We start from the raw sequence: 138,691 nt of genomic DNA, 5'->3' as shown, positions 1-138,691 counted from the left end.
TTTATTTTTATTTACAATAAAATGTGCAACAGGTACTAGTACTAGTACTTTCTCTAGATGGTCACTTGATGGCACACTTGGTCACCTAAAAGCTCAGGCATGACGGCCTCTGGGCTTTTATTTTGAAAGAATGCTGCACACGGACTATGTGAACTTCCGTCACTCTTGTCAGCAGCAGTGAAACTGATGTTCTGGAGCTGACTGTCCGGGCTTTTCGGTAAAATAACTTTTACATGTAATTGGCAGTTGCAGTGAAGCGTCCATGCCAGGGTGAAGGATGTGTGGCTTCGTCGCTATTTCGATTAAAGGCAATGAAGTTTGAGCTAGCATACAGCTAACGTTAGCTTCCTTAGCAAAACAAAGGGTGCAACAGAGGTATACTAGCCAAGTTGTCTTTTAAACCTTTAATTTAACTGATGCTTCAGCCACTAACAATTTTATATTTGGCACATTGACTTGTGATATTACACAAATAGTAATTGGTAAGTCTACAGTGAATGCAAGCAGCCATCCAAACGTGTCAGATATTTCTTAAGAGGCTACTTTTTGTCGCTAGGTGACAAAGGTGTGTACACGTAGCACTAATGCCATGTTTAGACATTTTACTGAAGGATTTCCCGTCTGATCAACAATTATATAACAAACATGTCATAACAAACAAAGAAAAAAAATAGCCCCTTTCCTGGAAAGAGTGCCGCCATCTTTAATGTTAAAACCAAAGTTATGTTATGTTTTTGAATTTATATCATCCTCTTTCACACAGATACACAGTATCTAAAGGAGGTTAACTTTCTCACCCCTCAAAATAAGCCCACAGCATCATCAGCAAACATGGAGTCACAAGGTAAGTGACGCTTTGTACAGTATAATTGTGATTTCAATAATTACATTGTTTCCAGTTACACTGTTACAAAAGCATGGGTGTGCATGTGCTGTCTATCCTTATCAATGACATGTCATTAGTCATCATCACTGTGATGGGAGCTCAAACATAGTGTCAGAGTGGATGGGATTCTTAAAGAGATTTTGTCATTATTGCTTTTAACAAAATAGAACCCGAGTCTGGCCTTTTTTTGTACTCAATTTAATGTATTATATCCAATGTACCATATGCATTCAGTTGGGTATAACACTTCAGTGGGGAATAAACCACTCCTCCAGATGTGAACGATCCACATTAAACAGATTTTCTTTGATAATGTTGTTGTGTAAATGTAGAACTGGTATTGGATTGGAAGTTGGGGTTTGTATCTGGATACACAGTTGGATTGGTCCATCCCCACTTATTTTTGTTCATTGTTCAATATCACATAAATGATCAAATCTTATTGAAGTATTGGAGCAAATGGCAAGATCTCAGTTAGTATATTGATGTTTGTTTGTTTGTTTATTATAAAAAATAGGTTTGAGACCTGTTCTTCTTCTTGGCTATAGACAGTGTCTAAAGTTCCCCCACTCAATTTGTAACGTAAACTCCCATTTGAACCTCCCAGCAGCAACCCCACAGCCAGTCATGTGTGAGGTCTGTGGAACATACTTTGAGACACGCAGAGGACTCTCCAGCCATGCCCGCCTACACCTACGACAGCTCGGCGTGACGGTGTCCGAAAGCAGTGGAGCCCCCATTGACCTCCTCTACCAGCTCATCCGGGAGAGAGATGGCAGCCTCCCCAATTTTAAAGCAGACTCTTCTGCAGCTGGGCCGACAGCCCTCAAAAAAACATCCCAGCAGGAGTCCGAGACGCCTTCAGAACCAGAGGACAAGAGTGCCTCGTACAAAGCAGGGAGTAGAGTTGTGACGACTCCGCCCAAGATGGATCACGGATCTCCAGCTAGACTGAAAGAGTCAGCAGCGTCTCTCCTTCCCTCGTCCCCCTCCGGATCGAGGCTGGTTGAGTCTAGAGTGAGTGAAGACAGCAGTTCATCCGGCTTAGAGCAAACGCCAACAAAGCCACTGTGGGCGCCGCTTGAGACTGATCGCCCCATCACCTTAGGTATGGCTGAATACTGAATAGATATATAAAGGAAATGTTGAAAGTAGCAGTTTGTGCACCACAGAGATTTAACACAGATTCCTCGTGATTATGTTCAGGCCTGAAATCAGTTAATGTAACACTGTTGTTTTTGTCAAGTTACATGATGGTATTGTCTTGGTGTAACCATGCACCTTTTACTCATTATCTTTAGACACCAGTGATGAGGTCCATGTCTGCCAACTCTGTGGCTGCTGGTATGAGACACGTAAAGGCCTGTCCAGTCATGCTCGTGCCCATCTGCGCCACATTGGGGTAGCTGACAGTGAGATCAAGGGCAGCCCTATTGATCTTCTATACCGGATCATGGAGGAGGAGGACCTTAAGCCAATCAACAGTGAGCGATCGGAGGAGCCAACCTCAAACAATCCTCCTAAAACCTCCTCCAAGCGAACCTCCAGTCTGTCCTCTCCGCCCAGCAAAAGACCTAAAACATCAGAGAACTCTACCTGTATTCTGTGCGGGGAGAAGTTTGAGAATCGTAAAGGCCTGGCATGCCACGCACGGTCTCACCTGAATCATCTCGGGGTGGTTGACCTGCCCGGGAAAAGCTCTGCAATCGATACCTTGCAGGAACTGGTCAGCAGCGGCGTGCTAGAAGCTGTACGCTCCCCCAAAGCTAAGAGTGCAACCAGCTCATCTGCAGCACGGGCTCCGTCTCCTACTCCAGGCCAGTCGCAAACCTCCTACCTCTCTCCAAGCCCTGCAAAGTCCACTTCTCATTCTCCATTTAAGAGAGCCCCAAAGGCTAAGAAAGGCTTTCGACTGGCTGTGGACCCACTTCATAGGAAGCCCAAGCCAGAGCCTTTGGAGATTGAGGTGTTTGTTCACCCGCAGGGATCAAGCAATGAAAGCAACTCTCTTGCACAGAAGTCGCCTGCCGCTGCTGTGGGTTCGAAGGATCCTAATGCAGGTAGGGCTGCAATTTACAATATTATTTTATTATCTATTAATCTATGGGATTAGTTTTCCAATTAATTTAGTCTGTAAAATATCCCCAAAATTTGCTCCAGTCCAAAAACCATAGACTCTTCATTTACTTTCATAAATGACAGAGAAAAGCAGCAAATTCTCACATTTAAGAAGCTGGAACCAGCAAATGTTTGTCATTTTTGCCTGAATATGAATAATCGATTATCAAATTAGTTGCTATTAATTTAATATTTATCGACTAATCATTGCAATTCTAAATGCTGGTAAAGCAGAGAGCCTAACTAATCTAGATTAGTTGTTTGGTTCCATGTCCTTCTATTACTCGCTCGCCTTGAGTTGATTTTGGACTCATACTCTCAGCAGTTGCTTTACACCCCTTATGTTTTGCATTTATTCATTACATTGTTTGTGTATGAACACGAAAGTTTGGATATAACCTCTTAATTCTACCTCCACCATTTCTCAGAGTCCTCCACAGATGTACAGTCCCCACCAACAGTCCTCTGTGATTTCTGCGGCCAGCTGTTTGACACCCGCAAAGCCCTGTCATGCCACGCCCGTGCCCATCTGCGCCAGCTCGGCCTCACCTGGTCCATCAAAACATCCCCAATCGATCTCCTTAAAGAGGTCATGATGCATGGCTCAGAGGACAGGAAAGAGTCTGTGGCTGGTGGGTCATCGGGCAAAGCCTCGTGGACCCCGCAAAGCTCCAAAAGGTCCCTGGACAGCCTCCAGTCAGGGGAATCAGCCAACAAACCCTGCAGCTCTCCTCTCGACTATTCCATGAAAGAGAAATCCCCGTCTGGCAAAGGTGGGGCCTCACACACAGGTAAGACATTACTACCACTATAAAGTAATAATCAAACAATTTATGATGTTTGACACTCATGTTGTTATATAATGGTGAGTCACACCACTGAACATTGAACATGTCTTAAATCTCTCTCACAAACACTGTCCTGGTGTCATAAATTACTAGGAGAGCACAGTAAAGCATTCATTTTACTTTTACCTTATCAGCAAAACGAAGCTCCTCCTCTTCTGTTAGATGAGATGAGATCACTCACTGAGGTAGTCAGGATTAAACAGGTTAAACTCATTGGAATATACGACAAATCACATTTTTTTCCACAAGTTACAGCAATGCCAAACCCGTTCCCAGATCTCTCTGTCATCTGTCATTGGAAATCTGTTCTTGTCTTTTTGTCTTAGACACATCCTGCGAGCTTTGCGGGTTTGATTTTGAAAACCGTAAGGCCCTGGCTAGTCACGCGCGGGCCCACCTCCGACAGCTGGGAATCATTGAGTGGAAGGCAGACGGAGCGACATCACCAATCGAACTCCTCAGTGAGTTGATCCGCAGGGACCCAACCAAGGTAGCAGCAATAACCCGACGCTATCGTATGGGAGACCTCTACATCAAGAAGGTGGGCTGCGTTTTAAAAGTATGCTTCCAATTATTCAGATTTGGACATAAACAAACATGTTATAAACAATATTAATTCTGAGTTGTTGTACATGAATTTTTCCTCAGTCTCAGAGAACCACTGCTTCACCCTCTATGTCCACCGACTCCGACTCTGTGTCGGGCAGCAGTCTGAAGCACCCTGGTGCCGGCTCCTCCAGACATTCACAAGGCCACGTACGGTCTGCCCATGGCGACCCCGGCGTGCACTCCCCAAGAGGTGAGAAATGATAGATAGCTGCATACAGATGCACTGTAACTCATAAAAGAAAATTTATTTCATTTTTTTACTTCCTCCAATACCTGTCTGTGTGGTTTCAGGGGTCCATCCACCGAAATATGTAGTGCCTGCACGGGAAGAAAATTCCCAGCAACCATCACGGTCAGGCAGCATTCCTGCTCTGCTGCCAAAGCCCCCACTAACACCGCTGGTCAAACTGGTGGGCAAAATCTACTCCCTCAAGTGCAGGTCAGTCTATACAGTATCATCATATTCCCATTCAATTCACTTAATAGTATACCAGTAGGGCTTGTGTCTGTGTACAAGAAAAGCAGCGGCATGCATTATCAGGTAATGAAGATAATGTATTTTTTTCTATTACGCGTTAATTTGGTAGAGGTGACAGGGACTGAGGTGATGACGTGCAACACGTCACCTGCTGGACTCTAACCAGAGATGTGGGCTCTGAATGGCTACATGCACAGAATATTACCTCCCCTACAAATAGATAAACAAATCAACAATTTTCCTACAAAGCTGTTAACATGAAAACAATAGTCTATTAATATTCCTGTTTACATGTAGACTCCCTCTTTTATTTACTTAACCACCTTCTTGATAAGGACGGCACTTCGATAATTGCCCATGTCGATATCCAAGGCCCAGTCCCATTTCCACTTTTCAGCCCCACACCAACACTTGAAACAGAGTTCAATAGCTGCCGTCGACATTTCTGATATGCTGTTCTCCTCCATCACTGTGGCAAACCAATATTCTCACAGTGCCAGTTGTCATTTATCTGATGGAGATGGATAAACATTGAAGCTAACAGTTCACAGTCGTTCACAGCAGCTCGCTGTCAATGAAGTGATCAAATAATTAAAAATAAAACCACTGCATTACCCGGATGCATATTCTGAATGTACAATGCCTAAAACTTGAAATGTCCCACATTTCAAATGAACTCAGATTCAGAAACTACTGTCACATTGAGGGGAGAAAAAGTGGAATATTTTTTGCACATGTCAACATAGTCAGTGTCGGCGTCACAGACCGCGAGGCCACACACACGCCCTCGAGAAATCATTCTTGACTTAGTAAAATGCTTAATGATCTCAGCCACATGACAAGCAGCAGCTTTCCACCGGCTCGTCCTTTACAATTTCATGCTGTGCAACCAAAACCAAAACCACAGAACTTTATTTTAATTTTAGTGGAGATCCCAAACTTTCCAAAGATACAAGATTTACCGAGTATAAAAGTGAAAAATTATACACTAGATCTTGAATATTTTCAATAAAAACCATAAAGTTTAAATTTGTCACAGATAGCTTCAAAGAAGAGTATGAACAAGAAGATACAGAATCTTCATCTTGTGACACGGTCAGACAGTGTAGGATAACATGACTGACACGACTGTTATGTTTATTGATTGGAAGTAAGAGGGACTAACTGAATGTTTGATGGGATCATTTGACAACAAACCAATAATAAAGGTTTGCTCCCTTCACTGTGCTGCTGTTCAGGTTCTGTGAAGAGGTGTTTCATGGACCTCTGTCAGTTCAGGAGCAGTGGATCACACACCTGCAGAAACACATCCTGTCACTGGGCTACAAAGGCAAAGCATCCCCTCCTGCTGCACCGGTGGCAGCTCCAGCCCTCGTCCATCCAGTAGCCGTGTAGTTCATGAAGTCTTTCTGTCATCAAACAATGTCTTCTTTTTCTAATATCATGTCAGAGTCGAGAACTAGTGTCATTATGTTCATGTGGACGTCACAAATTGTCAGAGCAGTACAAATTAGATGTCCCCTTTTCTTCCTGGAGAGGGCAACCATGAGCCATATGAGGAAAGCAGCAGAATGTAATCCACTCAGGTAAAATCCACCAGATTCAATAGATCACCACACTGATTTTGATATGAAACAGAAGATGCTTCATCACTCATTTTGATAAGTAGTGCTTTTCTCATTAGATGTGTAGGCGTTCAGTATGTTTGAGTGTGACTTAATGTTGGTGTGTCCCACACTGAGAGGACGATCTCAGGCCGTATTTTCTGTTTCTGTTTTTGTCCTACAGAGTAGACTGGTGTGGTTGTCATATCACTGTGATATTTGTGTCTTCTTAACATGCCTTTATATTTAATGGAACTTTGTTTTAAAGTAATTCTTTTTCAAGTGTCACTATAAATCAGGAAGGACGCATTTTTTTTACCAATTAAAATATTATTGAATAACACAACGGTGATGCCAAAAGGTCAGACACAGATTTGTGTCTTACTGGTGGCAGCTCAGGACTGTAATGTCCTACAGATCAGAGCCTCAACCACTGTGGCTCCCCTCGTCATTTTCTTCAGGTCTGACTGCTAATAATCATGTAGTGTATTTCTGGTCTTTTTACATTTCTTTTTTAACACTTATGTAAATAAATTCTGTCTTGTATTTAACCATATAGTGTATGGAACTTGTTTTTTCCCCTAATGCAAACCAGTGAACCATTTATTAACACCTGCACTTCACCAGAACTTCTTCCACAACTGCTGTTTTATTCTTCTTCTCTCCAATCTTGTCAGTTGTCATATTTTATTCCATATTTTGATTTTGTTTGTGGCATTTTTTTAGTGTCAAGTAGAGAAAATTATGTTTAACAAGGGGAGGGACAGAGAGAGAAAGACATACAACAAAGGTACATGTACAAGGTACAAGATGCATGTTGCATGTTGCAGTTCACAGTGGCCGCCTCAGGCCACAAGTCTTATTGTTCAGCTTTGGGATCCTGAGAGCCATTGCAGTTGTGTCATGCACCACTTGGTGTGTACACTAATTATTTAAAGTTGTAATATGTAAGAATTTAAGTTGAGAACAAAAAAAATCAACTGAAATCATCGACAGAATGTGAAGAAATGACCGTTTTAACACAATAACGTCAATTATTACTGCAATGTCTCCTGAAGTTAACATGCATTTTAAAACAAACCCTCATCTGCTTAAGTTGTTCAGGAGAATGCTGCTACACAGTTAAAGATAAAGAAATGTGTTGTCGACTACGAAACCTCTCAGTGTGGCAGTGATCAGTTTATGACTGAACTTTCATTTTAGGGTGAACTTATCCTTTAAAAATTTGGTTGGCCGTGTCGGCCATCAACACGGTGAATACGAATCGAGCTGTTGCGAAAGGATTTTGAGGAAAACATTTACTCCCGAGTGTGAGTGTGTCTGCGATGTTACATAACCGGCCGTTAACGATGAAACAGTGTTGTCCGTAACGCCGTTTGCACTTCTCATCTGAAACCTCGTCATTGTTGTCTCAGGCTCGTTTAACATTTCGAGCTGTTGTACTTCAGCCCACCAAATTGTGATTCATTCCCCTGAACGGACACGTGAGCGGCACAGTGTTGAATAACTGTACATGAGTGTGTATCGTGTCCACTGGCTGTATTTCTCCACAGTCTTTTCTTGCAGCTTTCAGATGGCGTTCTTTTTTTTTTTTTGTTTATACATTCCTTAAAACATTGAGCCCTAATGTTCCCTCCCTGCCATTTTGTATTGTAACAGTATCTCTCCTTTGTTTAAACATGCCATCACATGGTCACAGTAATAGATAAGTTACACGGAGCGCTGTGGTTTTCAAAATGTGGAAATTGTGAGTAGAAAAGCTGCACGTTCAGCAATTTTGCATCAGAGGTATGATTGTGCAGCTTCTCCCGTCGTGCTCCCCGTATTGTTCCTCCAAACCAGGACCTCCCCAACACGAGTGTTTCCGTACTCGTCAGTCCCGGCAATGTTTCCATCTCGTAGACATCGTATTGTTGATAAGTTAGTCTTGATGCCAGGAGTGACTTTTGAGGTCCGTCTGTTTGTTTCTGTTGGTAAATATCTGACCTTGTAGCAAAAGCAAATCCCTTGGGTCCAAATCTGTTCACAGCGTGGCTTGAGATTTGATTTCCTGCACTTTCCAGGCCTTGGATGGAAGGGGGAGGGTTTTTATGGCAAATGTGCACAAAGCCATAAGGAATAATCAGCCTCTTGTGTCTTAGATTCTCCTAAAAGGTGATAGAGTTTGGACAATCTCAAAAGCTGGGAAATCTATTGGAAAAAGATGAAAGCGATGACTAAAGTGTCCCCCCCCCCATTAATCAGATGAGAAAAAGTTTTTTTTTATTTAAAAATAATGAAAATCTGCACACTTCTTCAGTTCTCAGCATATTGCACAGTTAATGACAACTCGCTGGGAGGATGATGCATGAAAGCTTTCCATGCAGCGCACCATTTCATTTTTCCTGTGCCTTCACCATAGACAGCGTATGGTCTCAACTCTCCTCTGTCTATGCTTTAGATTCACCTTACAGTGCTGATTCCTGCGGTCTCATTCGTTGTAATTTACTACCAGAGGGAGACAGGCAGCCCTCTGCCCTCAGGCACTGATGGATAAATCTGATGTCTGCTCCTCTGCAGGTACGCCAACCCTCAGGCATTTAAGGAGCCAACGAGTTACTCCAAGACCTCAGCCGGCCATTGCTCACAGCCATCAACACCTGATGGTTTAGAGACACGGGGGACTCGTAACAGCAATTTCAAAGCACTCACTGAAGTAAAGAGCCCAAATTTGGAGCACAGCTGTCCTCCAGGGCTGTGGGATTAGGAGGATCTGGTATAATAGGTGTGGGTTCCTGACTGTGGCACATGGGTTCTGAACTGGAAGCTGGACAGTCGCATAGCCTACAACCATTTAATTCTTTGAGTCAAGTATGATCCCTGACAGGCTACTCAAGACAAGACTGCAGGCATGAATGCTGAACAGGAGTTAGCATTTTTTATAGTCTGAAAATGATCGTTTTATTTTCCCATCAATGATTTAATCATTTGTGCGACTGACCAACAACCATTCAGAACACGTTTAATCCTGCACTTTGATCACAGCTTGCTGCAGTCTGCTTTGATCAAATCTTAATGACAGGCGGCTGAAGGGTGACTTTGCATTAAGCAGATGATCTGTGGTCACACCAGCACCAAGTCTGCCGAGGATACAGCAGTCTGGAAACACCAGACAAGTCTCGGCTATTTTAAGCGAACATATCAAGCAGTAATTCCCTCGCAATATCCAGTCATCAAGTGTAGTGACTATGTCCTTTTGATCCTTTTAGTTTTTTTTTCCCCCATGAAAGTGAGTTAAAGCAGAAGTTTAGGACTGTTGTTGTGTTGTTGGTTTGTTACTTGGGCAAGGGGATTGAGAGAGAATACGAGAGAATAAGGCTTTCTTTCCTTCCTCAAGTTTATCTATGACTCAGTGTCTGGAAGTAAATTCTTCCAGCATCTCAGTATGATTTATGGTATGCTCTGAGGGCTTGGCAGAAGATGGAGTTTTATCACACAACTTGTGGCTTCGCAATCATGCCTCAGAGAAAACTCTTTCCCCCAGTGCAACTCTGGCAGCGCATCTGTACTTTTCTGTTTTCTGTTTTCTGGCTCTTCCTGAGTTCACCGTTTTGAAATTTCCTTGACCGAACAGCTGGTGTTGGTACTGCACATGTACTGCACTGCTGCACTATGTTTTGACTGAAGAAGTGTTAGTTTTCTGCACAGATATATGCAAACATCTCCATATGCAAGTCATTAGGCCCTTGGATCACATGGCCTGATACAGCATTTCACCGCGCTGCCATTTCCAGGTGGTGAGGTTAGGATTTGGTCATCAGACTGCACTTGGCTGATCAGGTTGCTACTTCTGTAGCGCTCAGACTTCCCTGCCACTGGACACCAGAGACGAGCGCAGGGTCCCTGCTGCGCGGTGTCCTCACGCCGGTGTTCTTGAGTCTGCTCAGATGACCTCACATAACTCCTGCGTTGAGGTCAACAGAATCTGAAACCTATTTGTCAAAAGCAACTAATCGCCCCAGCGATTTACAGTGGAACAAATAGAGGACTTGCTGCCAAGATGCTGTTTGGAAATCCATCCCAGACTCATATTTGTGTATCACAACTCAGTTATATGAGAAGTTAACAAGCAAAGGCTGTGCAAGGCTGGGGAACAAAACAAGAAACAAGCTCACGCACTGATTAATCAGATGCAACGGGACCAGATGTGCGACAGAGAGGCTGCAGCTCTGACCCTCAGTGAAGACCTTCTGCAGACACAACATATTCAGACCCACTGAAGCTGTGACAAATTAATTTCCCAGTCTGGGATCATTAAAGTAATTCTATTCTATTCTATTCAATTCTGTATTCATCACTCATAGCTATTTTCATAACTCAAAGATATAACTATCAATCTTTTAAATTTATTCTAAAATGTAAATAATATTTTCATCCTCTGTGATGACCTTTGGTCATCACATTATGTTCATCATTACATGTTTTTGTCACAGTGTCACCAAGAGTCTTCATATTCCAAAGTCACAAATCAGATACAGAGCTTTTTTTTATTTCACTCCTGCTTTTGATTTTCGAGAGGCTAATGTGCAATTACGGCTGTAGATTCAGAGCAGGCAGCCGTCGCCCTGCATGATGATTACTAACAGCAGCCCTGTGTTTGACTGGGGGGATACAGAGTGAAGCGCCCATCTGGTTTGTGTACATACTGCTGTTTGTGTGTGTAACAGTAGCCTATATCTCTGTGGATGTGTATGTGTACGTTCTGGGTGCCTGCGGGTCAGACACAGTGTAACCCCCTGAGCCCGGTGAATGCTTATTGTGTCTGATCATATGACAACAGCGTGCGTGGATGACGACACGCATAACTGCCGAGTCAGCAAGCTAAATAAACACATCGTGATGAAGTGTCGGGGGGAAGCATCAACATAAACATGCAACATTCAGCAGCCAGCTGCAGTGAGAGGAGGACTGTGCAACTGTAAACACCTTGATCAGAGTGTTCTTCAGTGTGACTTGTTAATTGAACATGCACAATAAATGAGCTCATGTTTGGATAGTAAGACATTTGGAAAATAGTGGGATGAAAACATGTGGGACGACCAGACAGAGATGTAATACCTTTCAGTCTGTTAGAAGAGCGGTTGTAGCTCAGTGGGTCGTCTAGTGATAGGAAGGTAGCTGGTTCGAATCCCGGCTCCCCCGTGCTGAGCTGAGCTGCATGTCAAAGTGTCCTTGAACAAGATACTGAAGATACTGTGCAGTTAGCACCTTGCATGGCAGCCTCTGCCATCAGTGTGTGAATGGGTCAATGTGGCAAGTACAACAAGTCATTACACTGGAAAAGTGCTATAGAAATGCAAGTCCATTTACTATTTCATAATTATTTATTACTAACTTATTTATCAATAAATGATAGCAATCAAGATAAGGAAGCTTAAATATGCCATTATTATTTTTATATGTACTGTTTTTGTTTGGGGGGTTACGGGGCATCTTAGAGCAGCAGAAACTACATCATTAAAGCTAATGTTGGTAAGTTATTCCAAAATCATTCGTTGTTATGTTTGTATATATCAGTTATATTTGTAAGTGCTGAATTACCAGGACCTGGATGACTACGAACCTTCATCAGCATATTACACTGACATGCTCCAACAAATTAAAGATATAAATCCAGCAGCCTGTCTGTGACTGTTAGTAAATGGACTTGCATGTCTATAGCACTTTTCCAGCCAACTGACCACTCAAAGCACTTTACAACACTTGTCACATTCACCCATTCACACACACACATACACATTCGTACACTGATGACAGCGTCTGCCATGCAAGGCTCCAAGCGATCATCGGGAGCCATTTGGGGTTCAGGATCTTGCTCAAGGACGCTTTGACATGTAGCTGGGGGAGCCAGTGACTGTCTAAATAAAAGACAACCCGCTCTACCTCCTGAGCGACAGATGACTTTTACAAGTCTCTTAAAAGCGGATCTAACTACCTGTCTGCCTACATACCTGCAGTAAGGCAAACACATTGCTAAAGCTACCAGCAAGTTGGCCCCGGAGCAGACAAAGTGCAGTCAAAATGTCCCAATGCTAACATAGCTCGAGATGTGGTGAGTGCTAACAATAATAATAATGCTAATACATTTATTTTATATAGTGCTTTCTAGGGTACACTAAGACACTTTACAGGTTAAAAATCAGAACAATAATATGGGCATGTTCATTGTTTTACATTCATTATGATTATATTATATTACATGTGAGTGAGTCATGAGGCTAGCCCAGCTAGCCCAGTCAGCACAAAGCACACAGCCCCTGAGACAAGCTAACCGCTACCTGCAGCAGTGAGGAGTCATTTTTCCAGCCTGATAGCTTTTTCAGACTGAGGTATAGCTTCCCTTGTGTTTGTATGACTGTGCCTTTAACTTAGTTATTTATCTATGCATTTCTTCAGACAAAAAAACCAATGAGAGCTTGTTGAACGTAGCTAATTAGCCGCTAACACATCTCCCTGCTGATCAGGTAGGGCTGTGTGGCAGTCGCCGTAGTCAGTAGCAGTGGGAGGTTTTTGGGTTTTTTTGTCTTCTAACAGTAGCTTTGTAAAGAAGCCTGAAGGGAATGGCTTTTTTTTTTTTTTTCAGGTTGAAGTCTACTACTTACAATGTAGCTTATTCTTCCTGGGTTCTCCAATCTCTACCAACTCCTGGCTTTAAAACATCTGCGGTCAATATACTTTGATTTTACCTATTCTGTCTGCCTTCAGTTTTTATAGCCTTCTCTCTGAAATGGCTGTCAACTGAAAACTGCAACTGAAAACAATGGAGGAGTTGCAGGCTAGAAAAGTAAAACAAATGGTTGAAAGATGCTAAACTGTTCAGCAGAGCTCAGGGGAAATGCAAATTTGTGGAGTGGAGTTTGTGGAGCACAAGCATCATCTTTTCACTAGCACATAACACATTTGATCTCGTGGTTATGTCAAAATATCAATTGCAGCCAGTTTAAAGCTGCTGTTTGCAAGAGAAGTTGATTTTTTGACTCATTCCCAACTCGTCAGATAATGACGCACTGGCTTTCCCAACTCAGGAGCAAAAATGAAAGAATCAGTTTCCCTCACAATTAGGACGTTTAGGAATAAAAAGCAGAATGTCCTCTTTAGTAAGAATGATACAGGACACGGGGTTGACCATCTCAAAAACATCATTTTCTCCAACAAAGCCTTTTATCTGAATTTTAGCCTTTCGTACACACGTAAACAGAGTTTCAGTTCGCTGAAAACAGACCTTTTGGAAAAACTCCTTTCAAGGTGAAAATATTCAGCAGCTCTGTTTTTGTGCTTACGTCTGAAACAGAGATTCTTGGAAACAACAACACAGGCACATTCATTTGTTTTTGTGGCTTAATTAGCAAATGTGAAATCTATTTGAGTTTATACAGTGATGATATCGTGTGTACGTGTGGACTCAGTCCAGCAACATTTCAGTAAATCTCCTCACTTCATCGTTTAACTCCAAACCTCAGGGATTGGCCCAAATCCAAAGTAATCGGTGTCCTCAAAGGTAATATTGATTAACAAAAAACAAAACAAAAAATCACTGCAGTTCCCTGCTGTTCTATCGGTAATTAGAAAAATGAGCGCTGATAAATGAGGCTAAATAAGGATGGAGAGTCACTTAAAAAGATTAAATTGAATGTCCGCGTAATGTTTAGATATTTCACTGTAACTAGAAATGGATAGGAGACTGTGATTTTCATTATCTTGTCAGATAGTCTTCCTTATAACACTGCATGCTATTTATAAAAACTATTTGGCATCGCCATAGCAGGCCATTTTCATCACTGGGCCGTTGTAATCGATGCATATTTCTTTTAGGGAGTGGTTTTGTTTCCACAGATGAATTGGCTCAAAAGTGCAGCTCAAGCTTCTTCTTCTTTTTTTTTCTTCTTTTTTTTTGATTTGTGTTGACTGTAGTCCAATAACTGTTAACTGCAGAGAGGAATTCAACAAACAAAATCAATCACTCTGCCCGTTTTCATTTAAGAGGACACCGTGTAAGCGGTTGCACCCGTGAGTTATTTTTCAGGAGCACATGCTGAGGTTTTGGTTCGCTCGCTGGCTGCCGGACGTACCAAAACAGAATTTCTTAAACTAGCTACCGCGGATGAATAGCCCGTGGGTTGCTTTTCTGCTTTGAGCTTATAGTACATGAACTTCGTGCCAGCATGTAGAGGTGCCAGTGAAATGATTTGGCCTACAGAATGTTTCCTCTCTGTCAAGACTGGCTGGGGTTGTTGTTGACATTTTTATTGTGCAAAGCCAATAAAACACTTGGTGGCATTAAAATGGAGTCATGAGACAGAGCCAGGGTAAATTGCCAGTCCATGACAGCGCTGACACAGATGGGCAGATATGACTCATCTATATTCATACTCACGGGAAATATAGAGAAAAGTGGTATATTGCTTCTTTCAAGAAATTGAAGAAAAAGAAAACATTAAATATAGGAAAATACTGATGGATTAAGCTACTTCGTGCCATTTTTTCATATAAGGGAATAGATATATACCCTAATCCACCTGTGTTGTGGATTGAGAGTTCTGTCTATTTGTCACTCAGGTTAATAACTGTTCTGCATGTCAAGTTGAGCATGTATACAATCTTGGGCCCCCTGACAGCAGGTCCCAGCAGCTTGGACGCAATAAATATCTTCTGCATAGTCCCTGACATTTTCCAGGATCCCGCTCCAGCCCTTATTAATCATGGACCCCTGATTTATTCATGGTTTCCCTCCTCTAACAGCTTCTTAACCACACAATGGGCCCGGGGAGAATTCTGCATTTCAGATGAATGAATTGAGAAATCTTTGAAATTCAAAGCCAATCATCAAAGTCGCTGGACTTCCACCCAGCGCCAGTAGTTCAATGAAGAGCTTTATGTCCCCTTCCAACACTGTATAACCTTACATGAACCATTTTTAACTTGGTAAGAGACACCTTAGCTCGGCTCATTACAGAGGAGCGCCACGGCCAAAGAAAGTACGCTCCAAACCAGTGTGGCTCCTGTAATGTGGGAAACAGTGTGCTGTTACCCCAGCAAAATGGATATATTGCTTCAAGTCCCCCCAAATCTGTAAGTCACCAGATCGAGCAGAAGTTTTCATTGAACTGTCGGAGGAGATTAATTTCAATTTCACTTTGACCTTTCCCTTTTGTTTCCCCAAAAGTCATTCACAGATAAGGATATGCACATCATGTACCCTCACAGAGTGATGTTGGTGTGTTCGGTCACTTTAATTAACTTAGGTCTCAGCCTGTTATACGATTAAGATAAGTCATGAAGTATCAATGTGATACATACAATGTTGAGAATTTAATTGATATAATAAAGTAAAAAAGAAGAAATGACAGTGGAGTTTTCTTAGGAAGAGGTGAGATCACTGATATCAACATACCAGAAATAATATGTGTATCCCAAAGTTTCTACAAAGAGAGGGAGACATCATTAAGAGTTTTTTTTTTTTCAAGGCCTACGCAGTTGTGACAAATCGTTAGTAAGATAAGATGAGGTTTATTGTTATTTTTTTGGCATCATCATTTGAATATGCCTGACTTTTTCCATCAAGATCCGTGCAAAATACTAAAAGTGAATGGGGTCTATTCTGGGCTAAGACCCGCCCTCCATCCAAGTGTCATGGAAATCCATTCAGCAGTTTTTGTGTAATTCTGTCGATCAACCAACCAACCAAACTAGGGGGTGATGGATCAAGTTTGTTGTGTCTGCAGCAGTATCAGCAGCTTAAACAGAAGTGTGTAAAGCACAGGTGCCCAAGCCTCTTCCCTCAGAGGGCCACAATTACAACTAAATGGTGGGACATTGGCCAAAAGTAAGCACCTACTGTGTTGTTTTGTAAAATTGCCCACCATGCTTAAAATATTTTTAAAAAATAGTAATAAAAATATAATTAGAGATAGTGCATATTTAAGGAGGAGTTTTACCTAACAATAAAGAAAACAACATAAACAGCCATTCAGTTATATAAATATATATATTTTTTTATTTGTATGTAATTTTTGCAAGAAACATCTGCCGGGCTAAACCAAACCTTTCACTGGGCCAACTTTGAAGTCTTATCATGCAAGACAATCCTTCTTTACTAAAATCAAACACGTCAGATGTTACATAAAGATTAAGACAGCAGTTCAAACTGAATGCTGTAGATGTGTCTATCCAGATGTATTTCATGCATGGCCCTGCCTCTTTACCAGTATTTATAACTAGGTTAACGTATACAGATGACAAGCAGTTATTTATACTTTGTAGATTAAGATCCACTGGGCTGTGAAGTCTCTGCCTGTAACTGATGCAAACTGAGCTTGTTTTACTCCACAGAAGCTCTGGCCTCCACACGCTGACTCAACCAAGTGACACAATCAAATTCCAGGAAAGTCGTACAGTGCAGTACATTTGGGGGTTATGACTGTGTAAACTGGGATGTTTTGTTTTGTTTTTTTTTCCCCCCCCGTTTCCCCCCATCAACGCCTTGGTATGGTTCATCTGAGAGTCAGCAGGGGGACATACAGCCAGTGGAGAGGGTCCAGACTCAGTGGATGAACAGTGAGTCAGACAGTGAACAAGAAACACACACACACATGTGCGGGGTGTACTGAGGTAAAGCCAGACTGTAGATCAAATTGGTAACTGAATGTTAAACTTACATAAACACAGTATTAATTGGGCATTAAAAATGCAACACCTGATTTATTCAAGAAGTGAATTATAATAAACTCAGTGTAATCCCATATTCTATACACAGCACATACACAAAAAAAATTCATGCAGGACTATTTATAATAGATAACAATAAGATGTCTTCTGCAGAATCAATCATCGCTTGTACGTTCCTGAATAATTACAACCTTGTGTCACATATCTGTAAGTCTCACATCATTTGCAGCGCAGAACAGTGAAAGTATACATTTTACACAACTCCCAGTGACACTACATTGTGTCACATAAACAAATGACTCCACCATGCTGCCCTGACGCTCAGCGCGGCAGCGCAAGCTCCAAATATGGAACCAAATATATTGGGGAGCGACCAAAAATCTCTAAAAGCTCGCTGTAGGATTTTATTTCTGTGGTGTTTACACTGATGCCTTGTCCAGGCTAATGTAGCTGTCTCCTGATCCTGCAGAGGGAACAAGCAGATCTGGCTCCTGAGCAGCCGTTGACTCATGTTGTTTCGTAACGTATTGTTCCTTCCCCTCTTGGATTTTGGATCACCTTGTTCCTCAGCCTCAGTCGGGGATACTTAAAGAAATCAAAGCATGTTAATGAAAATAAAATGAAAAATAAAAACACTTTTATGTGAGATTAAAGTTTTCTAAAAAGCTCTGAATATGATGAACGTATGCTATTAATTGCTTAATTCTACACGAGTAAACAAACAATCCATATATAAGTAGAAACCAACACACTGACGCCGATATCACACATAACAAACCAACTACAAGACAGATCGTTTTTGAGGCCCCCTGAGGTTGCAGACAGACACTAATGACCTTTTCATGATAAATCTTGTTTACTCTCTGATGTCAGAGCTATATTGGCAGACATGCTGGTGGAGGGTAATTTATGACCGGCCTTATGTGGCGGATGGTGGGACACAGATCAATCTGGTCCGACTCAAGTCAGGACTTTGTATTAATCGCGTCAAAGGGAGTGACTGAATTCACGAACAAACGGGGTGGCTAACTTGTCAGTCTGTCTCGTTTTCTGTCAGTGTCACTGCTGTCACACACACACTCCCCTCCCTGTATCTCTGCATGATGCATCTTTAGCTGCTACCCTTCAAATTGCTCACGAGCTGTTTATAGACGGTCATGGAAGTCAGCCAGCAGACTTCGCCTGCTCCCTTTGAGGCTGGATGACACCAGTGTCCTCTCCACCTACAGTACAATCAGATCAGTCGACACATCAACACCGAGGGAGTTTTATGTCCTCTAGCTGGAAAGTACGCCCACCATTTCTTACCCACATATACACCATGTACTGGACTGGTGTATCTGAACTTGTGACTTTCCAAAAATCCAAACAGTGAAGACTAAAAATATAGATGTGTAATGATTTATAAAAACTGACCCGCCCAGAATAATTCCAGCATGTACCCACAGAAAAATAGGGAGAAAACATGATCTGAAATCTCATGTGCGTGGTTAAGTAACAGTGTGAAATGTGCAGCCAACATGATGGACAAACTGCCAAAATGAATGTAATATACTTACACCCATGAAAAGTTGTATTTTGTGCTTCACACCCATTGGAACAACCTTCCATGGAGTTTTTCACCCCTCTCACCTCTCTGCTTCCTTTCCCCTCCTCATCTCTCTCCACTGGGATCTGTGATTCATGGGTTCAGGCCCATGGAGGGCCGAGGTCGGTTGAGAAATTCACCTCAGTGCTGCTGCCTCGGGGTTGAAATATTCGTGTTATGATTACAAAGGACTGAAAATTCCCAGTTAGACAGAGCAAAAAGAGCCAAACCAAGCGTTCCACCCCTGTTGCACCTGCTGCACACTTTCACGTCAGTTTAACTGAGTTTGAAATGTTTTCTGTCAGAGTTTGAGATCTGTACACCAAGTCCCGCTCCCTATAGCGCTGCACCCATCAAGCTGTTTGTGCAGTTTACAATGAAAATGGTGGACGGTTTTAACATTGAAATTCATAGTGATTTGCAAGACAAAGGTTAAATAATTTTTAGACAGCAGGAGACAAAAGTGAGCTTTCCTTGTTCTTAATGACAGCAGTAAAACTATCAGATGTAGCTAACTAGCTTATCAAGCTAGCGCTAACTCCACATGTCTGACCTGTTTTTAAACAAACTAAACTTACAAACTTGCGTACAAAGGCTCTTATACATATATATGCATTTAATGACACGTGATATCATGCTGAAGCTGCAAGACAAAAAGTTAGCATCCTTACGTAAATAAACATGGAAATAAAGAAAAGTTCTTGTGCTGCAGCGTGATGTGAGAGTGTGTTAGACTTTCAGCATTATAAGCAGAAATGTGATTTTGTTCTAGTATAATCTTGTTTTGCTCCTGACATACTTATTTGTATTTTCAAACAGTAGGTTAATGTAATTGTGTAGCTGTTAATGCTAGCCTAAACTTTTCCAGGATCGGCCTCTTCACGGCCGGGGAAATACTGAAGGGTGGTTGTGCTAGTCGTGAATGGAGCTTTTTCAATTTAACCTTAACATCCCAAACTGATGCTGAGGCTATGTGTGGCCTTGGAGGTAATGCTGAGTTACTGCTAAAGGTAGTAAGCTAGTTGGTCAAACATGCAATAAACTAGATAAATTCAAATCTGTCTGTCAGAAAGACTGCCGTGCCTTGGTAGTGGCGAAAAAATAATTTTGCTGTTGTTGCTTTGCTGTTATACCTTCTTTGCATGATTTGGTGTCTGCCCTGCAACATGACAGTGAGCGTGTTTCATTGATTAACAGACAACACAGATCTCTGTGAGTGATTAAGAGAAATTGCTTAAAAGAAACCTTTTGTATGCGCCCAGTGGAGCCCTGTGAGAGTCACAGCACAAGCCTCAGTCAGTTTTCCTCAAGTGTGATGTTTTACCCTGGAAGCCCCCCCTCCTTTGGACCTGAAGGATTATTTTCACTTCTACTGTAGGCTACAGCTTCTAAATTAGGATAGGACAAAGGCGAGGGGTGAATGGTCAGTTGTGCAACAACGATGGCTGAGATATAGAAGGACAGGACACATCTGTTATGATCTTTATCTCCCAGTTCAGTTTCAGAGGTTGTCAACACAGTCGCAATGTGACAATTATCAGCAGGGATTATGCATCTGACAGACTCATCATGTAGATATTTAATAGGTTTCCAAGGGGTGTTGCAACAGTGTGGATATCCAGTAAATGTGGGCTAGAACACAACTCCATTTCCTGACTTGTTGTAACTGCAAATTCCAACAGTGGGTTCATTCATCTCTCGTTATTAGCTTAATTTAGATTCCAGATTTTTTATTTTTTATTTTTTTTTAAATAAAACCAGCCAGGCACAAGGATATATAGAACTAGCCAGCATTAACTGTACGGGTCATTTCCTCCCTTAATAGCTGATCACTAGGAAGGTGCTCGGTTAGCCATCCAAGGTATCTTTTTTCGTCTTCTTTTTGTTTTGAACTCCACATTTACAAGACTGAATGCCAGAGTAACGAGTCAGACCTGAATTCACAGGAAATATACTCTGTGCGGTGGGAAAGTGCTTTTATAGTATGCAAAAAGTATGCAAAATGTCAATGTAAAGATTGAGCACTTCGGGTTCCAGTTGAGAGCTGTATATTGGGTTTGCTCAGAATTTATGTCACCACTGCCCCGACTGCAACTGTTATCAAAGGAAAGCCATGTGTTGTTCATTTTAAAAGAAACTGCTGGAAAACGACAGATGCGAGTGCAGTTCAGGAAAGTGTCGCCTTCAGCTGTAACCAGCAGTTAATCGGCTACAGCGAAGGCAGGAAGGAAGAAGGAACTCAGACTGGTTTGTTTGACCTGTGTCGAAGGGAGTACAAGTCAGTGCTTGACTGACTTCGGACTGGCTTGAACATCACAGAGAACTGCAGACTGACAGCTGGCACAAAGAAACTATGCAACCTTGCACCACCAACATTCACCTCAGTGCTTTGAGGGGAAACGTTAGTATTTATATGTTATCATGCTGATGGTGAAAACAAGCACACAGTTGGAATGCACCATATTAATCTTTCTTATGAAGTTATTAATAGACATCTGGGTGCTCCTCCTCTTTCTTTTGGATTGGAGGCTTGATGTGAGCTTCCAGGGGGATTTGATAATGGTCATGATACTTAACTGCGGTGAAACATCATTTCTGATCATGTTTCTCATTAACTTTGCCCCCAAGGTTAATGACTGTCTCTGAATGTGGGGAAAAGTTTGAGCCCAAATCTCTTTGGCTGCATCCTTTTTCAATTACATGTTTGCTATTGCAAATATTTTCCTTCCATTTGGCCTTCAGCATGAATATATTTCGGCAAGGCCAGATTCATTACAAGTGCTAATTCGATAGTAGGGATGATAACAGGGCCATTTATTATCATATTCTGGCAGAAAGCTGGCGCCTGTCAGGTCACTGGCCGTATCTGGTTTGGACTACAACAGTCACACCCATCAGCACATCTGTACTGCTGACTGCTTCCTTTGTTTGCATTCCTTTGGACTTTAAGCTTGCTTATATCCAAGTATTTATATCCAAATTTTATCATTATTATTTGTGATAAACCATCAGATTGCACAGCTACATTTAAATCTACAATATATATTTGTTAGAGGACAATCTTTAGATAGGCATGAGGCATCCAAAAATATAGGATTTCTTTGGGGCAATATCTAGTCACATGATAACAAACTTCAACAACAGGAATGCAATCTACTGCTGACTGTATGCCAACGTCACTGACCACCCTTAAAGCAAAACTCGCGCCAAAATACAACCTAGGGTCTTTTTGTGAATGTACCCATGTCAAACTTTCATTTAAAAGCATAATTACGATGAAAGCAGCACATTTAAGATGACCATATTTTCATTGTTCGGGACAAAATCATTTTCAGTGGGAGCGCTGAGTGCTCAAAATCGCTATGTTTAAAACACTAAGAAGGCTCGACACAACGTGAAACTTTGCTCGTAGTATCACCAGGGTCTCTACACATGAACTCGAGCATTGAGAACATTGTTTGTGTACACAGAGTTTACTAAAAAGAGAGTCTCTTTTTAGACTCTTTTTACCAGATGTTTTTTTCCCCTCGCCGCCATCTTGCCAGTGGAGAAGTGTTGATCTCCGAATGCGACATAACTTGGAGGACAGTTGAGGTGGACCGCTCCTAAAGCTTAGTTCCATATAAATGCATGAGTAATTTGTTGTTTTGTTGTTAAAAACAATATTGACCTTGAAGTTGAAAAAGTAGCCTCATATAGAGTCCATTCATTCGCATTCGGAGAAAATAGTGATTTTGATGCGATCATATTAGTGCACTCAGCACTCCCATTCACAATGATTTTGACCTGAAAATGAAAATACGCTCAATCTTAAAAGTGGAGCTCTGGTCGTTGTTATGCTTTTAAGTGAAAGTTTGACATTGGGTACATTCACAAAAAGACCCTAGGTTGCATTTTGGCAAGAGTTTTGCTTTAAACTTTTCCCCCCAAAATGCAGAGGACACACATGGATATAACTCTAGCTAAGGTATGAGATGAGCAGAGCTCTGCTTATGGAACTGGTGCAGTAAAATCCCTGTAGGTGTAATAATTTGGAGTTAAAACATTCAAACCAAACTAAAATGATCAAAGATTGTAAACTTTGATTTCCTTGATGACCACATCTTCCTTCCCATGATCTAAAGCTCCTGTGGTGTAAACGCCAACACTCTACCAGTGCTTCAAGCCTGCAGACACTGGTACACTGGTGCACTGCTAACCGAGCTAACTGAGCTAACAGCAGCTACATTTATTAACAGTTAGCGGTGATACGCTGCCCCCATTTGTTTGGATTATGAATTTTGTGAAGGCGTCCAATTCTTACATATTATGCCTTTAAACACCATTTATAACATTCTGTTACTAAAAAAGATCCCAGCCTCCCATCAAAACAACCAGAGTTAAAAAAGAATGTTGTCTCACAGTTGAGTTAAGATACATCAGTGTGTTTTCCTCTGAAATGCTGCCAAATGATATACTATACACAAAGCACAGTGAGGGAAATCTGATCGCATGCAGGCTAAAATGACAAATGAAGGTCAATCTCTGGTGGAGCGACACTCAGACAGTCATCTGATACATCATTTATCTTCATCAGCGTTGCTTATTCAAGAAAAGCCAAAATTCATATCTTTCTTACAGTTTTTGATCTTGTAACTATTTGAATATAAATGTATTACTGGCACCTGCTCACAGCATGTTTGAAATGTGAAACATCTCATATCTTGCTCAGATCTTGTAGGAACACAAAGGCATTATTTGTTCCAGATGTTTTCAAGTCTGGACCACCACTTTGTTCTTTGAACAACCTGGATCTGGACCTTTGAGTGTTTGAACAACACATGCCGTTCACTCAAAAACTGTATTTATTCTGAGTTGTGGTTAAAGGCATTTGGCTCACATAAGACTTATTTCTTTATTTGTTGCTTATCATATTACTACCTTCTTATGACTAACAGCACAGAGGGAAGCTTAGCTAAAACAATTTCTTAGCCACATAAAATGAGTCTTAGTCTACCCTCACATGGATGAAGTGGCTCAGGGTTGTGTTGTGGTAAGGAGCAGCCTGTGTTGAACATGGTTTAGATCTAGTGTGTGCGGATGCCAGGGCACACAGATTACTTTGTGGTAACACAAACAACCATACAACCAGTAGTTATGGAGGACTAAAAGGCCCAACTGAAGAACATCCTTGCTTACAGTTTTTACTGTGGTACTGAATTGAATTCAAGTTTTGAGTTTACAATATAAGAAACAATGAAATCAAATTACTGCTCATCCCTTCTTTACATCACGGTCACAGCTGTTGAGGTTGTGATGCAAAAGGAGGGGGGAAAGTCTTTTTATTAAGTTATATTAAGTTTATTGAGTATAATTAACTTGCTGAAAGTTAGATGAGAAGGTTGATACCACTCTCATGCCTCTAAGTTAAATAGGAAGCTACCACCAGCAGACACTTAGCATATCTTAGCTCTGTCAAAAAGTCCACATAGCTGCACATCTAAAGCTCAGTAATAGATACTTTGCCTCTTTTAAATAATCCTTACACAAAACATGCTTTAAAAACAAGATTTTGCAGTGTAATGGGTCGTTTTGCTGTGTCTTCAGTGAGCTGCAGTGACTTCCTGTTGTCCTGTCATCATAATGATGGCAGGCAACCATCAGACTCTGCAAGATGTAACATGTTGATGAGTGAGCTTTAGAGGTGCTGCTAGCTGGATTTTGTTACCTTTGGACAGAGTCATGCTAATTATTTTTCTATGCTAAGCTAAGCTAACTAGCTGCTGACAATACTTTCATATTTAATGGTCACATATGAAAGTGGTATCAATCTTCTCATTTAACTCTCACCAAGAAAGTAAGTGCATTTTCCCAAATGTCAAAGTGCTGCTTTATAAACTGTAGGTACAAAAATAGTTACAAAATTTACAGAATCAGGAGTGAATATTGTCTTGAATCATGCAAGATATGAGATGTCATGCATACACTCACACACACGTGCACACTCTCACACACTTCATAGTAACTTGTTTTCCCAGGAAGCTCGTGCCCTTCACAGTCGGTATGGTAGTAATTTGGCAGAAGCTGCTTCAGGCCATGCCAAAGATCAGTTAAAGAGTGTGTGAATGCTTGGCGTTGTGTGCTTTTGTGAATTAATATATTGGTGTGTGTGTGTGTGTGTGTGTGTGTGTGTGTGTGTGTGTGTGTGTGTGTGTGTGTGTGTGTGCATGTGTGCCATTGTATTTGCTAATGAGAGCTTTCCTGCATAAAAACATGTTTAAGTCTTTAAAATGAAGGAGTTGCTGAGTGATATTTGCCCTTTTAATGTTTATACAGAACACAGGACTATAAAATGGGATTATGTGAGAACAGCAAGATGTACAGTATATTCACATTTAGAGTCAACAGATTTTATGACCACATCTATCTACAGGTAAGATATTAGTATTGTGTCTCATCACTAATTCCCTGCATGACCTAATGTTCCTGCTGTAAACCCTTTTATAAAAGAGTCTAACCACATTGTTTATCATTAGCTCATCTGTCTCCTCATGATTCATAAAACATGTTTTCCTCGAGCGCCTGGATTTTTTTTTTATCCTTTTGTTCTTCAACCCTGTAGAAACTCAACTTGGAAAAAGAGAGGGGTTGAATAGTGTGTCTCACTGTAAACCAAGGGTTGTTAATGTAAATGTTTCTTTCATATGTATGATGTCAATATGTGTCTTATCATGTTCAGATTACATCTATAATAACTCATGTCAGGATTAGAAAGGGATGGTGGGGGGGCCGGGAACCATTGTTTGAGTTTGCTGGTACCGTTTTATTTGTAAGCGTGAAATCACCGGATATTTTTTCAAAATTGAATGAAAACGTAACGTTGCAACATAAACTGAGTAATTGAGACCAGAGGACACTAGTCAAAGCAATGACAGCATCAACAAACAGAGTTAAATCAAATTACTTTAAATGCTCCAAGGTTGAATTTCAGAAGATTTTGTATCTTTTCTGTTGTACATAAAATACAGGAAACACGGTGCTCTCAGTAGCCCTGTAACTGAGAGCTGGTGTTAGTTTTTACAAACATGATTAGAGGTAAGAAAGCAATGTGGAAAATGCTTGTGGTGTCTGGAAACAATGTTGCTCAGCTGTGTTCCTCATATCACCCTTCAGACCATGTTTATCTACCTGCCACCAGTGAACCCGAGATGCCATCACATCAATTTGAGCCCATGCTGAAGAGACACAGTGGGAACACGGCTCAGTGATGATCCCCTGATCCTTTCATGAAGCCTCAACAGGTCCCCGAAATGAGGGCAGCACAATGACTGATTCTGTCCCTGTCACTGCTGTGGCCCTGCTCTGCCCCAGCTGCCTGTGATCATCTGCAACAAGAGACAGAAACAGAGAAACAAACAAGACTCTCAGGGAACCTGTAGTATTGACAAAACAGTATCACTACCCATTACGTTAATTCAAGACTTTCATTTCACTATACATTCCGTACAAATTCCCTGTCTGTGTTTGTTGTTGATCCAGTTTTTGGGATGTTATGACCTGCATCTACCCTCCAGATGATTTGGATTAACTGTACCACGACCTTCACAAATTCAAATCGGCGTACAGTGTGTACTAGTGTAGGTGAGATCTCCTGGTGAGTCAGGGGGATGTGAAGTTATTTGGGTTTTACTCAGGATGGATTAGGAAAAAGGGCAAAACCGGAATCTCCCTCTGGGGCCTAGGGAGCTCCAAAATCACTGTTTGTCAAGGGCTTTGTTGCCAGTTCAATTTCATTTATACTTCATTTCAGATCCACAAGAGCTGCAGCCCAGCTCCATATGGACTAAATACTATCAGGCTCTCAGCGTACATAAGATGATTGATGAAGAGTTTTCAACAGGACGGCCTGCTACACACATTGATTTGATTGGACGTTCATATACACATTGAACTAAATAGGAAGAAGAAAACCTCATTGCTTACATGAAACAACAACATTGTCCCATTTAACTTGCATTGTCTGACGGGCATACCAGAAAATATGTATTTTACTTGGAACACCTCTAGCAACAATTTCAGGAATCATTTTTCATTCTGTCGAAGGCCTTGGATGCCCCAATAAAACACATACACACAGTAGAATTTTGGCTGCCACTGTTTAGCAACTATCTCCTTTAGAGCTTTTAAAACTAAACTGATTATCAGTAGTGGGAACAAACATTTTGTTACCAGGATTCTTTCCAGCACTTTAGAGAGAATACTTGCAGGGGTAAGTGGTCTATAATTATCCATGCTATTTCATTTACCAGCGTTGTCCTTAAACAGGCACTTTGTCCATTTTCAACCACCTTTGTCATCAGTGCAACTTTGGCAATGTATGCAAATGAGCAATGTTAAACTTTGCTTCACCCAGAGCCCAAATTAAAAGCCAAAAGTCTGCCAAAATGGGTCATCTGGGGGATTTCTGACTGCTGTGCTAACTACAGATTGTTGTTTTGCGCCTGCTATGTTCTGCTCTGACATAAATAGCAATTGAATGATTTTATACAGGGCGGCTGTAGCTCAGAATGTCCCACTTTTAGGGTTAATTTAACTGATTATTTGTCTCAACAAATTTTAAAAAATGCCACAACTTAGAGAACTAATTTACTTTCTAAATGATATGTAGTTTGCACTTTTACACAAGTACAGTACATCATGACCCTGGTAAAAGCTAAATTATCATCAACTTTTACAGAGAAGCAATAGAAAGCATCCTGACTGGAGACGTCACCAACTACCATGGTTTGTACATGGCCCAGGACAGGAAGGCTCTACAGCGGGTGATTGAAACTGCCCAGAACATCGCTGGTACCAGTATCAGTGATATCGGTGAAGTGGAGTGTTTGAACAGACCCAAAAGGGACGTCACCCGCCACAGTCTGTTCACTCTGCTGCAATCTGGAAAAAGATACAGTAAGTGACGTATCCGCTGCCGTACCACCAGACCACGAAGCAGCTTCGTCCCTCAGGCTGCGACACTACCTGATTCATCCTCTGCACTCCAGCATAAAATAAGTTTTGTTTTTTTCTAATGTAACACAAAGGGACTTTAACTCACATTTAGTCTTTCAACCCTGGTGTTTTAAAATGACTATCAAATAAAATTATGAACCGTTAAACATCTACATTGTCAAATGTAAACCTAATCACACTACATACTGTATATTGACATATATAATGTACATCACTGACATATATATATATATATATATATATATATATATATATATATATATATATATATACATATATATATATATATATATATATATATATATATATATATATATATATATATATATATATATATATATATATGTAACAAATATCACACACTAACAAACCCTACCTCATGTATAAACTGTTACAGTGATCATTCAACATTTTTTTCCGGCGGTCTTTGCACTCTGCAGTATTACACTGGTGTATTCATGTTTTATAACTTACAGAAACAGTCTGACTTAACACTGTTTTTCGTTCGGTAGTGATTTCTACTGTTTATATCATAATATATTTTGTAACATACTTGTACAGTATGTACATAGTAGTCAAAGTATCAGTAGTTTGTTTACTTTCTGTTAAGCTCTGTTATTATTATTTGAAGGTGTATGTCTATTTCTGACCGAACACATGGGGCTCAAAGGAAAACTGGTTTCAGTTTCCTTGCTTGTGTACCCATACTCGTGTTACTTATATACATCAAATAAAGCTGAATCAGACTCGCACTCTCATGGGAGTTTCAAGTCCATCTGACAAATTAGAAAAAAAAAACCAACAACATCTACATCAGTCTGTGAGCAGAGTAGGGAAGGTCAGGCTGGAGGTAAACACCGCGTGATTTACTATCAGCGGTGTTACCAAGATGAGTGAGCTGGCACGTTGTATTCACTGTGTCACCACAGTACAGTGTGTACCTGGGGGAGAACTGTGCTGAGCAAGTTCAGCATCGTGGCGCAGCAGAAGTGTTAAGGTCAAGAGTGTGAGTTATCTGTCCATCTGCCTGCGCTGTCTCCTGTAGCGTCACACAGCTGCACAAAGCGGCCGGCACTAAATCTGTCATAGAGCACTGTACACTCATCCCTGCTTCACGGCTCAGACTGAAGACACATGCAGGGCTCTCCACAAACCTTTCCTAATCAGGTAAACCCCACCGGACCATTTATTATTAAATACGAACACTGTCAGATGTTCCAGTTAGTCTTTGAGTTCAGTATTTTGTGTAAGGAAGCACATTTTGATCTGTGAAAACACTGTAAATCAGATGAATCCCATTGATTTCAACCCCCTCTAGCTGCAGCGTGCTACCACTGGCATTTCATCATGGCGGAGAGACTGATGATGAAATGCAAATGATGAAGGGAAGGAGCAGTAGTGAAGAGATGGATGGCCTCAGCATCCTCAATCCAGATCAGTTTAAAGGGGTTGCAGCGACATATAATTGATGCTCCCGCAGTCTCATAGGTCAATCGCTACCCAATCAATAACCATCTGCCTGTTTCCAAACTGGTCACTGTTATCTATTCTTAAATGGTGACCTGCCGTTAAAAAATCGATCTGACCTGTGATGGACAGGTTTCACTAAAGGAGGTGAAGTAAATTCTTAAATGTTAACCTCAGTTTGCTGGCTGTATAAGCAGAAACAATTTCCATCACAAAGTCAAAGCAAGCACACAAAGAATGCCGAACAGCTGGATTTAAATTTAGAAACAAGGAGAAATGAAAAAAAAAGACAAAAACAAAACAAATGTGGTGCAAATGGCCACAGTATTGCTTTGGATTAAATGAGGGTGGTCAAAAAGGATTTCTTCATCAGTCTGGTCATGTGTTTTCCATGGTTTGGTTCTGACAGATGAAACATATGATGTGGGAAATGGAGGAATTGCCGGTTAGCCAGGCAGGGAAGTAAATGTGACAACATTTGTGCTCTATTTAATGCCAACTAGCATTTAATTACAAGGTGGGCGGGAGTCTAAGTGTGTCTTACTTGCTATGGTGGCACGAGTCAGAAATAGAAAAAAATAAGAAGAAAATAATGACAGTCATGGTCCTCGCTTCATTCCCCTGCCCACCACCATGTGGCTCTTTGAATCAAATAATGGTTTCCCCATGTCAGACTGGATTGAATTTGTCTTCATTAGATCAGTTTTTTTCAGACTCTCAGCATCTCTTATTGAATTGATTTGATTTGATTCTGTGTTGATAGAGTACCTTGCAGCCCACCTGTCTGTTATCAATAACATGTTTCACTGAGCAAAATCCTCAAGGGGAACTTGAATTTAGAGGACTAGACGACATTTTCTGAGATACACATTCACTTTTGCACTGAGATATGTGTGGAAAGACTGATGCCAATCTTATGTTTGCGTGTTAAATGTTAAGCAGTTTTAAAGCTGTTAAAACTACACCGCCACTGCCTCCAAAGCTTGATTAACTCATTAATCTTGTTCCTGTGAAACGTTCAAAATCCAAACGTCAAAATGACAATCCGCAATCTCTTGACTGAGTAGTTGCCAGGCAACAGATGATGGAAAGTGAATTTTGTTACCATTAATACAAAAATGTGGGTGTCATCAATCTTCTCACCTAACTCAAGCAAAGAAGTCAAATGAGTGCATTTCTACAAGTGTCTAACTTAAACAAGGACACGCAGCACATTACTCTCTCGGCCATCTGGATTATGACCTGCAGAACAGAGCAGTTCAAATGAATCTAAATCAATTAAACTGACAGCATTCACCTCCCTTAACAAACAGCGCAGAGTAAATATTGCCATAGGAAACAGTATTGAATGGGAATCAAGCCTAGCAAAAGATTAGCACATTGTTTCTGGGCACATTTGAAACACTCGTTGGTGTTTCCAGGGAAGAGGTTAGCGGTGCGACTTGATTGGTGGGTTGGGCGCTTGTGTCACAATCAGCTATTAATAACATCCCTGCTGATTTGATTAGCGGGCTGTGGTTCTTAAATCTTGCTCCGCTGCCGATTCACTTTAATTACCACTTCCTCTCTTCCATTCACACTGACAGGACCTCGCATTAATCACGACACAGAGGCGAGCCCTTCACTTTTATTACCGCAGACATCAGCAAAGCAACTAAGCGCACAGCCCACGTGGTTTGGTTGTGGGCACTGTCGTGAATCAGACCGCTCCTTGTGCTACGCCTTCCAACATATTTCCTCACTAAACAGGCTGAATGGCTTCGAAAATGTGCATGTCTTTCATTTTCTTTGCTTTAAAGGTCCTGGAATAGGAATATGGAAGTCGTATTAATCAAGTAGCGCATAAAGAAATATGTCCTACACAAAGAATTTATGTTTTCCATTGCCATTCAGGCATACATTTTATGTCAAGGCAAATGGCCATCCAATTTAAACCACACCACAAGTGAAGCACATTAGCCAACACAGCTGGAGACAGCCAGAGTCCCCTCTCAGATTTACCGTATAAAGGACTGTGTTATTGACTAAACATGGGTTTAGTTTGGCCAATGCAGTCTAGGGGAGATGTAGACCATTAAACACTGATATGGAAAACTGTCACTGGCTTTCTCTGTGACAGAAATGTTTTATGGGTAAAGCAGCCACAGAAATGTTCCAGTTTTACCGTTTGCTAAGACAACAAGAAGAAAGAAGAGGAAGAAATTCCAGTTCTCAGAAATCTCAGGAATACATTTGATTGAGTAACTGTCCAGTACTGGATGTGTTTCCTGGCACCTGTAGACTTCCAAGCTGCTGAATTACATCATGACATTGGACTGAAGGTTAACTGCGAGGAGAAATATGTTAACGCCTCTGCTGTCACGGTGTTCTTACTCTGATCTTGGGGAATATAGGGCAAGATCGTTTACCGAAAAGAGTCCAGAGAGCTCAGATTGTTCTGTGCTTAAAGTTTTTTAAAAAGCCTGATGTGCTCATTTTTGATTAAGCTTTAGCACTCAGTCAAATGTGCGCTGCTGTGCTTCACATACCGAAATCCAGTCTCGCAAATCTTTTGTCGGATTTATTGCAAACGGAGCTGTTGTGCACATTTGAGAAGATGGTCTGTGACAGGACGAGTGAATGAATGAAGGACAAAATGAATGTCTAAAACAAGCCAAGCAGCAGGCAGGGAGCCTGTGCTTGTACTTGTGCTAAAACAGCATGCATGTCTGTGTTTGGACGGCCACAGAGGCTGGCGTCCCAATCACTGTAATTTCTTGCATCCTTTTTACTTAAGATTTCATGGAGCGCTCGTCTCCCTCCAACTTCCTAAACCCCAACAATTAAATCCTGACAGAGATCATAAATTTCCACATAACAGCCTCATTGTGTTGGCTCTGCTAGTGCTAGTCTCCAGTTACTGTGACATACTGATCCATTTCAGAGGGCCTGTTATCAGTGTCATCCACTCTGGTGGCAGATAATACCGATGCCGTGTTGGGACATTGTCTTTGTTGTCCTGTTTTACTTTACTGGCCCGGAGGTCAAGCAATTTATGAGGCTGAAGAGACAAAGATAGAGAAAGGAATTCATAATGTTGCATTCAGGCCTGGGAGCATTTCACAGAAACATTTGTTTCACTGTGTCAGATCCTCGACCAGCCACTGACCTCGGTTTGAAAATCTTCAAGGACATGGAAGCAGCGGAAACAGCAGGGTGATCACGTGTAGCAGAGGAAGAGACGTCCTTTGAGTTTTAACCATTCTCCATTTTCCTAATGTTTGAATGTAATCATATCTTTCTATTTTTAGACATATCTATGTTGTGCTATTACATTGCGCTAATCAATAGAAAGAGGTATGGGGCAGCAAAAGTGGAAAATCACTCCCTTGTGTGCGCCTCTGATAGAGTGACAGTTCAGACTGGAGCCCACTGACAGACTGCTGATGAGAAGAGAAAAACGACAACAACTCTACAGAATGCTGGAAGCTCTGTGACGTAATGTTCACCATCTATAGTTACTATTTACTTTACATATTAAGGTTTTTACATACTGTACATTTGAGTTAATGTTGTACATGATGTTCACCAGTGCTGCTGAAACAGTTAGCTAAACTATCAGAAAGTCGATTGAAAGAAAATGTATTGTTCATTTTGATATGTTTTAATTTTGTATTGTGGAGGTTTCACTCTGGGCGTTGGGTGGTTGCAACAGCATTTCTCGCTATCATGATAAATTGTACAATTTAAGCAATTAATCAGTCCATCAAGGAAAAAAATCAGCCTATTGATCCATAATGAAAATAAACAGTAGTCGCAATGCAATGCTTACAAAACATTTCTAGAGCTTAACAGCTGCAAAAAAGAAAAAAAAAGAAAAAAGAAAGCCGAAATTTATACAGCTCCATCCAACTCTTCTGGTGTAATTTTACACCCTCGATTCTGCTTGGAATCAGGCTGTGCGCTAACTCTTTTAGCTTTGCAGCTACAGTGAAGATTTTGGCTTAAGAATTGGTTTAAATAACATATTTTCAGATCAATTTGAGGGCCTGTGGAGCACTTTGATGGCACCACAGTAAGTGGTTGTTTTTTTTTTCTAGTTTAAAACAAGTCCCCATCTACTTCAGTTGTTCAGGAGAATACCACAACAGTTGTGGTATTCAGAGTTTAGTTTCCATCTGCATAAGGTACGGTATTGTACTGAGTTACTGAGTTGAGTTACATCCTAAATGCAGGACTTTAGTATTCTACGGTGTGTTATAAGTCTTTTCCGTAAGTAGGATCTGTGGGATCGGAATACTACTTCTGACACCGAATATGATATAAGTCTGTTTGAATCTGTTCTGCTATGGGATCGTACCGTATCATGTTGGTTAGCTCGTAGGACTTTTCCATCAAACAACTCTGTGTTTAGCGTGAATGATAATTCTTTAATATCCCATTTAAAACTTTTACGAAGAACACCACAATCATTGTAAACCTAGTTTTACTGAGAATAATGGCTCTGAACATCCTGCTAAATGTAGTCGTTTGGAAAAAAAAAAAACAACAAATCAAGGCCAAACTTGAGCAAAGACATTTGTTCTAGCACGTAATGAGAAAATGTTTGGAATTAAAGTGATGTGCTCCAGGACCTTGAGCTTGACACATCCATTTGAAACTTTGAAGCCTTTGCTTTCTTTCACAACATGTCACATTGGACGACCGAATGGGCCAAATCCACTGTAGCGCTTCTGTCTAAACACCTTTGTTCTGTCTGCCCGATTGCTCCAGCATATATAACAGGTCAGGAAATCTTTAGGCACATTTTGTTTCTGTGCAGATATTTCTATTCTTATTATAGGCATAACATAAGTTAGATTACTGTCAAAACACAGACAAACCACCATCCTGAGCAACCAAATTTTCCTCCATGTTGTTGGATACGGTTGACAAATATTTGCTGTGTCACGTTATCTCTGTCATTGCTGTTGCACACTGCTGACTGTTGCGAGGCAGGCCCTGCTAATGCCTCTTCTTAGTAACCCCAGTTCTGCAACAAAACAGCATGATTGCACCGTTTCTGCCAAAATGTTAACCTTGACCTTTAACTTGAAATCTGCGTTGCCTCTCCGAATAAACTTCATCTCACTACTGTCCCCGAAGAACACAGGTTTTTTTCATGCGTTTTTTTAATGTTGACAGTATTGAGCATTATTGGATTTCACCGTATTTTGCTTTGCAGACTTTGCAGTCTGTCTTGCCGCAGTTAGCCCTCCTCCCGGAGACGAACAGTAGGCAAAACAGTAACTGAATATTAGAAATGACCTCTGGGGTCCAGCCAGACAGTCAGACAGCAGTTTTTTAACAATTTGCACTACAAGGAGCGTGTGTTTCAGAGTAGTTGAACTTGTTTCTCTCCTTGACAGCTGGTTTGCCTCCCTTGGCCGAATATTCTCACGCAAACATTCCACTGTCTTTTTTCTCTGGCCGGCTGTTTCTCAGGCGCCCAGACAGATAGCATGTGGCTTTCCACTCATAACAGCCAGCATCTCCTTAAAATGATAATGAGGAATGCACATGCACGTGGCCCCCTGGTCGCACTGACTTCATTTACATGATGTTGCGTTGTTCAGCTTAAACCAGCACAATGGATTTGTGAAAATAACTGTCATATCTGAATACCCTTGCTGTAATACGATCAAAACCATTTTCAAATATTTGATAGAGTTTTTGAGAGTTAGCCTACTGGCAAACCAAAGTCCTGTCAGCTTCAAAGCTTCTGAAATGGTAAGAAATCTAACTGACATAAAAGCATGTGCTCTGCAGAATGTTTTGGCAAAACCGGACATGTAAGGAACGGTTAAACATTTGTGGTGGGAGAGTTTCGAGTCTTGGAGCCAAGATGAAATAGTTGTGTGCACATGCAACAAGAAAACTTGCTCCTCCATCGCAGAGCGCTTCAAAGGTCATCAGGTATGCAGTCGGAGGGTTTTTGTCTCTTTGTGGTCAGTGGAAAGGGTGTAGAAGGAGCCTCAGACCCATAAACCCCAGACTTAGTATTGGAAGAGCCAGTGGGCTGTAGAGGCCAAATGGCACCATTTGTGGGAGCAACTGATGAGGAAAATGGGGGCAACAGGGTCTCCTGTCAGAACGGCAGGAAAAACACACATGGCAGCCAAACGCTTGATTGTTGCACTTAGTCTAAATGGGTACTGGGAAAGGAAGACAATCAGACATGGATTTTTGGCTCTTTGGTCCAAGATCAACACACGCTGAAACCTGCCGATGTGTTAATAAAATAAATGCATCATTCCAGTGTACTAATAGAAAACAATTTAATTCAACACGGACTCCCCAATTTGCCATGACTGTTCTGTCTGAATTCCTTCCATGGGCTTTGAAATAAACAGCGGTTTAGTCGGAACTGCTTCTGTTTTGACTGTCTTTTAACTGTTATGTTAATAATAGTCAATGCTCTGTCCAAATGACGGACGTCCGACTAAAAGTATTTCAACAACTACTGAATGGGTTGCTCTGAAACATAGTAAAGACATTCATGGACCCCAAAGGACGACTCCTAACAACTTTGAAAACCCCCTGACTTTTTGTAATGCCAATATCTTGAGGTATTTGTTGCCTTCATTATGGAGACGACAGCAGAAAATTCTTCTACCACTGGTCAGAGAGCTATACAGATTTGCTCATGGTGCCCACAGGATCAATCCTAACAACTTCGTTGTTTGATTGATTTGCTGATTGGTTTTCAACCTTGATTTTTTTTTTTTCTCTGGCGCCTCTGAAATATTGGCATTGTTAAGTAACTGCTGTACCTAAGTAAAGCTTCACAGAGCTGTCAGCATGACTGTAAGCTTCAAAGTAAAGATCAGGAAAGTGGTTCTGTATACAAACTAATTGTGAAAGCACCGTGACATTACCCAGCGGTTTGTGGACCATTTTTGGATGGAAGGGTGGAGCTGGGGAGGAGATCATGAGTGGATCTGACTAAGAACCCAAGGACAGGTGAGGCTCATCTCCATTTGCTCTAATGGAACATTTATTCAAAGCAATGGTTGTTAGTTGCAAACACTGGCAGCTCAATACCGCAAATCAATAAATCATGTATTAACTACAAAGTGCCAGACATCGTACTTCTGTCTCTGTATTCATACATTTAAATCGCTTGCTTAGAACATCCTGGAAGTCTCTCTGAATCACATGACGATCGGCATTTTGAACTTCCGTTGCTGCAACTCTCTCTATTCAAGGGCTCTGGTGCTTGCGACTTGTCGGTCACAAGGTAGCCACGCCCTAAAGCGTACCTTGCTTTAACATCTATTTAAATATGGAACATCATGTTGTATCGAGGCAGACTTGACAGAAGTGTGGAGACTATAAATGCATTAGTAAAATGTTCACTGAGGCAGTAGATCAAATGAGAACTGAGGTCATTTTCTCATACACTTACATGCAATCAGATTTTTTTTTTTTAAACTGGTTAAGTAGCCCCCTGCTGTCCATTAGCAAGAATGCAGGTTTGCGGCACTTCTCTGCTGGTTTTGCTGTTCAACCCCTGAAGAGCCATCCCTGTTTTATACAGTCAACTGTAAACTTTAGTTTAGGAAGGTGGTTCCATGTCCAGACCAAACATGTATTTTATTTAGTGTTGGGAAACTCCCAGCTCACTGTCTACTGGTGTCAGATGTGTTTGCCTTCTTCACTACTTACACACCTCTTTCTACAGATATGCTCTCACAAATGAACCATGTTTCCCTGTCCAATCACACTCTGTCTTCAAAAACAGTTGTCAGTTCACATACTTACTACTTTTCCTCCAAGTGCAAGGCTTTCTAAATGAATAAATAAAGAAACTATAAAAATAAACAAAAAACCATCAATGTGTCAGTGCTGACCTCCTCTCTCCGGCCTGTGAACCGGCAGCCGATTTTGAGATGTTGCATTTACTCTGTTTCCAAACCACAACTTGTGCAACTATGTGTCCAGCTGGGCTGCCAGCTCCCCCGTAAGATTAAAACAAACATGACCACCTGTCAGGCACATGCAGCCAGGACCCAAAACCAGACATACGTGGAGGTTTTCCCCACTCAGAATGTCAAACGAACAGAAGAAAAAACTGACATGTTTTTCCTTAATGCAGCTGCAAAAACCTTCAGGACTAACATCTAAGTCCTTGAGGAACATCTGGATCTCTCCTGTTTGTGAATCACTTTTCCACAGTTTTCCTACTAGCTTAACATAACATTCAGGTATTTGGGTCCAAAATAAAAACACAGAAAAATATCTCATAATCTAACTTAAAGGTATACTACGTAGTTTTGGGGAAAATCTTCATCTACTGATTTTCTTTTTTTTACACTATTTCGTACTGTTGTACCTTTCCTAGCTTCAAACCGTGTTCTGGTGACCTTATTCTAGGAACAGCTTCTTTATTCAGTTATGGAAAATAAAATAAAATCTGCATTACTACTGTTGCAAATATTAAGTTTGAATTTCTTCACCAAAACTGCTTAATTTACCCGTAACGTAACCTTGCTTTCCTTCCTTCTGTCTCCTTTGTGATGGAGACATTTATTCTGAGAAAAGAAACAAAATATCTCTGCTAACATGCTGATAAACAGCATATCTATCATGTACTGCATCTTTATGGATAGATGATACCCCAGAGTTTATTTTGAGCACAGCAGAAAAAAAGGGGGGTAGAAGTAGAAGAAACTGAATCTGTTCACATCGACCCAGTCTTCAGAAAAAAACAAGAAGCTGAACAATGTCTTAACCCCTCCAAGAAGTCAAATCCAACGTTAATCTTGTTAGCAGAGTCATGATGTGAAGTCTGAACATTATGGTGACGTTACAAAGGTGACAAATGTAAATATAAGCAGGGCACAGTGTGCTGCCTAAAGATTAAAAATGACAGTTTTGAGATAGTTTCTAAGAAATGTAGGTGACACACATGAAGTGAGTAAGGAAATGAAAGAGTGCTGCAGAGTGACTTAACTTTTAACATAAACACAGACAGCTTCAGAAGGCGCAGCAGAGGGCTGAGACGTGAACTTGACTCAGGAGGCGCGCAGCACAGCACAGCAGCAGAGACGCCCACACACACACACACACAGACACACACACTGAAGGCAGAGACACAGACGCAGGGTTATAAAACCTCAGCTCGGTATGTGAGCGTCAGAGGGGACACTTCACTGCCATGAAACACACCGGCACGTTGGGACATGGGAAATACTCTGCAGAGGACGTTAATATCTCGGAGTTTACCGGAAGGAAAGATGCTCTCTGCTCTTAAGAAAAAGACATGTTTTCATCTGTCTGTGGACTTTGCTGGGATCATTTCATAGATCTGAGTGTCTGTCTGTGGATTTCTGCTTCTACCCATCAGCTGGACTGAGAAAGACATCTGAACTGAGCAGTGGTGAGTCATTTTTTCTTGACTTGAAATCTGATGATAAATAAGAATAAAGTCTACGAAGGAGATTGCCTGAATGTATAGCATCTGACAGTGATTTGATAAATCTGACTTAAAGGCTTTTGTTTTTATCATAGTTGTCCTGTTCATACTTTCTTACATGTTGCAAAAGTTACATTTTACATAACATTTTGCAAACAGGTAGCCTCCACTATCTAATGGCATTTTGTCCAAACTTGTGAAGTGAGAGTTGGTAACCTGTAGGGATGAACAGTAGGGCTATAGTGTTTCTAAAATCAATGAATATGAATAATAAATAATTAATGAATAAATCAAACAATTAACAGACACTATCTGATCACATATCACAGTAGACCCCGTGATAATCAGATCTGAGACACTGTCAGCAGTTGGTAGGCTTTTCACAAAGGCTCATTCTGGGGGAGAAACCCTCGTAACTGCCTTGTAGGGTTGCCGCAGTAAACTGGTTTCATGGTCTGCTGTGGTATGAAAATTGGCGGTTATCACACAATTTGCTTATCTAGGGATTGGAGCGCTACCATACTAGTGCTTTTAAAACAAATGTCTCGCGCTTGTATCATGTTTCCTGTCTATCAGGTCAAAATATTGTGTAAATTATGATTAAGTGTCTGTGGAACAAAAAGAACTAATTGTAAAACACAGTCATATCGTGATACCTTTCTGAGGCGGTTGTCATGCTGTGAAAATGACACTTTTGCAGCCTTGAAAAAGTCAGTTCATATAAACATATATATATGCCTGCCTGCTATTGAAAAAAAACAATAATATACAATATACACAATATGCCATACTGTGTGTTATGACCGTGTTATGTTAGTGTGTTGATGTGTGTGTGACCTCAAGTCAAAGTAAACCTAAGTGATCACAGTCCATTTAGTTGTAAATCTTAAAAGGAAATATATGCGCTGTGTGGGTTGTAAATTAAATGAAAAGACAACACAAAAATCTTTAAAGTGCTGCCAGAAAAGCCTTGGAGCTCTTCCATGCATTCTCCAAGTGTGTGGAGGTATTTCACACCATTCTTATCATATAATTTAGCCTGCAAGGAAACATCTGCATTCCTGATGTTCCTTCCCCGATTTATTCCCTATTTCCTTTTAATTTCCACTTCTATGCATGTGCAGATGTGCAAATCATCAAATCAGCAGTTCTGTTGATCCACAGCTCATTTGCTTAATACAAATTTCATCCTCTTTCTCTTGCAGCCTCCCTTAGCTATGGACCTCGTGACTTTCAGTGCTCAGTGATGTTAGCGTTGAGCCACTACAACTCCTCAGCCTCCCCGCTCCTCTCTCGGCTCTCCAATGACAGCGCAGGGAAGGCGGAGGCCCGGGTGGCTGTCGAAGATCTGTCGCAGCCCGGAAACGTCACCTTGCCTCAGCCCACCACCAGTGGTGTCATAGTGGTCATACTGTCCATGACGCTGGGCATCATCTCCAACATTGTGGCCCTCTTCATCCTGGTCAGTGCCTACTACCGCCAGCGCCGGCGCACCAAAGCCACCTTCCTTCTGTTTGCCACTTCACTGGTGGTCACAGACTTCATTGGCCACCTGATCCCTGGTGCCCTGGTTCTCAGACTCTACCTCTCTGGAGGTGTGGACCCCGCAGACTTCCACTCCTCTGATAGGATGTGCCAGTTCCTAGGCGGCAGTATGGTGTTCTTCGGCCTGTGCCCACTCTTCATGGGCTGTGCCATGGCTGCTGAGCGCTGCCTGGGTGTCACCAGGCCGCTGCTTCACTCCTCCCTGGTCACCAAAACCCGCACGAAGATCTGCCTGTCCGTCATCTGGCTGGCAGCTCTGTGTGTGGCCCTGCTGCCCTGCTTCCAGCTGGGCTCTTACACCTACCAGGAGCCGGGGACCTGGTGCTTCATCAACGTGCTCAGTGACACTGGGGAGGTGGATGTGGCGTTTGTGGTGCTGTTCTCCGGACTGGGTCTGACCTCGCTAGCTGTGGCGTTTGTGTGTAACACCATCAGTGGACTGACGCTGGTGCTCGCTCGGCTCAGGAGGAAGCCCAGCTCCCATCACTCAGCCAAGTCCCACGACATCGAGATGGTGGTGCAGCTGGTCGGCATCATGGTCACCTCGTGTATTTGCTGGAGTCCTCTGCTGGTGAGTATCAGAAAGCGCAACGAGGGGGAACCATACAGGTCGTCGGGTCACTTTGAGATGGCTTACACATCAATAGGTCACCCACACAAGTTAGGGATTAGGGCTGGGTTCACAGTGTTTGATTGACAGCCCCCTTGCTGTCTGTTGGGGCAATTTTCACTTTTCTTATTTGTGCATATAGTTTGGTGACAGCATAATGTCCTAATCAACCAGGGTGACTGAAAACACCTGTGTGGATGTGCAAGGGTGCTTTTTACTCCCCGTATTCAGCTTGTGTCACGCAACAGACCCTTTTCAGAGCAGATATTTTAACTTGTCAAAGCAGAAACAGCACAGGGTGGATAATGTTAACAATAGCTCAAAGTGGACCTGTCAGTGGGTGAGCATGCACAATATCATCGCCTTGGAACAAGTTCACCAAAATGCAGTGCACCCATCATTAATGATATTAATTCCACCTGTGCGTGTCCTGCTTTGAAATGTCAAACAGTCTGCCGTGAAAAATTCTACATCTGTTTCAGATCACCTCAAAATTAAACATGTTGTTGAGCTTTTTGGGAAAAAACATACAAACCTTGTGTGTGTGTGTGTGTGTGTGTGTGTGTGTGTGGTTTGTAGCGGTTACATCTCATAGGTATGCAATAGCACGCTGGTAAGGACCAGAGAGACAGTCGGCGTCTTTATTTCATTTGTCAAAGATTTTCACTTTCCACGTTACTTTGTTGTGGAAACAATAGCTGTCAAAGAAAGGGACTCAAATAGACCTGAAATAAATAAGTGATCAGGTCTAATCAGTGTCAGTTCAATAGGATCCTAATGAAAACCAGGGACGGAACATAGCTAAGTAAATGTTATTATTAGATACTTTGAGAATTTTACCCTAACACTATCCGTATGACTGACTCTCACTTTTACCAAAGTCAAAAAAGATAAGTTGATATCTTTACTTATTGATAGCTTTGATGAGTGATGCATCCTGTGTGCAATCAGCAGGAAGATAGGGTCTGCTGACAAACACTGATTTCAGATTCTGCTGCAGTTTATTACTGAGCAGATCAATACCTGCAGCATTCATTCTCCATCTTCTTTGCCCCTGTTGTCACAACACCTGCCCCTCCAGCTGTTGCGTGTGTGTTTGTGTGTGTCCTCATTTGTTCGGACAAGTTGCATTATAAACATTTGTTATTATTACCGCACAATATTGCCTTTTTGCCAATATCTAATATGCAATATGCCAATGCTTCCCAATTGATTTAGGCTGATGCTCATACTTTTTTCTATCCATTTTGTCACCTAATTGCAGAGAGCATTAGGTCTCTACTGTAGTGGAAATGATGTATTGGTAAGCCTACTCTTATTGTGATGGCCCACTAGCAGATCCAGACATTCAATATACACATTCACTGGGCAGAATAAGCCGATTGGTCAATGGCTCACGTCTCATGTGCATAATTTACTTCTCATGTTATCATGTTGGAAGAAATGTAGATTTCAGCCGGTGTCCTTATTTCATTTCCAAGCCTTTGTGGGCCGATATAGATGACATGTTGATATCTTTGAGGATCCGTACATGATTTTTAACATGCATGTGATAAAGTAATCATATGGCACATTTCTCCCCCTCACATGAAAGTATGTTACAGCTCTTAAGAATAAAAAATACTGGTATCAACGGTGATTTTTCAGACCTGCATCCGTGCTCTCACTACAAAAATCAACATCGGTCCTGCCTGATTATATTTTATGAGTGCTTATACAGAACATCCATTTGTTGTTTTTAAAAAAAGTGCTTTAAGAAGCTGTTTGCTGTTGTTACAATGCAACACTGATATTTTTTGAGTAGCTGTAGCTTCAGTGCAGTGTTTTTGCTCTGTCATCATGTAATCATCCGAACCCCGTGTCTTGCCTGCAGATCTTGGGCCTGATGTCAGTGATCCGCTCCTACACAGGCTCTATCGGAGAGGACCTGTCCAGCTATACAACCCTGATGGTGATGGGTGTGAGGCTGGCCACGTGGAACCAGATCCTCGACCCCTGGGTCTACATCCTGCTGCGCCGCACCGTCCTACGCAAGATCTACCTCATCGCCAAGTGCCAGGCAGGCCTTAGGGGGAATATGTTAGGCCGCTGGGAGCCCTCCTCCTTCCCCAGCTCCGAGAAGAACGAAGTCAACCACGTTTGAGCTGAGGGAAAGACTGATGGTGCATTTTGTGGATGTACCAATAAGCATACCAAGAACTTGGCGTACAAAGGCATGTAGCATCTGGAAGGAACCTACTTAGTGGCTGTGATGATGGAGCCAATCACATCAGACATCACCCTGACATTTCTTGGCTGGCCCACTTTGGAAATGTTGAATGAATTAAATCAAAATATCTTCTTCACACACGGTATGAGTTTGCCAGTGTGTTTATGGCCTGACCTTACAAATGGAAGCTAGCTAATGCTGTGATTTTGCACAAAACATCATAAACTTTCTCCTGTTTACTTATAATAAGTGACCATTCCTTCCTGTTATATTCTCATCTGGAAACTCGTGGCCACAGTATATGAATGCAGTACTAACACGTTCTGTCCCGAGAGACTCGAAGGTGTTGTGCTTTTGTTTTTACCAGCTTTGAAAGTAAAATGAATGAATTGCACAGTCAGACTGCAGACAAATGCAGAGTTGAAGTGTATTGGTGTGACCATCAGAGGGCGCTCCAGAGTAACACCAGAAGTATTTAGTGTGTATTTTTTCTGCTGAATGTATTTCATAGAGGAATGTTAATATTCAAATACTGTGGATTTTATGTATATTTCAATTTAAATGTGCTTTCCTTGTGTTTATGCATTGCTTTATGTGAAATATTGTAAGATTGTATAAGTTATTACTTGAATTGTGCCCTCAATTTACTGAGGATATGTAAAGAACTTTAAACTGAATGCAAATAAAACAGAGCAATGTGACCTTATTCTGACTTTTTGCATTTATTTTGGATTAATATTTTTCTGCTGAATAAATGTGATCCTGAGTGTAGTGTGTATGTTTTATATGTCAGTCACATTTTGAATTACTTTGATCAGTGGCAGAGTGAAATACAACAAGAGGTTATATTGCGGTACTTCAGTATCCTCTGAGAGCGGCCTCCTTACTCAAGTATTAATGATTAAAATCTGTACTTTGGGTTTTGCATGCGTACACTGTAAAGAATTCAGTGTGATGACAGTTTGATCTGCAGCAGGGATTTCCTGCAGTCATTCTGGACTTCAATTAGATGACGGTGATGGCAAACAGAAAAGGATTATCCACAAAGGTCATGCAGATTAATAACATATCAAGCCAAGAAGATTACTCCAGCAAATGATTTGGTGCATTCTTGATTCAGCCGCCTCTTCAACTGATTCCTTAGTAAAGCAAGTGTGTAGGCAGGTGGCCTGGCCCTGCTGTGAGTAAACTTTAGGTAAGGTGACGCGCATTAATGAAATACTTTTATTATGAGTTTCCTATTTCATCTGTTTCCTCCCCTGCACAATCTCCTTCCAATAACATTCACATGATTTGCAGCTGCAACATTTTTTCCTTCTTATTCCACAACCCTATCTGCCAAACTTCAACTGTTGGAAACAGTCAGTAATATCTATAGCCCGCTCCGATGTGTTTTCACCATGAGAAGTGCTCACGTAGCACTGTGCTGGTCTGTAAATGGCACAACAGATGGTGTATTCTATATAACAACTATAATAATAATACATCTGAAGTGCTGAAAGAAGCATGCATGCTTTTACTTTTACTTAAGGTTAAGTACCAATACAGTACATCATTCTAAAGATAAAAGTAAACATCCTGCATCAGAAGTCCTACATAAGTAGAAGAACAAATATATTAGCAGCAAAATGTTCTTAAAATATTCAAGTACTCATACTCATTTTGTCATCCCTGCAACAGACATATTATTGTATATGCTATGGTTCAGTTGTTGATACTGAAGCATCAGTGTGCACTTTAATTACCAAATGTACTGTTGTAATTAATTACCAAATGTACTACCATAGCTAGTTTGCATCATTAAGACTACAGATGGTTTGGGTGGTATAGTCCAGTGGATTAAAAAACAAAAAAAATATAATTTTAAAAATAAAAATATAAAGAGATTTTTGCTTTAGTTTGGTATGTAATGGACAATAAAATACATGAAATCAGGGAAATGTGTCTTTGGTGGAACTGCTAGAGACGTGCTAGAATCTGAGATGTGGCAAGAGGCCCCAACGCTGCTCTGTTGTGTGAGGTCACATGGTTTTTGTGTTCAATAAATATGTAAAATCTTAATCTGAGAATTGACTTTAGCTGTCCAACAGATGCGGAGAAAAAGTTGGTATATTTCTTTCTGAAATATAATAAAACTGTAAAGTTTACTGTAAATAAGACTATTTCTATTCAATGTAAACGAGCGCCTGTGTTACATCCTCCGGTACGCCAGGTGGCGGTGTGAACCTAAAGGCACCGCGCGGAAACACGCCAAGAAAGACGAAGAAGAAATCAAGCGACCCTCTGCAGGTTGACGGCAACAAAAAGGTGGCATCGTTATCGCGAAAAGGTGTACACCTGTTTATTCACTTGTTAACAAAGGTGAGCGCTAAATGAACGACCAAACTCGGTCAGGAGTCAGTGGCAATGTGCGAAAAGGACAAAAATGTGGCATGCTGTCAAATGTAAGCTAACCTGCTAGCATAAAGTGGGCGGTCAATGCTGTAAACATTAGTTCGCTAGCCAACTGACTGTCCACAGTGCTTCAGTTCAACATGACCTGAAGATAAACTGTGTGATTATTGCACAGCCATACAAGATCACGATCGTTTAGTTTGAGCCGAAAACAATGATAAATGCACACCCTGCACATTACAATAAGACGAAGCGCCTCAGTCCGCTGTGCAAGTCACCTGCGTAACGTTAGCAAACAGCTGCCTGCACGAACGCGCATGCGGACAGCTTGATGTCATTCATGACATTTGGTTGGAGTGGTCTCATACCGCAAGTGATCCAGCAGTTCAATAACTAATAAAGGGGTTTCCATCTAAAACAGGCGCGGTCTGGCTTGGGTCTGGACGTCGTGACAACATGGCCGCTGCTTCAGCGTGGGATGAGCATCAGGCGTACGAGGAGCTGCTGTACTGGGACAGTCTCATTCAACAGGGCCACCGGCTCCTCCCGCATGACTTTGACAGGTACGCACACAGTATGCTCTGTATGGTTAACTAAAGGGTGCTAGATGGAATCAGAGGCTAAAGTGACACTCACATGAAGGCCATTGAATCTGTATGGCACACTTGATCGCAAGTGAACTTTTCATTTCAAGGAAAATGTAGCTTATTTAGTCATTTTAAAAGACCAATAATAACAAAATAATGTTAAAAGATGCACAGTAAAAGACAGATAAAGAAGTGTTGAACATCACAAACGTAGAGACACACATGCAAGAACATAAAAGGTTTCTGTTTGTCTTTGAACGTGGGGCACACTTGTGACAGATCGGATGATAAATGAGCCAATGACTAAGGTTGATTGTTGTGTTGCTTGGCACTCTGCTTCACATGCCTGCTATTGACATGAGCTTGAGCCTGACTTCTGAGCTGTCCTCATTGTGTCATTTGGCCCGTGCAGGTATGAGGAGCTGCGTTACTGGTATGACTGCCTGTGCTACGAGGAGGAGCTGAGACAATACCATGACTACATCGCTGCTATTGAGGAGATTGAGGACACGCGGCATCTTGAGGTGCTTGTTTCAGCTTCTTACCTGAGTCATTTAATCCGCTTCTTGAAAACGCCGCATGAAGACTGAACATCTAATGCTTTCCATCACCACTTTGTTTCCTTTGTACCCTAAAAATATAGCTCTTCCTCTTGCATGAAAGCTGTATCTGATGCATGGTGATGTTTCTTTTTCCAAAGGTTTTTTTTTAAATCATGCACTTCCGAACTGTTGCCACTAATAGTTTACTTCCCTGTATTATTTTTTATTTTGTATATATTGCGTGAGATTGCTTTTTCACTGGAGTACATTAAAGTAGCACAAGATTGATTACGGAATTCAGTCTGTTTGTTCCAAAAATCAATTATTAGCATATGACCACAATATTAATGTAAGAAACATTTGTTCACATCTACACTAAATTGTTCTTTTTTTTGACATAAATTATGTTACTTTTAATTAAGGAACCTGTGGCTCCCCCGGTGCACATTCGATCGCAATATGATCGGCACGTGATGGCTAAACACTCTGAAGTGTACCCCTCACCGGAGGAGCTGGAGGCGGTGCAGACAATCGTATCCCATGTAGAGTGTGCTCTTAAGACGGTGTCTGACCAGATAGATGTTCCAAAAGATGACAAAGAAGATACAGAGGCAGAGAGGTGAGCGATGCATCCACATAGTTTGTTGCAGTTGTCCCAGTGATTAAAAAGTATATCAGAATCCATTACCTAAACAGTTTGTCCTTTTTCCTAAATATAATGACTGTATTCTTTTTTTCCTCCTCACAGTTCAAGTAGTGATTCAAAGGAGCGTCTCCTGCGTGGAGTTATGAGGGTCGGTTTGGTGGCTAATGGACTGCTACTGAAGGGAGACAAGGAGCTGGAGCTGGTGTTGCTCTGCTCAGACAAGCCTACTATCACGCTGCTTAAGCAAGTGGCTGAAAAGTTGACTGCACAGTTGGAGGTAAACGTGAGTACCTTGAGGGGTTTTATATCATCATCCAAATGATTTTTGTTTCTTGGACTTTCAGATTCCTAACTTTTTGTTCCTCTTCAATAGGAGATTTCAGCGGGGACATATACAGTAAGCCAGTGTCCAGGGGATGCAGCCATCGCTGTGACGAGCACCAAGTCGATCCTGACTCTCACTATCCACATGACATCACCTCTTGTCAGAGTGGTGCCAGAGAGCACAACTGAAGAAGAAACTGAAGGTACATATGTTGGTCCAGACTCCGACTGGACTTCAGTTACCACAGGCCTGATCTGTGTGTTCTCAGTATGCAGACACTGTACTGCTCCACTGATCTCCAACACTGCACTGCCAATCAAAACGCCACTCGTCCATCCTCATCTCATTGAACCTCAGTGGAGCTTGTACAGTGACTGTCTCAGACCGATGCCAGTGAACAACCAATGAATGTTGGCTCTTCACTCGCTCGAAAGTCCTGTCGTCGTCTTGTGATAAACTGGCGTTTGCCAGCACTACACCTCCTTAAGTCGCTGATACCCTCTGCACTTGTTGTTGATAACAATGCCAGTCATAAAAACAACTTTGTTTATTCTTGCTGAATTGTTTTCATGTTTTAAGTGAAGGCTTTTCAAGAATAACAAGTCAAAGCGCGCAATGCATGTACCTGATGCTCAACATGTACATTTGGCACCAACTGCAGCAAAACTGATCAACAATGAGAAGAAGCTGAGAAAATAAAAAATTGACCAGACAGGGAAAAAAGAACACAAAAAATGTTATCATCATTCAAAAGTTATGTGTTGGTTAGTGGAGTGTTTGTGAAGCCTGAACTGTATTCACGTGGGAGTCTAAAGCTTTAGTGAGCTATTAAAAGGTCAGGGGGAGTTTGCCAAAGCCCCATTTACAGAACCATACCGGTCTGAGTGCAGTTTTAGTCCATTTACTACACTGCACACTGGGGCTGCACATTGAAAATAATGACACAATTTTAATTGTGATGGCAAAGTATTACTGACATTTCATGTTTGAAGGGCTTACTCTGTTGCTTCAAATCAAGCACTCCCTGTTAGTCGGTGTTTGTCACGACTAATGATAAACCTTTCATAAAACAAATACATCTCAAAGAAAATGATAATGCATTCCATCTTTATTTAAAAAAGAGCGTGAGGCTCAGGGAACTACTATGACTGAGCATATGGTTAGCTCACCAGCTACAGCAGTTCACATCTGGTCCTGTTAGCAGTCATGTAAAAGTGTCAATACTTAAATCTGAAAATACTCCATTTCAATTAAACATCATGGATTTGCAGCCTGAAATGCAACATGAAAAACGAACAGGCTTAACAGCACTGTATCAATGAGAAAGCGTAATATTGAGGCCAGCAAATAAAAACAATACAAAGAATACCGTCATCCTCCAAAATATCTTTGACCACCATAATATTATGAATTAACACTGCAAAAATATAATAATAATAATAATAATAATCAATAACTCATCCAGTGACAGCATAATAATCAGTCAGCATGAACATATGACTATCATCGCCTTACAGTCAAAGTACAGTCAATTTTTAAGAAAACACTAATTTCATGTAAAGTCTTACTTTTAAAGGTTTGAGCTTAGTTTTTTCTAAATAGTTACTCATATTTCCAATATATAATTTCAGTAAAATTTTATTGCGATTATAACTTTGGCTATTATTGTGCAGCCCTCTTTGAAGCATATTTTTACGACTGGACATCTGTTTTTAAATGTTTAATCTGTTGTACTGACAGAGACCTAAAATTAGCTGGGGATAGATCAGAACAAATGTGTTGGTAGTGTAGAAAATGAGCTTAAACTCGCGCTATGCTGGTATGGCCCTTTGTTTTTCTGATCTTTCATAAAGCCTGTTTAAGCTACAATTGGATCAGGGACCACATCAGTTTTGCTGCAGTGTGGGGCAGACGTGAAAAACTCTAAATGCTTGTGGTTTACAACTGATTGCCTTTTAGTTTGTCAAGTTTTTTAGGAACGCTGGACCTTTGACCAACTGGACACACTGTCTCAGGACGGGGGTAAAGCAGCAAACCCAAGCCGAGGGGCTGAGGGAACGGGGTATTTATCGTTTACCCAGTGCAAACATTAACAACATGCAATGTTGTAAGTTCTACCATGTCTTTACGACAGTCTTAACATCCACTTTCACAGTAGAACAGTGAGCTGGGATCTGTGACAGGTGATTATTTTACTTGCTGGCACCAAAGATTTACACATTATGTACTTGGGCCCCCCTTTCCCTACTGCTGCTGGTTTGGGGAAAGCTGCTACTCCCTGAGCTGTGAGACAGAGCCGACCCCCTTGGTCAAACTGTACCTTTTCTTCTTACCCCACCTCGTCAATAGAAACGCGAACAGTCAACGATCCGCCGGACGTACTGGACAGGCAGAAATGCCTATCTGCCTTGGCGTCTCTCCGCCACGCCAAGTGGTTCCAGGTTTGCATTCACGTCCTTATTTGTACGTAAGGTTGTTTCTTTGAATTGTCTATATTATTTTCTCTTCATTTAAAGAGAGTACCACTGTTAAGCTGTTCTCTCAGTTGTTGTTGATTGCGACCATAATCTTAAAGGGGACCTATTATTCTCATTTCCAGTTCTATATTTTATTCTGGGACTCCACTAGCCTAGCTTCGCTCAATTTACAGTGCCCCTGAGTTCATCCTTAAGCTCCTGTCTCTTTAAGGCGTCCCTCCCTTAAAGGCAACGTTCCTCTGATTGGACAAAGTTTTAGAAGACCACACAGGGCATCACCCACTGATCTGATGGCGACTTGAGCACTGCGTCATCCAGTGGAGAGAGTACAGATAATACACACCACTAAGCATGGGTAACTGAGCTAATGACAGCTAACGATCTGTTAGCAGCAATTAGTTGCTAATTTAAGCAGCAAGTAAAGCATCTATCCATCATGAAACTTCGTAATCACTGAGTGCAGTCAGAGCAACATCAGAGTCAGGTTGTCATAAAAAAAAGAATTGAAAACTTAGTATTAAGAGCCGTCCTTAGCTAAACCTTAGTGTTTAGCTCACAAGAAAACATTAACCTTATTTGAAACTTCACCTGTTTTAATTAACATTGTAACTTTATATTTGACAGAAAATAAGGAAATACATAATAATTCCCCTTTAAAATGTCAGAAGTTTGAGTTATTTAGTCATGAAGAGTGAATTACTGATCCATACCGATGACTGATTTGGAGAAATCATTGGTATCGACTACAACATATAATTTGATTCATTAAAATGTCCTCTGTCAGACTGAGCTCTCTCAGTATCAACTCCACTCCTGTTTGAAAAGTTGTCTCTGTTGACAAACAGACAGCCTGTGGAGAAAAGTGTGCAATCATTTGTATTAGACTTGTTCTGACCTTTCCATGCTTTGTTTTCGGGGTCAGAAACAGAAGCTCCTCTGACTTAACTGGCTTTTGTTTGTGTCTCCAGGCCAAAGTCAACGACCTGAATTCTGCCGTCGTTGTGATCCGGCTCATGAGAGACTTGTGTAACCGTGTTCCTACCTGGGCACCACTCACAGGATGGGTGAGTACATGATTGTTGTAGTTGTAATTGTATAAACCAGCACAATTTTTAGCAGCTTTGTGATAAAAAATATTGTTTTTCTTTTAATGGTGCAGCATCATGGATAAATATTGTCTCTCTTTTCTGCTTTCATCTCCATGTAGCCTCTTGACCTGCTGGTAGAGAAGGCGATTGCTACATCTGAAAGGCCAATGGGTGCGGGCGAGTCATTGCGTAGGGTTTTGGAGTGTGTAGCATCTGGAATCCTTTTGGAAGGTGAACTTTGTATTCAGTTGTCAAACCAGCATGGATGTTGATACACTGGCGTTAATATGAATGTACTAATCAAACTGCATGTGTGCTAAGACGGCCCCGGTATTAGAGATCCATGTGAGAAGGACGCGGTCGACGCCACAGCAAATCTGACTCCACAGCAGCGTGAAGACATCACACAGAGTGCTCAGGTAAGACAAGGCTACAAAAAATATGCAAACACGCTCATATTTTAGAGCCCTCAAAAAAGTACCTAACTTCTATATTCTCCTCAGTTTGCCTTGAGGCTCTGTGCGTTTGGACAGATGCACAAGGTGTTGGGGATGGACTACAAACCTATAAAGCCACGTAGATCGATGGGAGCCAGCAAAGATGGCACATGTACGTAGTGATGCGTCCTTTCCACTTGCTGTGCAGTTCACCTTAATGAAAGGATCTGTTCTCATATTTGTTTCTGTTGTCTTGCGCAGGCCAGATACCATCTGCCGGCCTGCCAGCTAAGAGACCTTTCTCAGAGGTGGAGAAGGAGGAGGACGAGCCCCATCTCAACAGCAAACAGAGGAAGTATCTCAAGTTCCAGAAGCGCTTTCAAAGGAAATCATGTTAGTAATGAATATCAATTGTCTTATGAGCCTTTTTACTGTAACAATACTTCTTTCACTATGTACATTAATCCAAATGCTTTGGTGCCAGTTCATTATGAACACTTAGCTAAATGTTAAGCAATCTAATACCTCTACAAATGATCATCAATAATGTGAATGACTACTAGGCAAGTTAGCGCAGAGCAGCATGTTTTTATATTTCGGTACTTTTCCACATAAGTTGTTCAAGAGCCATCATGCAATGATCAGTCAACTGTGATTTGTTGAAAATTGGTTTAGCCTTTAAGTATTAACAGATGGATTTGCGTTTTCCTAGCGACCAGAGTGCAGAGTCATGGGGTCAACAGTGCTAATGGTTCTTAAGGTTGATATTACAGTCCCTGAGACATTGACTCATAAGTGTTGTTTTTATTACACTTAATCAGGAATTGTGTGATAATAGAAACTGTATTAATAGGAAAAATTATGTTTTGCAAATGTTCTTACCATTATTATTATTATTATTATTATTATTATTATTATTATTATTATTATTATTATTATTATTATTCATGTGATGAATAAACATTTTTGTTTGTTAAATCTCCAGAATTTTTGAATTTATTCTGCTCAGATTTTTTTTTCTCTTAGCCTTTTTTCCACGTTTCTTTTTCCCGTAGTCACAGATGATTTTAGTATGAATGCTGTGATGCGCCTGAACCAGTACAGACCTGGTCTGGAGTACCGACTTACATCTCAGACTGGTCCGGTCCACGAGCCAGTCTTCACAATGGCTGTAGATTTAAATGGGAAGACCTACGAGGCAACAGGGCCCTCCAAACGAGCAGCCAAGCTTAATGTAGCCACCAAGGCAAGACTCTTGTATTTCTATAATGTATATCTATATTGGTTGGCTTTAAGTTGCATAATTATATGAAAATAGTCTCCTAATTTACCTGCATGGCAACTCACTTATAGGTTACATTGATTAATCCATTTGTCTTTGTGCCAGCTTTAGCCATGGCCGAAGGCTTTATGTCATCAGGTTTATGTCATCAGTCCCAGCCATGTGAATGTAACATGTGAGGAACACCTTGAGCGAATTTCTTAAAATTCAGCACAATTTTCCAATTGTTCAAGGATGAGCTTATACAATTTTGCCGGTCAAAATCATCGTGACCTCAGATAAACAAGTCTTTTGCCATAACTGAACAACTCATATGCTGATTATGACATAATTTCACACAAACGTCTTAATGGATAGAATAAATTGATGATTTTTTAAAAGACTGGTCTCTTCTGCTGTGGAAACACAGTTCAGATCTTACATGGAAGACATGGATTATGACAGTAGCCTGAATTGATAATGGAGAAAAAACTTGACCGTCAGTCATATGTCAAGTGATGAAGTAGGGAAGTACTTTGTAATATACTAACATTACTGTACTAGAGTTAGGTAGAAAGTAAAGTTAAAGAAGAAAATCATTTACTTATTATTAGGACAACTTGCATTGAAACCAACTGAAACGTGGATATTTTTGGGAGAAACCACTGCAGTAATGGCAACTTTTCTTTCTCTCGTCCCTCGGGTTCATGTACTTTCAAAAGGTTAACTTCACTGTGCCATCATAAAGTTCTGCAAAACCATATGACCTAATTTCACTCTCTGAACGTACAATGAACACATTAATAGACATACAGCAGTAGTGCACTACAAGTTTGTGATATTGAGCTTTAAGTGATTGTTGTTTGCACCAAGTAACAAAGCTGTCAGTCCTCTGCTCTGAGTGATTCTCACTGGAAATTATTCACTGGAATCACTTAGTTTTGTACAGTATAGTGGTGACTTCTTCTTTGCGAAAACAGACATTTGATGGCTTTTATTAAATTAAATCTTCAGCTTTATTTTGAGTCTGTTTAGAAATGGATGCAAATTGCAACTTGACCACTGTCCAGAGGTATACAACTGCTGTTTAGCTAGTTAGGGTATTGTTAGTCTAAATTCCTGTTCCCTGAAGTGAAGCAATTTGCTCTCAGACTGGTCACTTACATAAACCCCAGGTTTTAGGCCATTCGTTTTTAACTTCATAATTAGATATTTGTTCTCTCCCGCTTATCTTTGCTACAGCCGTGACAGTAAACTTCTCAAACTTCTACCCAACTGTATTTTAAATGTTCTTGTTGTGAACACTTTGTGTTTTTAGCAATGACAGCCCCTACTGGAGATGCGAATGAGGAAAGAGTTGTTACTGTCATTTAAGCTTTTGATTTTTCTCATTTACAGGTCCTACAGGATCTTGGCCTTCCAACGGGTTCAGAATCTAAATCAGAGTCCAGTGGTAGCACTGAAGGCACCGTGGAATCAGTGAAAGCTGCTTCAACGGCCTCAACTTCATCAGAAGATGTATGTACCTCAGTTTTTCCCTCTGGATTTAAAAACTTATACTTATACCATATGACCTAACATTTTGTTTCCTCAGAAAGAAAAAAAAGTGAAGCATGAATGTGAACTTAAGAGCCATTTGTCCTCTTGCTGTGAACAGAGTGGTCAGGGTCCTATCTTGACCAAAAATGGCAAGAACCCTGTGATGGAGCTGAATGAGAAGCGCCGCAGCCTGAAGTACGAGCTGTCTGCAGAGACGGGTGGCTCCCATGAAAAATGCTTTGTCATGGAGGTGAGTCAGCAGTATGGTGATGTTAGTAGGTCTTGGGTCTGTCCTGCATCACAGCTTTGATATCTGATGGGAATCAAAGTTAACTATGGGAGGTCTGAATGCTGCAGAGTCCAGTAAGGCTTTACACATTAGTGAATTTGGGCAAGGGAATGAAAGACATTAATAGAGATGGGTTGACGTTGACTGTCAATTTTTAAAGGTAAGGTAATTAAAACTTTGATCTGCTGTCTTTTTCCTGGTCAGGTGGAGGTTGATGGGCAGAAGTTCAAAGGGAGAGGCTCCAATAAGAAGGAAGCAAAGGCCTTCGCTGCCCTCGCTGCTCTAGAGAAGCTTTTCCCAAATGATAACGAAGTGACGAATGTCATCAGGAACCCCGTAAAGAAAAAGGTCACCTACACAGACATGGTAGGTTATTTACTCAAAGATAAATTCTCTAATGTCTCCTGTTTAAACCCTAAAAGCTCCAATCCAGTTGGTGTACATTTACATTAGAGTAAACTGAATACACACATGGTGGTCCACATTTTAAATGGATAAAACTTGAATAAAACACAAAGTTCATCAGTTACATACAAAGATTGTTACATCCCTAAAGAAAACCTGCTCACTAATTCAAACAAAAGAATTTATACATAAAGGTAAAATTCCCCAACATGTTACCTACTGCATGCACATCTCCACAAGAGCACATTCTGTCACCTAAAAGTCTTTGTCTTTACATAAAATCTACTGCTGTTTCCTCTGTTATAGCACATCCCAGGCTTTGGCACCATCCGTGGTATTCCTTCAGACTCCGGGTCTCGTGGCTGGGGTCCCAACAGAGGTCGAGGAAGGGGCCGGGGCAAACCGTTTCCTCCAGGACCCAGCTACAACAAGAGTAAAGATTTTTTCTCTTAAATTGTTGACTTGGACTTCAAACATCTGCAAGGAAATGAACTAAATACTCTTTTCCTTCATTTTAAAAGCCAACTACAGTTACGAGAGCAGCACTGGCTCAGGCTATCGTAAGTATTCCCTGTGTGCAGACTGACTTCAGGTTGTTGTAGTGTATTGTTCTTGTTTTACAACTCAACAAAACAGAAAGGAATGATTGCTCTCCAAATACGTCATTCCTATTTTATTTAAAAGTTAACTGAGGCTACATAAAGTAAGTTCCAGTGCACTGTATTTGGGGAAAACAGCATGCTGTAAAGTCACGGAGAAACATTGCTTATTTGACATAATACACCTATTCCCTTAAACGATTACAACATGATTCCCCTCTAGTCAACCTTATTTAAGCATTAAAAGTGGATATTTTTATAGTGCACGTAGCTTTATTATATTCTGTGTACCGTATATTGTCCTTTTCATGTTGATGTGTACATTTTCGATTGTACATGTGTTGTGTTTGCTTGTTTTCACCACTGAAGGAAATTGCTATAAACAAATAATTTCACATAAATTGCTCAGCTTAATCTTGCTCTTGTTTGCACTGCCTTGTAGATAGACTTTATGGTAACAACGCAGCCAGCAACGCTGCCAGAGGCGCTGGAGCCACTGGGTCAGGCGGCACCACGGGCTATGGCACATTTTACCCAGAGAGCAACACATTCTCCTCCCCACCCATCTCCAGCACCGACTCCAGTACCACAAAGGCAGGAAACTACCAGTCAATGCCTCCTCCCGCTGACCAGGAGAGCCCCTACAGCTACGGGTATGGAGATGAGAAAAAGAAGATGCTGACCCAAAGTCAGAATGAAGGCCAGGGAGGAGGAGAGTACACTATGTACAGCACAGCTTACCCTAGCTCAGTGACGGGTGGACAGGTTTATAATAATTATGGTGAGTAATGATGTAGAAAGTTGAAATCCACTGTTGCAGTCAAATGAAAACTTCCTGTCTCTTCCCACTGTTTTGATATTGATATACAATGTATCCCTTGCTACATTTATGCCCTGCTGCAATATCCTGTTTTAAAAGAAAGTACATTAGATAGATAAGATAAGGGAAATAACAACATCTTTTGGGTTGATTTCACTCTACAGGATGGGGGAGCCAGTCGTCCTGGGGGAATCAGCAGGGGTATGGCATGTACCAGGGGTTCGGAGGACAAAGCCAGGGCTCATACTCTGGATATGGCGACACAAATTATTAATTGTCACCTTGTGTGCAGCCTCTCTCACCTCACTATGCCGTTTGTTGGCTCTGACTTTGTCCACCCTTGACGATGACCTGGGATAACCACCCCTGAAAAGGAACAAAAAAGTGTTTGTGTTGTCTCTGAAACTGGAATTCTGCTGTTTTTGTTTTCACCTCACTTATTAGTTCTTGGACATCTGGTAAAAACAACCATAGGTGACTGAAGACGTTTTATCTGGTGGAGGTCAACCTGTTTTAAATGCAGCATCCATCATCATCTGTGTTGACGTGTGTTAAAAAAAAAATAAGAAAAAGAAAAAAACATACCTGTTTTATCATTATGTTTTTTGTTTCTGAGGTTGTTGGTTTTTTTATCCTAGTGTACTGGTTCTGTATCAGTATGTTATTGTTTTTATTGAAAGCTGCTTGTAGTTTTGAACTAAAGATTTATTAATTTCTGTGTCACATAAAATGCTTTTTATGACCATAATTTTGCAGAATTGCTTTAAACAAGTATAAAGTACACAGATTTAGAATTTAGAGCCAGACTCCCCAAACTGTCCCATCATAAGGGTCAGATTGAAAAAAAGGATTTCAGAATTATATTCCAAATAAATGTGTTTATTCTGCTAAGAATATTGTTAGTTAAAATGTGCTCTCATAAATTGGATTCTGTTTCTCATAATCTGAGCATGGCATGCAGAGTGACACTTCACTTGTGCAAGAGGTCCATTAATTAAGGTTACTTGAGATCACAGTACCATTGTGCCTTTTAAAAATAATCTAAAATGGACGTTTGTGGCCTATGGCCCGCCATTGAGTTTTGGTTTTGGCTACCAAAGGGAAATAGTTTGGGCTGTCCTGTTTTAGAGCTTATGTTTTCAGTCATCATAAATTATGTCTTTAAAGCTGTGTATAACCGGGTGCTGCTCTGAAATATACTAAAGATTTTCCTCACACCAGTGTTGCTGGGGACGAGTGGCTTCTGCATGAACATGCAGGTGCTTCACAGTATTAGCCAGTGTAGCATGCATTGTCTGTCTGTAGAACTATGTGGCTAGCAAAGATGGGGTGAAGCCTGCCTGACCACTAGGAGGATATTGGGTCGTTATAGATGCAAAGGCTCTCTGATTCCCAAGGGACAAATTGTAAAAGACACAAGCACAAAAATACAAGGTAAAGTAGTGAACGCAGTGCTAGGTGAAAGAACTGTAACTGCATAGTGCTACTGTTTACAGCAGTCTCATAGTTTGCTTTGTATTTTTAGACATGGAAGATAAACTATATACAAAAGGGAATGCACCTCCACTGTAGCATTTAAGCCTTGATACCAAACTATATCCTGCTGTTGGCTAATCATCCTGAAGACGTACAGTAACAGCCATTATTGGAAGCTTTAGCTCAACAAAATTACAGAGCCACCATATTTGTTGGATCACATGTTGCATAGGTGAATGAATGGCGCTAAAACAAAGATTACATTACCTCATCAGTATGCATCCTGCAGCAAAAGGCTGTAGAAAATAAAAAATGGTGTGTCACTTGAGCCCTGTCAAGATCTTGACGACGGGAGTCAGTGTGACACTGCTGCTGTTGTCAACAAAAAATGAAAATTACTTTTAGCTGCTTTATTATTGCACTGATAAAGAATAAATATAGATATATCCTCACCTTTGAGACTTTGAAAGCTTCCTCCACTGTCCTGGAAGACATTCAGGTGCTTTTATAGCATCTTTACTTTGGGAAGGTTAACTGAGCTATATGTGTACAAAAGGTGACATGCCCCTTTAATCAGGCCTGCTTGTTTGTATGAGCAGAAGGAATAATGTGTGAACTTTGCACTGAACACTGCCTTCACTAGTGCTAGTTGCTCTTCATCCGGCCATGTAAGCGTTTTGTCTTTTGTTAACAGCCACAAAGAGTAAATTCACAGTTCATAGTGCACTGACGACGACAGCTCAATATGCTCAACGGACAACAGTGAGTTTGCGTCAAAGTGAGAACAGGACAGAGAGTCCTATCTTAAGTTAAGATTGCAGAAGAGAGGTGAAAATAGACTAAATGAGGATTGAAACACTTAAGTTTAATGAGACAGTAAACACAAGACAACATACCAGGCTGACTTGTGTGAGACTAAACAAGTCGGCTACACCTTCAGCAATCAGTATTCCCAAAGCATCCAAAAAAGATGGAAGCACGGAGTTATAAAAATGAAGAAGGGAAACGGTGATTAACACTTGAAGTGGAAAGAATGGACACCAGCTATAATAACCATAGTGGATCACATGCGTCCACAGTCCCAAGACTGAGTCAGGGTGTGAGCAATGATCATGCCCCTGCGCCGTGCCCCGTGCCCCGGGGCTGGCCCTCCTGATGCCTCTGCTCTGGGAGTGCTGATAAAAGGCGAGCAGGAGGAGCGCTGCGAGGACGGAGAGTGTCCCATCAGGTCATCCTGAGTATACCTCACCAGTTATCAGCTGTGAGTGTTTTTTCTTTTCCTTGTTATCTGTGAGCTCTGGCATTATCATCTCTGCGCTCCTGACAAGCTGTTCTTCCTGTTTGTTTTCTTTTGATAGGAGAGGACTGAGTCATTAGATCCAGTTTCACTCCAAGGTGTGTTTGTGCTGGGGCTGAAAGAGGTTGTTCGCTCTGTGTGTTTCATACAAAGCAGAGTTTCTCTTGGAAACAGAAAGCAGAGATGCAGCGTTATGCTTCGACAGACATGAAATTGTGACCTCTGACCCTCTCAGCCTCATGGACATGGCTACTATGATTAGCTTCCATTAGCTCCAGCTGGGGCATGTCAGCGTCAGGCTTCAGCCAATCACGAGTCACCTTTAGGCATAAAGCAAAAGATCATGTTGTTGTTGGGTGAGTTGGTAGAGAGGAAGCACAGAGCTGCGTGGTACGTTGCAGCTGTGGTTTGTGACGCTTGTTTGTTCCTTGTCTGGTTTCTATGCTGAGACATGAGCACTTTCGTTTTTGAGTCTAATCAGGTGTCTTGTTCTCCCTTTGCGCTGTTTAGTTCTGCTGGAAGCTGAATGTCTGACTTGTTTTCTCTCCTTAAAGATGGCACTTACACTGGTTTCCATCTTAATCGTTGCCATCCCTGTGGCCTACTGCTATCCTACTGCCTTCCAGGACCTGGAGGAACTTGGCAGTAAGTATCACTTCAACAAAGGCTTTCATGATCCCTTGTGGATAACTTTAAAGTGTGAGGTTTTATAAAGATTTTGTTTGTGTTCCCTTTCCTCACAGAGAACAGAACCTCCATTAAGTTCCTGGCTGTAGGAGACTGGGGAGGAATGCCTTACCCCCCCTATGTCACCGCTGTGCAGAAGGCTACAGCTCGCGAAATGAGCAAAGTAGCAGAGCAGATGGGAGCTGACTTCGTTCTGGCCCTTGGCGATAACTTCTACTACAGAGGTGTGGACAGTGTGGATTCTCCTCGCTTTAAGGTCAGTCGAGTGAAGATAATTAGAGAAGAAGAAAAATCTCTACGTTGATGGGAAAGTTGATCCCAATATTGAATGCGTAGTCTGTCACCCCTCTACTTAACATTTCTGGAGCTTTGCAGCATTCTCATAAACAACTTGTTTTTAAACGTAAAACCACAAAGTGGCTCCATACAGCTCCATCTCCATTGTTACACCCTGGACCCCGTACAGTTGAGCTTGGTTAACATTTAGGTTAACAGCTACAGTTGCGCTTTTGGCTTACAAGGGAGCGCTTAGCAACATTTCAAGTCAGTTTGAGGGTCCCCATCTACTTTAGTCTGGACTTTTTAAGAGTACATGCTGACAGATTCTCTTAATTTTGGGTGACCTTGTCCTTTTTTTTTTTTTTCTTTTTTTTTTTTTTAAGCAAAATCTGTCTCTTCCATCAGAACACTTTTGAGTCTGTGTACACCGCCAAGTCACTCAAAGTCCCCTGGTATGTGCTTGCTGGCAATCATGACCACGCAGGAAACGTCAAAGCCCAGATCGAGTACAGCCAGAAATCTGACAGATGGTGGGGAGACGCTCAAAGCTGTTTTTCAAAAATTGATTTTTTTTTTATTTATTTTTTTTTTCATTTTAACCAATAACAAACCTGGTGTCCCAACATGGCTTTCACTTCACCCTCAGGAAATTCCCCGCTTACTATTACGAGCTGAACTTCCACATCCCCAACACCGGGAAGACGCTGACCATCATCATGCTCGACACCATCATGCTGTGTGGCAACTCTGACGACTACGTGGACGAGAAGCCCAGAGGCCCCCTGAGTGCCGTGGATGCCAACCGTCAGCTGACCTGGCTACAAGAGAGACTGGCTCGGTCCACGGCCGACTTCCTGCTGGTGGCCGGACACTACCCCGTGTGGTCTGTGTCTGAGCATGGCCCTACAGAGTGCCTTCTGCAGAGACTTCACCCTCTGCTCAACAAGTACAAAGCCACTGCGTACCTCTGCGGTCATGACCACAATCTGCAGGTTGGTTCATGCAGACATCATAGATGCAAATGCACTATAAAAGGCATAACGATTGTAAGAATCTGTAAAACTGCTTCAATCGCATTTCTTTGTCTCTCTTGTGTAGTACATTGAAGAGTCTGGTGTGGGCTACGTGGTGAGCGGTGCTGGAAACTTCCTGGATCCAGATGTCCGTCACTGGAACCACGTTCCCAAAGGGTCTGTTAAGTTCTTCACCGGCCAAGCTTCAACACTGGGAGGCTTCGTCCATGCAGAGGTCACGGAGAACAAGATGATTCTGACGTACTTCCAGGCTAAAGGCACGTCTCTCTACCGCACTGTCCTCTCCCAGAGGAGCTTTGAGTAGACCAGCTCACAACGCAAACGGTCAAGTTATTGATTAGTGTCAGTCTGCAGTGTAGTCTAAGATCAAAGTAATGACTGTTAATCTTGTGTTTTTAAACTTTGCCATTAATATTTTGAAGAAATTGTTTGTTTTTTAAAAAAAGAATCAGCTAGTTTTACATGTAAATTTATTGTATGATAAAAGAATAAATGTGGTTTGTAAAGACTGTGTCTTGTCAGCTTGGGAAGTCTTGTGACTTGTACAGTACCACAAGCGTGTGTCATTATTTGCACTCGCGGCTGGAAAAAAAAAGGCTCTGAGGAAGCTGTTTCTGCACGGACTTAAAGCTGCGGCTTTAGTTCTGAGCCTGTAGTTTTATCAACACATGAACTCCATTTGCCAAATGTGGTTTCACAAGATATTGTCTTACTTTAAACTGTCATGAACATGTGACAGCTGCTCTTCCTGTCTTTGACACTTTAATGTGTAAAATTGGCGTTGGCTTTAAGCATGTAAAGCCTTTGACTGCAAAGGAGGCTGCATGTTGTCTGATAAATTGCCTCTGGCTGAGCTTCATCGTGGGTAATGTAGGCATCAGGTTTTGAGGAGCAGTCCATTGACTGCTTTTAAAGAAATGATCAGAAATCAGTGCAGCAGAACCAAAGGGCTCACTGCTCTCATGTCAGAGTTCTTGCTTTTCAAAACCTGGCACCTACAATACCCACAATGCAACTCTGCCACTGTGTGACATCAGTGGAGACAATTTTATCAGATTACATGCAGTTTCATCTGGAGCCTCAAGGCTTTAAACTAATTGTTTTCTTTTGTTTTTTCTCAAAGCTCATTGGTGGTGTTATATGCTGCCTTTTTATATTCAAGAATGTCGACTAGTCCGACTTTACACTTTCTGAACTTGAACTGATCTGAACACTTAAAATGCTGGATGAGCACAGTGGCTCACTTGTTTTGTGCACGGTTGTTCCACGGTCAGCTGCCATGACCTTGCAGTTACACACATCCAAACGATTAAAATTCTTAAGGCCTATATATTCCTCTCCCCTTAGCTTGCCTGCTGATTACTTATACAGTGAGATCTGGCAGGAGCAAAACACTTGTTGGTTGAGAGTAGACGGATGTTTATGTTTTGCCCTCTGGATTAGTTAAATGGATACCAAGACGAGCCCATGTGTAAAATCACAGCTGTTCTTGTTGCATGACTTCTACCCATTCATCGATTTTGCAGCTTTGCTTGATTTTTCATATGAATAATTGAAGACTATGATGCAGGGGTGAGAATGGGAAAGCAGTATTTAAAGCGATCAAGCTGGTACTGTTCAGTATATGTGTTTTTACTGCTACGATTTGCAATCTAAAAAAACTGCAAATGTCTAAATTACAAATAGCCTTAAAATATTGATCACCTGGCCCTTAAATGTCAGGGCGTCGTTGAATATGTCATATCAGAGACCCATGTGCAGAGATCAGATGTGCATGCTGATGGCTGCTGCGAAAGGACAGGAGGCGAGAGGTCAAGACTTCCCCCAGCCATTGCTTTTTTTTGCCCATCACAGAGAACCACCTGGCCTGCCAGCAGAGGATTAGGCTGAACGATGGCAGATTGGCAGTGGCTGCAACCAGGATAAACTCAGCTGACCAATGACAATTAACCTGGGGGCGAGGCCGAGACCCAGAACAGACGGGTCTCTATTTTATCCCCTTCCTCCTGCTGATATGCTGAACTGTTTAGCCTTGCTAATGTCTGTAAGGTCCAAGGATTACCTCTTTACTCTGCATCAGTTAAACAAATCTATGCTTAATTTATACAAATAACCCCTCCATGTTGGTCCATAGATTCACAAAGCACCAAATTAGCAATGGCATGGCATCTTATTTTTATGATATCATTAAATGCCATAGATGTTCTTTTCTTGTCTTTTCCTTGTCTAAGTGTGTTAATTATTAATTAGGCTAAGTTACAGTCTGCTGTGTCATGCATCGTCAGACGGAGCTGGGCTGAGAGTCAGCGGCATTAGGAAATTGGCCGAGGATAAGCTGCCGCTTGAGGATAAAGGACAGGTAAGGATCACTTAACCCTGACTGACGTAAACTCACTGCAGACCAAGAGAAAGCATCAGAGAGCTACACATCAGGTCAGGCTGACTGGTGACTGGACCCTTTTGTATTTATATGCAGGAGCTGTATGTGCTGCAGGGTTCTCAGTGGGTGCCATAACTGGTTTGCAGGAAATTCATTAAATTCAGGATTAAAGTGACTAACATAGGTGTGTTTTATTTCAATTTTTACAATAACCAAGTTTCAAATGACAATGTGAACGGGCCTCAAGCAGTGAATCTAATGGACCTGTAGAGAGCCACCACCTGAATCTGCACTTTTTGAGCAGTGCCAAACCCCCAGTCAAAATGTGCACAACTGCAGCCTCATAATCCTGTGCTCACATGTTCCACCTCAAAATCCAGACAAAGGCTAATCCTAAAATGTGCCTTGACACTGGTGAGTACAAATCAAGGGATGATTTAACAGTTAGAGTTGTGGAGTTGTCGTTATTGTGTCAATAATGCAGTGCAGGATGTGCACACAGGTACATCCTGTCATTTACAGTGAAACTGTGCATCATTTACCAGCACAGACACAAAACAGGATCTTTCACACTACACTTCTCAAAATAACTTCCTTTTAATATCAGCGCATAAACATAGGCAAGGATCTTTTTTGGAAGGTTTAACGACCCGCAAGATTACTTTTGAAAACTTTTTTTGAATAAAAGCTGCATGAAATGTGATGTGTCAGATGAAGTTATACGCCAGAGGGTGTAGAACTCTCTGTTCTATCACCTCCCACTTCTTTCAGTCTTAATTTGCTCCACCTTAAGTCCTTACCCATCTACACCGAGTAAAGAGCTTCTGTGCACCTCTCATAGTGCCAGTGTCAAAGCGCAATTAGATCTCCTCCGGCAGGAGGAAATAGGATTAACAAGGCTTCTATCCACAAATCAGACCTGAAACAGCCTTTTTCAGAAAGTAACTGGCTGATTTCCTAAAAGAAATCTGCAGGTGTTGATTTGTTTGAGCGACACTGGTTTTACCAGATAACCCAGTCCAACAAGGAACTGAGGGGCAACTTATGGGAAGTAGAACAAACAATCTAATGTGATATCAGTCAGGAAGAGGAAGGAACTTGTTTCTGCTTGTGATGCAGGAGCTGTTGGTGTCTGTTCCATGTTGCAAAGAAAAAGAAAAGATGTGCTAAACATCTTCTTGTTCCATTTATTATTATTATCATCATAATCTATTATTATTTATCTATGTTTTCTTAATAAACCTGCCCAGCTCAGCAAACCCAAGACTCTTGTTTACTTCCTGCTCACCTATGTTCCCTGCGTTCTGTACTGAAGTATCAAAATACAATTGCATATAAATGTAAATAGTTTTTTGGTATTCATTGTAAAGTATATGTATTTCGTGGAGGAAGAAGCTGGCTAATAAAATAATAAAGCTAATAAAACAGCCAGATCTCCATCATGTGGCTACATCCTAGCACCCCACAACTTATATCACTGCACTACCAGTGACTTTCTGTTCCACATCGGTGCATTTAATATCCCACCATGTAAAACACTGACGTTGGAGACATCTGCCAAGACTGCCTCTTACGCAAGCCAGCAACATCTCACATTGAAGTCAGTCATGCTGCTTTGGATTTAAATCAGACCCACACTGCTGACCTGAGCATCGTCACTGATGCCATGCTTCATTCACACTGTTGGCTCTCTTTAAACACTCCAGCCTGGATGTAGTGGATCCAGTCATACAACCGGAATATCAATGTTCTGAAGTTCGTCCATTCAGATTGCACTGCTGCCGCTGTCCGATTATCTAATTCCTCAGCTCAAAGTAATAAAAGCACGCTGTATTAAAGGCTAAGCTGCTCATCAAATCTTCTCTCCCTAATCTCTATCCCTCGCTGAATACGGACACTCTGGCTTTAACAGATGGAAAGAGCAATGTTAACCAAAAATTACCAAATATTTAAGAAAAAATAAAACAGACAATGTTAATACTTTGATGTTTATCCAGCGAATGACAGTAGAGGTGAAATAATCCAAGAACAAATGAGAAGTGGCTGAAAGTGCTGAGGCTGTGCAAATGTGTGTGTTTGTGACGTCACAGCCTTCGTTTGCTTTAAATAAGGACCCTGAACTGCAAACAAAAATAGATGTGGGTGCCTCCTACAGTGACATCCTTAACACATATCAGATCCCAGTGTAACAGGGACTCCATATGACTCCAGTGAATCATATTATACCACTATAAAGGCCATAATGTCTCACTTTCTCCCAGTGGTGCAGTGTAATGTTGCATTTTTATGAATTTAACATTTAAAGGAGCCCTGTGAAGTTTTCTCATAGACAAAGCCATAATTTACATTTAGTGTTTCTTACTAAAACACACTGTGTGCATTTCATCTCATAAAACATTTGCAAACATATTTTTTAAATATTTTCAAGCAGTTTGTCTTCTTGCCTTTGCTGGTGCTACATTTCTTTGAATTATATTTCCGCTAGATTCTGATCAGACAGAAAGAGTGTTAAAACGGTAAACTGGCATCTTGAACTGAACCCTGTGAATTTTGACTTGTGCACGATAGAAACAGTTGGTAAGGCATGGCCCCGTAGCACTACTACTTATCAGAAAAACCCACAGGGAAACTTTAAAGATTCTTTAAAATTAGGATTTGGTGTCATTTGTCATTGTTACGTCCCCCGAAATGGGCTTTTATTTTGTATTGCATTTATTGCGTGCATACCGGGCCTGTCCTTAAAAGGCATCACATGGTTACCTGGAAGCGGTCACCTCCACTAATTGAATTAACTCCACCCTATTACTAAGTAAGTTAGGCGGATCCTCCTAAGGAGCACAAATATATTTAGCATCAGAATAAGATTGAGACCCAAGTGTTAGCGCACATTGTCTTTGTATAGTATTCACCTTTATTTGACACAAGAGCTCAACACAGACACTTGTCTCCCCTGTAATGTGCGCACTGCTCTCTTCATCAGTTATACTGTATCGTATACTGTATGATACATTTGAGAATCACTTAGTGAAACAGTGAAGTTTTGATGGGGTCTGTCACCCCTGTCCATGTCCAAACATGAACTCATTATAAATCTGGATTATGGTGAATGTCTCCTCATAACTCCACATGGAATTTGCCAAAACAGGTTAAGTTCCAACATAAAAACTAATATAACAGCATGGACTGATAACTGAGTCTAGAAGGAGAAGGTCAATAATAATGGTGCTAACTTGGCACAAGTCCGCAGGGAATATTAACATGTGAAGGCTGTCCCACTCAGATTCCCAGGCTCGGATCCTGAGAAAGGGTCAATGACAGAGATCAGTAACTCCGACAGCGGTAAATCCACACGTCCTGATTGGCCTCAATCATTGTTTAAGAATGATCCCAGTCAGAAAATATCAAAAGTCTTGCTTCCATAGTCGCCAGGTCTCTGCAAGTCACAAGATGATGCTGGCTTTGTGTCACAAATTTCACAAAAATTTTCACGGGATGTTCCCACAAATGATTCAGCTTTATCCAACAAAGGGTGTGAAATGTGTTTCAGAGGTAAAAACAAGGAGCTAAAGGAGCTCAACTAAAGAGGGAAATCAAAGCAAGAGGAGACTGTTAAAAGCAGATGCACCACATGAAAACTGTCTTGGATCCTTCACGCTGTCTCATGCATCACTCTCCCTCGGGAGCGGGTGGTTGTAGGACGGGCTATTCACATTCAGGGAGGTGGGAAAGAATGAAGGTATGTATGGGATGACGGACATCAGAGGGCTGGCCAGTGGGCTCTCATGCAGGTGAGCCATGGGGATGATCACGTCGTCCTGGTCCCACACGTGGAAGGCATTTGGGTGCGAGTGGGTGAGGGCAGGGGGTATGTGCAGAGGGCTGACTCCTTCCATCCCACCTTCTTTCGCCATGTCCTCATCGAGGGGGCCAAGCAGGCAGTCTGTGGATGGGTAAAAAGAGAAGGGATTAGACCCAAACAATTGAGCTCTGAAATCTTCATCCAAATCCCAACTATGTTTAAAAAAAGGTCCCTAAGTGTTTTGTTTCATTTAAGATTGGTCGCTGCTGACAACAAACCCATTTACATCAAGTTCGGGTCATGACTGGTGCACTTTTGCTTCATCTCCAAAGGAATTTACTTCAAAACATATTCTTTATTCTTTAGTTTTTTAGTTGGTCAAGAGACATAATATTGTGTGTTAAGCTTATCTCATTGAGGGTAGGATAATCACATGCAAATTTGACACAATTCAGTGCATATTCTCCAGAGCATAATCTAAATTATAACATTCAATACTTAACAGCGAAACCACAGACTTTTGCAGGACTGCGGTACAGAATGTGGGTAGCATTATGACACAAAACTAAAGTAAAAACAATGAGACGTGGTGATCAAATACTGTGCATTCCCCCTTTATTACGGATGCAACTGTAGTTTATTTTATTGTCGATGAATCTATGGATTTATTTCTTGATTTATCGATTAGTTATTTGGTCTATAAAATATCAACCGCTTTCTCTCAAAGTCTAGGATGACGTCCTCAGTTGTCTTGTTTTGTCCACAACCCAAATATAATACATGTTCTGCTATAGAAGGGTAAACAAACCGGGAAACATTCGTATTAAAGAAGCTGATATCTGAGAATGGATCCAATGGATCCGAGTACCTGTTATGTCCAGCATGAGGTCTTTGATGAGGTGACCCACGATAGCGTAAGCCACAGCAACAACGATCAGAGCGGCCATCAGGAGGTAGAGGACGGATTTAGGGAGCTGGATGAGGTCCCTGGGAGGAGGCTTGTACTCTTTGTAAAGTGGCTCCACATTTTGGACCAAGTACTGGAATGGAAGTCCTCCTTCGTTTGTGTAGTTAAAGCTGTCCATATTCCCGGAGCCTCCACTTCCTCCAGTGATGAGAAGTTATTCCATTACATTCAAAGTGAAAATGTTCCCAGTTTGACCGATTCACTTGCTGAGATGTCACTCCCTAAAAAATGCAGACAGGCAGACACAGCAAAACTGTTAATTAACTTTGATAAAGGCAAATGGAAGAATGTAATGCGAATATATTCCAATAGCCATTTGAATTTACCCTTAAATTATTATTATTATTTTTGATAAAATGACCTACATTTCTGACACTTTACAGAAAACAGGCCTGTGAACAAATTCACCCACCTGTCAAAGCCACGTTTTGGCAGCTTCCAGATTAAACACATTTGGGTCTTTCAGTGTTGGTTCACCAACATCTCCCCATCTGCTTTCTTTAGCATCATGTTGTTGTATCATCAGTCCACCCTACAACCAGGCATCAGGACATGCCAGACAGCCTCTGTGCCTCTCTGCTGTGTGCTGTGTCCTCCTGCTGGAATACTTCAGACTGTGGGCGTGACAGAGAGACACCGAGAGAGAGAGAGAGAGAGAGAGAGAGAGAGAGAGAGAGAGAGAGAGAGAGAGAGGGATTAGATTTCCAATCACAGCAACGATCACTCAACCCCTCATCTCACTTAATCCAGGAGAAACAATCTGAGTGAGTGCTTTCTGCCCTGTACACACACACACACACACACACACACACACACACACACACACACTAGATACACAGAAAGGTCTTTGCTAGGAAGTTCTTAGTTGTTTTATTGCATCCCAAAAAAACTGAATTTAAATCTTGCACATCTTCCAGTTATGCTTCTGTGTCATAAACTACTGAAAAAGACTGCGGTAAAGTCAGTCGCTGTCTGATCTTCATTGCGCCTAAACTACAGTAAATAGGGTAAGCATGGTCCCAGAGCAAAGTGAAGGTCCTAAGAGATACATACAGCTGATATGTGTTCTTTATGAAGATTGAACATTTTCCTCATGTTCAATCAGGTGTAAGTTTTATTTTACTGATCGTTTATCAGACAAGTGATTGTTTACTCTGATGTTCACCTTGATGGTATTAAACCCAATTATTCCCACTGTACCTGTTTATTGAAATTTCACAATAAAAAACTCTCTTCGCTCTGTAGGGAGTCTGTATTTTGGAGAGTTCTGGGGGGGTTTTATTGAGGTGGGTTTTTTAAATTTTTATTTTTTTGGTCATTAATAGTTGTTGTGGTCGGCAACTCCAAATATCATCTCCCATCATGCATGAAAGCCTGTCTTAATCTATCACAGGTCCACATTGGGTTCCATTTCACTGTATTGATCACTACACAGAAAAACAGTAAAAAAAAAAAAAAAAAAAAAAAATGCAGCAGATCAGTAAATTGTCAGTTTAACACATTAGTGTAACTATTTCAGTTATATGGGGTATCATTATTTACCATTACACAGCTAATTCTTAATGCTTTCACCTTTACTGTAACCCTGGATTTCCAGGTTGCTTACCCACCATTTATTATGTTTGAACAGCCATTTCTGAATTGATTATCACTGTAATCACTGCATAAATTGTTTTATTACATAAAACGATGTAATGCTATGGAAATCGACTCACTTTACCACAAAAAAGCTGATTAATCACTATATGTCTTCATTCTTAACTGAATGGGTATGACTGATTAAATTGGTGAAAGCAATTAAGTGTATTTATTAATTTGCCCAACCTTAACCCCAAATAACCCAAAAAACATTAGATTCTTACATGTAGCTCAGGAAGTTGGCTCTTCTTGGTGCTGCTAATTTCTTCACTTCTTCCAGCGCTCCTAACTGAACTGGGTGAGGATATCTCATTTTGACCACATATTATCTAGTTTTATATATTTTTTTATGATTTTAACAACTTAATGTCAACACACAAAAAGATAAAACAGGGCGAGGGATTTCAGCCTTTTAAAAACAAACAAAAAAAACCTATAAAACAGAATGAAAATGACTTTAAGCTAGAAAGTTCGTTAGCATTTACGTTAGCCGGCTAACGCTAGCTAGGAGGCGCACATAACAGCTAGCTAGAAGAACTCGCAGCTAACGCGCCAATTTTATATGTAGTGGTTATCTGTTGAAAATATAAGTGTACGCATTTGCTTGCAACATACTGTTGTTTGATGTAAAGTTATTAGTAAAAATGACGTTTTACTTTTAGCAAACAAAGTGGTTCGCTTGCTAAAGCTGCACCTACTCCTGTTTACAGAGAGAACTGATCCATCTCATTATTCTAACATTAGCTTCCTATAGTTTCTCACAAGTTATTTTAATCGAAGAAACGTACATTTATATATATATATTTTTACAAACATTATTTATGTAGTGGACGTGTCTTGTTTTTTCCTCAGATTTACTCCTGCTGAGTCTGATACAGCGATATGGATTTTTCCTTTGATGAGCTGCCCTCCACTTCTCAGTCCACTCCCAAGAGCCGACATGAAGCCTCAGAGATGGTAACATGTAATCCAAGAAGTCCCCAAACATATTTAAAATTGCACCATACTGTTGAAAAAGAACAAGACTTGTGAACAAGTTGCTATTTTCTGTCACAAGATGTGACACATGATTTGTAATATATGTATATGTATGTAAGTGGCTGTCATGCTGAATGTATGGAGGAATAGGCTAATATTGATCAAACAAATGTGAATTTAATTCCCCAAGTCAACAATTCTTCCCCACGTGATTAAAATGTAATTTCATGGCAACTGTATTTTTGAGAACTGGGAATTCTTACTTTTTACCTCCTGAGCACTTGGTGATGGTGGACAAGTTTAAAGCTGTTTTGTCATTGTAGCCAGAAGACCATGATTCATCAGGAGGGATGTCCTCGAGCATGGGCATGACTGACATCCAAGAGAATACCTGGTACAGAATGACTTTTACAGTCCAAGCCACTCGCTTAAGTTATCAGTCATGAATTACCATTCTTAAGCGGTACTGTCCACTTGCCCCAGGAAGAACTGCACTTTTATGTTTCTTAATGAAGAGGGGATTTAGGTTGGAGCCACATTCAACCTGCATGTATGTCACTATCTGCTGTAGCTCAAGCATTGATGATATCCGTAGAAGAGTGCAGGATCTGGTAGAGGAGATTAACAACAACCGCACCAGTGACCAGAAAGTGATGGACGGCTTTGAGGAGAAGTTAATGAAGAAGGTACAACATATTTTTAATGCTCGTGGTCTTGTTCTTCACCACAATGGACAGCTCATATTTACCAAGTACTTGTTTCATTGCTTTCATGATGGGCCTGAATGCACATAATGTGCAAATGTAAAATGCTAATTGTCGACTGACACATTACACTACATATGGCCACAAATGTTCTTTTCAGGTCATTGTTTTTATTTTTACCCCTCAATTTTATTTCGTAGGTGCCAGAGATGTGCCAGCAGATGAAGGAGCTCATGTACTCGGTATATGAGGAAAACAGCAATAAGATGGAGGGGAAGCTGCAGGAGTTGTTCGAGGTGCTGGAGAGGTGCACTAAACTCAACATGGAGCTCGTGGAGGCCAACCAGGCTCTGTCAGGTCTCAGAGAGGCCCTGGCCATTAGCCAGACACCAGAACCCTGAGAAATTAGCTATTACTCTGATGTCCACTTTATATTTGAACTAGTTCAGGTGTTATTCAGATTTACTTACTTATTCTGAATGTTTTCTTTTGTTAATATATTGAGTATTCAGAACAAGGTTCAGGTTAAAAACTTAGTTTCAATGAAAAAACTAAAGCTGAATCCAGGTTATATTTATGGTCAGTTTCAGTATCTATTGACTAACAGTAACACATAAGCCTATTTGGGGGGGCTGTCAGGTGTTAACATATGTACATAAATATACATTATATTTGTAATGTATTACAGAGCCCCATTGTGTCTGTAGTACTTTGTATATCACCAATGCAGATGTTCAGACCTACTCCCACTAATATATAAAGAAAAATGTTAAACGACAACAGAAGATCATTTAATTTGAATATGGCACACAACACCTCAGATGTACTCACACCTTTTCACTCATTCAAAGTCCTTTATTTACATATTAAATTATCACAAAATAAAACTCATAATGCCACAACTTTACATGCACCTGCCTCATAATCAGTTCCTGAAGTGTGCTTCAGACAACTGTACAAGCATTATGACAGTTGGACCCATTGCTTTGTGAGGTTGAACTTAAAAACTCGCCTGAAGTACCAAAGAAGAGGGGCTGTAGCAATCAGCTCCTATCAGGTATTTGAAAAAGTACAAACATAATGAGGTATTTGTGATTTATCCCACCAGGCAAAGCTTCAACCACCTTCTACACATTGAAGTTTGCCCAATCAGGCCATGTTTTGCAGAGGTCAGATGAACAGGTACTCCAGTTCAAATCCACATCAAGTCCATTTCAAGAAGATGGCGAGGAGCCTTTACTTTCCAACAGTGAAGGACTGCAGTCCAGTGATCGCTCGGCCCAGGATCAAGGCATGAATGTCATGAGTTCCTACCAAAAAGAAAACCACAAACATTATTTAAGTTTGTGTTTGTAGCAGATTGGCTACAGTTATTTGTATTACAATTTGGTTTAAAAGAGAAAAACATTTTAAAAACATTAATCTATGATCAAAAGTGGACTATCTCCATCTTCTGCACTGCTGCCCTCTGGTGGTGGATGTATATAACTGCAGCCACAGAAAGGCTAAAGTAAAATCCTTCTCACTACAACATTTCCTAATGTTGGTACTTTTAAAAAATGAGGATTAGATGTATCCACTGGTGTGTGCCTACCCTCATATGTGTTGACGGCTTCCAGGTTCATGACATGACGGATAATGTGGTACTCGTCTGCGATGCCATTTCCTCCCAGCATGTCTCTTGCCTGCCTGGCAATATCCAAAGATTTGCCACAGCTATTCCTCTTCAGCATGGAGATCATCTCTGGTGCTGCTCTGTTAGAGGAAGAATACACACATTCAAGAAAGCTCTTTTTATTCTGAGTTTCAGGGCCAAAACAAGACAGAGAGAGAAGACTCACTTCTTCTCATCAATAAGTCTTCCCAGGGCCAGACATGACTGCAGCCCGATGGTGATCTCTGTCAGCATGTCAGCCATTTTCTTCTGCATCAGCTGATTCCTGGCCAGTGGCACCCCAAACTGGATTCTGATTGGAGGATGGAGAAAGACATGAAATCCCATCCTTCTGTAAACAGGCTAATAATATAATGTCCCCTGACCTTGTTTAGACGCCGCACATAATGTGAACAGTATATCACGTACCTGTCCAGAGTGTACTGACGGGCAGCGTGGAAGCAGAATTCAGCAGCTCCCAGAGCTCCCCAGGCAATGCCATACCGAGCGTTGTTCAGACAACCAAAGGGACCCTGATCACAAAGGTCACCAGCAAAAGAAATGTAACATATGAGCACACAGTAATATTAATGCTGTAATGTTGAAGTCAAATGAATTAAACTCAATCTCAGGGAGCAGCCACTTACAGCGAGACCAGAGACGTTGGGCAGCAGGTTCTCCTGGGGAACTTCCACTTCATCCATCAGGATCATGCCAGTGGCAGATGCCCTCAGCGAGAACTTGCCCTCAATCTTGGGGGTGGCAAAACCCTTCATTCCACGCTCCAAGATGAAACCTCGCACCCTGCCATCCTCACACTTTGCCCACACCACTGCGATGTCTGCCACGGGGGAATTTGTGATCCTAGCAGGAGAAAAAGAGGGAAAAGGATTTCATGCATTAACGGAATGGTTACACATTTCAGTGTTTCATAAAGGGCTTTACACCCCCCCGTCTCATCAAAAGTTTTAATTTTCAACCTAAAATATCAGTTTATCAGTGAGCTACCTCAAATGAGAGGAGTGGGTTTCTTCAACTCATGAAGTTCTGCAGCTTTTAGGATTTTCATACATACTGGCAGCACTGTCGCAACAGATCTTCTCACATCATTAGCCTCACAGTACCAGACTTCCATGTTTCAGACACAATTACTAACGTCCACAGAAATTGACAGTTAACATAAGAGTGAACATTTTCAACTAGATAATAGTCCAAAAAGTTAAACTGGAACAGAAAGAACTTTACTTATTTTCTGTACAATCTGACTTTTAAATGGGTAGTAGCAGTTAGATGTTCTATTTGTTTTTTTGACACATAATTATTAATTTTTATATACTTTTTTAAATGTATCAGAAGTTTAAAGTATATTGTTAGATAAACACACCAGTGAGACCAAAATAACCACCTCATATGGTACCATCTAACGGTGATCACAGAAGTATTCAGATCCTACCATACTGTTAAAACACTCACACTGTTACAAGTAAAAGTCCTGCACTGAATATGTTACTAAAATAAGAGTGCACATATAATCAGGAAAATTTTGTTTTACAGGTTTTTTAAAAAATTTTTTATTTATTAAGAGTAATGGCCCTCTTTTAAGCAAAGGAAAAATTAGCCCTGCAGCTGTTGTACTAGTATATATTGAGCCATTATTCATTCATTATTACTTATACATTAATATAAAACTATTTTGTTTAGGACTGCAACTTATAATTACATTCATTATAAACAAAAGAACATAGCAGTAAACACTGTCACATTTTGCATTTAGAGCACATTTTGTCTATCCAAGAGCCCAAACCCCAAAATGATCAGAAATTCGTTAAAATTATTAAATTAGTATTACATTATTTCAAAAGAAAAGCGACAAATCTTCATATTTGTGAAGCTGAAACTTTTGAATGTTTTATGTGAAAAATGAGCGAGTGACTATGACACTAATTAAACATCATTTCAGCTGTATAAGTATACACTGTTGGGTAGTTTAATTCAAAACAAACCAACATGTTTTCATAAACTCTTCAGAATTTTGTGTGCAAATATCCTACTTTCTGAAGTAACCAAAACTGTCAGATGAATGTGTTGAAATCAAAAGTACAAGTTTTCCCTCTGAGATAGAATGGAGCAGAAGTAGAAAGAAGCGTGGAAGGAAAAGTAAAGTAAAAGCACCTTGAATTTGCAAATACAGGGCTTGAGGAAATGTTATAAGTTACATTACACCACTGCTGTCTAAAGCACAAATCATTGTCTAGCCCTGACGTAAGGATCTCCTCCCATTCCAAGTCGATGATAAGCTTTAAGAAAACACTTCAAACCGAAAGTCAGTGCCTGCTGTAGTTCTGCCTACCAGGTCTTGGCTCCACTGATGGTGAAGGTGCCACTGGATGGGTTGTATTTGGCCTTGGTCTCCATGCCGCTGGGATCGCTGCCGTGGTTGGGCTCTGTCAGGCCGAAGCAGCCCATGATTTCTCCAGTGGCTGCACGACAAATTAAAAAAAAAAAACACAAGGGAAACTCAAAACTGGCCGTTGCCATTTGAAAATGTTGCATGCAAATACAGAAAACATCGGTCTCACCAAGGCGGGGCAGGTACTTCTCCTTCTGGGCCTCTGTGCCGTAAGCGTTGATGGGGTGCATGACCAGTGAAGACTGGACACTCATGACTGACCGATACCCGCTGTCCACTCTCTCAACCTCTCTGGCAATCAAGCCGTATGCCACATAGCTAGTGCCTGCGCAGCCGTACCCTGCAGAGGTAGTTAGACACAGCGTCAAGACCTGCATATAATCCAAACATGGCGATATAGTTCCAAAAAAAAGAGACCTCACTTATATTCTCTGTGACTAATTATGAGGTTTTGTTTCTGTTTACCTTTAATAGTTGGGCCCAGGACACCCAACTCTCCCATCTCTGAGACAATCTCCCTGTGGAAATCTGTAGCCAGGTGCAGGTTGGGAAAGCAGAAACTGACAATCAAACACTTGACGGAAAGTAAACACATTTTGCACAGTTCGAACTTGAAAGTGTGTAAAAAGCCTTAACTAGCCTTGATGGGCATCTAAATGTCAATTTCTAATCATAAATGAATCCTTATAGTCTGACCCACACATAATTCCTCTGAACGCTCCGATCACAGATGTGTGCCTTGCTTACGTTCATTTCTGTTGGCCATTAGGATGCGGGGCATGAGTTTCTCCTGGCAGTAGTCGCGGAAGGAGTCCCGGATCATGATCTCCTCCTCTGTCAGCTGACCCTCCAGTTCCAGGGCGTCCCGCCAGTTGAATGACACCTTGGCTGAGAGTCAGAACATGTACACATACACGGCGGTTATGTCACCGTAACATGTGGCAACAGAACGTGTGAAGGAATCTGGACAGACAAGTGTTCAACTCATTAAAGCTTTACTTACGTGCCTTGGCCGGCTTTTTGATTTCTTCAGCATCTGAAGGAAGACAAATAAAAATGTTGAGGCCTTCCTTGTACTCACATTTTAAACAACGTATGTATGTTTTCACCTCCTGTATTTGATTTTTCTTTGTGGTAGAAAAAAAAGTCACACACTCTATCTTCATATCCATCAACGTTTTAGGCTTGGCTTTAGTTGTTGATCTTGAAAAGCACCTGAGGGCTTTGATTAAAAAGAAAATTGCACACAAAGATGAAATGTGCGACACTTTCTACTTTCTAGTCTACTCATTACAGCCCTTGGCGTGTGTGACCTTTCTACGATATGCTTCCCCCCTTTGGATGAAAAAGAGCACTAAATATTTTTTAAAATTTGAATAAAGAATTTCAAACGTACCTCTGGAAACTGCAGCAGCTGTGCCCTGGGCTCTGGACACAGTGACAGCAGCACATTTTTTGCTGTTTGACAGCAGACGAGTGACAGCACCTCTGAGAGCCATAGGTCTACTGATAAGGAAAGAGAGATATGCAATATAGAATGTTGGCATATTAATTTATTTATACGAACAATGTATAGGTTCATTTCTAAGTTACTGGGACATTGTTATGCAATATACAACATTGGAAGCTGGGGTGCCAGACAAGTGAAACTCAGGACAATTTGTCCAAATATAACCCTCATTACTATTCTCTTATCTACCCATGCAGCACAGACAATAGGGGCTTCGGTTAGAACACTATTAAAAAAATACTTTCAGTATTTTTCAGTAACATTCGAAGTGAACGAGCCAGTTTGTAATGTTTGACATTCATCAGGACAAAGGAGCATGTTGTCCCCCCGCAGGCTGTTCCAGGCTGTTCAAACACCTCGAGTCACCGTGTTCATGCAACAGTGTAAATGTTTAGTTAGCTTAAAGAACAGTACCTTTTTCCTCTCGGTGAGTTTGTCCGATGATCGGGTGTCTTTCCTGCGGTGACTCGGTGAGCCTTAAAACATCGCTTAAATAACACTTGGTGACGTCACATGGATACGTAACGTCACACACGGGAGCTCCTTTCCTCCATGACAGTAGAGGCAGAGAGTCAGGAGCATATGGTTGTGCAACGCATGGAAGTTATGCAACCAACTTTTATGTATTGTCTAATGAGACAACTAAAATGTATAAAATACACTTTTTGGAGTTTTTCTTGCGTTGGGATTGTTTGATGCAGCTCCCTCCACCGTGCATAACACACTATTTGAACTTCTAATGGGTGTGTGAGTTAAACTTCCAGCACACTTCCACACCCAAAATGGCGTTTCTGGACCGCTGTGGCAGCACAGTGCATGGAGGGTGTCGGCCCACGCCCTTCCAACTCATTGGCTGGTAAAATAAGAAGCCATGTGCAGATCCGGAGTGCTGTGTGAGTGCCTGTACCCAACTTTTGTAAGTGACTCTGCACCTGACCTGAAGACAGCTGACAGCAGACACAAACAACAGCAATGACCTCAAATCAAGTCCTCTTGATGAAGACAAATTGTGTAATATATGGTCATCAGCCTAATGTAAGCCCCTGGATTGTAAAGAGAGAAGACAGATGACCCTCTTTTGGTCTGGATAAATCATAAACATTAAAATTCATCATTGACATGAAATCAGTTGACTTTACCAAGTAATGTGTTTGAAAGCTTGGCACAGACACTTCATGTTTGACTTGAAACCTGATCATGATCATGATCTTGTCATACATTTAAATTATTCATTGTTTTACCGGCACACCCTCGCCTGACACTATTGAGGCAAAAGGAGTGAATCTTCATGTGGTATGGGAGCAATGTCAGCCATTATGGCCAGTTTAGCTTCTTATGAAATGATGTTTCCAGATAATATTGACTGTAAGCTCACTCATGATTAATCAGGGTATCCTGCTCCTGTGATCTGAATTGCTCATGATCTTAAGATTCATACTCCAAAAAAGGAAGCAGCATATCACCAGAGTAACCACTAAGTGCTGCTAACTGTAGCTGCTGTTAGCAAGTTAGCAAAGTTAGCTGTGCAGTAAGTGATGCCAAGACTGGTAACTCTGACGATCAGGGGAGCGTCTGTGTTGTTTACAATACTAGCACCAGAGCTTTGGAACTTTGTTAGAAAATTTTATGCTAACATTTCTACATATTGTCACTGTTAGTGTCTTTGCTTCCTCCCTATTTGAAGAACTTTACTCTGTTGGAGTCACAGTAGGTGTTAAAAGGAATGGTTGTTTAGTTGTAGGAGAGTGAGGACTGTGTTCCAGTGGTGGAGGAAGAACTCACATCCTTACATGAATGTAAAAATATCACACAATACAACACCCTATAATAACTCCATTAAGGACACAAGCCCTGCATCTAAAATTGTATTGAAGTCGATATACATAAAAGATTAATCAGCAAATGGTATCAAAAGATAAGTGCTGTCACTGATATCATTTTACACATATTACAGTATTGGATTGATATAACTCAAGCCGTAACATTAAATGGTGTATTTGGTCAGTGTTAAGCTTATTATATACTATATACTCCTGCTTTGTACTAGTTTAACCTTTCAAAATGAATCATATTTTACGTGATGAATAACCCTGCAGCTGACTGGAAAGGAAGAGCTGTTAAATAAATACAGCTGAGATGACTATTTTCTCTCTCAACTCAAAGTGAATAGAGGTATACATTAGCATTCAAATTAAAAGTTACAGCTCTAAATTGTGCCTCTAAATAGGCCTAGAACTATATTTCCACCACTGCTGTGCACACACACGCTCACACAGTTACACATGAGTGTTAAAAATAACACTCTCTGATTTAATTTTAATCATGATAAGGAAACCGGTCAATTTAAAAGTTTTTTCCTGAACGCACTGAGTCCACTGGACACACATTACTCACAAACACTCCACACATTCCTTTGAAGAAGCGGCCAGACCAAATGGTTTTGTCCCGCTCAGGCGCGCTCTGATTGGCTGCGGCAGCTGTCGGTTATCAGGTTCTCTTCTGTCATTGGCTGTCTCGGCTCTGTTAGCTGGGAAAGCTTCGTGCCTCCGTTGGGTTTGGGATGGTCTCTCTGACTCCCTCTCTCACTGTAGCGGTCTGTTATTGATGTTTCTTTCCTCGACATTTCCATGGTAACTGTCCTGTCTAAGGTCTGAACAGCAGCCAGGAGCCGAGCCGTGTGTGAGAATGGAGCTGGAGGAAAAAAACCCGGACCCTAAATACGGTAAGAACAGCTCTGTTCTGATGTTTTCTCCTCCATGTTTGCTTTTTCTTTAAACGGGCGAAGAAATGGAAACAATGACTGCGAGGGATGGGAGGGTGTGGACCTCATCACGGGTCTCGTGCGGCACTGGAGCCATCCTCATCCACCTCAGCCGGCTGTTTTTCAGACCAGCTCTCGTCTGCAATCTCAGAGAAATTGTTTTGAATTACTCTCCAGTTTCTCAATTGACAATCCACTGTGAACGAAGGCAACGTGCTGTAAATGGGTGGTTGTGTTTGGCTAGTTGGCCCTATGTTATCATTCCGCATTATGAACTATCCAGTTCAGCCTTATTTGTGTTGATGTGTGGCTGCTATTACAGCAAAACTGGGTTATCAGCCATACAAACAAGGCTTGTATTAAATTGGCTTCATATGCAGGTTACTCAATACAGTAGGAACACTGAAAAACAGGCCTCACAGGAGATGGGGAGTGGATAGTAGGCTCTGTTTGGTTTATTGTATTTTCCCTTGGGCTCAAGAACCAGTTGGTGTTTTGTAGACTCACAGAGGGAAATTTCATCTGCACAAACACATGCACGTCAAAGACATTCATCGCTTTTGTTCACACTGAATTTCTGCATGCACACATTATGGAAAACCCATCCTCTATACCAGCCGAAGACATGACTCATCGCTGCTTGTTATGTGTGTCACACATGCATCCTCTCCACTTGGCACCAACTTATCAGCACACAGCCGCCCTGGTTTGGTCTTCTCGTGTCTGGGCCGGATTGTTGTTGGACTGTTGAGTCATGAAGTTTTCCCAACCAGTGTTATTCTTGCTTTAATACCCTATGTCACTGTTGTTACATGAGAGGACGGCTATAGAGCGCTTACAAGCAAACCGCAGTCTCCACGCTGGTATTCCACTGGGAAGACAACACTAATGCTTTCTGACTGTGGAGTTGTTGCTTCTTTCACAATGTAAGATGCTCCCAACAGCCAACACCCACAATCTAAATTGCTCATCCTTCTCCGCTCGATCCACGGCGCTCCCACTGTGGAGCATTTCCACATTGCTTTCCTGTTACCATGTAAACTGCCCCTTTTCCTTGGCTCCCCTCCCCCATGTAGGCAGAGAGGTCAAAAAACACGGCCCTTTTGAACCGGAGATAAAGGTTTATACGATACGAACACACAATACACATTCCTGCTCTGATGAAGTCCAAAACAGCAGTTTTTATCAGCAGAGTTTAACCTGTCAGCAGTCTCTGGTTGCCTGCTATGTACACTTTCCCTGCGTCAGTCTAGGTGCACATGCAGGCGTGGAGGCAAGCTGCAGCCTGCACTGCCTGGATTGTGTTCAGCCTTGTCTGTCCGACCCACTCAGCAGACACAGTCAAGACGCTTCTAGTCAATATCAAGCTGGAAAACACTCAGTTGCACTGCCACACACACTGCATCTACCCAGAGACACACAGCTGCTAAATGTTTCACAATGAGCGCTTTGAACTTTAGTTTGGGAAAATCAGACAAATTGTGGCTGTATGATCCGAGTACAGAGAGACAGTCAGTGGTTGTCAGGTTTTAAAGATTTATCTCTGATAAAGAACCTTTTTTGTGTTTCCTGCTTCCTTTTTAAGATTATACAGGCCAGTGACCTCATTAGAAGCTGACAAACTTTAGTTTTTTTTGAAGCAGTTACAGCTGTTGGATACAGCAGTAAAACAGTAGTACATCTCTGTGACTCCAGCAAGTGCCATAATCCTTATCTGCGTGCTCTAAATAAAAAGATACAAATGTCAGGGAAAAAAGCAAATAATGTCCCACATGTCTTCTTGAATGTACAGACAGACAGACACACACACACACACACACACACACACACACACACACACACACACACAGACACACGCGCACACACACACACACACACACACACACACACACACACACACACACACACACACACACACTCAACCACAGGGCCCACTAACCCATTAAGGTAGCCAGGGAAAGGTTCATCTGATAACCCCTCTGGGCCCATTAGTGAATCACATCAGTCATGACATCATCACTTCCTTTATCGCACACACTCACACACAACTGTGACTAGAAAACGTATCATGTTATTGGTGGATACAGAGACTGCCTCACCACTTTGAGCATTTGGTTTTGATCATGATCTTGTGATTTTCATGCTGAGTGCAGACTCATGTATTCCTGTTGGTTTTTAGCATCAGGGCACCTGCTGTATGTAATAACCTACCTGAGGAACTCAGTGTGAAGCAAAATATCAGCAAATGTAGGCCTTTTTGGAACATTTCTTCTCTAAGTTGCTGCATTCACTTAGATTGACATCGCGCAAACTACTATCACATTAATCGTGTCAATTAGATGAAAAAAAACAAGACTAGTTGTAATACATTTGGCTCTCTTCACACAACCAATATGCTGGAATGCTTCAGCACAATCAGTGATTGTTTTATGGCACAAAGCAGCAGCTCTAATTGAGCAGTGCCTCTGATGCTTGCAGATGGTCCTCCGGATGGAAAAATCACTGTCAGTGTTTATTCTCCTCAGTAAAGAGAAGGTAGTACAACCAAACAGCAGCAGCAAACCCTTTTAACTTTTATATGAATACTATGCAAACAATCCGTAATAACATTGCTTCTGACTGCAGCCAGAATACTAAACACCTGTGCACTTAGTACCATGGTAATATGTGCAACTTTAAGTAGTGCTATTGTCTTTAAATAAAACACACAATATTCAGTAGAAAGAATTCAGTTACACAAAAGATCTTGAAAATACTGCAGCACAACCTTTTCAGAAGTGACTGTACAGGCAACATTTTTGATTAAAAACTCCTCATTATACTGTACTGTAACTGTAAAGAGCAATCAATGCATGGATATCATCAGCCCATTTGAGATAATATAAGATAAGAATCTTTTACAAGTGAGACCCAGCCTAGCTGCATTAACGATGTAACATCAAATTAAGTCGCAAGAAGAGCGGAAAGTAGAAAAATGCTTCAAAAATGCAATGCCATTTCTATGGGGCTCCAATACAGGTCAAGGACACTTGAGTTTCTTAAGAACAAGGTAAAGTCTGTATGTGCAAGGACATGGCACTGTGTATGTAACAGGCATGTGTGTGCGGTCAATAGTTAGTATTGTATTTCACGCTATGGCATGCTCTCAGTCTGTCACATGGCGATGGAAGTGGGCAGACCAGATCACGGGCATGTGCCACAAGAGAACATGTAGGACGGTCTTATCTCTGTTGTACAGCTCCCCCAACCTTTTTTATGTCACATACACACACACATCATAACCAAATCATTGTCTTAACAGTGCACAAAAACATTTCAAGAAATCTTTGTCCATTGTTTAGCGAGTCACTGAGCGCGTAACAAACTTGAAAATACAGCTAGAAGTGGAAACAGGAAGCTGAGAAACCATTGACGGGGGGTTATACATCTTACTGGATGAGGTTTAAAGAGAAACCACTTAATGGCCTGTGTCTGTTGTGTGACTGAAATTTTTTGAGTCATGTGACCACTGGTTAGGGTGAGCTGTTCTGCGTGCAGTTGCACACTGTTAAAGAGCTGTAAGTTCGAGAAATGGTGACGAAATTTGATTTAGTAGAATGAGTTGAAGCCCAAAATAACTGCTATGATGACGGAGTGAAAAGGCTGTCCCTCAATTTGGACAGCAGCAGGTTCACAGGCGCCACAACTCTTTGTTGCTGTTAATGCTCCTCTCTCAATTCCCCCGTCAACAATGTTTTTACTTCAATTCCCCTGATGAGCCCTGAGCCAAGAGAGGGACAGAAGAGAGAAAGAGGGAATAGGAGGTGAAGGCAGAGCTAATACAGTGAAAGGAGGAAGTGCAGAGTTAGAAGTTAAAGGACGCACACCCTATACAGGAAGGAGACGTAAAGAAACGGGCAAAACAAAAGCAGACTAAGAGAAATCTACAAAACCGTCAATGACAGAAACTAAAGGAGAAATAACGACAGAATGACAAAATACGAAAGACAAGGTACTGTAACAGCCTGGTTGTATGATGAAGTGAAGGCTCACAGCTGAGACAGATATACAGTACTTAGAACAGGTCCAGCAGTGCTTTTTGTGGTGGTGCCACTTGTGCGTAGGCAACCTGCGTATGTGTGTGTTTGTGTATAAGCAGTGTGGTGTCACAGATATATCTTAATGTAGCACTGGGTTGGCGCTGGGCTCGCTTTCACTCCCACTTGGAGTCTGTAACAGAGTTTAAAGAAGAGTTTGATGATTCTTCATCGTGTGAATTGTCAGCAAGGCTGCGACAGACACCTACAGTAATGTGACAGGATGTGTGATAACTCAGAGTCTGGCTTCCTCACAAGAGGATGTTGGCAGGATGTCTCCTATATTCATAACCCAGGCTGATTTCCTGGGTGAAACATATTTAATTTGTAACTTAAAACATGGACAATAAGCACATTAATTGCCCTCTGTTTGAATATGTTGACTGGCGGTATTGGCTCACGATGATCTCACTCCAGGCAGAGTGCACTTGGTGGATGTTTCTCCTCTGCCGTGTCTGAGGTGTTTCCATGGCGGCTGGTGATGTCCACAGGGAGCTCACTGTCCACAGGGAGCCATTTTGTGGGTTGCTAGGCATGACAGTCAGGCAGAAGAATCCTTTTGTTCTAGAGACTGTCCTTTCTCTGTCAATACACTTGAACTTGTTTATACGCCCCACTGTAGATATTGATAAAGCACTGCAAATATGTAATACTGTATGAATTAATGAAGACATGCTGTTACTCTGATAAGTCAAGAAATTATTTGTTAGTGCGTGTAATCTGTGTGAAATAACCAATTAGCCACTGCGACACATTAACATTTAAATAGAACTGACGGAGAAGCTGTTTAATTTTTTGTGTCTATTTTACCTTTATTTAATTATGACAATATAATACTGCTTGGAATGGGGGATGGTGTGTAGAAATGTTGGTAAGTGGTTATTTACAAGACCAAATAAAACCTAAAAACAGTTCCATAAACACATAATATGCCATTTTAGACATAAAGCATGATAAGCTATATAGAGAGTGAAGGTAATTTGTACATATGTACACTCAATTTACTCAGTTATGCTCATAGTATACTTCACAATTTGGAATGATTTTATCATCATATCATTCAGTGCAATGGTGTCATGATGGTAATTGTACAGTTTTTATCATTTCATAAAATTCAGCTCAATTTAGTCTAAATTACTGATTCCAGGTTGTTATAACTTGATATCATAATCATATGTGAAGAGTTTTATCTTTTGGAGAAACATTTCTTTTAAAAAATGTCTTAATTCCACCATCAGTATCAAAAAACAAGTGATTTGAAGATTAGGGATAGGTCATGATTTTTGAATACATAAATAGTCAATATTCCATTAGAAAAACTTGAAGTAGTTCATGTGACTCTGGTTTTCCTTTGTTTTCACTGGCGCCTGATAATAACACAATAGCACCAGCTGTACCTGCACCTGGTTTTCTGAAAGTTCCTGAAGTGAAGCCTCTAGTTAATGGTTCACAAGTCTTAATGCATGTGTTATGTAGTCATATCAGTCTTTGTCTTATGATTCGGGAGAGAAGTATATGTCAGTATATTTATGCAATGATTTCTAGCCTGAGATATTAACAAGGCTGTTGTCTCTTTTCATCCACAGGGGAGTCCAAGAAGTTCGACCCAAACTTCAAAGGGCCGATTCACAACAGGTGAGACGTGTTTTCAGTCACAGATCATAATTTGCCTCTTTCTGTAATACAGAACGCCAATAACAATATTCTGCCTCTCCTTTTTCCAGGGGCTGCACAGACATCCTCTGCTGTATCCTCTTCATCTTAGCCTTGCTGGGGTACTTTGCTGTGGGTATCCTCGGTAAGATTGAGCTCTATTAATACAATATGTACTGAGTCTTGCATTATTGTGTATATTATATATTTTTCTATCTATGTCCATCAAAATTAAAACATGTTGTACATCTCCTATTTGGTATGTTTTATTCTTGCATTCATCAGGGTGGTGTGTAAAGCTTTTCCCGGGTTTCTTAGATACAGTCCAACGTAGATACCAAGTACAATATTAATAGATAAAAAAAGAAAAATATAGTGTGATATAATTGGTTAGTATATTACGTATCTGTTGATTTTAATGTTGTTTTTTATACCAAATAATTATGGTTATTGCTGATCAACGGACAATAAATAAGGACACAAAAACAACATGCAACATTCGGTCAAAGTGAAACTTGCACCAAAATGCAACCTAGGCTTTTTTTGTGAACTTATATGAGTCAAACCTTAGTGTGAAAGCATAATTACGATGAAAGAAGCAAATTTTAAGATTTACCGTATTTTTGTTTTTGGATCAAGCTCATTTTCCCACTGCAAGGGGCACTTTTACACTAGCATCAAAATCTCTATGTTTAAAACACTAAGAAGACTTGACACAACATGAAACTTTGCTCGTAGTATCACCAGGGTTTTTTGCACATGAACACGAGCATTGAGAACATTGTTTGTGTACACAGAGGCTGCGTCCGAAATTCCATGCTAACATGCTATTGAGTATGCTAAAACAGTATATGAGATTTTTTAGTATGTCCGAAACCTTAGAATGAACCCAGTAGTGTGTGAGGTGCATACTATTTCCGGTAAATATTACAGTGTGCAAGCACTGGACACTACGTCAGCATAAATATCCCACAATGCAATGCAGCAGTTATGACAACAACGACACAACAGACAATGGCGGACAGCAACGTGGTAACCCGTGCCAACCTCACCTCTACCTGCACCTATAATAATATAACGTTAATATAACGCTTTCCAGTACAACAACATCACTTAACAAGTTCGCCTGTGGTTCGCATTTATTACTGTGTGTCTTATTGGATGGCTATCAAGGATGTATTATTAGAATATTATTATTAGATATATTAAAAGAGTATTATTGCAGATTGCCAGTAGAGGTGAGGTTGGCACGGGTTACCACGGTTACGCGTCTCCAATCCAACCGGCAAGAGGCTCTCAGGAAGCGCGTCACTTTCGCGCTTAACAGTATGTTGGAAAAGATGCATACTACTGTTATTCACTCAAAAGTATGTTGAACAGTAGTGCACATATTGAGTATGTAGTGTATAGTATGGAATTTCGGACGCAACCATAGTTTACTAAAAAGAAGATTTTTCTAACAACTTACCTTAGCAGTAGCTTGCTCCACTCCTAGTCATCATGGCAGCCAAGAAGTATCGATCTCAGAATGCAATGTAACCTGGAGGAGAGATAAGGTGGAATGCTACTGCCTTCCAGTAACAACTATCCATGCAACATCTCATGTGACTTTTCCAGCTTTTGATTTTAGTATTGTTCCTTATATGAGGCTCCTGTTTAAACTTTAAGGTCAATATTGTTTTTTGCTAACAACAAAACAATGAATTATCCGTGCATTTATATGGAACTAAGTTTTAGGTACGGTCCACCTTAACTCTCCTCCATGTTATGTCGCATTCGGAAATCGACACTTCTCTCTGGCAGGACTGCGGCGAGCAGAGGAAACATCTACTAACATGAGTTGTCCAAAAATGTTCATTTTAGTAAACTCTCTGTACACAGAGTTCTCAATGCTTGTGTTAATGTGTAGAGACCCTGGTGATGCTTTGAGCAAAGTTTCATGTTGTGTTTAGTGTTTTAAAAATAGCAGCGTAGCATTCCCATTGAAAATGAGTTAAATCTTATACGGTAAATCATCTCAAAATAATGCATTGTGTACATATTGATGATGAAATGCTTTGACTGTCCGCTTTCCAAGAATGCAGTCTTGTTTGACTGAGTTTTTTTCTTATTTCTCTTTTGAAATTGGAAATGTGTCCGAAATTTCAGATTGTTTGATTTAGTATTGATTGGAAGATCTGTTGAGAGAGAAGAGCAGACCAGCAGGTGTTATTGTCATTTGATCTGATGTCCACTTTTGTTCTGAATGACTTGCATTCTTCTCCATGCAGCCTGGTCTCAGGGTGACCCCAGGAAAGTGATCTACCCCACGGACAGCAGGGGGCAGTTCTGTGGACAAGCTGGAACGCCTCTGGAGTGAGTGACCTGACAATATGAGCATGATGTCCTTGAAAACCTCTAACATGCAGATCATTGACATTTACCTATAATACAGAACTAATGATAGTTGTGTTTTACTGTTTTTCACACAACAGAAAGAAGCGACTTCTGTTCTACTTCAACATCCTGAAATGTGCCAGTCCTCTGGTGCTGCTGGAGTTCCAGTGTCCCACCACACAGGTCGGAAACCTTATCTTCTTATCTTTCATGTGCATTGCACCATTTCTCATTTCTAACAATCACGTTAATTGACATGATTGTATGTTGTTGTTTGTGTGCAGTTATGTGTAGAAAGCTGTCCTGACAGGCACCTTACACTGGTGAAAGCCAAGTTAGGCAACAAAGACGACCATGAATACTACAAGCAATACTGTAAGGATGGAGTGGACTTCGCCAAACTGGTACGTATTCATTAATCATGTTTCACACATACTTAAAGGTTAATTGAAGTATGACAAAACTTTTTTTTAGAAAAAGTACACTAAAGGCTGATTAACATGTTACAGAGTCCACCGGAGATCCTGAGGGACAGCTTGTGTCCGGCCATGCTGATGCCCAGTAAACCCTGTGAGTGAGAAGCTTTTCCTTCTCTCCCTCTCTCCTCTCATTTTATGACACAATAATAGCTGCTGTGTCTGTAGATCTGTTGTTTCATAAAACGGATCATCTCCTCCTTCCACAGTCACGCGTCGCTGCCTTCCTGCTTTGGGAACGATGAAAGGAGGGGTGGTGGTGGTGGGCAATGAAACCAGTTTTAATGATGGCGAGGGCAACAATATCAATGCCACAGACGTGCTGGAAGCATCCAAGTGAGTCTGATTCACTGTATGGTGACATAGATTTTACACACAAAACATACTTGTATCATAAGGAAGCCAATCAGTCTCTTTGTGTTGCACAGTTTCAAAACTGTTTGACTTACATGCTAGCACAATCAGATTAGCTCAACCCTGAAAGTTGTAGAAGTTCAACAAATAGTCATGAATTGTGTGAATTGTGCCTGATAAATCAGCAAGGGGCCCCTGACTGCTGCTGATATAATTTAATGATGAGCAACTGGCATTTTGACAGTTCATTTAAGCCCATCGGGTTGTGGATTGTTGGTTTAATTTACCTATCTTCTCATGCTCTTGGAACTATTTTCTTTTGACATTTTCCTAAGATAATCACAAAAAATAGATTCATCAGTAAGAATGAAAACTGTTCTTACTTTTAACCACAAAAAAAATGCTAAATATACCAGTTCAGGTTTGACATTAATGACACAAATCTTTCTATGCTGTGTCAGCTGACAGTTCCCCATCATATCTCTCTACTGTGTAATGGTCTTACTCACTCTGTGCGCTCATGTGTTCTTGCTACATTGCTGTTTTGGTTTTGCTCTATTTGTATGAACCCTATAGGTCGGTGTTTTCTATCAGCTCTATTCACCATGGTAGAGGTTGCAACAATCCCCTCGTCTTCATTATTTATGTAAATAATATGTAGTTTCAAATCAAAGTAATCTTGCCAGCTATATGGTTTAACAACTTTTGTTGAAGCTGTATCTGTATGCTGATATAGATTATTAACATGATGTGCTTTTGCATGTGTAATTTCCTGATGAATGTTAGCATCAACTAGATAAAAATGCTGATGCTCAGTGTGTTTTGCAAACATTGCACAGTGTTTATACTGTGGTTAACCTAGCTAGGCACACTTTGCCCCAGATCGTGTCACTGATGTAACATGCACACTGAAAAAAATGATTTAAGGTTAAAGGAACAGCATTAGTGTTACAGCTCTTTCTACACACTTTTGTGATTATTTATATAACTATGTCATTATTTCTTTTATATTATTTAGCCTTTATTTAACCCGGTTACTCACTTAGTGAGCTCACAGATCTCTTTTATAAGGGAGACCTTGACAAGAATGGCAACAACACAGTGTTACAACACTAAATTAACAGAAAACACATTAAAACATTCAGATAAAACACTTGCACATACACAACATGGGCTCAATTGATTTCACCACAGTTTTAAAGTTGTTCAGTGTCACAGTATTCTGAAGTTTCAGTTCAGTCTGTAAATTGTTCCGAGCAGTGGGTGCTGAAAACTAAAAGCTTCCTTCTCTCAGTTCACTAGTCACTTTGCGTGCTGACTTTGGGAACAACAAATGACAAAATGTCATGAGAACAAAGACTTCGATTTCCATATTTGAAGTTTAGAATACTTATTGATTCAGTTACAGGGTTATTTAATCTGACTGATAACCTTACTAAATTATATTAGCTTCAGTTATCCATACTTGGCAGATGTCTACAGTGTTAATTTTGGACAGTTTTGTTTGCGGTTTGTGATTTGTTTCCTTCTGTTATAGGAAATCAAATGTGGTTGTTGAAGCTCGCCAGGTGGCCATGAGAATCTTTGAGGACTACACTCAGTCTTGGCACTGGATATTGCTGTGAGTCTGTCCACTTTTTAGTAGTCACAGTCACAGAAATGTGTTGTATAGAACATCACAAGACAAAATGTTTGTTACACTTACAGGCAAAACAACTCCAAGTTATTCCTTATTTACATATGAACTGTTTTTTTGATCTCCACTTAAGCTAATTGATCACTTTGAAACCAGAAAAATGCATGACTTCCAAGATCACATGAAAAAGTGCTAAAAGACTCTGCTTATAACTGTCAGTATGTGAAAACATTTGATGTGTCCACTCTGCAGTGGTCTGGTGATTGCCATGGTGGTCAGCTTGATTTTCATCGTCCTGCTACGATTCTTGGCCGGCGTCATGGTCTGGGTCATGATTGTTTTGGTTATTCTAGTAATTGGATATGGTAAGTCTTCAGCCTCTGTAGAGCATAAAGTTGTATCTATTTGTTACTGAATAAAAAAGTATTTTTATTTATTTTGTTTTAATTTTTTAAGGAATTTTCCACTGTTACATGGAGTTTGCGAGTTTGAAGGGAGAGCCGGGCGCTGACGTCACCATCCGTGACCTGGGCCTGCAGACGGACTTCTCTGTCTACCTGCAGATCAGACAGACTTGGCTGGCCTTCAGTATGCACAACCACTTTTAATTCTTTATTTAATCTCCTATGAAATGCTGTTAATCTAATGCCTTCTCTGGTTTGCAGTGATCATTCTGGCTATTGTAGAGGTCATCGTCATCTTGCTACTCATCTTCCTCAGAAAGAGGATTCTGATTGCCATCGCACTCATCAAAGAGGCCAGCAGGTCAGTCTGAATCCCAGCATGGCTTTGTGCGGAATCCTTCCAATATGTCTTCTCAGCTAAGGGTACAGATGTGAGCAGATCTGTTCACATATGTTGAAGCCACCCTAATCAATATTTTTAACTTACAATGGATTCTTTAAACATGTAATGTGAGAGGGGTCACTCATTTTGACAAACCCACAGAAATGTATCAAAACAGAGCTAAAATGAGGATGAATATTGGACTTACATTCATCAGATGGCTAGAAACAAAAGAACGCTGTTGTGCTATGTTTCTGCTGGGTGTGCATATAGGCAACTGTTAGCTAACACCTATAGCATGACAACATTATTTGTCTTAATAATAGTTAGAAGCACCCTATAGTTCTTACACTTAAACATCAGTGCCAGGCTGTGTTTCATTGTTTAGGTAACTTTATTTCTACTCAAGCTTGTGACATAATGTTTCCATTGTTGTTTTCTTTTGCAGGGCTGTTGGACATGTGATGTCATCACTTTTCTACCCACTGCTGACCTTTGCCCTCCTGGCCATTGTGATCGCTTACTGGGCCATCACAGCTGTGTATCCTTACTTTTGTCCAGATGTTGACCAAATATGAGCAAAACATAAATGTGTCACTTTATCGTTATTTTTTCACTTTGCAAAAAAAGAAAGATGCATTACCATCAATTTGAATGATCATCGACAGTATATTAATTACTCAGTTATTCCATCAATTAAACATTCAGTCCATCTCATTTATATTACTCATCTTCTTCTAAAGGCTGTTGCAACATTTCCCTGATACTGCCTATTCTTTCCTGCTTTATTTCTTGTTAGTGACATATTTTCATAAATGTACAAAACTGATGCAGAAGAGTCTTGATTGTGACCTTTTCAAACATATCCTCCCTTTGTTGACATGATCTCCTTGACTCCTCTGACCAGTTTCTTGTCCACATCTAACGATCAGGTGTACAAGGTGTTCAACAAGACTGATTGCGAATACTCACGAGAGACCTGCGACCCCAAGGTATGCTTTTAAATGTCACTGCCACAATATATGAAGTGATTGAAGATGTGTTTGTGAATCGGCTAAAAAAGCCTGCTCCTATTTGACAACATTTTGGAGGAAACAGTATCATTGTATCACCGTTATCTGGACATCATCACACTTTACGTCATGGTTTATGTAATTAAGAAATCCCCTCTTAAATTGTGCGGTCTCCTTCCTCCTCCAGACATTCAACACCTCCAATGTTTCAGCCCAGTGTCCTGATGCAGAGTGTCTGTTTGCCTTCTATGGTGGGGAGACCCTCTACCACAAATACCTCATCCTGTTCCAGTTCTACAACGTCTTCCTCTTCTTCTGGTGCGCCAACTTTGTGACAGCCCTGGGCCAGGTCACTCTGTCGGGGGCCTTCGCCTCGTATTACTGGGCCTTCAAGAAGCCTGAAGATATCCCAGCCTACCCCATCTTTGCCTCGCTGGGACGGGCCCTCCGGTTAGACGCTGAATTTGTGTTTCAATTTTGTGTCGTGTGTCAGTGTATTTTCAAAACAAGCAAGTGGAAGTGAGGCATATGTTAGGTCGGTTGGTGGGTTACCCTCTCTGTGTGTTTGAGTAAATGTGTCTCATGCTCACAGTTGGCTTTTGTTTCCTCCTGCTGTCCAGATACCACACAGGCTCCCTGGCTTTTGGCTCTCTGATCCTGTCTTTGGTCCAGGTCATCAGGGTGTTTCTGGAGTACCTGGATCACAAATTGAAAGGTCAGAAGATCTAACTTAAGAACAGGATGACCGACCTATTAAATTACATGGCCATACATCGTCATCATTATTATATATTTATCAGTTGCTATGTTTACATGGCCTTTCTTTTCTCCTGTCACATTTTGACTCACTGCACCTCTATGGAAACTCTATGGCGAGAAGTGGGGAGAACTCAATGTCATTTGTGCAGTAAAACAAGGTTCTAATACCAAAAATCATAATCAGATTTGATGATAATGATCAATTCTATTTATTTATTCTTTTTACCAAATAAATAAATAAGTAAAATAAAAACTGAATCAATACATACAACATTTTTGAATGCCCAAAGTACCAACAATTAAAATAATAAGGGCTCCACATGTTATACATATTAAAATAAGTCTAGCGGCTGGCTCTTCCTCCTGCAATTCCTCAAGCACTGTCAGCCTAGTGATTTTTGAACTCTTAGTTGCACTGAGGAGTGCAGAATTAAATGTCTTATATAGGATCTGATGAGTGTGAATGGTTTTCATTTAGCAAGATTTCAAATGAGACATGTAGAATAAATAGATTTTGATTTAAAAAGTCATGAAGAAGTGGTTACTTTTACTTAAAGCAGCATTTGTAGTACATGTTTCGCACAAAGACCATCTGAAATTTGATAACAATTTCTGGCAGTGAAAAACAATTTAATTTGGGCTTCTTCTTTTTTTAAACAAAACGTGCTTATGAATTGCTTGTGCTAAAGGTCAGAAAAATGCTAGTTAGGTTATATTGCAATCATCGAAGATGCCTGAAAGGGCTGAAAGTCAATATGTAAAAGTTGCAAAAAAATGCAATTACTGCTATTGCATCGTCAACATTTATTTATTTCCCCTGCTGACTTTTTTTTTTTTTTTTTTGCACCTTTCATACAGGTAACCTGTTCACACTTGTGCACCTCTTCACATGTTTTCATACAGCTGTGTGTGTGTGTGCAGCAGCTCGCAGGTGCACAAAAAAATATTTTCTGATTTATTTATAGCAACGGGGACACTAACAGAGGTGCATGTAACTTTTACCCAATTACGATCTGAACACAGGAAGTAATCAGGTTATTATATGGTTTAAACACATCCAATTATTAGTTTGCTCATGTAACTGTAACATTGTCTCTCTCATCCTTCAGGTGCTCAGAACAAGTTTGCTAAATTCCTGCTTAGCTGCATGAAGTGCTGCTTCTGGTGTCTGGAGAAATGTATCAAGTTTCTGAACAGAAATGCCTACATCATGGTGAGTTGTTGTAACAGGAAGCAGCTCAGTCAGAGATGCTGATGCTTGGTGAGGTCATAAAGTGGTAAATGTTTAATTATTTTTCTTCAGATTGCCATCTATGGAAAAAGTTTCTGCCCTTCAGCTCGAGACGCCTTTTTCCTTCTCATGAGGAACATTGTCAGGTAGGATTTCACTAGCTTACATTAATCACAAGCATAAGACTACTACGGGTATTCAATAAATCAAGCTATTCTTAGCCCAATTTCATTTGATATATTCTTGTGTTCTCTAACTGTGCCAAATTCAACACAGGGTGGCTGTTTTGGATAAAGTGACCGACTTCCTGCTGTTTCTTGGGAAGCTCCTCATAGTTGGAATTGTTGGTAGGAAACTTTATTTTTAGGCACAAATGTCTGTAAACTGGAGAGAGATCTGTCTGGACTTATAACTTAAATTCACTAACTGATGTTTTTATTTTTTCTGTACAGGGATTTTCTCTTTCTTCTTCTTCTCTGGAAGAATCAAAGCAGTGGAGGAGGCTGCTCCATCTCTTAACTACTACTGGGTGCCAATTCTGGTGAGTGACAGTTATATTCGTTTTTGTGCTCCGATGGCACAGCAGAGGTCTTGATGTATGTGATTTTCTTCATGTAGACGCTGGTAGTGGGATCCTACCTCATCGCCCATGGTTTCTTCAGCGTGTATGCAATGTGTGTGGACACACTGTTCCTCTGCTTCTGTGAGTATCATTATCTTCATACAGATCTCCTGCAGATCTCCTCTCTTCTTACTGTTTTACAAACACTCATACAACTGTGGCAAGCTGTGGTTTCTTCTTCCTGCAATGTTCTGACTCATTTTCTCTTTGTCTCATTTCCCCACTTTACCTTATTTTCAAACATTCCCTTTATTTCATGTTTTCATTTCCCCCTAATTTTCCATTAACCCGATCAAAAACACTAAATAAACACTGACACAAAAGGTGAGGACTTGGAAAGAAATGACGGCTCATCTGACAGGCCTTACTTCATGAGCCCTGAGCTGCACGAGATCCTCTCAAAAACAAAAAAGGTGGAGGAAGACGGTAATGCTGTTGAGCAAGTGGATTCTGCCAAGCAGGAAGATGAGGTAAAATTGGAGGAAGAGACCCCTCTCAACCACCAACAAGACGGAGAGATCCAACTGAAAGAGCAGCTAGTGCTCAGGCAGGACAATGAGGAAGAGGAGCCTCTGAAATCCAAGATGGATTCTGAGGAGCCCAAAGAGGAGAAAAGTGAAGAACAAAAGGTGAGTGAGGCAGAGGAGGCTGAGAAGAAAGAAGAAGAGGGCAAAAGAGAAGAGGTGAAAGAGGCTGTGGAGAAGCAGGAGTCCAAACTGGTGGAGAAGACAGAGGAGGCGGCCCCTCCTGCTCAGGACACTGAGAAAGAGGAAACCGATGAAAAGAAAGAAGAAAAAGATGAATCTAAGGAAGAAAATCCTCCTTCTGCACCACAGGAGTAGATGTAAACAGTTATGTCAGGGCAAAAAAACGAGGCTTGGTGGACCTCAAACAATGAAAAAACTGTACAACAACTTTGTGATATGGACATGTTAAATGTGTGGCATACAACAAGCTAAAATTAAGGATCGCCTTGCTACGTGAGTGACGTCCAGCTGGAGAAGGTCGACGTGAAGGTTGAAGTAGGTCAAAAAGCCCAGTGCATCTCTGTAGCTTGAACAAAATGCTCTCTTGTGTTGGTTTTAGAACAGTGTTGGTTTTATATTGTGAAGATGTGTAGAACATTGTGAGTGCTGGACCTGTGCCTGATTACTGTCACTAATAGTTATTGTCTTAATCCTGTTATGCACTACAGAACCACCAAGTACCGTGTTTACACTCAAAACTAACACATCACAATCGATGGTGAATCTCTTTCACTGTTTACAATAATACCAGCTGACGCCAAAATGTTTCAGACATATTTGATATACTGTATGAATATTGGATCTTGTTTTTCCTATGGAACTTGTATATATACAGTTGTGTATGTCTATTATGTATTTTTTGGCTTCGGTCTTGTAGAGATCCTCGCCAAGATGGGATCCCATGTATTGTATTGCCACCTACTTGCCTTGGTATTTCGGACTGGCGTAAGCGCTGTGATTGTGTCGCCATGACGCAGCCATCGTGACCTTTCTGCAGACCCCAACAGTTGTTTACTGATCTCCCCTGGTCTCGCTCTGTCCCTATCCCTCTGTCTCTCTTTCTCTCTAAGTGCTGCATGGTGTTGACATGGCCTTCTGAATGCTCGCAACTAACCTCTCTGGATGCTTTTGTACCTCTTTTTCTTGTTTGTCACCTCGTGAAAGATGTAAGTTGATTTTCCACTTAAATTACTGATGACATTCCACATTTATTGGATGTAAATCTTAATTAAAGGTGATTGTATTTAAGCAGAGTAGTTCTTTTATGGCTCTGTACATGAGTTTGAAGGCGGTTTGGTGTTTGGAAGCAGGTGAGTTGTCCAACACAGTCAGCCAGTACTTGGATTTTGTCTTAAAGGGGCACTCCAGCAATTTTACATGTTGAATGTCACTTTAATTGTCATGGGAAGTGGTACTCAGCCTGACATCACTCAGATGGCTTCAGGTGATGATAATCCCAGGTTGGGCATTTGCTAACAAACACATTGAAATGCATTAATGCATTTTCTTACTTGACCCATGTTAGGGGCTAGAATCAGGATATCTCTGCTTCTGCTGTGTTGATTAAGAGCTGTGGGTCCTAGTTTTTGGTTTATGACCCATTAGAAGGAAACAGTGTTTGGAATTTTTGTGGATGTGATTTGTAAACGGTCCAACCAAAGAGTGTTTTTTACTTGCTAGAAGGATGGATTTGTAGATACACAAAGATATTGCAAGACAAAAAGAAAAAAAACAAAAACAATTCTTTGTGACAAAAATTTCTCCTTCCTTATCCCTTTAATGGTCTCAACCCCTAGATTAGGAGTCAGAGTTGTGATACAGACCAGTCTTTTAATTTTTTTTTTTTATTAAAGAGTAATTTAACACCACCCAGAAAATACTGTTTTTTGCCGACCTGTAGTGGGTTATCTTTCACGTTCCTGGAGTGATGTTCAGGTTTACTTCAGGACACCATGACATCACTGTTCTGTGTGGTGTCAAGTAGAACAAAGCACCCTTCAGACCACACCCAACAGACTTGAACATTTCAACCACAGAGGGCAGTAGAGCACTGCCTGTTAGCCTTGTGTGAAGTTACTTTTTGACTGACTTCCCTCACTTCATGGAACTGCAATATTAGATTGCTGGAGTACCCATTTAATTCGTAGCCCTTACAACAAATATAATGCTTTGATTATCTGATTTAAAGATAGAAAATATATGAATACAAGAACAATTACATTACTGTTGATTGTTAGCGTGATGTTGGGAAAACATGGTTCCTCAACTTCTTCTGTCCATGTCACAGTGGAGGATCTGGAGCGCAACGATGGATCAGCAGAGAGGCCGTACTTCATGTCGCAGAACCTGCTGTCCCTCCTGAAGAAGTCCAATGAAGAACCCAAATCTGTAGATTAGGTCTTTGTGTGTGCGTCTGTGTGCGTGTGTGTGTGTGTGTCTGCGTGCCTGCATGTGTTTAAATGTCAGTTAGTTACAGTGCCATTTCCTGTGCTACATAATGTATGTACAGTATTTTTGTGTCTTACTGCCAAATGAGATTCCATATTGTCTGTATGATATTATTCCTTTTGTATTTTCTTCGACTCCGTTACGTTTCTCATCAAAGTAGCTTTTATTACAGAAGGAATGTGGAGCTTGAGTTACAGATGATAACTGTAGATAATTTAAGTATTGGTTTGCCTTAAAAACTACTTGTTTTTTTTATTATACTTTTCTGTCTTTTTGTCACTTTTTTTGTGATTATTCTGTCATGCAGTTTACATGGAAGCTAGAATGGTCCAATATAGTAAAGCTTTCGAGAGTAAAGCTATGATTTATCAGTCTAACTAAGCATATTGCACTGTTCAAATTAATTCACCAAATCAGGGTTACTAAACTGCAGGCAATTAAAAGCTCAGTGTGATATCAAAGCCGTAAGAGATTACAAATGACCAGAGTGGTTTAACTTGGATTAGGAGTCATTATTTTTGAATACCTTTTTAATTAAAACTCTCCACTGAATTTAAAACATATCCATGACTATTGTGCATGTTTTAAGTTTGTAAACATTTTACATTGCCTTTCATTTTTTTGTGAGCTAATAAAAGTTTGTGTTGCCATATCAGTGTTCAAAGGAGTAAACAGGACACTGCCTTTTAGATTTATTTGGCTACAATGATTTGTGGATTATTGCTTCTATCAGTGATGTCACTTTTGTTTGATTAGATTGACATACAACATTCAAAATATAGAGTTGTTCTCGAAGAATAAGCGTGGAAAAATGTACATGAAAGGGCATTTTGTATTTTAAATGTGTTTAAAGTGTTTAAGTGTATGCAACACATGACCAAATTAGTCATATTTAATGGCATCGTGTTACATATCGATGGCATTAATAAATACATTTCACATTTTTGCAAACTTCTTCAAGGTCCCCACTTAGAGAACCATTTGTTTTCAGTCATTTGGTTTGAAACCTTCAGCTTTGCTTTGGGGGTAGATGTAGAGGTTGCTAGGCAACTGATGTCCGTTTGGGTCAAACTAACCTGACGAAGGGAACAGATAGGAGTTTCTGCTAACTGTGTAAGACACGAACACAACAACAATGTCGTCCACTTCAGGCTCGGTTGAACCTCCCCTAGAGGAGCAGATAACGGAGATGAAGCGTAAAATCCAACTAATCAGTAAGTTTGTTTAGAAGTATTGTGGCCGTTGATTCCAGTTCACGCTAAAGAAGTGCGCTTTGCTACACTTTAGTAGCTAGCTGGTGCATTCAAATAACGGTTACTGTAGAAGTTCTGTCAGTGTGCCTATTTGTCAAGTGAATGTACATTTGTAAGTAACGTTACATCTATTCAACTACTAAACTATACATATCCATTACTTATTACTTACATGAGTAGTTCTTATATTGTGAAACTTTATACTTCTACTTTACTAATATTACATATTAGAGGCATGAAATTGCACCTTAGCTCCGCTACATTTGTCTGGCAGCTTCAGTTACTGTTCACAGTTTTTCCTCACCTTCCTGTCCTGTGGCAACCATGCATCTCCAGATGTGTTGATTCTGAATGTTTGTGATAAACTGAAGAATTAAACGTTTCCTTCATACGTTGAGAACATTACTCTTTCTTCAGCCAAATAAACCCTTTTAAAAAATCTTCTTGGATAAGATTAGGAATGCATCATCACAAAGCTGAACATGATTGTACATAATATGATGCATTTTTATAGATTAAACCAAGCAGCAGTATATGATGTAGTGAAAATGAGCTCAATATTAAACAACTACAGCAGTAAAAGTGACACGTACACATTAATGTAGCAATAATATTAGTCAGAAATCATCACATAGAATAAGAAAACACAGACAGGGACATTTTACACTTTAAGGAGCCTACTTTAAGTAAAACCTGTACCATAGTTTTAAAGCAGCAGTCAAAATATGTGAAACCAGAATTGTTTTTCATTTCATAGATAGTGACATTGAATATTTTAATATTGTATCGACCGCCAAACGAGAAATGTCCACATTATTTGACATAAAAACATGTATTACTATAATTAAAGTTATCATCAGCCATATTATTAGTGAGTAATAAGACACTTTCGCCATTTTCATCAATGTAACCCTTAAATGTGTCCACCAGAGAGAGAAAGGGCAGCAATCTATGAGAGCTCCCAGGCCACCATCCAGAAGAACAGAGACACCATCCATCAGCTGAGGCAGGAGAACATGAGGCTGTACAGAGAACAGGCTGAAGCTAATGCTGTGAGTCCCCCATGAAATACAGGCAACGTTCTCAGTTGTGTTGGGTTGTTCTTTTTGTCCTCATTTGAACAGTCAAAGAGATCATACCCGACTTTCTTTTACAATCTTGTTCCGTTTGGTGTCTCTCCTCCCAGGCTAATGACAGAGGCTTGGAGAAAGATGCCTACCTCAACATGTCAGGGAAGGTGAGGGGATGGTGCCTAAATACTGTGTGTTATTAAAGTTCACAGATAACAGTTAATGTTATATTGATGGACTTTTTCCAACAAAATATCCCTCACACTTTGAAATGGAAGAGTTCTCAGACCAGTGTGAAACCATTTAAGTGACATTTATAATAGGCTTGCTTGCAAGCATAATTCTGTCTCTCTCATGTGACACACCCTCTCCATGCCATAACCCTTCTTTAAGGCATCTCTGACAATGCTAGAACAAAGTGTGCTGTCTAAGAAGAAGCGTCTCAATGCCTTAAAACACACCAACCAGACCCAGAAGCGCCTCCTGGAAGAGTTGAAGATGGAGTACCAGAGGCTGAAACCAGAGGGCAGCGGTGGAGCACAGTCTGCTGATGCTTCCATCTTGAAAAAAGAGGAAGATGCCATGGTACTTACTACTATGGTAGTTTTTTTTTGTTTGTTTGTTTTGTTTTTTGGTGTGCACATTTACACCTTCTGTAAACAATGTGTGTCTTTCAGAAACTACGGGTGCTGGAGAACAGGCTGGAGAAGACCCAGTTTAAGTGCATGGAGGCTGAGAACATCATGATTAATTATGAGAAAGTCAAAAGTCACCTGCAGGTTTGTTCAGCATACACATTGTTTGCCTCAAAATAATATCTGCGTGCATGTTATTGGACATGTTGCAGGAGTAATGGTGACACCACCCCCTTAATGATTTCTGACTAAAAATACACTTATTAGTGCTGGTTTGCCAGTATTAGAGATTATTTTGCTATGTGTCTGGCCCTTTTTATTTGTGTGATTAAAAAATATGTAAAAAAGAGAGGCATGAGGTCCAGGTCAAAGTGATGGAACAGTCCTTGTAAAACCATATCCTTTTTGAAACACCTGCAGAAGCTCTCTCAGTTTATATCCACATTTCATGTCCTTCCTATTTCTATCCCTGCTTCTCTTCAGGAGGAGAGTCTGACCTACGAGGGCCAGTTGGACAGTTTGGAGGCCGAAATCCTGATGGCCAGACAGGAGCACCAGAACATGCAGGCTATGTACAATGACGCTCAGCTCTCTAAAGAAACTGCCAAGGTGATCCAAACCTCCTCCACTTTCAGCTCATGACATGCATGTCTCTCGTGAAGGCATCAGAAGGATGATTCACTCACCGCTGCTGCTATTACTAATGATACAATTTAAATGAGTCAACCAGCTACAATGGCTGTTAGGTGTTTATTCACCTGTGTTCCTTTTATTTGATGCGTACATGCAACTTGCAAGTACGGATTCAGATACAGATATTATCTCTGTTTTTTTTCTCTCTTCTTAATGAATGTACAGGTGATATCATGATGGCATACAGTCATTATAAATTCACTGTTGTCACACTAGAATGTATCTTGACTCACTGTGTTATCACCCTTGTTTCCCTCCTTTCATCCCTTCATTTCCATCACCCCTTCCCTCTCTTCACCCTCCCAGGCTGAGTTACAGCAACTGGAGGAACAGCTCCACAAGGAGCGCAACGAGAGAGAGCACATTATAGCCATCCACAGGAGAGAGGTTGAGGAGTGCAAGGCCCAGGCTGAAAAAGTTGACAGAAGGGTGAGAAACACATGGTGGTGTAGTTACAGATTTAGGGATATTATAATATAGCTTTTATTTTGATGTTGTTCCCTTGTTGTTCTCTTGATGGATTACTACAGTACCTTGAATGAAGTATGTTTTGCATTGTTCTCAGGCACAGAGAACAGCTGTGCAGCCAGATGAGCTGAGCAGCGAGGCCCAGCGCAGCACCTCCGGGATGGCAGGTGAAAAGGAGACAGCCATCTACACTTTCGAGGAGGCCTTCAGACACATCATGGAGGCCACGGGAGTCACAGATATACAGGAAAGAGGAGAAGTCGCTGTACACAGACTGTACTCGCATGTTTGTGTGTTTGCCAGTGGTGGTTTTTGATTGATTTGTTGCGTGTAGGAGATAGTGGAGCGCTTTACGTCGCAGAAGGACAGACACCAACATCTGGAGAAGCTGAGGGGGGAGAACGAGAAGGAGCTAGAGCAGCTGAAGGAGCAAAAGAAGCTCCTGAGCCAACAGCTCCAGGATATGAAATATTCAGGGGAAGCTAAACTATCCAGGTGAGATACTTAGACAACTTAAGAGTTGTGTATGCAGCTGAGTAACGCTTTGTTATGTAATGCTAGGGATTTTCAAGCCTCTACTCTTTCTCTGTGGTTTTATCAGGGACCGACAGATGCTGGAGGAGAGTGAGCAACAACTGGAGGCTCAGCAGCAGAGGTGTGACGCCGCTAAAGAGCACCATGATTGTCTTATTAAAGCCCTCAGTACTGTCCGAGCCGGGCTGGAGCACCTCGCTGACAAACTTCAACACATCACACTGGTAAATACAACCTCAGCCATCATGATTCGTCCAACTGTAAAACAACTGACAGTAATTATTCTTAATATGTGACTATGTTCCTGGTTTTAATTTTCCTTTCTCTCAAAATTCTTCCATTTCTCTCCAGAGCGAGGACACAGCAGCTGAGGTGTCTCCAGATTCCAATGAGTACGTGCTGGAGCTGATGACTCAGTGTGAGCTGAAGTTGCAGACGCTGCACGAGAAAGTGCAGGGAAAGGATCTGACGGCTCTTATGAAAGAGATGGAGGCGGAGGAGGTGAGTGGAAGCTCCATAAACACTCATCCAGCATTACAGTGGTTGAAGCACAGATTGGGGTTTTGGATAGACTTTGCAGAGGTGGTCGTTGTGAAATCAGTGTCTCCGCATTTAGTGACTCCAACACGTTTTGGCATCAAGCCTTCATCGGGGAGTCAAAGAGATCTCATGGAACAAGAGGCTTCTTTTACAGTAGTATTCCACCAATAGGGAGCTCACTCTTTGACATGTTGTTGTGGCCAAACACCCTCTCAAGACCACAACACCATATGAGAGTGTGAGCTTCCTACTGGTGGAGCACTTCTATAAATGGGCAGTTTTGTTTTAAGGTCTATTAATTGTCTAATTAGAGAGTGTTTGGGGGTTTATCTTCATTTTTATGTCCATGTACATCCCTATCCAAAGAATGCCTCTAACAAACTTGATTAAAGTGCTTAAACTCTGACACTCTTGCATCACTAAAAAAATAGTTTGTGTAAATTCAAAAGAAAAATGAAATAACTTGCAGCTGCCTCTGTGAGGGAGCCTTGGTCTTTCAGTGATAAATGCAGTTCTGGCAAAGGGCATGACAGGTCTCTTGCCACAAATGAACACAGCATGTAAGTGTGCCACTGTGCTTGCATAACTTGCATAACTTATCTGAATGGAAAAGCAGCCATTAGAGCCATCTGAAGTGTTTGTTCGTGATTACTAACGCTCGCAGCACCTTCTGTTCGAGGACATCGCATATCAGAGTGTACCATAGGAAACACGTAACACTCTGTAGGCCATTTACTAATGACATTGACTACTTTGCTCTCAGATCCATTTTTAGAAGGCATAATCTTTGGGACTGACGTACATCTGAGGGGATAATTTCAAAACCAGTGCAGCCTTGTTTGCTTGACTGGAACAGGTAGAAACTGCTCGGCTGTCCTTGGCATACAGATGGCAGCTCGGCCATAAAGAAGACTTAGACAATTATATTACAAATTAAATATGGGCAAAACATTATGATTTAGTAAAAATGTTCTTACCATCAACTTAACAATTTCTTTCGTCCACCATGTTTCTGCACACAAGTGGCTTATAAAAAATCTGTTGTTCCATCTTATGTGAGCTCTTTGTATGGATTTCCCCAACAGGGAACAAATTCTTCAGATTATTTTGACACCACATGACTGTGCATTCATTTTATTTTTTCATGATTAATTACAATAAAATAAGTCACTTACACGTGAAAAACAAGATTGACAAAGAATATTATTTATTGGTTATGTGAGATTTCAGAAAATCATTTTGATCAGTTGTAAGCATGAAAAGTTAGATTTCCAAGACACATGGGACATTTGGGGATGAACATTAAATATTGAAAATCAACATTGGCAAAAACGTGTCTGTTTGCTTCTCTGAGCAGTTCTTTGTCAGTATTGAGGGGAAACTGCCAGCTTCCAACACACGTGTCTTGCTGCCCGAGGACCAAAGACCAGACTCCTTCAATGACGGTGAGCTGGGAGCCAAACACACACAAACACATTAATACAAGCACACTGTCCAAATCTGTCTTTGTCTCAAACTGTCACTGCTTGTGTCTCAGAGGAGGAGAGCAAAGAGGACCAGGCTGACTTCATCTCACGGGAAGCGCTGAAGCGTCAGTCTCAGCTGATCATTGACTCCAAGTCCAAGAAGAAGCAATGGAAGAAGAAGACGAGCAAGAGCTGATCCAACAGCCTTCACAGTCTCAAGACTTAATAAATGATCTGAATTTAGAGCTGATTGAAGTGTTGAAGGAGCTTACTATAGGAATCTTTATTGACCATCCAAGTTTCCCCTTTGCTGTTTTATCCATTTATTTAACCTCGACAATTATCAGCTTTTTCTACAAAGAATTACAGGGTATTTTTAGACATGATGAAAGTTATTGTTGAATATTTATGACTAGACATACTTTTACTGGTTTCTCGTTGTATAAGTGAGTTTGTTTTGACAACAGTAATGTTCTCTGTCAGGTGTCACTGTTGCACCAACACTTGTTTCACCGTCTCTTTTTTCATAGTTCAGATTCCACCCTTGGCCCCATGTGAAACCAATAGAAACAATCAAACTTACACTTTTTACCATCCATTTTATTCTCTTTCCTTTTTCCACTATAAATGACTACATAAGGACAAAAAATGTGCCTTGTTCCCGAAGGGTCTCTCTGTCATTGTTCGGTTGATCGAAACCTGTCTTTTATGAATGTAAACATGTTTTATCTTACACATGATACACTGCAGATTGCAATTAACTGAAAGCCAATACTTCTGACGACCTGATCTTATTTAATGGGTGAATCACATCAACACCAAAGATGAACTGTCACAGTAAAAGATGTGATACAGAGCAGCGTGTGGGAAGCCTAACCCAACACCTGAACTATCTGTGCTATGCTCAGCATCTCAAAAATGGTCCTGTCTCTTTGCTCAAATGCTTTGTGGGTAATAGAGCCAGCTCTTGGATGTAAGGTGGATTGTCTTGTTCTGTGCCCTGGTTCTGGTTTGTAAAACAATAAATCTCCAGACAAACTGTCATAACTTAACCACAACCATGTTTTCTGTCTCATACTTCTGACTGTGATGAAGAAACTCACAGAACAGACAACCAAACAACTTTTGGCTGCCTGATCTGTCTGTTGAACTCGTCTGTGTGTGCATATGTGTGCTCAGGAAATTCCAGATATGTCATTAGTATTGATGTTCAAGTATTAGCTCTTTCCTGTCAGTGTCTGATTTTTCCATTTCTATCTGAAATCCACATTTTGTGATTTTAGCTTGGGTCAGTATAGAGGCAAATTTTGCTGCAGATGTCTATTAGCCCACATTCAAAAAATTAAAATGTGTGTGCTTTCTTGACCCAGACAAATTACAATTACTCCGTCTAGTTTGTTATTTTTTAACAAGTTTACGGATTTGTATTTTATTTATTTATTTGCAAAGCATTACCTATTATTGTTGAATTACCGTTGCTCTTTATGAAAAGAATTTCTCCATTTTAGAGATTAAAAAAGCTTGGGCCAGTTCTTTTAACACCATTTTTCTTTCTTTAATCAGTTAAAAGTGCCTTGTTACTCACTGTAAAGATTGTAAAGCCCACTGCCATGTAATTGTGATTTTGGGCTACATAAAAACATTGATTTGACTTGATATAAATAAATGTCATGACAAACATATGTAGACATAGACACATTTTATTCAAATATTTATAAAAGAAAAGAAGAAAAACCCAAACCAGAGGCACAGACTAAGTGCTAACATAAGGCAAGTGACAATAATATAGAATTAAAGAAAACAGACTTCAGAAAACAAACTCTGTGATATGACAAGGGATGAAACTTAGCATATTTTGATTTGAGTAACCTCTGCTAAATTGCAGACCTCTATGAAAGTTGCGACATACAGATTTGATTATAGAAATAGAAATAGAAAATATCTTCAAAACATCAAATACAGACAAACATGAAGTCTGACTGAATGGAGTGAACCTCAATCACTGAGCTTCTAATCGGCAACCAATCAATAAATCCGTTCCCCTCCTGATGAGCGTTCATTTGATTGGGGTTTGTCTTGTCAGTGGATCGACCAATCAGTGAGAGGAGGCGGGCCTCGGCGTCCTCGTGCAGATTTAGATTTTTGTTGCACCGGCGCGCGAGTGAGTTTCACCTCCTCCACACAGACTCCGTCCAGCATGTACCGACAGTGTGTGTAGGGTTCCTCACGTTGTTCTGGACGTCCACCCTGCGGCACACCAGCAGGTAAGAGACATTTCAGCCTCTGACAGATGAGCCCTTGTTGTCCACATGATGTGTGAGTGATTCTGCATGTCTGCGCGCCACCAAATCCAGTGTTTGTGTCAGTCTGTGGTCCAGGTGAAAATGAGGCCAGAGAGTTTGTGCTTTATTGTAATGAGGGGGGCCAGTGATGTGGACTGACACAATCAAAATGGGGATGATTATAGTAAATCTCAGCATAGAGCCAAAGAGGGAGGAGGCCATTCCAACACACACACACACACACACACACACACACACACACACACACACACACACACACACACACACAGATAAACATGCCCACATAGCATCATCCACCCACAAGCACAAAGAACAATCCTTCCACAGTGATAAATGCCAGAGTCTCTTCCGTCCAAGTTTCACACTGTCTCTACATGAATGCTCTGACTGGATGAGTTCGGTCTTCACCAGGATTTAGCAGACGCAGACTCAGGAGAAGCAAAATTACAGTTAAGTATCTATATTTTATGTAGCTTATTGTGACAAGTGTGAATGTGTGCATTGATTCATTGTAATTGTAATATGATTCTATGATAACGACTATTTTTCTTGGAGCCCTGTAGAGGAAACGTTTCTCTGTAGCTGCCGTTGTTTGTGAGTTGTGTGTGTGTGACTGAGCATGTGGATTATGTTCCCCTTTTTTTGTTGAAAAATTTGGAAAGTCTTCATATTTCATACTTTCAGCGATTGATTTTCTCATGATGTGCCAACTGTGAACCTGCAAATACAAATAACCTGTTGTGATTTCAGTAAAAGCTTTTATTTTGGTGACACAGATGGTCACTAGGAGTGTATCAGTTTAGACAAAACACTCAATTTAGGGGTTTTGCATTCCCAAACTAGTTTATGTTGTCTTGCTGGGCTGCTCCTAATGAATTGAGTTAGGCTGAAACATTAACCCTTCTTCTGTCCTAGCATGGTCAATCTAATAATGATTGTTCCGCACAAATTCAACCAGCACTAACCCAGTTTTCTAGGACTTATAGCTGGGAAAGGAGGTTTAGTGGTGCAAACTGCTTTGACACTTCTTTATTGGTACAAATAAACATAAAATTACAAAAAGAAATGGTTCAGCGATGAGACTGTATTTTATCGCGCTCTCCTTCCCGGCACAGATGAGGCAGCAGGTGTGGGGGAGATCTCACGACGTGTGTGGGCCCGTAGCGTGACACCGAGTGGGAGATGCGGACCATTCTGCCTGTGTGCGTAGGAGGTGATGGAGGGGAGTCCCGCAGCCTCCGCAGCAAGGTGGGCAGGATGAAGAAGCTGCTGTGGCTCAGGCCGAGTCACGGCGTGGACGTCCACATGGACACGGAGCCCGGCGTGTGGCTGACGGGCTTCCAGGTGCTGGACACTGAGGGACAGTGTGAGGTGAGGAACTACGCGCCTGACATCCATTTTGCTGCAGTTTACAATTTCCCCTCAGCATTTTAAAGTTCCGAGGTAATGGAATGTTTTCTCCGATCAAAGTCGGTCACCCCAATACAATTCTCTCCACTGTGAACACTCAGATTATTTCCAAGCTTTTGGTCCAACAGAGCGTGAGAGACACCAAACACACACACACAGAACGAGTCTCCTGAAATAATGAAATACTAACATTTTTGAGGAATTCCACTGAGAGTGAGATATACATAACACTCTTGTTGTGATATGACCTTAAACATTGCCTTGGAATTTGGTTAATGTAATGTTAGGAATTGTATCTCACTTTGCTGCTCAAGAGAGAACAGATTCAAATGTCTGTTTTTTACTGTAACAATGAAGTGCAAACACCTCCTTTAATGCTTTTGTCTTAGTCCAATTCTAGCCCTTGTGGAGAGGCTTGAGCTAATCGATATTTATATATCACAATATTTTCTTGCCCAAATATCACAATTTATAATATTATCGTTAGGTTCCATTTATTGATGTCAACTTAAAGTATCTAGTATTCAAAGCTTAGGATTTTAGTTTCCGTGTTTTAATACAATTTTGAATGATTTTACAATTTTAGAGCAAACATGGCAGGATAGCCTACAAAATTAGAAGCAGCGAGTCCGTCACTGGTTCCCCGCCTCGTCAGATATAGGCACACTGCTCTGCTTACATTTTCTTCTTAGAATAAAAGACAAAAGATGCCGTTACAGCTCTTCGATATCTGATATTGTGAAAAATATCGCATTTGACAATGATATCTAGTATCAACCCAAGCCTACTTGCGAGAGAAAATAACCACATGTCCTTGTTGATTAATCTGACAACTCTTTTACAGATTAACTGTTTGGTTTTTAGAATTTAACAAAAAAAAGTTGTGTGTGTGTCAGTACAGTGGTGTTTATTTTAAATGCCTCATGTCTCTGATCTAAGTGTCCTGTGACATACGTCATTACTGAGTGAGTTACGGGGGTAGTTGGTGTACTCGTACACGCATGTTTGACAGAACACTCATTGTCTACGTCAGGTTCCTCCCTGGGAAATTTTGCAGTTGTTCCCATTAAGCTCACCATTTCTTCTGTAGGTATTCGGTGACGCTGAAAAGGAACTAGAGCTGATTCTCCAGGAAGTAGGTATTATATCTGCGGTTGTGCTGAGTATTTTCTAGCTAGGAGAAGCCTTTTCGTTTAAGCACGTGAGGTTTTGAGGAAACAACTTTTAATCGCCACGATTCTGCATCACGTTGCATGCATTCTTCCTCTTGTTGCAGGCATGCCACCTCATCAGCCATTCATGTGTCTAATGAGGACTAATTGAGGTCTCTCCCAGCGCTGCTTCTCTGCTCTTTTGTCTGGCCACCGTAGAAAGAGGATGGGTGGGCAAACATGGAAGAATGATGGTAGATTTTCAGTTCAGAGACACAGAGGCTCATTAGAGAAACAAAAAGCTCATTCTTCCCTGGGAGTTTAACAGAACAGTGTGCAACCTGATTTAAAGACGTCTCTTTTGCTCAGCTTGTTAGTGTCCTCAAAGCGTCGTCAGCTTGTCTCTGAATATAATGAAATTTAGTGTTTTCAGTCGTACCAAACGCTCTTAATTTCTACAGATTTTTTTCTTGATGGTGTGCTTCCTTGAAGTCACAAGGTGCCGATGCTTTTTAGCAGCAGAGCAGACCTGTTTTCATACGGTATGTCTCCACCCCGCCCCTGACGCCATAGGCAGGAACGCAAGCTAGAGGCCGTCGTGAAAAACAAACCCGACTGGATTCTTTCCAAGTGGTACTGAGATGCAGTCACCCCAGCGTACTGATGTTGGCCTGATATAAGCCTCGCCCTTCTAGCAAACAGAAGCGCTTTTGCATCTTGCCTTTATCGCTTCCTGTTAAGTTATCACCCGTATGTTTATAAAACTGAAAATTTCCCGATGAGAATGTGAAGTAGGTTGAAAGAAAGCAGGTGAGCCTGTTCCTGATCCAGAGGGAGAGGGAGAGGAAATGATAACGTAATAGTTTATCTTTCGGTGTTTACAGTTTGGCCACCAGACGTCACAGTATTGTCTCTGTCATTCATTTCTGAAAAGACACACAAGGAGAAATCCATGACAGTCATGCTGCTGGGCTTGTCATTCCTTGGTTTCAGTGTTTTTTCCAGCACAAATATTTAAACACACATTTCACTGTCACAAATGGATAATGGGGCAGCATAAACATATTCTTCAGCATTGTAATGCATCATAAGTTATATACCAATGGTCAATTGGCATTTGAGACACTGGAGCATCACAAAAACTTTAATTCTTTTCCACCTATTTTACATTAGATGTTTATAGTCTTCTTTATAGGCTTATTGTCTGCTTAAAGAAAGCAGAGGCTGTATTCATTCATTCATCCATTCTCAGAATCAACAAAATGGTTTGATGGTTCATATCCAGCCTCTCTCAGAGCCCAACAGTATGTGTGCTGGATATGAACCATCTCACCATTTGTTGAACCTAACCCTCTGGCAGGTTGACCCCAGTCAATGGTTGATCCCCATGTGTATTTACCACTACTAATCTACCTTGGTATCTCATACTAATGCAGCCACTGTTATAGTAAGGGGCTAAGGGGCTGTGAAAAATAATACCAAATACTAATGATTACATGTATCCTTCTTCAGAAACCACCTACAGCTATTATGTGTCAACGTTTGTTTCCCCCCAAAAATCTGTCTGTTATCTGTAAGCATTCAAAAGCCACTGAAAGAAAAAAAGACACTTAATTTTTTTTAGGCTTACCACTTGTGGTAATATCATCTTGATCAATAAAGTTCTACTGGTAGCCTCATGTTTAAAATCTGCATATCACTATCTGATGCCTGTAGTCTCCGTATTTTCATTGGTCAATAGCTGTAGCCCCTCCCTCACCTGTCACGTTAGTCCCGCCCAGTGAGATACCGCTCATTCCCCGTCCTGCTCCTCCCACTGCCGAACCAGTCCGTCCACTGACACAGCCGCGGTCTGACTCCAGCGTCTCGACTCAGTTCAGCTGTTCGTTCAACAGGTTTTTTTTTGGTTTGTTTGTTTGTTTGTTTTTGTTTTTGTTTTTTTTTACTTTTGTACTTTTACATCTTAATTCTCAAAGATGAGATTGTCAGTCATGACTCAGACTGGAGTGAGGAGGAGGGGGCTCGATCCGTAAACCGCGGTCTGGTCACCTGCATCAGAGGAGATTATTGACTGAAGACTGGAGGACTTCACCTCTCCTGGAGGAGGACAGACATGGGGAAATGGCACTTGTCGATGGTGGGTAGAATAACATGTGCGAGTTGGACTGAGTTTAGAGGCTGTCAGTCAGTTTGTCGAACTCTACATCATCTGCTGCGCTGGTGCAGTCAGCTCCGTGTGAGCCTCGTCCTGCTGCTGTCTCCAGGACAAACATGCTGGTAGAATGGCTTCATTCAGTGCGGGGACGGTACTTCCACCAGGGTCTCATTGTGTCTGGCAGACGGCACACTGGTTTGTGTCTGACTTTCTGTCATGTGGTATCAGATGTCTCTCAGCATGGTCTAACTCTGTTGTTACACATGCGCTAAATAACACTGTGATTACTTATAGCCGGTTTTCTACCAGTCTAGACATAGATGTTGATGGTCATCGTGCTTCATGGAGACTGATGTTTCAGTTATTATATAGAGACCAGTACATTATGTTTGCAGAGCTTTTCATTTAGACACAAGATGGGATGATATGTATGATATGTATTTATTCATTTTCATTTTTTAGAATTAACTGTTTTTCAAATTTAACTTAAAACCCGACTGACATATTGGTTCACAGTTATATTTCAGTAAAGGTGTATATATGTTGTTTGATATGGGCCAATGTAAAAAGACCAAAAAAGAAGCTGGAGATAACAACAATAATGAAGATGATGATGATAATAATGATGATAATGATAATAATAATAATAATAATAATAATAAGTAGTGTTTGATCACCACATTTGAGGGATCACTGTAAATAATGTCTGTATATCGGCCGATATATTGACATCGCCCCAAAAAATCATGCATCGATTGGGCTCTAGTATTCTAATAAACGTATTTAATAAGGGTACATCAAATAATCCATGATCCAGTCTATTGTGATTTTAGGTCAGTGCTGTTGGAGCACCACATGACTTATCCTGTACTTTTTAAACTCGGTTTTCTTCAGTCATGAGTCAGTAAATAGATGCACCACTTGTTTTGTGCCCCTGTAGAGACAAATACAGTTTTTGCAGAGATTCTTTTTCAACAAGAGGCATCACAGTGTATCCTTTAGGAGTTCCTTGCAGCACGTCTCGCTGTGTTCTGTTATCCTCTTCGGCTAAGTTTCCATGTGTGAAATCAATCTTGTGTTGCTGGGCCATAAAATCAAAATATAACCAAATCATCATCTTTGGGTCTTTGGTTCCTACATTCTCATGCTCCAAACACTATAATAATATATCAATGTCGGCATAAAATGCTGCATAAAACATAGCTTAAGGAGATGTCCTTTTTAAAATCAAAAAGTCATGTGGGAATGGGTGAAACATGCCTTAACTTTTCCCCTTCATAACCTGTGAAGGTCAAAGAAAGCTCTCCTTAACCACCTCTTTGAAAGAAATAACCTTCCATCTCTCTTTATCACATGCAGTGTAGTGTGACAGGATACATATTGATGTTAATATTAAAAACGATTTTTCCTCTATAATGGGCAGTGATATTGACGAGTCAGACAGGAAATGGTTTTGACTAATGCTGCATGCGCTGTGGCCACTCGGCTGCCAAGGCCCTCCATACAAAGTTAGAATTGAATTATGAAAGAAATCTATGTCAACCTGTCCCATGGTTCATTAGATTGTCCCTGTTTTTGTGGACATAAACACATCTTGCAGTGAATGTTTCTTGTCCTCATCATCTGCCCAGTCACCAGATGTCTGTCTGCGTCACAGTTCAAGGCTGGGTCACAAGCAGAATCTCAAGAATGACATTAATTGTCGTTGAGCATTAACCTCTCAGAAGAAATGATTCAGTCTGTAGGCTTATTGCATTTGTCATGAGGTGTTTGTTTTTAGTTGTGTAAGGTTGTCACAACAAATCAGTGAAGTTCAGTCAGGGGAGAGATGGAAAAAAAAAACTTTAAATGTTTGTAAGAGATTCTTTTCATCAAGGGTTTTTACATATTCCTTTTAAAATTCATGTTTTTATACATGTATGTATGTATGCATGTGATTTTATTTTCAAGCACATTCAAATCTGTATATCTAAAAGTAGGCTCTATCATGTATTTGAGTCATTATTGTCCATATCTTGACGACCTTGCGTTCTCCTCTGCAGGATCCGGTGCAGGAGTGGGGGGAGGAGGAGGAGGACGGCGCCATGTTTGGCATCACGCTACGCAGGGAACCCGTCCTGCCGGCGGCCTCAAACATGGCAGAGCCCCCTACAGCCTTCAGCTTCGCCCAGTACCACACGGTGAAGGTGCGCAGGCTGAAGGCCGCCACCCTGGAGCGTCTGGTCACCCACCTGCTGGACCCTGAGCACCGGGAGCCCGACTTTGTTCGTGTCTTCCTCTCCACCTACAGGGCCTTCACCTCCACCAGCACCCTCATCGAGCTGCTGTTTCAGAGGTGAGAGACACTGTCCACACTGAGGAACTGCAGACTTGAGTTGAACTGAGACGTGCGTTAACGAAAACCATGAGGGCTCAGACAGCTGGTCTGGAAGCAAATCACTGGACATCACTGTTGCTGTTCAACTTATAGAGGAATCAATGAGATCTGGTTATCCTGATGGAAACCCTGTTGGAATTAGATGAGAAGTTTGATACCGCCAATACTCAGATGTTCAAAACTGGAGCCATTAGTTGTTAGACTTTTCTTAACATAAAATCTTGAAATGAGGGAGAAAACAGCTACAGAGCCAGGCTACGATAAGCTAATCAGCTGCTCACAATCGTTTCATATTTAACAGGGACATACGATTAGCATCCATCTTAGCTAACTCTCAGCAAAGAACCTCCAGATCAACAATTACTATGAAGATTATTGAATTAAAGGTGTAAGATGTAAGAACTGCCCAAATTTGGGTTCAAATAACGTAAACAAATGGGGGGCAGCATATCACCAGAGTAACTGCTAAATGCTGTCATTAGCAAGTCAGCTCAGTTAACTCAATTAGCTGTGCAGCTAGCAGTCCAGACTGGGAGTTCAGAGAACTGAGGGAATGTTGGTGTCTTTTTAATGTAATGTTAAAATACATGAATGTAAACAAAAAAAAAAAAGAAAAGAAAAGAAAGTCGAGTTAAATGTACTTAATCTACAAATTTCTCCATTTTGGAAAGTTAAGTTTGTTTGAAGTTTTGGGTCTTAATGACATGACTCCTTATCAGAAACCAGAAACAGATTTAAGACGTTAACATTTTCTTCGACATTCATTGGTTGTTCTGGTGCGCTACTTTTAAATGGGTCATTGCTATATGTAAATGTAAGTAGAGCATGCGTATGACATCAATTTCTAAAGAGGCGAGTCATTTAAAAACCCTCTTCACGTCGCCTCAGGTATTCACAAAGCAAAGCTCTATTGACGCTGGACAAGTTTCAATGACATGTGTTATCGTCATGTACGGAACAAAGCAGTCGAGAGCTTTGTTCTGTTCCTCAGTGGTCATGACTACGCCCTCCACGCCCAGCAGAGCTTCTTTACCTGAAATGTCGGATTTACGTTGACTCGGTGTGGAATGTTATCTGCAAGTACTGTACTTCAGGCGTTGACACAGAAAGCCTCCTTGGTTATTGGTTCCTTACTGCGCACCTTTTCTCAATGTACTGCAAATGGCTGCCTGCATAAAACCAGCCATTAGTGCTGTTCAGGTGATATATTATTTGTCAAACAGTCGCCCTCATATCTGTGATGCTGGTGGCAACTGGTTTCCTGTGAGGTCAGCCTCAGGTCGGCCTGGGAAGTGTGTTTTTCGTCCTTTTGCCTCTCAGGATTTTGTACAGGATGTGACATTCTGTCTCTGTCATCTAGTCGGAGCCACCTGTAGTGTAACCTGAGTGATGCGGTACATCGTCATAATTTTTTTAAATCAAATGTAATTTTCAAAATCTATTTTTTGCTCCTTAAATGTTTTATAATTACACTGTTAAATTGAAAAGTTTAACCTTGTTCAAAGGCAAGACCATGGTAATATGCTTAGTTTATACTGCGTTTATATGTTTATGATGCCATTATTGATCCCTGAGGGAGACTCTCATCACTCAGTCACGAGGCCACGCTGTCTCCGCAGGGACTCAGAGTGTTGGAGGACATTTCCACAGGATGAACATTTTATAGACAATCAAACCTTGGACCTTCTTATTGTTTGCAGGATTTTATCTGTCACCATTAGGTAACCATGTTGTCCCTGTGTGTGGCTCTTATCACTGAAGTTTCGTTCTCAGCTGATAGCTAATTGTGTTTACTTTTCCACAGAGATGACTCAGTCACCAACCTGGATAACACCGTCTGCCTGCGCAGGTGAGTGTGGGCACCCCTTCAAGGGTTTACATCATCTCACTCCAATGAGACTTTGCCCCTAAAATCTGTATTATTTATTTTTCATTTGTCCATCTCAGATGGTGCTGATGTGTTCCAGGCCTCCTTTAATCTCAGTCAAAGATTAACCTGGGCTAACGTTGTTATTAACACATACATTTTTGTCCCCCCAGTACCTTACCCCCAGTGATCCGGCTGTGGCTGGAGGAGTACAGTGAAGACTTCCATGAGCCCCCTCAGTACCAGGCCCTCCGCCTGCTGTGTGTCCACTTGCGGCATCGCCTCTGCTTCAGACGTCTGGCTCAGACCTCAGAGACGCTCCTCAAGAGGCTCCAGGCCCAAGGTAGAGAGTAATGTGATGATGTAAGATGTGTTTATGTCCTGCCACCACAGTGCATTTACTGCAGGTTACTGTGCTGGCATGGTGGCACCTGTGTGTGTCTGTGTATATACTACAGATACAGAATGTATTGAATATGTAGATGATGGGATTGGAGTTTCTGGTCGCTGCATAGATAATCATTATAGAGGAATAATTTGAAAAAGTTAGAAGTTCTGCGGACTATTCATCTGTTATATTCAACTCCATATACAGTCAGTTATCTGTCTCTTTATTCATAATAGATTAGCTCCAAAATTGTACCAAGGTCATTTATTAGTCATTGTACAACACAGGGTTGCATAACGAAATGAAAGATTGTAACTACTTCATCCTAAAAAATAATTCTGTCATGCAGTTTAAAAAAAAAAAAAAATTCAACGTGGTGATTTTAATCAGCATCAACAGGAAAATGACATTTGTTTTTTGTCCAAAACCTTATAAGTTCAGCATCACCTAAATTGTCCATCAGCTTTGAATATGTTCTGCACTGGACATCTGTGGACATCATGTTGGGCTTTGGGAGACATTGATCAGCCTTTTTCACTATTTCCAGAATTTTTTTAACCAAAAAACTCAATTGATAAAATACTAGATGCATTATTTGACAATGAAAAAAAAAAAAGACGTTACTTGCAGCCCTACGTTAGCATTAAAATCAACTGTATTATTTGAAAAAAAACTCAACCTCATCACTATGAGAGGCTACTCTGGACTGTGTTGGTGAGCTGTGGACTGCAGGGACCAAGGATTGTAGATGTAGCCCCTATGAACCGTGGAGGATATAAAACCCTTTTAGAAGCCTGTTTGTCATTCATGATTTGGCGTGTTTGACAGATTGCAGCCGGTCTGCGTCACAGCACAGAAGTGGATCGCTGCGGCAGGAGAACAGAAATCAGGAGGACGGAGGAGAGACGTCAATGAGGGAGGAAGACAAATGTAACTTCATGGACTTCCCTGTGAGAGAAGTGGCCGAGCAGCTGACCAGATTGGACTCTGTAAGTTTCACTAACAAATACATCAAGTCGCCTCTGGGTCTCACTGTGGGGTTTTCATTCATGTTGTGTCTCCCTGTCATCGCATCTTCTCTCAGGAACTGTTTGTCCGAGTGGTGCCCTTCCACTGTCTGGGCTGTGTCTGGTCCCAGCGTGACAAGAAGGAAAACCGAAATCTGGCGCCCACCGTACGCGCCACCATCTCCCAGTTCAACGCCGTCACCAATCGTGTCATCACCTCCCTCCTGTGCCCGTCCTCTCCCAGCCCTTCCACATCCTCTCCCATCTCATCACCCAGCTCCTCCTCTACCTTCCTGTACCCGTCCACAGCCCCGAACTCGCCTCGCAGTGCTCACACCAGCCCCGCCCACAGAGCGCGGGTCATCGAGAGGTGGATCTCTATTGCTCAGGTCCGAGGGCTACAATGAAGAGACATGAATGAACACTCTTTTTTTTTTTTTTTTGTAAAAGTGGAATAACTAAACTGTATTTTCTTGTATTTTCTCCGTGCAGGAGTGCAGACAGCTGAAGAATTTCTCCTCTTTGAGGGCAATCCTCTCAGCCCTGCAGTCCAACGCTGTGTATCGCCTCAAGAAGACCTGGGCGGCTGTCAGCAGGTCAGCAAACAACTACAAAACACTTCACTGTTGTTTTATTCATAATATTTGAAACCAGAGTTCCATAATGATAAACCACGGAGTAACTTTTTAGGGCACAAAATTGGCTGAGAACTAGTAAAGAGAAACAAAAAGCATTGACTCTTTTGACTCTTCAAAATGTCTTAAGTGAAGTTGTTTGGTTTCAGGGAGAGCATGGCCACCTTTGACCACTTGTGCGAGACTTTCCCCGATGAGAACTGTGTGCTGACCAGCAGAGAGATCCTGGTGGAGGTAATTGCATGTAGTTTCATTAGATGACTGATGGCGCTGTCTAATGAATGACAGAAAGATCTGTGTAGTTACTGTTATAGGTGGTAGGGTGGTGTCATGATTGAACTGAGTTGAATTACAATTACAGATTACGGAATCACTGAACAAACTATTGAATCACACACAGTAAGAACACAACAGGCCATTTCTTCTTCTTTGCCTTTTTTTGATATGAGCCAGATGCAACAACATTTCTTTCTGCTGTGTGCCCGTCTGGTGCACAGCCTGAATGACAATAAAGATGATCCTGATCCTGATGTCCTGGTGTGCAGCACAGCAGCTTTGTTTGACTTCATGATGCATGTGTAGCTTCTAGCACACAGCCTGGTTTTTATTGTTTTTATGGAGCTAAAAACTGAAATTCTCCTCAGGTGGAATCATTTTATACGTATGGTATTGTTAAAAATGACTGCTACTGAGTTTTAGAGTTATGGCGGAAACAAATACATGACTATAGATCTTTAAAGATTTAACTTAAGACATGTGTTGTTGCTGTTCTGACATTTTATATTGTTTCATCAATTCATAAAAAAATAACAGAACAAGCAATAATGAAAGTAACTGTTGATTTGTTAATTGTAATACACCCATGTCAACCTGTTAATATCATTCTCAGAAAAGTTTTTATACATCTAATGATCCACTTTATTGGAGATATAGTAACGTAGTAGCATAATAAGTCGTCCTAAGACTGAATGAATGTCTCCAGTTCACCTGCTGCCACTCTCTGTCCTTTGTTCCCTGTGGAAAACAGTTGATATGAATGTTTATTTAGCGATAGTTGTTATACTGTTATGCGCTTTCCAGCTTTTATTCTTAGCAGCCAGCACAAATAAGACTACAAGTCAAAGTGGGCACCAGCAGTTATTAATTAGTTTCTAATCAGTAGTTATTGATTTTATTGCACAGTACTGTCACATACTGTCCTTATAAACACACAAAAACACACACACACACATGGCTGAGGAATGAACAGCACAATAGGCTGTCACTGTGTGGCTGTGATTATAGAGACACCCTCCCACACCCAACAGCACCCGTCCAGCAGGTGCTCAACCCTGACAAGAACAATTATATAACAAGTCTGATTTGGTTTTGTCATCTCACACCCAGCACTCTCACATTAACACCCTGAGTTATTTTATTTTATTAAGGTTGACCGGACTGTTTGTTTTCTGCAGGATGGGAGTCACTCAGATGGATCCAAATCACCGCAGCTCTGCTCGGCGTCCAGAGAGCTGGTGAGAGAAGTCACCCTTACTGTGTTTGGAAATGACCTCAGTTTCAGGTCTGACATGTCAGCTGAGCCAATCAGTAAAAATGAAAGGCAGAGGTCTGTTTTTGTCTGTCTGCATCATCAGTTCTGCTTCCCTAAAAGTCACGTCTTTTCAAGCCGGTTTAATTTGTAAAAATAGACCCCAGAGTTCCAGTTCCCCTTTCTTTTCAATCTGTACATTCGATGGAAAGAGTTTCCACGCTTACAGCTCACATGACTGTCAGTTTCCCCCTGTGCGTGTGGAGGATATAAAAGCTGACATGTGTGCAGCGTTTCCCACAGTTTAACAGTTTGCTTAGTCCGGGTGGGGCCATGTGTAAAGCGTTTTATAGCCCCATGTTCACTCTGTTTAAATAGTGATGGTGATGTGTTTTCAGCTGTCATCAGTAACAGTTTCACTTTTACTGTGATTGCATTGTGTGAGCTTGACAGTCTTTCCTCATTCATATAATAAGTCTGACATTAAGAAACATTTAGGAGTTGACCTGCTTATAAAATAAATACATCTCTGAAAAATCTGAAAACATTTGTATGTGAAATGTAATTAGATAGAGGTTGATTCTGTATTTTTATGTGCAGCCACAGTGTGAACATGTTTGCTGTTTTGTGTCCTCAGAACGTGAGCAGTGGTGTGGTGCCGTATCTCGGCACTTACCTGACCGTCCTCACGATGCTGGATACAGCCCTGACCGACACTGTGGAGGTGAGCACACATCATATGCATGAACCCTTTGGTTAATTTAATCCATTCCATGTTGCTCTGGCAGACTTGTGAGGCCATATTTATAACACTGGCTGTCTCTTTCACAGGGAGGACTCATTAACTTTGAGAAGCGCAGGCGGGTAGGTGTCGCCTCCTAGTGGTGCCTCAAATGAAGGACTGGGATTGTTCTCGATTATAAAAAAGCCTGCACAGACTCAAATGCTTGCATGCAAATGCTTATATTTTCTTTTTTTATTCTTTTCCCCTTTGTTTATTGATTTTTGCTCTGCTTTGTTCCTTTCAATCGCAGGAGTTTGAGATTCTCTCTCAGATTCGGCAGTTTCAGGCTTCCTGCTCCCACTACAGCCTTCCAGTCAGCGCCCACATCGCCACCTGGCTGCAGGGACATACACTGCTCACAGACCAGGAGAGGTGAGATACACAGACGGTCAAGTGGACTGAAAGAAAAAAATGAAAATTTGTTGACTCATCCTTTTTTGTCTCCTTAAGCTACGAGCTGTCTCGTGACCTGGAGCCTCCAGTTGACCCCTGTCCCAATTCTCCCAACTCGTGGAGTAGTCGCCTGCTGACGAAGAAGCTCAGCTCGTAAGTCAGCAAAATCACCTCCAGCCTGTAACATTTGCCTTGTCATGACGCTGACTGCTGTGTAAATGCAACATGGCACACGTAAAACATGATTAGGCAGATTGTGAAAAATCTAAGCCTCATGTTGCCAAAAGAATGAATGTTGTAGCAGTTTTTATTTTAGTCTGATGTAAACAGGACCATGTAAACAATAATCTCCTGCAGCCAGTAGGGGGCATCCCCCGGCAGGACTGTTTTTCATAGGGACAAAAGATGCCTGGATATGTACCATAAACATACATGCCTGACTATTCAGGAAAGAATACACAGCTAAACTTTGATTGTGTATGCAGGTTGCGAACAGTCAGTGACAGCTCCCTCAGGAGGACCCACGCTGATCAGATCAGTGTGTCGTCATCTGGCTCCAGCAGTTCAGACATGGAGGACCTCTCTGCCCCTCAGCCCTCCCCCCTCAGACTCAAACTCAAGGTATGAGCCCAGACAGCCTCCTGTGTTTATTGTCAGAGAGCACAGAAGTCAGCGGGGACAGAGCGTTAAAATATAAAAAACAGCTAAAAATAGTTTCACTGGGACCCTCTTTTCAAAACTGGATCATGACTTTTTTGTTTCATCTTTCCCTCCCTCAGTCTCTCTCAGGCTCCCTTCACAATGTTGCCGAGGATTTCTCCTCCATGTCGTCCCTTTCGACCAGTCTGTCCAGCTCCTCCTGCAGCTCCTCACATCCGGACCTCAGCTCTTCTTCTCTGGTTTTGAGTGCTGAGCCGTCATCATCCTCCAGCTGCTCTCCTCAGGCTGCGCTGCCCGTCTACAACAAGCAGGTTGCTGACTCATGTATCATCAGGGTCAGTGTGGAGTGCGTCAGCAGTTGCAACGTCTACAAGAGCATACTGGTGAGGACAATGGTTTTGTAATCTTGTGATTTTTTTTTTTTTTTAGGCCAGCCAGCCAGTTTTTTGTTTGACTTTGTGTAACACTTTCTAAAAAAGGAATGAGGAAGAAAAGCCTCAAGGAACACAGATGAGGAAGGAGCTGGTGTTGCTCAATCATGTGTCGACCTAATTACATGGAAACAAAACTCAAGTGTTCACTAAGGTTTCCATTTTTCAGTGGCAATTGCAAAGATGCTGCTGTTCTGTAATCAGCCCAGGATTTATGAATGAACCAGCTGAATCAATTTAACCCACAACTAATGATTATTTAGATTTGAAATGTTATTAATCAAGTGATATTTTTTTCTCTTGTTTGATAAATAAATAGAAAGTCTAAAATAATGAACCAGAGCCAAATCAAAAATGCTAATTTCAGAATAAAGTTCGACTATCTTAAGGTTCTACTTGAATTTTTTTTTTTAAATCAAATGGTTGATTATCAAAATTGTGGGTTTTGTTTTATACTTTTTATTTAAAAATGTCTTAAATGGATAAAGCCTCCCTTCAAATATGAGCAATTTCATTGCCCTTGGCACATTTCCAGCTATTCAGAATTAGAATTAAAACCTTGACTCAGGTTGTATGTTGACATCCAGCTGTCTGCTTCATCCCCAGCTGACCAGTCAGGACCACACACCTCAGGTGATTCAGAGGGCTCTTGAAAAACACAACATGGAGGACGTCAGCTGCCATGACTTCAGCCTCTGCCAGATGCTCAACAATGGGAAAGGTAAATGTCATCTCCTCAGGTCTCTCTTTCAGCAGTCTTATATCATAATAAAGTGAAATACATGATTCACATTCTGCCCAAATGTGATCATACAGCCTGTTAAAGTTGTTAAAGGGTGAGGCTTAAATAACAGAGGTGAGGCGTCCTTTTCTTGAGCAGGACTTTCCTCTTCTTTCTTTGTCGTGACAAAGTCTGACAAGTAGTATTTAAAGCTGATTATGTGGGGCCACTGAGTAACAAAGCTGCCAATCATGCGTTGAGCCTCATAGGCAGGTGTAATCTTTGCACTAAAAACCTTGATTTTGTTGCTAAATATGTACATTAAGATTTGATTTAACAGTAGAAAACTTTTTTTGTGTTTTATAATATATGAAAAGTTAATATCTTTAGTTGACAAATCTACTGTAGAGGAAACGAGAATCAGTTATATGACGTCTTCAGTAAACTAAAGTGCAGATCAGCTAAAAGACGCATACCTCACTCATCTAGAAACTGCTCTAGCTCTTATTCTATTTTCATTCTTCCTAAATAGTAATGAAATGCTGACATTCCTGAAAAATTAACCCCCACATCAATCTGAGCGATGCCTGTAATCACTAACTGAAACAGAGGCGGATAAACTAGGCAAGCGGAAAATAAACACTGGAACACTTCACCATCACTTTATTCCCCTTTCTGCCTCAGAGCTCCAGATCCCAGAGAAAGCCAACGTGTTTTATGCCATGAGCACCTCCGCCAACTACGACTTCGTGCTGCGCCAGCGCTGGAAGACCCACGGGAGGCATTTCGGTTCGTCTTCTAGTCCTGGAGCCCAGCCCAGGAGCCGCCACGCCAAGTAAGATTGATCTGTCCTGTACGAACGTTAGGAGCACATCTAGAAGACGGGAACAGCACACGTGTTGTATCAGCTCACCACTAAGAGATTGTCACCACGCAGCAGATCTCCATAGAGTGTCCCGAGGAGCCAGAGAGCTTGAGGAGCAACACTGAGATGTGATCGACCAAGAATTATTCTGGACTGTTTAAAGAACAATGCGAGAAGAGAAAAATGTCCAAGTAAGCAGAGAGAAGAAGGACAGTAAGAAGAAACAGAGACAGTAATTAGGATTTTGTATTCTCATATTGTTGTCCATCGTATTAAACGTCAACAAATTTTGGAGAAATGAACCACAATTTACTTTCTTTCATAAGCTGTACACTCTTTTATCACTGCGCACAAATGCACGTCACATTGTGGATTATTGTGCGTCATAAACTGAGCAGCACTTCATGTTCAACTGCATCAGGAGCAGCTGATGATGATGAGTCGTCACATCAGAACGCATCTTTCCACAGAAGGGAACACGGCTGCAGGATCATACGGACAGACCCGGCTTCAGTCTGTTAGCGGGGACTGGACCAGCAGATGTAGCCCGTTTGCTTTAGCCTGCTAACTGAACTCAAAGCCAAGTGACTCAGATGGGATGATCGCTGTCAGTTGATGAGTAAACACTCCTAAACAGATCTGGGTCAACGCGTAACCAGCCTGGTTTCAGTTACGCCAAGAACAATGAAACACTGTTTGGACCCGGGCTTGCTAACTCCTCCGGGAGTCACTAATGAGTCTTCTAGTCCAGGTTTTAAATGTTTTAATGTAACTTAATGTAATTTTTTCAACTTAAATTATTTAATGCATTTCAGTATTCAGCTTTTAGGGCAAATGTGGCACAATGAAAATATGCACGTTTGTTTGTTTTGGTTCCTTTTGGATCCTCTCTTCAGCCGTTAATACTACAGTTTTTAGACATACATGTGCTTAAATTGCTTTGGTATCCAGTGAGCTTAACTCACATTTTGCTTTAGTTGTACTGTCCGCTGTTATCAAATGAAGGAGACAATGTATGTGAGCATATTACAAGTGTTAATTCTCAGTGGTCTTGCCACTTGCCCCCTGTGATTCAGGTGAGGCCTCTAATCACTACACTCTGTAAATCCAGGGCAGTTAGATAACAACAGAATTTCCACCGTCAAGTGGAACAGCTCACTCCACCTGTTTTGTCGCTGTGAATGAGATTAATCTGAAGAGCGGTTCGTGTATGTGAAGATGAAGTGTCCCGGTATGTGAATATGTATGGCGTAAAATACCGTTTCAGTGACGTGAAATCCCCCACAAAACTCTAAGGTAGCTTTTTACAAGTATTGAACATGGCTTCAAGTCATGTTTTTATTTTTCAGTCATTGGATGATGCACAAAATGAACACAAAAAAAAAACCACTGGTGAAGTTTCTCCTCAGTTTTGTGCAGGATTTCGCGTCTCTGGGCGCAGCTCGAGTGCTGCTGCGGTTTGGTAAAAGTCATCATGAAGGTATGAGAGGTGTGGCAGCTGCAGTCCAGTGTGAAGGATCTTCGGCGTGACTTCTGCTGTGTCTGTGTTTATCTGTTTGTCTGTTAGTAGGCTGTCAAGCTTATTCTCTCCAGTATGTTTGACATGTTGTCAATGTTAGTGTGTCCGAGTTGTAATTCAAGCCTATGTGTGTTTGTCAATTATTTTATTTCAACAGATTCTTTATTTTTAAAGTTTAATCCAAGCACTACTACTACCTATTAATAAAGCTAATTTACTATTTAACACAGTGCTTCAAGTGTAGTTATTTCTTTTTGTTTATGTCCTGAGTCGAGAAAAAGGAGAAAGGCTGATTGATATTTGGGTTGTTGTATATCCACGTGAGTCCCGCTGTTGTGTTTAGTATTAAATTCGGGCTCCGGTTTATAATTCTGTTTTGTATAATTAATGTGAACCCTGCTATTAATTTCACTGCACAGTCTATTAATATTATGATCCTATCAAACCACTAGGTGGAGCCACACACAAAGATACTTTCATGTTCAGTCCTTCATGGCACATTCAGGTTCAATTCAAAGACACCCAACCAGTTTGTCCTTCAGTCAAACATCAAGTCTGTTTGTCAGTTTGTTCAACATAAAGCAAGTTCAGATAAAATCTATGTTTGGAAACGACACCGTTGCAGAGGTTACTGAGAATGAAACACAACTATCACTGTGACCAACAAAGGGCAGCAGCTAGAAGTGAGTGACGAGAGGAGAGGAGGTCAACGGGTTGCTCTCCTGCCTCTGCCTCCTGATGAAACACCAAACAATGTGAGAGGTCAAAGTTCACGTGACAGATGTGTGTGTCTGTGTGTGTGTGTGTGTGTGTGTGTGTGTGGTGGGAGGTTGTGACCTGTCTGGCCATTGCTGCAGGTTGTCCGACCTCTAATTTCGCTTAACCTTAACCTCCACTCACTAGGGGGAGGGGTTAGATTTGAACTCACTACAAAGGCTGTGCGTGTATGCTTGCGTGTGTGAAAACATAATTTTTATCTCTGCTAGGGAGGTTAATGTTTTCACCCAGATTCACCCAGATTTCTACAAAATTTCATCGTCCATTTCGATGCGGATACAAAATAAAAATCTGGATCTAACAGATTGAGACATGATTTTATAGAAGGTAGTTGTTTTCTAATTTACTGCAGGGTAACAAATAGGATACGGGATTGCCTGCACTGAAGCGAAATGTTTGGCCATGGCAGAGGCATGGACACTACTTGGTTCTATTCAAGTTCACCGTGGTATTGATTTATTTTCTCTACTCCCTGTCTTTGATCTGTAACTGCTCATTTAACCTGTGTCAACATGGAAGAGGAAAGTGCGTAGTAGTCAAGTAGTAAAGTCATTTACTTAAGTGCATTTTTAGATACTTGTGCTTCAGCACTTCCTTTTTCTTCTATTTTATACTTCTACTCCACTACAATTCAGGGGGGAAAACATTTTTTTTTTTTTTAATTCCACTTGATTTATTTATTTAATGTTTTGGTTGTTCATCTAAATCTTTCCAGATTGAGTTTAGTATTACAAAATGTAATCATCATCATAATGATGTAATATTATAGATTGAGAGAAAATGTTATTGATCCCTCAGGTGAAATTCACAGGCTACCCAGCAGATAAACTATATAAAGTAATGGAACCAGCTTTACCAGCAGTAATATAATGTATATTGTTCTGACATATTCCATAATGAGTACTTTTACTTTTGGAACTTTGAGTATATTTTGATGTCAATACAACTTGATTTAAGTAAAACATTTAAATGTAGTACTCTCCCTTCTAACAGAGTATTTCCACACTGTTGTATTGCTTCTGCTACAAAAGTACAAGCTTCCTCCACCCACCTCCACCTGTGCAGTATGTGTGGTATGCTCACAATGCATTGTTGAGACATAGTTTGTGTTAATTAGTATATTAACATCCACTGATGAACACACCCATTTTTATGTGTGTGCTTACCTGCATTAGTTTGACTGTTACACTGTCATCAGGATATCACAGGGACATGCAGTCACATGTTCCCCTCAGGTGGCGGCTGGTATTTCATTAAAGAATCCTCGCGTGTTTGGTTTGCATAAATAAACTGGTGTAGATTTTTTTGAAGCATCCTCTCTCTCCTTACTTGTGGTCTTTTTGTCTTGCCGTCCTCGTCTGCCCCTGGTACCTCGTGGCTAATTGAGTCTAAATGACTCTCAGTGTGTGCGGGGGCAGATGAGGCCACTTTCCTGGCATGAACTTACAAACTGTTCAACAGTCAATCGATAGGCTGATGAACACTCAACTGGTATCATGTGAGAGCAGAGCAGGAATTAGTCTCAGTTCAGCCTGACTTGACTCCACTCCGGGCTGCTGAAAGTAGTTTTCCGTGAAATGTGTTCCTTAGAGCGTTTGTTCCTTCAAATGGCAGGAACAAGGCCTGTGGCAGAAATCATCAGTAGTCTGGTTCAGTAATAGCTCAACTAGCAGGTATGCAAATAATAATTTGTTTGGGAACCACATCTCAGACGCGTTCCACATTGAATCTAAAACCGTCTGGTGAGTGGGATCAACCAAAAACTGCAACGTCAGAGTCATTACAAATGTTTGGGGCGCAGTAATGAACAACACTTATCCATCTGCATGAGCAGCAAAGCAGGAAGAAATATGGCTATTTCAAATGGAGCATGTTCCAAATATTAGTGAAATGCAAGCTGTTCATTTGTGCACTAGTGGTATAAATACCTTTTCGTTTTCTATATATTTACAGTGTATAACGCAGTGTGATGCATGTGAGAACAGCATACATGCAGAGCTGGGCTGTGCTAAAAGAAAGATACTCTCTGATGACCATGAAGCTGCTAAGTTATGATTTTATGTATTTACAATATATTTTACTAAATAGGCATCATGGGCGTACATTTTGCAGCCGGCTGCAGGACATCTTTCAGGCAGGTCATTGAAGTGCGCACTAAAAAGCAGTTGACCTAGACCTGACCCCTGGGGGATCCCCATGCTAATTTAGAAGTTGAATTTTTTTTCCCCCCTTGACCCCGACACATTGCACTCTTCCCCTGAGATAACTGTCAAACCATTGGGAGGTGTGATCAGAAAAACTAGAATTGGAACAAGTTTGCACTTCGAAACATCGTGGTAAACAGTGATGAAAGCTTTTTTTAAATCTGAGAAGACTGTTCCCACAACATGACCCGCATCCAAAAGACCTTTTATTTCATTTGTCCTTTTGTAGCTTTTTTTTTTTTAATCATTGCTAGCAGATATCAGAGGTAGAAAAAAGCTTGCTGAACTAAAAAATCTTTGTGCTGAAAAGGGTGTGGACTATTTACAATGCAGATGAGAACCTAAATCCAGGACGTTTTGCATAATTTTGCAAATTTTTGTCCTAACAAACCGATAAACGTTCCTGACAATATGTGAAAACCTTTTGGTGGAGGTCAATAGGCTGGTTGACACCACACAGGATGAAACATGGATGATTGATGTAATTATATAGTTATTATTTTGTTCATTTTGATTTGAATCTTTGATAATTTGGCTGCTGAGCAGGAGATAACAAATGAGGAATACGACGAATCAGGAATATGTGCACTCTGTCCGGTAAAGAGATATTTATGCATTTTGCCTCTACATGAAGTGACTGTTCAAATTTCTGGTTGAAAAGTTGAACACAGAGAGACACAAAACATCTGCAGGCTATTTGAAGCCACAAATACCGGTAGCTACTTGTTGACTTCGTTTCACATTAGTAAATCTAAAGGCTTTTTATTTGGAGTTCATTCATTACCCTGACTAAACTAGAAAAACTATTAAGAGTGTAGTTTTTTTTTCTTACAGATTTTAGTGCACTTCTTCAGCACCTTCCCCTTCCCATTCAAAAGGCTCTGAACACGCCGCAGTGAACAGTGTCACACAGACACACACACACGCACAGTGACACACTTATACATTCAGTCTAAATCCCTCTGTACAGACAGCTGTGACTGAAGTCATGCGTCACTAACTCCACCTCATTATGTCAGTACTGTACATCAGTCGCATGTCTCCTGTTCACTCAACTGAGAATAATAACCAAAGACTAATCACACACTTTAGTATTAGTGTGTGCGTGTGTGTGCATGTGTGTGTGTTTTCTTGCATATGAGGCAGAGGCCACTGTGTGTGTGTGTGTGTGTGTGTGTGTGTGTGTGTGTGTGTGTGTGTGTGTGTGTGTGTGTGTGTGTGTGTGTGTGTGTGTGTGTGTGTGTGCGTGCGTGCGTGCGTGTGTGTGTCTACAGTAGAATGCATGTGATTGAGCAACCTAATGATTAGTGTTTGTGTGTGTGTGTGTGTGCATGCTTGTGGTGTCACGCAAAGATATATAGTGCAGTAGGTCAGTGGGTGAAGTTCTGCTCATACGCTCTTCTGCCAATACTGTTTATAATTACACTGTTTATACTTATATATTATGTATATACATTCATATTTCTATTTCTGCTCTAGCTCTTAATCTTACCTTCTTATCATATAGTTATTTTTTTAATATCAGTATTGTTTCTTGTTGTATTGAGCTGTCCTTTGGCTGCCGTGATGCACAAATCTCCCTGTTTGAGGGACTAATAAAGGAATTTCTGATTCTGATTCTAAACATGCAACATCTCTATGCCTGTGTGTGTGTGTGTGTGTGTGTGTGTGTGTGCGTGCGTGTGTGTGTCCTGTGGTGGTTGTACGCTTGCAGGTCTGTGGTGTAACAGTAGACAGATGGGAGAGATGGCTGAGACTAATCTGAAGGGGTTAATCCACTTAATAACCACCGTGAAGGACTGCAGGTTACCTCACCACAGCTCCAACATGTTGTTTGTCCATCAGTTTGCTGGAGCTCCAATAATTTCGGCTTACAGGGGAAATACTGACTGTGCAATATTCCTGATGAAGCAGCATCAGAGGTGTGTACTGCATCTGCAGGGGAGCATCAACTTAATAGAGATTTGTATGATGAAGGATAAGTTCAGATTTCTTGAAAGACTGTCCTGATAAAATACTCACAAGCCCATGTGTACATGTTTATAATCAGTTGGCCTCTCCATACTGGCCCAGAGCAATTCATTATTAATGTCATATCTGTGCAAAAGTCTGCAATAAAATGTATCCAATGTTAATATGAGGCTGCCTCACTCTACATTAGCAAAAACAAGTGGTTACCCTCCAAATGTAGAGGCCTTTTAGTACAAAATCACCTCTTTGTGATTGCATTGCTTGGCAGCAGACTGGAGGGATAGTAAAACAAAAATGACATTTATTTCTAAAAAGAGCATAACTGGAAGCCACCCACACCCACATGTCTTGGCAAACCCAGTCTGCTAGCTACGGCTGTGGAAAACAGCCACAACACATAAACTGTATGTAATTGTTTGTTATGATAGCTCTGCTTTCCTGAGGAAACTAACCCCTCTCTCGTGTGTGACAGCACCGGGAGTAACCCACTGTCCAACCCAAAATTGCCCATGTTTTTTGCTCATTGTTACTTACATATTTATGTATCAAAGGTAATTATGTTATTATGTGATTAGCCAAAACTATGATCTTTCCCTAAACCTAATAAAATACAAGAATACAAAACCATGGATTCAGTTACTGTGTCATCTAATGAAAATTGCAGCCTGGCACCTTCACCGAAACAGTTTTCTAGTTTCTGGTTTGACTTCCTGGATATCTGGCCCACTGACTCACACCACTATATCTGGGTCTATAACATATTCAGGGCAAAACTTACAAGAATACAATATGATGTCAACAATGTGCTGTTTCTAAAACCATATAATTAAGCCCCCTTTTATCATCAGGCTTCACACAGTGTTGTCGCTGGCAACAGACAAAGGTTACCTGCAGACTACTGACGCCTATTAGCTCAGCTAAAATGAGGACTGTGGATTTGTTCCCCATATTTTATGTTACAGTTGGCTAGAAAGAGATCTCTACATGTTCAGTGTCAACAGAAGAAGTGAAGAACAGAACTACTAATGGGCAATAACTCCTTCAATGTACATTCAGGCATGCACAGATTGCACAGGCAGCTGCTTGGAGCCAGAAATAAGTGTGCTGTAGTATTTTCTTGTGAAAATTTGACACATTTGATGTCACTGGGAGGTCAGAGGTCACTGTCACAATTACAGTGTATGAGGAAGGTCCTCAAATGGCACCTAGCAAGCTAACATTTATATAAATCCAAGCTTGATGGCTCATCTCAAACAAAAAATATACAACCCTTGAATTGCAAACTTGACAGTTTGAGTTAAAAAAATGTCATTACTGAAGGGTGGCAGGTGTTTCACTTGAGCTAAAAAGATGAAGCAGTCTAAATTAGCATAACATGCAACAACAAAAGCAGCACTCCACTGAAATATGGCACACACCCTGGCAGCTGCATGGTTGTTTATATTTGGGAATGGCCTATTTCAGTTCAGTAGACCATTTACAAATGCTTTATTCATAACGAACGAGTTTTCATTAGAAACAACATATAATCCCTTATTGGCTCACTGTGAAGTGTTGCCGGAGAGTCTCATAAAGACGGGTAGTGCTTCCTCTCCGTGTTCAATTAACTTTATAGATCTCCAGTGATGTTCCACTTCAAATATTCATGGAACAATGTGGCAGCTTGGATTTGAAACCGAGCACTTGACCTGTAATGTGTTCAAAAGCTTTTAGTGTTCCTCTGATGTCAGTAAAAAGTTTGTACTGTACACACAGCTCACAAGCATGAGCTGTTTTACGGAAAAGTAGAGGAGAGAGATTCATAACACCTGAGTCAGAGCTCTCCAGCAGCTACGTGGGAAACTTTATTAGTCTAGACTGAATCTGCACGATTATGTCACGTAGCTCTTCTTTGGTCGTGTTAAGAAATGTGAAAACTTTGCTGAACATTGCATAAAAATGATTATATAAGAAAATATATCATACATTTACATAAGAAAAGAACAGTTCCTTGATTTTAAATTATTTTTTTTTGTTATTTGGAAGACGCATTTATTTGCTTTCTTACATGAGGGTCAGATGACAGTAATGATACTGCACCATACAGACAATCTGCATGGTAAATATGTAGCTGGAGCCAGCAGCTTATCAGCTTAGTGTAGCATAAGGACTGGGAACAGAAGGTAAACATCTATCCTGGCTCTGTCCAAGGAAAACAAATCTGCCTCCCAGCACCTCTTGAACTTACCAGTTAACATGTTACATCTTGTTTGTTAGCTCTTACAAAGAAGAAAGACTCATAGTGACTTTTGCACTCATCCAAGATTTCTGTTTTCTGCAGCAGTGACAACCTGGAGTCTTGTTATCACAGCGAGGGTGCCAGGCAGACGCTGTAGCAGCAGAACCAGTCTTTATGCTAAGACAGACTAACCAGCTGCTAACTGCCAGACTTACCATCAGTCTTACCATCAAGGAAGCAAATGAGGATATGACACAGCTGTGGTTCTACTTCAGAGCATCGATACCTGACCAAACCAACTGCATCCCATCAGGCCGGGCCGGGCTCACACAAGAATTTTTAAATTATGTTTGGGTTTGGGCTGGGTGGACATAAATTTATCTGTATGTACTGAACCAAAATCTTTAATTGTACCTTTTTGCATTTAAAAACATGACATTTCACAGTAATCTACACTGTACACATCAATTTTAGCCTAATTTAATGCTCAACTCACAACTTCACATAACAAGTAGGTGCAAGATTCAACTTTTCAGTTGGGTTTAGCCATAAAAAACAGAACACCTGTCATGTTCGGGTCGAGCTCGGTCACTTCTCACTGAAATCAACAGCCCGAGTCAACCTCTATTCTGCTGCCCATTCCTGGAATCATCCTCCTGTGGTAGAAGTGTAAACATTAACAATCTGCTGATGCACCAAGCAGAAGTTAGCAGTTTCTATAGCAACAAGTAAAGCTTCTTGTCCGTCAGAAAAAAAAAACAAACAAACAAAAAAACGCATAGAGTTGATGCAAAGCAGCCAGAGGACAATTTCTCCATAAAACATGTTCCAGTTTCAGCGACATAGATGCTGGTGATGTGATCCTGTAAAGCCTTATCGGTTTGCCCAAATCACATCCTGCAAGAAGAGGCATTCAGGGTGCAAAGCGAAGATGAAAAAGGCACCCTTCTCCTCAGTCAGTGTACCGTCAAAATGATTTTGAAGCTTTATTTTAAGCTAATGTTGTTACATAATGTTGCTCTGACTTTCCAATTATTCAGAATAAATAAATGAATACTTTAATCCCTTGAAGCTGTCACGTAGAAACAGTCTGAGGACAGGTGAAGGTTCAGCAGGCTAACAAATTCATCTGGCAGATGATGGATTGTAAAAGTCAAATGCCAAAAGGTTATATAAAAACACACACACAAGCACACACACGCACGCACAAGCACACATGAACAGGCCACTTCCTGTAGCACAAGGGCACAAGATGTGGTAATGGGACCCAAGGGTGGTTTAGCATTGCATAACAGGGAGCTGATTCATCTCTCTCGCACACGCGCGCACACATGCACACGCAGTTATTCCTACTGGCCTACTTTCATTTCAAAAGTGCACAACTTTCTTGTGGCCTATTTTTACGTTGTGATGTAAATGCATCGGAGTGGGTGTGTCCTAATGTGCTACTGAAGTTGGCGGTCCTTAAGTCACTGTCGTGCATACACATCTGTGGCAGTGCACACACACACACACACACACACGCAGACATCCACTGACCTATTTTACAGTGCTGTGTGGGACAGAGGCAGCAGGGATTGAATGGGTCATGGCAGGCAACATAACTCTCTCCTGAGCCGCAGCCAGCCAAGCATGTTCGACAGAGGAGTCGTTTTTCCCCCTCACTCTGTTTTCTCTCTCAGGCTTCCTGCAGGCGTGTACCCTATCTGAGCTCCGTTTGTGGTGGTGGAAATAAAATACACAGCTTTTATGATATGTACAGATGCCACCCTGCCCAGTGGTAGCAGATATACTTTTATTCATCACTGGAGCTTTAGCTTGAATTGGTCAAATCAGAGATTATGAAACATGCACTGCAAACTTATTAAGGTGTTTTAAATAAGAAAGGAAGCATCTAGATGATTAAAATAACTATCGCAGGAAATAAAGGATGAGACTCAAAGGATGTTCCTCAGGTTTAAAGATAGCTCTAATAAATCTCACTGAGGGAACCTGGGACGCTCGATTACAATCGAGTCCAGTCACGCTGCAGTGTTTAGCAAATGTTTAATAATTGATCAACTGCATTCCAGAGTTATTTATTCTTTGACTGGAAAACTTCTCAGTAACCATCATGAATGTGTTTACAACCTGTGTGGGATAATATCAGCCTTTTTTCATCACGATCAGCCTGATTTTGGATGCTTTTTCTGGTTTTCACTTTCAACAAACGCATCACAACAGATCTCTATCCTGACTGATCCTTATCAAATTCGAACTTTCAGAATGTTTTCATTTTCTATTTGATGTGATCAGCGTGGAGAACGGTCAGAAATGTTTTCGTTTTTCACATCAGCGGACACAAAAAACGTGTCTTTCAGGAGGATTGGATAGTGAACAGCAAACATTCACCAGATACTCACTAAGTTAATTATCTGACAAAACCTGAGCACACTGGGCAGGTTTGCGCAAGATGCATTTGTATTGTTAAGGCAGTATGGGTTCCTTGTACCATTTTGCAACAGTATAGAATAATACAATACAATACTGTAAAATATGCATTTGCTTTTGGGCCATCAGTAAGGTCGCTTGATTTATTTGTTCATTTTTCAAAAAGCAAGGGTTTAAAAAAACAAAATGCAGTGTGTAATGATGTGTTGACTGTATTGTATTGTATTGATTTTCTCTCCATCTAATAGATATTTCAGCAAAGTGGAAGACCAGCATTACTATGTTTATAGCTGGGCTCTTACCACAGACTAATATGTTGTAAAACTCTCCACACCTGAGCAGCCAATCAGGTGGCCTTTCAATGCACCAGGAGCTACAGAAACAGTTCCATATGAGTGAGGGACTGATGGTTTTAAGACTAACAGTGTGTGTGTGTGTGTGTGTGTGTGTGTGTGTGTGTGTGTCTGTGAATAAACAGAGATAGTTAGTTAGGTGTTAATCTAAGACCCTTACGTCTTATGTTGTCCCTGAGTCCAACCAGCAGCAGGGAACCTACTGCCAGTTGACAGAGAAAGCAAAGAAGTGAAAGAAATGAAAACAGATGCAATATAATCTTATCATTTCTTTCAACTGGAACTCCAGGTATATCGATCTTAGTTGTGTAATTTTACAGCTGTAAATAACAGCCAGCTACTCTTGTTGGAGTGTGTTTGTTCCTGCTTTTGGTTAATTGTTTAAAAGTTTAACTGAATAAATACGCTGTTCTCAGAGTCAAATATGGGCCCAGATCAGGGTTTGAAGCTAGAAAGGTGGCGGGGTCCACCAAATATAAACAGTTAAGAGTGAAACAATCTGAAATTGTGTTGTACTTTACATCAAGATCCTTCAAATAGGATTGTTACAGTGTCTTCTACAAAAAAACTACAATGTGCACCTTTAAAAAAAGCTCTAAATTGTTTATGTAGTTTGTTAAGGCATAAAAAGTTGATGAAGAAATTTCTTTTCAGATTAAAACGTTTCCCCAAAACTGCAAAAATGCACCTTTGCGCTCAGCAGCGGTGTTACACTCTGAGGTGATTCTAGAGTCTGTTGAGGCTCAAGGCAAAAACTCCCACACCCACAAAAAACACAAAAGCAAAAGGAAGTCCAAGCCTTTTTTTTTAATTTCCAATCTTCACATTAGTAACAGCAGTAATATTTGGATATGAGTAACATTACAACCAAAACACTTCAAACCTAAATCAATAACTAAACAGCTTTAATGTTGAAAGCTGGGTCGGATTTGTCTCATTGCACAATCAAGCTGCCGATGATTCCCTTCTCCCAGATTTCTGCAGTGGGTAATAGTGTTTGTCATCTGCTCGGCATGGAATAAACTGCACATCCTATCACTGATCAACTGGCTGAAATGACTCACACCTGAAAAACAGAGGGGTGAACACACACCAGCATGCAGTCCAACACACTCCTCAGCTACATCCTCCTCGTTACCCCATCCCTGCCTCTCCCTGTGCTGCTGACCTACATACTGCAGCATCCTGGTTACATAACCAGCCGAGGTTGTTGATCACCGCAGGCAGCGCAGGGCCAACACCCCCTTCTCTCTCCCTCTCTCTCTCTCTCAAACACACACACACACACACACACAACCACTACTCGCTACGAACGCGCCAGCTTTCATTAGCTTCCACACATTGTAGGAAGTTAAAAATCCACCGCTGTGCTCTCACCTGAGACACAGGTGGGTTGTTAAAAACAACTGGTTACATCACAAGTTGCTGTCCTCCTCAACAGTACACATTTCTGCACACCAAAGATATCTCGTCAATCAATTTTCAGAGCGGATGAGCTAAATCTAGAATGAGCTTGAATCTTTGATAAGAGCTCACTCAAACTCAACAGGAGCCCATAAAAAGTGTAAGAATGATTGATTAATGATTAATGATTAATCAGTTTGTGTGTTTAGTTTTGCTTTTGTAAACGTCAGCTTGATGCAAACTGATACGTCGATGTAACTCTTGTGTGTGTGTGTGTGTGTGTCTGTGTATGTGTGTGTGTGTGTGTGTGTGTGTGTGCGTGCGTGTGTGTGTGTGTGTGTGTGTGTGTGTGTGTGTGTGTGTGAATGTGTCCTACTGACCTGCCCCCTCAGGCAGCAACAAGAAAGAGCTTCTCTCTGACTAGTTTGCTCAAGTTTACACAGTAGAGGCATGTGACGTAACCCTCCCTCCCTCCCTCCCTCTTTCCTTCCTCTCTCTCTCTCAGCCCTTCACTCTGAATAACCCCCCCCCCTCTCTCTCTCTCACCCCCTCCTCTCCTATCCCTCCTCGTTGACCTACTTTTACACTACTGGCCCGTTTTCACAAGCCTCCGCACAATACAAAGCAGCTTTTACAGCTCAAAGATGGGTAGGAAAAAAATGAGAGAGAACAAGAGACACCGAGAAGAAGGGGAAGGGTGGTGGTGGTGGGGGGGGGAGAGGATAGTGCACTACAAAGCACTGCGGTTTTCTCAGGAATGTCACCTTGTTATAGCTGGCTGGTGGGTGGCATGGAGGGCAGAAGTGAGAACACGGGAGTTCGGGAGTTTCATATTTCCGATGAAGATCAATCAGCCTGCCTGTGGTCAGTCACTTCCACACTTGCACACTCTTCCTCTATCAACCTGAAACAGAGATGACGTACAAGTCAGTGTTTCACTGTTGGGGAAGTGCAGTTGATGCATTTCATTTGCATCCACAAGCGATTTTTTTGGTTGACGTTTTCGACCCAGACCTGCTGACCCAGGATTCTTGAGACTTTGGGTGTTTCCGTAAAATTGCAACACCTCAGTATCTGATAGGCTGTCACTCCTATAATGGCTCTTATGTAACCACTTTTCAGTGGCATGCTCACCCCATGCCAACTTGTTATTCTCATCAGCTATTGGTCCATTAAAGGCAGGGTCAGATGGAGGCTGCCACACACTCTGTACTCAAAGTCTGACGCAGTTCTCTCTCAAGACAGTTGTGTAACATGTTTTTGCTTGCTGCAACTCTGATACATTCTGGGATTCATCTCTCTTCGATTGTCCAACTAAAGCACATCTGTTAAAGTAATGGGCTGTGGCATTGAGTAATACGGGACAACGCAAAACAGAGAGCTAAATATGTAGCCTTGTCTGTTGCCTGCCACTACATGATGTAACACAACTGAATATGTGTGTTTCAAAAGCTTTGTTCGAGACTGTTTTAATCAACTCCCCAATGCTCTTATGTAACATTTTCAAATATGAATTTAAAAAGCCCCTGTTTTCTCGTGCTTTTTATTGATAAGTATCATTTTGTTTGATTCACTTCAGGGCTACTGAACAAGGTGTACATGCTACACTGACATATTTTCACTTTATGAATTTGTTGCAAATGTTTTAGGAAACCTTTGCTTATTGCACATTAGGAAGATACATAGCATTCAATCAGAGGTGTGTTTCTGTCTTCCTTTTGGCTCTGTTTTGGTCCCAACCAACTCCTCGTAGATGTGCCACTTTAGCTGCTAAATACTCTGCTATACTTGAATGCAAGAGGCTAACTTCGTCTGATGTTTGGTGCTGGGAAGGTCGTGGTCTTTTAGCTGAATGAGAGTAGTGAGAGCGAACCAAAGCAGAGAAAGTTGCGGCCCATAAAACCAAAACAATGAGCTGAAAGAGGCTAAAAGAGCAAAGAAGAACTGTTGAGTTTGTCATTTTTTTGTCAACTTTTTGTGGGTTAGACTCTACATCGACTCCTTCCATATTGCTTATCTTAGTAACATCATAGTAATCCAGTGTTAGTACTAATATTGATGCAGCTTTAATTCTCGCTACAAGTGCAACTTTAATTTTTGTTACTGTACTTTAAATGTTCCACTAATGCATTTATCTATCTGCCTCATGGAAAACTCTTAAAATAATCCCCAGTGCCTCTGCATGCTCACAACTAATTACAGTATTTTTATTATCAATTATTATTATCAATCCCTTACTTTTTTGAGCTAACCACTGAATATTTCACCCCTGTGAGCAGACAGCCTTGCTGTAAAATTTGATGTGTACTTATTAGCGTTTATTGCAGTCATATGTCATTTGTGACCATCAGTATGAACATATTACATGACTCCTCAGCCTGAGGTTAAGTATAACCAACAGACTCCCTCTTGTACTGCGGTAACAAAATCTGTGGGTTGTTCAGA

General features: G+C 41.0%; 9 protein-coding genes across 25 annotated transcripts; 8 read left to right on the top strand and 1 right to left on the bottom strand.

The window, feature by feature from the left end:
- The first annotated feature begins 114 nt into the window (after positions 1-114).
- LOC119018130 (protein Wiz-like) lies at positions 115-7,099 on the top strand. Of its 4 annotated transcripts, none has more exons than XM_037095585.1 (9): positions 115-217; positions 764-844; positions 1,497-1,994; positions 2,188-2,946; positions 3,433-3,795; positions 4,179-4,393; positions 4,501-4,651; positions 4,753-4,900; positions 6,178-7,099. In XM_037095585.1, exons 2-9 carry the CDS (start codon positions 832-834, stop codon positions 6,332-6,334), a joined length of 2,304 nt encoding a protein of 767 aa, XP_036951480.1. In that variant the 5' UTR covers positions 115-217; positions 764-831; the 3' UTR covers positions 6,335-7,099. The 4 variants fall into 4 exon arrangements, with proteins under 4 accessions (XP_036951480.1, XP_036951464.1, XP_036951489.1 ...); XM_037095569.1 differs by having other exon boundaries at positions 1,494-1,994; XM_037095594.1 differs by lacking the exon at positions 115-217 and adding an exon at positions 233-375.
- A 31,282-nt stretch (positions 7,100-38,381) lies between these two features.
- LOC119033864 (prostaglandin E2 receptor EP1 subtype-like) lies at positions 38,382-43,802 on the top strand. Its single transcript, XM_037124807.1, has 3 exons — positions 38,382-38,696; positions 39,938-40,848; positions 42,761-43,802. The coding sequence occupies exons 2-3, from the start codon at positions 39,979-39,981 to the stop codon at positions 43,028-43,030; spliced, it is 1,140 nt and encodes a 379-aa protein (XP_036980702.1). The 5' UTR covers positions 38,382-38,696; positions 39,938-39,978; the 3' UTR covers positions 43,031-43,802.
- Positions 43,803-45,308: 1,506 nt separating this feature from the next.
- LOC119020559 (interleukin enhancer-binding factor 3-like) lies at positions 45,309-57,089 on the top strand. Of its 4 annotated transcripts, none has more exons than XM_037099991.1 (20): positions 45,309-45,425; positions 45,912-46,053; positions 46,490-46,601; positions 47,042-47,238; positions 47,368-47,548; positions 47,639-47,792; positions 49,940-50,031; positions 51,036-51,131; positions 51,275-51,386; positions 51,477-51,574; positions 51,659-51,764; positions 51,854-51,985; positions 52,648-52,838; positions 54,252-54,371; positions 54,511-54,642; positions 54,886-55,047; positions 55,393-55,519; positions 55,608-55,646; positions 56,128-56,466; positions 56,670-57,089. In XM_037099991.1, exons 2-20 carry the CDS (start codon positions 45,947-45,949, stop codon positions 56,777-56,779), a joined length of 2,607 nt encoding a protein of 868 aa, XP_036955886.1. In that variant the 5' UTR covers positions 45,309-45,425; positions 45,912-45,946; the 3' UTR covers positions 56,780-57,089. The 4 variants fall into 4 exon arrangements, with proteins under 4 accessions (XP_036955886.1, XP_036955878.1, XP_036955868.1 ...); XM_037099983.1 differs by having other exon boundaries at positions 45,309-45,457; XM_037099973.1 differs by having other exon boundaries at positions 45,400-45,540; positions 47,368-47,542.
- Positions 57,090-59,599: 2,510 nt separating this feature from the next.
- On the top strand, positions 59,600-61,786 carry acp5a (acid phosphatase 5a, tartrate resistant). Of its 2 annotated transcripts, none has more exons than XM_037100007.1 (6): positions 59,600-59,668; positions 59,833-59,923; positions 60,022-60,221; positions 60,650-60,774; positions 60,891-61,236; positions 61,343-61,786. In XM_037100007.1, exons 2-6 carry the CDS (start codon positions 59,833-59,835, stop codon positions 61,580-61,582), a joined length of 1,002 nt encoding a protein of 333 aa, XP_036955902.1. In that variant the 5' UTR covers positions 59,600-59,668; the 3' UTR covers positions 61,583-61,786. The 2 variants fall into 2 exon arrangements, with proteins under 2 accessions (XP_036955902.1, XP_036955912.1); XM_037100017.1 differs by having other exon boundaries at positions 59,648-59,668; positions 59,789-59,923.
- Positions 61,787-69,164: 7,378 nt separating this feature from the next.
- syce2 (synaptonemal complex central element protein 2) lies at positions 69,165-72,651 on the top strand. Of its 2 annotated transcripts, none has more exons than XM_037095441.1 (5): positions 69,165-69,188; positions 70,915-71,019; positions 71,364-71,434; positions 71,612-71,726; positions 71,945-72,651. In XM_037095441.1, exons 2-5 carry the CDS (start codon positions 70,945-70,947, stop codon positions 72,143-72,145), a joined length of 462 nt encoding a protein of 153 aa, XP_036951336.1. In that variant the 5' UTR covers positions 69,165-69,188; positions 70,915-70,944; the 3' UTR covers positions 72,146-72,651. The 2 variants fall into 2 exon arrangements, with proteins under 2 accessions (XP_036951336.1, XP_036951329.1); XM_037095434.1 differs by lacking the exon at positions 69,165-69,188 and adding an exon at positions 70,207-70,360.
- On the bottom strand, positions 72,579-77,880 carry LOC119018056 (glutaryl-CoA dehydrogenase, mitochondrial-like). 2 transcript variants are annotated; one of them, XM_037095394.1, is made up of 12 exons: positions 77,733-77,880; positions 77,205-77,314; positions 76,812-76,844; positions 76,556-76,696; positions 76,274-76,336; positions 75,978-76,148; positions 75,749-75,878; positions 74,046-74,262; positions 73,828-73,931; positions 73,586-73,711; positions 73,339-73,499; positions 72,579-73,054 (listed from the first exon to the last, which is right to left on the bottom strand). In XM_037095394.1, the coding sequence occupies exons 2-12, from the start codon at positions 77,305-77,307 to the stop codon at positions 72,981-72,983; spliced, it is 1,323 nt and encodes a 440-aa protein (XP_036951289.1). In that variant the 5' UTR covers positions 77,308-77,314; positions 77,733-77,880; the 3' UTR covers positions 72,579-72,980. The 2 variants fall into 2 exon arrangements, with proteins under 2 accessions (XP_036951289.1, XP_036951298.1); XM_037095403.1 differs by having other exon boundaries at positions 72,981-73,054; positions 77,205-77,311; positions 77,733-77,857.
- Positions 77,881-78,109: 229 nt separating this feature from the next.
- slc44a2 (solute carrier family 44 member 2) lies at positions 78,110-98,731 on the top strand. Of its 4 annotated transcripts, none has more exons than XM_037095359.1 (23): positions 78,110-78,234; positions 79,967-80,040; positions 85,742-85,790; positions 85,880-85,953; positions 88,079-88,163; positions 88,283-88,367; positions 88,469-88,588; positions 88,694-88,754; positions 88,870-88,996; positions 90,552-90,635; positions 90,903-91,015; positions 91,107-91,238; positions 91,316-91,415; positions 91,885-91,977; positions 92,344-92,428; positions 92,637-92,899; positions 93,070-93,164; positions 94,318-94,421; positions 94,512-94,585; positions 94,716-94,786; positions 94,892-94,980; positions 95,058-95,142; positions 95,386-97,867. In XM_037095359.1, exons 2-23 carry the CDS (start codon positions 80,004-80,006, stop codon positions 95,901-95,903), a joined length of 2,544 nt encoding a protein of 847 aa, XP_036951254.1. In that variant the 5' UTR covers positions 78,110-78,234; positions 79,967-80,003; the 3' UTR covers positions 95,904-97,867. The 4 variants fall into 4 exon arrangements, with proteins under 4 accessions (XP_036951254.1, XP_036951265.1, XP_036951249.1 ...); XM_037095370.1 differs by lacking the exons at positions 78,110-78,234; positions 95,386-97,867 and adding exons at positions 78,592-78,611; positions 97,876-98,731; XM_037095354.1 differs by lacking the exon at positions 78,110-78,234 and adding an exon at positions 78,592-78,611.
- Positions 98,732-99,070: 339 nt separating this feature from the next.
- On the top strand, positions 99,071-105,753 carry LOC119018046 (coiled-coil domain-containing protein 151-like). 2 transcript variants are annotated; one of them, XM_037095380.1, is made up of 13 exons: positions 99,071-99,250; positions 100,220-100,341; positions 100,476-100,526; positions 100,753-100,944; positions 101,037-101,138; positions 101,478-101,603; positions 101,994-102,116; positions 102,253-102,402; positions 102,490-102,650; positions 102,757-102,913; positions 103,020-103,190; positions 104,587-104,674; positions 104,767-105,753. In XM_037095380.1, exons 1-13 carry the CDS (start codon positions 99,172-99,174, stop codon positions 104,889-104,891), a joined length of 1,647 nt encoding a protein of 548 aa, XP_036951275.1. In that variant the 5' UTR covers positions 99,071-99,171; the 3' UTR covers positions 104,892-105,753. The 2 variants fall into 2 exon arrangements, with proteins under 2 accessions (XP_036951275.1, XP_036951283.1); XM_037095388.1 differs by having other exon boundaries at positions 99,074-99,250; positions 103,041-103,190.
- A 1,033-nt stretch (positions 105,754-106,786) lies between these two features.
- Positions 106,787-125,114, top strand: rgl3a (ral guanine nucleotide dissociation stimulator-like 3a). Of its 4 annotated transcripts, XM_037109080.1 has the most exons (19): positions 106,787-106,959; positions 107,410-107,447; positions 108,114-108,369; positions 113,757-114,049; positions 115,896-115,940; positions 116,132-116,301; positions 117,175-117,335; positions 117,431-117,742; positions 117,846-117,949; positions 118,138-118,222; positions 119,443-119,502; positions 120,154-120,240; positions 120,348-120,380; positions 120,551-120,672; positions 120,751-120,846; positions 121,179-121,314; positions 121,473-121,736; positions 122,391-122,505; positions 123,190-125,114. In XM_037109080.1, the coding sequence occupies exons 3-19, from the start codon at positions 108,181-108,183 to the stop codon at positions 123,342-123,344; spliced, it is 2,427 nt and encodes an 808-aa protein (XP_036964975.1). In that variant the 5' UTR covers positions 106,787-106,959; positions 107,410-107,447; positions 108,114-108,180; the 3' UTR covers positions 123,345-125,114. The 4 variants fall into 4 exon arrangements, with proteins under 4 accessions (XP_036964975.1, XP_036964954.1, XP_036964964.1 ...); XM_037109059.1 differs by lacking the exon at positions 107,410-107,447; XM_037109069.1 differs by lacking the exon at positions 106,787-106,959 and having other exon boundaries at positions 107,297-107,448.
- Positions 125,115-138,691: the final 13,577 nt, after the last annotated feature.

Source organism: Acanthopagrus latus, chromosome 1 (genome assembly GCF_904848185.1).
Source record: "Acanthopagrus latus isolate v.2019 chromosome 1, fAcaLat1.1, whole genome shotgun sequence".
Taxonomy (NCBI): domain Eukaryota; kingdom Metazoa; phylum Chordata; class Actinopteri; order Spariformes; family Sparidae; genus Acanthopagrus; species Acanthopagrus latus.
This window is presented reverse-complemented; position numbering and strand designations above follow the sequence as displayed.

Excerpts from the sequence above, each read along its gene's own strand:
- LOC119018130 (XM_037095569.1), top strand. Across the intron at positions 1,995-2,187 it reads TGATCGCCCCATCACCTTAG|ACACCAGTGATGAGGTCCAT; the intron begins GTATGGCTGAAT and ends CATTATCTTTAG. Across the intron at positions 4,901-6,177 it reads ATCTACTCCCTCAAGTGCAG|GTTCTGTGAAGAGGTGTTTC; the intron begins GTCAGTCTATAC and ends GCTGCTGTTCAG.
- LOC119033864 (XM_037124807.1), top strand. The coding sequence starts at position 39,979 with ATGTTAGCGTTGAGCCACTACAACTCCTCAGCCTCCCCGCTCCTCTCT. Across the intron at positions 40,849-42,760 it reads TTTGCTGGAGTCCTCTGCTG|ATCTTGGGCCTGATGTCAGT; the intron begins GTGAGTATCAGA and ends TCTTGCCTGCAG.
- LOC119020559 (XM_037099965.1), top strand. Across the intron at positions 47,239-47,367 it reads GAAGATACAGAGGCAGAGAG|TTCAAGTAGTGATTCAAAGG; the intron begins GTGAGCGATGCA and ends TCCTCCTCACAG. Across the intron at positions 51,132-51,274 it reads GGGCACCACTCACAGGATGG|CCTCTTGACCTGCTGGTAGA; the intron begins GTGAGTACATGA and ends ATCTCCATGTAG.
- acp5a (XM_037100007.1), top strand. The coding sequence starts at position 59,833 with ATGGCACTTACACTGGTTTCCATCTTAATCGTTGCCATCCCTGTGGCC. Across the intron at positions 60,775-60,890 it reads AGCCAGAAATCTGACAGATG|GAAATTCCCCGCTTACTATT; the intron begins GTGGGGAGACGC and ends CTTCACCCTCAG. Across the intron at positions 61,237-61,342 it reads GTCATGACCACAATCTGCAG|TACATTGAAGAGTCTGGTGT; the intron begins GTTGGTTCATGC and ends TCTCTTGTGTAG.
- syce2 (XM_037095441.1), top strand. The coding sequence starts at position 70,945 with ATGGATTTTTCCTTTGATGAGCTGCCCTCCACTTCTCAGTCCACTCCC. Across the intron at positions 71,020-71,363 it reads GACATGAAGCCTCAGAGATG|CCAGAAGACCATGATTCATC; the intron begins GTAACATGTAAT and ends TTGTCATTGTAG. Across the intron at positions 71,435-71,611 it reads GACATCCAAGAGAATACCTG|CTCAAGCATTGATGATATCC; the intron begins GTACAGAATGAC and ends TATCTGCTGTAG.
- LOC119018056 (XM_037095394.1), bottom strand. The coding sequence starts at position 77,307 with ATGGCTCTCAGAGGTGCTGTCACTCGTCTGCTGTCAAACAGCAAAAAA. Across the intron at positions 76,697-76,811 it reads CAAAAAGCCGGCCAAGGCAC|CCAAGGTGTCATTCAACTGG; the intron begins GTAAGTAAAGCT and ends TCTGACTCTCAG. Across the intron at positions 76,149-76,273 it reads CCTGGGCCCAACTATTAAAG|GGTACGGCTGCGCAGGCACT; the intron begins GTAAACAGAAAC and ends CTACCTCTGCAG.
- slc44a2 (XM_037095354.1), top strand. Across the intron at positions 88,589-88,693 it reads GAGTGGACTTCGCCAAACTG|AGTCCACCGGAGATCCTGAG; the intron begins GTACGTATTCAT and ends AACATGTTACAG. Across the intron at positions 88,755-88,869 it reads GCTGATGCCCAGTAAACCCT|TCACGCGTCGCTGCCTTCCT; the intron begins GTGAGTGAGAAG and ends CTCCTTCCACAG.
- LOC119018046 (XM_037095380.1), top strand. The coding sequence starts at position 99,172 with ATGTCGTCCACTTCAGGCTCGGTTGAACCTCCCCTAGAGGAGCAGATA. Across the intron at positions 101,139-101,477 it reads AAGTCAAAAGTCACCTGCAG|GAGGAGAGTCTGACCTACGA; the intron begins GTTTGTTCAGCA and ends GCTTCTCTTCAG. Across the intron at positions 101,604-101,993 it reads TCTCTAAAGAAACTGCCAAG|GCTGAGTTACAGCAACTGGA; the intron begins GTGATCCAAACC and ends TCACCCTCCCAG.
- rgl3a (XM_037109059.1), top strand. The coding sequence starts at position 108,181 with ATGCGGACCATTCTGCCTGTGTGCGTAGGAGGTGATGGAGGGGAGTCC. Across the intron at positions 120,673-120,750 it reads CTGCTCACAGACCAGGAGAG|CTACGAGCTGTCTCGTGACC; the intron begins GTGAGATACACA and ends TGTCTCCTTAAG. Across the intron at positions 121,315-121,472 it reads CCCTCAGACTCAAACTCAAG|TCTCTCTCAGGCTCCCTTCA; the intron begins GTATGAGCCCAG and ends TCCCTCCCTCAG.